General features: G+C 40.0%; 4 protein-coding genes across 5 annotated transcripts; 2 read left to right on the forward strand and 2 right to left on the reverse strand.

The window, feature by feature from the left end:
• The first annotated feature begins 1,349 nt into the window (after positions 1–1,349).
• Positions 1,350–38,931, forward strand: EZR (ezrin). The gene is made up of 13 exons (XM_014888632.2): positions 1,350–1,503; positions 18,997–19,080; positions 24,029–24,124; positions 24,919–25,193; positions 25,996–26,079; positions 26,704–26,850; positions 30,163–30,259; positions 33,264–33,427; positions 34,326–34,456; positions 35,119–35,279; positions 35,543–35,635; positions 36,843–37,094; positions 37,423–38,931. The coding sequence occupies exons 1-13, from the start codon at positions 1,492–1,494 to the stop codon at positions 37,585–37,587; spliced, it is 1,761 nt and encodes a 586-aa protein (XP_014744118.1). The 5' UTR covers positions 1,350–1,491; the 3' UTR covers positions 37,588–38,931.
• Positions 38,932–39,481: 550 nt separating this feature from the next.
• SYTL3 (synaptotagmin like 3) lies at positions 39,482–72,671 on the reverse strand. 2 transcript variants are annotated; one of them, XM_014888630.2, is made up of 16 exons: positions 72,358–72,671; positions 68,542–69,087; positions 66,835–67,050; positions 63,434–63,498; positions 60,825–60,876; positions 59,387–59,459; positions 58,399–58,471; positions 54,974–55,098; positions 51,382–51,525; positions 48,473–48,651; positions 46,256–46,358; positions 43,887–44,054; positions 43,571–43,670; positions 42,258–42,366; positions 41,186–41,391; positions 39,482–39,993 (listed from the first exon to the last, which is right to left on the reverse strand). In XM_014888630.2, the coding sequence occupies exons 2-16, from the start codon at positions 68,649–68,651 to the stop codon at positions 39,863–39,865; spliced, it is 1,854 nt and encodes a 617-aa protein (XP_014744116.2). In that variant the 5' UTR covers positions 68,652–69,087; positions 72,358–72,671; the 3' UTR covers positions 39,482–39,862. The 2 variants fall into 2 exon arrangements, with proteins under 2 accessions (XP_014744116.2, XP_088017800.1); XM_088161674.1 differs by having other exon boundaries at positions 63,440–63,498; positions 72,358–72,490.
• Positions 72,672–74,973: 2,302 nt separating this feature from the next.
• On the forward strand, positions 74,974–80,134 carry DYNLT1 (dynein light chain Tctex-type 1). The gene is made up of 5 exons (XM_014888649.2): positions 74,974–75,091; positions 77,835–77,876; positions 79,020–79,143; positions 79,359–79,436; positions 79,721–80,134. Exons 1-5 carry the CDS (start codon positions 75,065–75,067, stop codon positions 79,789–79,791), a joined length of 342 nt encoding a protein of 113 aa, XP_014744135.1. The 5' UTR covers positions 74,974–75,064; the 3' UTR covers positions 79,792–80,134.
• Positions 80,135–83,044: 2,910 nt separating this feature from the next.
• TMEM181 (transmembrane protein 181) lies at positions 83,045–117,636 on the reverse strand. Its single transcript, XM_014888640.2, has 17 exons — positions 117,449–117,636; positions 104,838–104,941; positions 100,891–100,946; positions 99,531–99,621; positions 98,876–98,994; positions 97,716–97,835; positions 95,730–95,810; positions 94,675–94,774; positions 93,954–94,084; positions 93,254–93,345; positions 92,179–92,236; positions 91,455–91,557; positions 91,310–91,361; positions 90,634–90,716; positions 89,440–89,529; positions 87,750–87,816; positions 83,045–86,856 (listed from the first exon to the last, which is right to left on the reverse strand). The coding sequence occupies exons 1-17, from the start codon at positions 117,577–117,579 to the stop codon at positions 86,778–86,780; spliced, it is 1,557 nt and encodes a 518-aa protein (XP_014744126.2). The 5' UTR covers positions 117,580–117,636; the 3' UTR covers positions 83,045–86,777.
• Positions 117,637–132,963: the final 15,327 nt, after the last annotated feature.

A 132,963-nucleotide genomic window follows, 5' to 3' on the forward strand; every position in this document is an offset into this window, starting at 1 on the left:
TCACCTGCTGTTGCAAGCTGCCACCCCCATGGCTCTGTTTTGATGGTAAAGCCGCCTCTAATTTCTGAGGATCATGCAACAGGAAAGGAATATTACCATGAATTCTCTCAGCCTCCAGCTCAGCTCCCATCCCCTTTCTTTCACAGACCTGACACAGTAATGATTCTTTTATTTTAATGTGGCACAACCAAGTGCTGCTTGGTGAATTCTGTGCGGGAAGACACTATTTGGATTTCTGCCAAAGCAGGGCCTGTATTGTTTGGGCTGTCCTTTTTGTCATCATTCCTTGATATTTCCCAGGCTCTCTCCTGCCCTATATATTTTCCATGTAGTGGATTGTTATTCTCCTTGTTCTGTGTCTACCTGTTCCTATGTCCTAAGCCAAAGAGACAGAGAGTGGTTGAAGCGGGATGTTGCAGGCAGCAGCTTGGGTACAGGCTGCAAAATTTCCTCAATCTCACAGCGCAACTATGTGCCATAGCTGGCACAGTGGAAGAGCTGTGTCCTACAGGCCGTTGCCCATGACTATGTAAATCAATGTGCTCTTGTGACCAGCCAAGCAAGGAGGGGCAGTGGGAGGCCAGCAGCTCCTGGCAGACACTATCCACAGAAGTGCATTACATTCATGGGTGAGGAGGGAGAAAGAACGAGGGGCAAAGACACAAACTTCGTTATCTGTGTATGCTTATCAATTGTTACGCTACTTACATTAACTTTTCTGGGCTTTATGAAAAGTCAGAACCAACTGAAGTATACTCTAGTTTCTGAGCTTAGATGGATTTTCAAAATTTCCTCTTTTGCTGACATTGCTGAAAATATGCTTTTCTACACAGAGCAAGCTTGTCTTTTGTTATGTAATCATATTTTCCGACGTCGCACTTCAATAAACACAGCAATTACTACAAGCATCACCCCTGTGCCGGACGCTTTCCCCGTGCCATCCACGGGCATGGGGAGCACCGACCCCGGCGCGGCGCGGCCCGGCAGGTGCGGGCAGGGCAGGCAGGGGGGTGTCCCACGGGGCCGGGGCCGGGGCCGGGGCCGTGCGGGGCGGGGGCCGCAGGGAGCCCCGAGCCGTGCCCGGGGGTCGGGGCCGCGCCGCCCCCGCGCGCCCGCACCTGTTGCCCGCCCGTCCCTCACGGCTCGGGGGCTGCCGGAGGCTCCGGGCCGCGGTGCCCCCTGCGCCCCGGGGATGTCGAAGCGAAGCCGGCGGGGGTGCCGGGCGGTTGGGCGAGGCCGGTGTCGAGCTCGGCAGGCGCCGGGGGGAGCGGCGGGCAATGGCCGGCGGCGGTGAGTCACCGCCGGGCCCCACCTGCCGTACTTAACCCGCCGCCGGGCGGCCGGCGCCGCACTCGCGGATTGCGCTGCCGCCGTGGCCGGGAGCGGCTCCTTCCTCCTCCACCTCCTCCGCACGGGGCGCTCGGCAGAGGCGAGGCAGGCGCTGCATGAACGTTTGTGTCGGGAGTAGCAGGAGCACCAGCAACCCTCAAAATGCCGAAGCCGGTGAGTGGGGCGCGGCGGGAAGGAGGCGCTCCGCGGGGCCGCACCGGGGCCCACCCGCCCACCCGTCCGGCTGGCGCTGGGCGTTTTGGGGACTGCCCGAGCCCGGGCGCCTGGCGGGGCGGTCACCCCCGGGTGTCGCGGCGCGGGCTTTTGCCGGGCTGGAAGGGCTGAGTGCTGGTCCTTCCATCCCGGAACGGGGCGTTTCGACTGGAGCGCTCTGGGAAGTTGTGCGCGGCACCGGGAGGGAGCGGCGGGCAGCCCGCTCGGGAGCCACATCAGCGGCTGCTGGGAGCGGGAGGGATCGCCAGGGCGGCTGCCTGCGGGCGCAGGGCCGCGGGCAGGACGGAGGCGCCTCGGGTAGGCTGGAGGATCTCCTCGCCGTCCCCCCGCCGGGAAAGGGGGCACGGAGCCCCGGATCTGTGAGCTCCAGAGATCGGGCGGTGGGTTGCTTCGTCTTGTGTAGCGCTTCTGTGCTACACATGCACAGAGCTCCTGAGCAACTCTGAAAAGAAGAGCTTTCATCACGCTCCCGCTTAACGAGAATGATACAACTGCGCTGGCTGCCATTTATTATGCTTGTGGCCTATGCATTTATCTACAGGAAACATGTATGCATCTGTAAACATAGGAAAAACCTTGTTCTCTCCTTATGTTGCTATCTAAAAAGGAGATGCTTGTGACTCGATTTTAATTAAGTTCTCCACACTGGTCTTCACCAGTCATTATCGAAGACCTGTTTCTTTTTTTTTTCTTCTTTTTTTTTTTTCCTTCTTTTTTTTTTTTTTTTTTTTTTAAACTGAGCCGTCTTCTTTCTCTTGACACCACCACCTCCTCACCGCCTTCCCCTGCGACCTTCTAGAGGGTTTTTTTTGTTTGTTTTATTTTAAAGTCTGTTGCTACTGTGCCGGTTAGAGACGGTAATTCCCTTGGGGAGCCAACTGCCTAATGCAGAGCTTTGAGCAGTCGTTGGGGCAGACGCACTTTTGAACTTTGAAAAGCGTAATCAGAACAGAGTGTTGTTACTATCTATTTTCAATAGAGGCAATAGTTCTTAAAATGCAATGCAGTGAAGGACTTATGAGAGTATTAGCTCACTTAAATGAAATGTGAAATAAGAGCAAACAAGCTTATCTTTGTGGTAATAAGTAATTGATGTTTTACCACCATAACGTTCAAGTTAGTTGAACTTTTTTTTTCAATTTACGTATCCAGGTTAACTTAAATTGCAGTTTCTGTAAACCTAAAAAAATAAATAAAAGCAAAAAATAAAAACCACCAAAACCAACCTAACAAAAGACAAAAACACACCAAAACCAAACTGTGCTCAGTCATAAGAAGTGATAAATCTTCAGTCTCCCTGGCTGTATTTCATCAGTAGGAGGTGATATATTGCTGCATATAATAATATTCGGCTGAGAGGACCCTTCTGTAACTGGGGAAGCAAATATCTAATTTACAAAATATGGATATAAAAGGTTGTGTGTGAATAATCACTTTCTGCCTTGTTAGCTGTTTGCTAATTACAGAGTCCTTTCTTGAAATATCCTGGTTAGAATAATCTGAAGTCCTGGTTTAGGCCTAAGTCACACTGGAAGCCATGGATAGGTGTACAAAAACTCTTTAATCTGTTAAAAAATGCAGCTGTGTTTATCCTTTTGCTTGGCAGGGCTGTGTTTGTATTCCCTCAGAGATGGTGATTTTTCTTTGTTTCTTGGCTGACTAGCCAGTGAATAACAAAGGTGGATAGTGTAAACCACCATCCACTGGGGAAGGACAGTAGTACTATAAAGGCTTCTGAGATGTGACCTACTGGCTTGTAAATATAAGCTTTTTTCTTATTTAATCTGTTGTTCAGCGGGGCTAACTGCCACCTTATTGTAAATAGAAAAGAGGAATTTTGCAGAGGCTATTTTAGTAAAACACACTGTTCAGTCTGTCTGCTTTAGACTGAGACTGGATTTGGATCCTTCCCAACTCAGCTCATTTAATCTTAATACAGCTAAATAGGATTCGTGTCAGTTTGCATGGAGAGAGGATGTAAAGCTGTCACTCCAGAGGCAGGACTGTGCTCAGGACGAATGTGACAACAGCCTTTGGCATGTGTGAGGAATGATAGGGCGACCTCTTGGGATGCACAGGGAAGCAGTGTGTTTCTGCTGGGTGTTGGCACGGATGCTAAATATTTATTATCTGTGCTTGTTTGCATGTGTCTTGTCTACATGGCATAAGTAAATACGGTGTTGCTTGGCAGACTTCATGCTGCTGTGTGTGAAGTCTCACACACTGGTCATCAGTTATTTACAAGTAAAGATTATGATGTCAGAAAGCAACATTTTGGCAACACCTTCCCCTCTGGCCCCTCCACCCACAACCCAATAAGATAAATCTTTATATGAAATTATTGTTTCAACGAAAGTTATAAAAGCATACACAACGCTTATTGACCATGTTTGTAATTTATTATTTCACACTAAACAACTAGCAAATCCATTAAAAATAGGACATTCGTGATTTTGTATTTTAATTGAGTACCAAAATGAAGTGCTAGAAAACCAACTTCCCGATTCTGTGGTAATGTTTGGTCACAATTGGTTGTATCTGATGCATGCTTACCATGCTCAAAATAAATTTTAGCAAAAGTCCAGAAAATAATACTGAAATAAGTGTATTTGTTAATACAGACACGTTTTAATATATAATTTAACACAGCCATTCTGTCATGTGTAACAGTTACAAAGTAACGAGATCTCTCCAAGGTAAGCTATAAATATATAACCTATACCCAGTTCATGAGGGTTTATGGCTGGGAGTTCATCAACAGTTCAGATGCACAATTTCTATCTAGTCTGTACAGAGGTTAATTGTGCTTTGCCGGTAGTGAATTATTTTGTAAGGAAATGTAAAAGGCGTCGTCTTGTCCAAATCTTGCTGTGTTATCTGGAAATGAGTGAAATGCTAAATAAACTTACTTGCTCAGCCTTGCTTTGTTTCATTACTGGAGTGTCTGTGTGCTCTCTGCATTTTTCCTAGATTCATGGTACTAGTTTATTTCTGATGGTGTTTTAGGTGGATTATATCCTCTTGCAGAACAAACCAATCTAATAAATTGTGGCTAGAACAGCATGGCTGCGGGCTAATGAACAGTGCTTACCGAAGGAGAAGGAAACGTGATCTCGGGTCTATAGAGCTGTTAATTTGATCTGATCTACCAGCATTCTTGGTTACTTTATTGAAGGTGCATTTTTTTTTTTGTTTGGTTGGTTTGGGTTGGGTTTTTTCTGTTTCCTCTTGGCGGGGGAAACAAAATGTAAAGCTTAACAAGAAATTAAGTTAGTTTTGCAGCATAGCATTTGATTGATGTAGTGTCACACAAGAACTTCAAATACTCGTGGGAAATATATAAAACTGTGTAAAGAGAGGACAGCAGTAAATGCAGTCTAGCAGTTTTTGGTCCTAAAGAGAAAATACAAGTGAATAATATCCAGAGGCACCTTTTTTAATACCTTTATTAAGGGCCTGTGGTCAGAAAGCTAAGCATAGTAATGAAATCTGTTCATGTCGTGCTGTTGAGAGGGAAGTATTATTGATGTAGAGGGCCAACATATAAAGGGGATTGAAGAACTGGGATAATAAGCTCCTTTTGCATATTGTTAAACTTGGAGGGGTGGGGAAAGAAGATCCTTCACTAAATGGGCTAGAAAGAGATGGATTAATCAGTGGTAGTACAAGTGTTCTGTTGTGCATGTCATCTGCAATGTGTAGGGCTTTTCTAACAGAAAGCATTAATAGAAGGTTCTAGTGAGAACTTTCATTTAATGTAGGTGCCCAGGACAGACAAATTCAAAGCAAAACCTAGAGAGTGGGTTTGGGATGACCAGAGACAAAATTCCACCTTAAGATAAGAGGATGCTTGGCTATTTCAGCCTGGTAGAATTCAAGGAGTTATCTCTTCCTTCACCTGTGTAAAATGTAAGGAATTTAAATGCCAAAGAGGAGAAAGAATTGCTTTAAGCAGAATTTGTGGTTTAAGAGACTTTAAAGTTTTAGAACAGTTAAGTATGTATGGGATGGGGAGGGAGGGAGGCAGGGGGTTTGGAGCAAGAGGGTTGTGAGTGGGTAGGATTTTTTTTTTCCCCCCTTCCTTGTTGATCATATTAGAAGACTGTTCCAAGACCTAACATCCTTAAGAAATATTTTGATGGTACACAATTTAATGATGCTGCCTGGAGGAGTGGGGAACTGGAACTGATGTCTGAAAAGGGTTTTCCAGCTCTGTGTTGTTAATAATGGGCTGGTGTGTGCTAGGCATTAAGTGGTTAGACAAGTCCTCCATACCTGTTTGATGTTGAATATACATGCATGCTGTCTTCAAGTTGTTTTTGCAGAATACAAGTCTTCTGCCAAACCTTTATCTGTCTGGGAACGCACTATGGCATTAAAATTTAACAAGTTTTCAATAAGCCAGCCAAAAAAGTATGCAATTGTAGTGACAGGAATTTATTTCTAAGTATACACAATTAATATTAGTAATTATTCTGAGATCTTCTCAATTTATTCTTGAATATATGTCCACTAACTACACATAATGGTTTTATCTCCAAGCTCTTTACAGCAGATTCCTGTAACTGGACTGAAATAAAGATACTTTTTCATATCTTTAAGTGTTGGCTATAGATTTATTCAAGAATAAAGTATTACCCTTGTAAGCACCAATTGCAGTCCATCAGGGGATACAGTGGCGTATTTGATACCAGGTGATGTATACTCACTCTGGGGCAAAATGGAAACCCAAGGAAACTTACGTTTACCAAATGTAAGAACTCCCTTACATTTGCCAAGAATGTCACTCATTGCTGCAAAAGAAAAGTGAAGGATTCTATGAGTAGTAAATTTAAGGAGATGAGTAAAGTTACAAGAAAATGAATTCACAGTTTTGCCAAAACCCTTATTTACTGCATGAGCCGAGTACGCATTTCCGAGGGCAGTTTGTTGTGGGATGTTAGCTGCTACAGAGAAACCAAGGGTGTTAACTGTTATGTTAGTCACTAATTAAAGAATTTCTTAGCCTTCTTAAAGGTCAAAAGGAGGGAGATAAGCCTTCCTGTTCTGTTCTCTTCCTCCACCCACATGAACATCTTCCTTTGCCCATGAAAAAAAGCTGTGATATGTCAGGACTTTTTGAGAATAAGACTTCTTGATGACCACTGAAGATTCCCACATCAGTGTCGTTCTTGTTTGGCACACTGTGCCCAAAGAGCTTTACATACGCTGTAAATCCCATAATCACTCGATTGACCTTGATGGAAGGCAGTGCTGTCCAAGATCACTGAACCATGCTGCACACTGTTAAGTAATGTACTTTAGCTGTGTTGTGCTCTTGCCTGGTTTTTGCAACAAATAGCATTTACCCTGTGAGCTGAGAAGTATGAAGAACTGCAACATATTCACCTAGAAGGGAAAATTGTTGCTATACGAGGCTGGAGACAAGGCATAGCTCAGTGTAGCAACTAACCATGCTGCCTCCGTATTGCTTATCTGTTCAGATCCAGATTTTGTTTCTCTTCCTACCTCCTACTTCATAGTGGGGAAATTCACTTGCCTTCTCTTCATCTACTCTCATCTTTGAGAGAGCATGAGTAGCAGCCATGTCCTCAGCTGAGGCTAATGGACACCTCATAGTAATAGCTGTCCATTAAAGAAAAATCCCGACTTTTAAGAATTAACATGCTGGACTCTGCCTTCTAATTGAGTAAGAGAAACTGTTACTGATGGGCATGGACTTGTATTTGGCTACCTGCTGTGTAGGATCAGTGTAAGAGATACTGACTGCCCTACACAAAGCTTGTAGCCTTTTGCTTCCTTTGAGAGGGGTGTGTGTGTGATTGCCGTTTGGTTTTTGTGCATTAGTTCTCCCTCTCACTTCCATAGTCAAGTGCTGTAGCTATTGTGTAAAACTCTGAGGTGTCACTATCACCATCTCTTCCTCTCTTGTTTTTGTGTGAAGAAGTCCACGCTTGCTGTAGTTGTTCCAACCTCAGTGTGAAATGAGTGTGAGAGAGAGTTCTCTGGGGATGAGTGGACGGATGTCCTATTGCTGAATCCTGAACAGGCTTACAAAATGACTCTAGGGCGGCTCAGTTCTTCCAAGAGACCACCACTGTGTAGATGCAGAGAGCAGGTCTGTGAGCTGTCTGCTACCTGAAGAAGCAGAGATGAAAAAAATCTTACCTCTGAACCCGGGCACCTGAATTTAGCCTGTGTAGCCCATAGGTTACTTCAAGCCTGTACTGTAGGTTCTGGACTTCAGAATCATTTGTGGGAGCTGAAGTTGTTCTTCAACACCTAGCTGAATATACTTGGCTGACTTAACTTTTTGTCTGTAGTGATAACTTGTACAGTTCCTTCTGCACAAACTGTGGTGTGTGGTGGGATGATTTGCATAATTGATACTTGGTAATCTCAGTGTGGGGGCGAATAGTTTTTCCTCCATAACAACTGTCACAGCTGTGCAGATAAACTCTTGAAAAGTACTTTTTCTGCCCTTACTGTGCTCAGGGTACACTTTGGGAACCACTGGAGCCTATTTGTTTGCCATCACACATCTACAGTGAGGGGAGTGGGAAGAGTTTCATCTCAGAAGCCCTTAAGCTGTTTTAGGGGTTATGAAGGAGTACTCTGTCAATCCTTGCAATCACTTTTCCTTTATGATTTGTAGCTGCTCAAGAGCAATCTTTGTGCTTAGGTGACATTCCAGGACTTGCCATGACCTATCTTTATCTGGGAGCAAATAGTACGTGTTGCATGCTGTTTGAAGTACCTGCTTGGGAAGTGGAAGCATTGTAGTGTATTGCACATAGATCAGATTATCGAGCTGTCAGACGTGATTACATCACATAACCCCACTAAGAAATTTCACAAATGCCATGAAGTGTGTTCCACTGAAGTCTATGAGTAAAATGAAAGAAGCTAATATGGAACAGGTAAAATAGAATGGTAGAATATCAAACAAAAATCTCTCTGACAAAAGGATTTGTATCTAGAATGCAGAAAGAACAAACAACATTACTGGGCCTTGTGTGACTTGTTGCACTGCTATTTCTCCCCAAGTAAATGGAGTTAATTTTCCTTCTGCACTTTGATGTCTATATGAACATGGCTGGCCTTGTAGGTCAGGCAGAAGCCCTTGTAGCCTAATAGTGCACCTCTGATGTTGGCCAAAAGCTGATGCCTGAGGAAGAGTATTTCAAAGATATGCATCATTGCTTTTCTCTGTGGTATTGGAGGTTGAAAGGTCCTATATAATGAGTTACTAAATGGATTTCTGTGAACTTGTCCAGTCTCACTTTGAAACCCTGTGAACTCCAGCATCCATAGTGTACTTTAACGAAGGCTGTCCTAGATAACCTTCACATTGTTTGGAAAATTATCTACAAAACTCCTTGCTATAGTGTTATATGGTATTTTTTTTCCTTGTTCAGTGTTGATGCCCTATAGTTATTTTGTTGTTAGAACCATGAGCACACGTTCCTTGTCTAGTCTGTTCATGCAGCTCAGGAGTTTATATGCTCTTATGTCCTAGCCTCAGTTAATTTTCTTCCAAACTGAGAAGTCCTAGCTAGCTTAGTTGATCCTTGCATGGTAATTAATTGAGCATCCTTGACCTTCTTTCAGTTCACATCTGATGCTTTGCATCCTGTAACATCTCCATCTGGGAACAGTACAGTTACTGAGAACATTTCTCCAGTAGTTGTTTCTTGGATGCCTTAAACTCCCAGGGTGACAGATAACACTTGTGTTCATTCAGCCCACCCTGTTGCATTGTAACGTGCTGCTCTTCCACTCCAGAAGAGCAACCACCACAGGGTCTATTGAAAGTGTTGAGAACTGTGTGCTGTCAGACTGTGTTGCTGCTGTCAGACTTCCAACTCTGGGAAGAATGGCTTCTGAATGGCTCTGGGTTTTCCATGCACATTGCTCTCTAGAACATAGATCTCTGCATAAGCATTGGATGAAAAGGCACCAATGTTGATGCTTGGATTCAGGGGAAGCTCTGAGGCTATTGTAGCTTTTTTTTTAGATTATTCACACCTTCAGATCCTGCCCTGGTTGTTGTGAGTTGGTACTGTGGAGTTCACCTTTTCCAGAAATTGTTGTGTGTTTGTTGCTTCCAAGTGAAAAAGCCAAGCAGAGGTATAAAATCATGTTTGTGTTTCAGATCAAGACTATTAGATACTAATTTTTTTTTCTCGTCCCTCAAGGGGATTGCAGAAGGATGATATTGCTTTATGTACTATAAACATTGGAGATGTTAAATTGTTTAGAAGACTCTGAAATGATGATAAAACTCCAGTTCTTGGCCCCATGCTAGTTTCTGATGGAAGACAGCAGAAGATCTGATCTGTTCTGGATTCTGAGCAACTTCTTGAGATAAGGCTTGAGGACTGTTTGTGGGGCTTGCTGTAAACTTCATGTGTAAAGCCTTAGTCTCACAACTTCATTATGTTTAATTAGATGCAACAGCTGTCATGATAAAACAGTCTGTGTATGCAGGAGTTTGATCCAGTGGCCTCTACTTTCCTCTGTATTTATTCTTTATATACAAAGAGGCTATTGTTGCTGCACTCTGTGTTCCTAAATCCATCCTAGCATCCATTGAGGGCAAGTGACACATCCAGGCAGTGGTGCTATGTTGAGCCTGTTGTCACTGGCTGTGTGTTCCTTCTTTAAAGAACAGACTGCTGCTTGTACACAGATATTCTGAAAATGCTAATGGAGTATCATACAGCCTCAGAGAGTCTTTAAAGCGAACATTAATGTATTTCAATGAAACACCGTCAACCCTCCTGCTTCTTCGTAATATCGTGTTCAAAGTAAATCATTCTTACAGCCCTCACACAGAGTGAGGGCAAGTGTTTTGCATGAAGAACACCTGGGCTCCCCAAGTGTACAGGGCTTTGTTCAAGGGCAGTATCCTGGAGCTTTTCAGACTTACTCTGCATTGCTTTATGTCTTGCCAGAACATAGAGCTGTGCCTAGGTAATTTCACATAAAAAAAAAAAAAAATAGAGTTTGATAGGCCTCTGTCTCTGTTTTTCCACTTGTTCCTAGCTTGGGACAGAATGAGGCAGTTTGCTTGTTAGGAAAGTGTTGGGGGGACTCTTCAGCAACTGGTGAAAGAAATTTAAAATCTCTCTCTTTTTTTCTGGGAAGAGTACTTGCTTGGTTTTACTGTTTCACTGAGCAGTTACTGTTAACTATACAAAGCTGACCAGAGGCGGAGAATGCTGGAAGTCTGTCTGGGGCCTAGGCATTTGGAGCCAGGGCTGTCAGAGATGTACTGTCACTTGCCCTTGCCACACCTGCATGAAATCTTCATGATCTTTTGGCATGCAAAGTGTTATTGCTTGACCTAAGATAAAGGACTGAATTGCAGCCATGGCTGCTTCTTGATTTTTCACGCAGATGCCTACTCTGCAGTTATTACATGCTGACAGAAGAGATAGCAGGCCTTCATTAAGGGAACTGAGATAGTCATGTAAGCATCTTCTGCACATCTAAACATAAAAAAGTTTGAATTTGCATTCTAGGATTATGTTCATGTTTAATTATAAGGACGTTTTCATGCTATATTACAGAGAAGAATTAAGTGGCATAGCTGCAATACTGAACACATTGAATTTGCTTTCTTGTGACCTGTTTGTGTGTGTAGGCAGGGAGGGGGAAATCCATTCTGAAAATTCCACCCACTTTGTTAAAACTGGAATTTCTGGATTACTCTCCACATCTGGGTATTAAGGGTTTTCCTACTCACATGAACTTCCTTCCACTTCATCCCGAAGTCTAGCTTTCAGATTTCACTCCAAAATTTTTCTTGGCTTTCCCTCAAAGTACTTTATTTCTCTTCCAAAAAGCTGCCACAAAAGAAGTCATAAGTGTTTTTCACCATAAATGAGAGCAACAAATACCCGGGCTCCTGTTGCCTTGACTAAACTTAAGTATAACATGATATTAATGAACTATTGTTCATTAAATACTGAGGACTAGTACCCTCAAAAAATATGGTTCTGCCAGCTGTTGTATTAAAGCTGACTAGTAGTTAAGGCTAACAATTGTACTGGACAATTTTAAAGTAACTGCTAGATTGCAGTTTACTATATACAAATCAATTTAACCTCAGTGGTATTTCTCCCTCTCCTGGGAAGTTAAGCAAGGTTTTAGGGAACAAAGACCAGTCTACTCAGCTCTAATTTTACCTGTTGCAAATGCAGCAATACCTAACTGCTTCATAGACTCTGAGGAATTCCATTGGAACGTGACTTAATGTTCCCATTTATTTGCAATGAGGAAGCAATGTTTAACACAATGAGATCTGAAATGGAACACGTCTTTCAGTTCACAGAGTTTTTTGATTTAGCATGGTATGCTGAGAAGCTGGGTCGGTCAAATGGGTGCAACCAACTTGCCTTGTCAGCTAAGGGGATGACAGTGAGGCTGTCCTCTATTCACATTTTGTGAGCTGCTGAGGCTCTTTTCCTTGTCAGCAAACTGCTCCCCAGTGTGCAAGAGAAGGCTCGTGGCTGCTGTGCTGGGCTGCCACTGCCCTCTCTGAAGTGCTCCATATTGGGCAGGCAGTGCATGAAAAGTTCTGCCATGGGAGCAGGGGAGGAGCGTGTGAAAGGCTTTCTTCATTGCTGGGCTGTGCAGTTCTTTCCCATTCTCATAGGAATCAGATCTTCCTTCCCCCAGAAGAGAAATGGTGGGTCTGTCATTTGCCTTCTCATTTCAGGTTCTTGGACATGCTTTAAATCATAAAAATGTAGCAGTGGGAAGGACTTGGGCCTACGTTTTCTGAAGGCTGCATGGAAGTGGCTGTGTAATATTATAGTATCTTACCATTCCAGCAATTATTGTTTCTTGTTGTGTTACCCAGCCTGCAATAAGAGGGCTTTTTGCTGGCTTTCACCTCATGGGTTTTGAAGTTTATATAGTCTTCTATATGAAACGTGTCATGTTTTAGATAACTCCTATTTGGAAAGGGATCAGTGACATGTTTAAAAATAAAATCTACTTTGAAACAAACAGAAAAACCCCACAAACAAATAAGAAGTCCCAAACACATACAGATTAAAAAAAACCCAAGTGGCAACCAATCTAGAAACACTTGACCTGTAGATCAGTGTAGACTTTCCTTGATTAACTTGCCCCCTCCCAACAGAAGCATTCAAATTTGGGTGACAGCATTCCATCTAGCAAGTCATCAGGCAGGCAGAACAGAATAGTCACCTTCTGTAATGCTTCCGGTGACAAATGCACTCAAGAATGTAATTTTCCCTTCTATGTAATAACATCACACCAGGAAATGTGGTGTTTTTCTGGGGATTATAATAAACCACATCCTTGTCTACAGTCCTGCTGTAGCCCATTGTTTGCAAGCCTGTAATTTGTTCATCTCTACCTCTTGTCCATTCTCACCTCTCCAAGTGTAACACTTCTAGCTATTTTTCAGATCTACCAACATCTTTGAATTCCAGCCTTGTCCTCCCAAAAGACTTGTTCTTGACTAGGTGCAGTTCATTATCTTGTTAGTGCACTACATCTTCCAGGGATTGTGAGAAAACTTTGTTTTCTTATTCCCTCAATCCCACCACCTCACATCCCCTTTTCAAGACCTTGGCTTGACAGGAAAAGGTCAGATTATGTGTCCCTGCAGTAGTTCCATCAAGATGAAGGTGCTGAGCCCAGCTGGGAGGGAAGCTGTGTTTTGGCAATCCTGCAGCAGCGAGTGGAATTAATCATTTGCTTAATAGTCATGACATTTGTCTCCTGCTCTGAAAGAAGCTATGAAAAATGTAGGTGCACAACTCATCATTTGGTTGTAATTTCACATGGCTCAGATTTGTTGTATGCCTAGTCTACGTTATATGGCACCACATCAAATATGTTATTACATGTTATTTGATCCATCAGGCAGGTTATTCTGTCAGAGAAGAAACAGAATTGTCTCCAAATGTTATGTTCAAATGATATGCTGGTGTTCAAAATTCTTAAGAAGTATATCATAAATTGAACTAGCATTTCTGCAGTTGCTTCTGTGTTATTTGTGCTGCTTACCTTCTCAGAGTCGTCTTCTCTGCCCAGTCCATTACCTGTTGACTTAAGTAAATTGTGGAGGACAGAGGAATACAAATACTGAAGTCTTAGCAGATTAGCTCTGAGCTGTGAAGTCGCTAGGATTTCTTTCCCTCGTGGAAGTTGAAAATTTTCCCGTAGCCGTTTCCAGGAGCTAGGACAGCAGTTACTCCATCAGTTAGGACAATATCTTTCTTTGTTGTTGGACCTGGAACCAGTGAACACTACTGAATGGAATGTGGAAGAATAGAGAGCAGTTTCAGTGCCCTTCTGATGCTGCTACATGAAGTTGTTTTTCCTATTACTAGATACTTAATCACTACAGGCGTCTATGAACAGCTCTGGTTGCTAAGGTCAAAATGAGATTACTTTGTCCTTGCAGATGCATTACAGCCCAGGCCAAGAAGCTTGCCTATTATTTATTCCATTGGTAGTTGCTGCTTGCCTGGTGAAAGAGTAGACCTGGAGAAGTGAGGATTAATGCTACTACTTTCTTAATACTATTATTACCACTGCTTCCTGCTTGTTAAGACCTCTGTATTCCTTCAGCACAAGCAAGTCCATATCCGTACAGTCCTGTGTGTGTGCAATAAGGCATAACAGCTCTGCAAGCTGTTTTTCATAGAATGTGCTGTGCAGTACAGCACTTCAAAATGTGGCTCATTTGCTTAAATGTACCATGACTCCTGGGATTTCCAGACACCCAGTGACTGAAGAAACAAGGCATGTCTATATAGGTTTGTCCGCTGCTAATTGCCACCACTTGGAAAGATACTGCACTTGGAAACCTACTGTTTAGGAGACTCTGGTCTTTCTTCCTCCTTGGAAAGAGGACGAAAACATTCCTGGGCATTGTCTAAGGCATTTAGACCTGCCTAATGATAAGTAACACAGTTAAGTACCGGTTTGTCCTGTGTTAATGGGTAAAAGTTGGTATTTAGTGCCCTTTATCTTTTGTATTCACTGAAATTAAATTGTATGGTCTTATTTAAATGACTTGCACAACTTCATGGTTTCACTGAACTATTTTATTATGCAAGTGAGCTATTAGATTACGTGCATCAGAGTGCAAAATATCCACAATAGCACAGTGTGTCTGAGAGCTGTGGGTTTGTTCTTTCCCTGTTCTCCCTGCCCTTTTCCCTTTAGTGTGGGATGTTTTTCAATGGAGCCGCAGTATCAGCAGAGAAATGGTTAACTTCAAAGATACCGTGTTGTCTGCAATCAGAGACTGGTTCTGTACCACGGTGCTCAAGAATCCGATGTTAGAAAAAAAATACAGCTGTGTGTTCATAGTGCCCAACACACCTGAAAATGGCACATTTGTGAGAGGATGGGGTTGAAGAGGCAATGTCTTCTTGGGTTCCTATCTAGGTTTTCATTCTTCCACAGAGATGGTGCCACACAGCTGGTTGGCAGTGTGTTGCCTCCTTAAAAGAATGTTTTCTGAATGTTTTTCAAATGGCACTTTAATTTTTCAAGTTACTCTACTGACGTGCATGGGCTATGAAATGCTGCACCTGCCCCACAGATTGATCTACTGACTTAGCATTAGAAAAGATGCTGTTCTGGTGAGAACAAAAGAACAAATACATGACTTAAGGGCATTGCTAAAGCACAGAAGATTCCATTCTAACTACCATTGCTTTCCATAGTGTTAAAATTATTTAAACTCTACTCTGAAGCTCTTTCTAGCTCTGGCCTTCATCTTCTATTCTCTTGCTTGAGTTGGCAAGGTAGCTAACAAGTTACAGTCCAGTATGAAGTCATGGAACTGGTGTTCAGTCTTTCAGTGTACTAAGTTCTTCAGCTTCATGGAGAGTTTCCTTTTAATGCAAATGACATTGCCTTTTCAACAGCATGCTTTTTCCCTTCTGGATCAAAATTTTTAGCAATTTTATGCATCTTAAGACAGGGGAAGAGGAAAAACGTGTGTTCTGTAATGTTTTTGTATGCACAAGCAAATCTTAACGGCCCTATTTGTCATTTTAAGTGTGTTACCCTCAGATATAAAAGTAGAATTATTGAATAATTAAGGTTGGAAGGGACCTTAAATATAATCTATTTCCAACCCCCAGAATAATAAGGTGTTATGATATTGGCCTATCAAGAAAGAAGTCACATCTTACTGTCCAGGATTTTTAGCATGCTTTGTGCACAAATGCACATATTTCTTATGCAACCCTTATTTCATGTATAACAGTCATATGCTGTTTTCTTCCCTCCACACTCTTGTGCTCTTAAAAATGAAGAGCTGTTTTCATTTTGGTTATGGTTTTAACATTGTCCTGGATTACTGCCAGGATTTGGTAGGATCATACAAAGGACATGTCTTGCCTAGACAGGGTGAGCAGGACTTGTGAAAATTGTTCTAACTGTGTCTTCCTCTTTTTGTTGCTCATGGAAATTAGTTTGAGTTGTTCACTGTTTTTCTCCCCAACAATACCTGAATTGGTTAGCATCTTGGGTGTTGATTTAATCAACTTGGCGCCATGGGGAGTTCCATCTGAGCTGAGCTCAGAGCTGAATCTGAGCTGAGCCGAGTCTGAGCTGAGTGCCAAACTTATCCACTCTCAGTGTAACAGGCAACAAGGTTTCTTCAGGCTGTCTAAACCAAGTTTGCATGTGGGTTAACCTCTGTTTGCTGCTTTACTGCGAGTTCCTCTGTGGCTAAAAGCTTGTATGGAGTGGTTGTAGGACATCTGTTTGGAAACACTGTTAAAACCATTATGTTCTGGAAGTCAAGGCTAAGGTTTGGAGATGAGAAGCAGGACGCTGAATAGGGCAGGAAGGAGACTCAAAGGATGTTCCCAGGCAGTCATCAACTCATTGAAGGGACAGAAGGCCCTGTCTCTTCTTGCTCTGCCTGTCATGTGGCTGGCAGTTTGTCTGAGGTCACACCAGGGAAATTCCTCTTTGTCCTGATGGTTATCCAGCTCTTAAAGAACACAGAAATTAACCTTTACTGCAGGCCCCAAGTGCCCTTGAAAGCTTTTTGGATAACCAAGTAGTCATGTGCCTTCATGCTTCTGGCTTTAAATGATTGAAGTGGAAAAGTAGATTACTACAATTTTTGGTCTTAATACTAAAATAATTCTTAAAATATGTAGCAGCTAAATGGCTTTAGCACTAAATAGCTCACTATGTACCTGATCCTACAGTCTTTGAGGGTTGTAGTAAAACAGGACTAGGGAGTTTAACTTTTTCTACTAGCAGATAATCACTAAGGAGAGATAGAGGAAAATACATACTGATATGAGCTGGAATTTAGTATTCAGCAGCATTCTGCAGGTTTTCTGGTAAGGATTAAGAAGCACCTCCTTTTAAGTACATTAGTTTGTAAAGTGATACTTATTTTACACTTCTGTGGTGTTTCAGCCAGAAGCACAAATAACTTGCCCAGCACAAAACTGAAGACCATGAGCATATGTTTTCTTGAAGTGGGTAGAAAAGGATTAGAATATGATTAGGGATTTATTGTTGAGAGGGATTAAACAACAGGTGTTTTTTAAGGTCACATCTTTGAATTGCAGACTTGCTATTCCAGAGAATTTGATATCTGAAACTTCCCCTCCTTTCCTTCACTGGAGACATTTCTTGGGAAAACTTTGGTTCTTAAGGCACAGGAAGAAAACCTTAAGCATAATTCCATACTCCGTTATGATTTCAAATACTACAGTTAGGTTTTCCAAGAACTCCTTTTACCTTCTTGCTTATTCTTCCATTTTGCATTTAGGGAATTTAAAAAAAAATCCTAATTTAAAGGACAATGCTTTAAAAACACAACTTGAAAGTGGCATCACTAAATCATGTTCTCTGGTTCAGTTCTGGGGTCCTGTGGCTTGGAAACTGCCTTCAGTCATCTTTCTTTGGGAGGGTTCTCTGTCATGTGGGAGCATAGCAACTCTAAAAAGATACTTGATCCCTTCCTAGAATCATTTAGTTTGAAAAATATCTCTGAGCTCAAGTTCAGCCATTAACCTAACATTGCCAGGTCCACCATTAAACTGAAAAAGGTTGGTTAAACATTCAGTGTCTCACTGAAAAAGGAGTGCAAAGCTTTGTAATATTTTTTACTAAAACTAGCTGAAGCAACTTATTTTTTTCACTGTTCTGTGTTAATTGTAATATTGTTACACCTGACATTTATCCTAGAGTTTAAACATATGTAATTTAGTTGCTGGGAACTGCTTAAGGCCAAAGCTTTGTAGTGAGTGATTCTGTTCCTCTCCTGCCTCTTTCACCTCTCATTTCTTCAGATGTGTGCCAGGCTCTCCTGGTCTCTTAACCTTTGGCTTTCTGGGTGTGACATTTACTAATTTTTGGGAAATCGTCATGAAATCTCATCTGCCTGTACTTTACATGTTGTCTGACTTTGTGTTTACATTTACATAACATTACTTTTTTGTCTCTTTTCTTTAAAAAAATACTGAGCTAAAAGGCGAGTTGTTAGCATAACCATACTACACAATCATACATGTTTGGATTTATTAGATTTATTTTGGGAGTGTTGGGTTTTTTGAGAAGTAGTATAATATTGCAAGCTGTAGTCAGAACAGTTGGAGATAATCCTTTCCCGATTTGCCATTTTACTGGTCCTTATGCCATTCCCTGCAAGATTAGTTGCTGCTTTTGCATCCTAATTAACTGCTAATAGACTTTTTCTAGTCATTAAACACCCTTGCCTTCTGCATTCAGTAGTAACCTCTGTCTCGAAGTCTAGTGCAGTAAATCTGGTTATATTCTTTCTTCACTGACTGCAAGACCTTATTGAACTCCTGCCCTGTGGTATCATTCAGTGCCTGTTACTGCTGTTTTTATATGCTGAGTAGAGGATTTTTATGAGGGACAGAATGAACGTTTATCAGGTTAATGCTGATTGCTTTATAAGAATAATCTGCATCCTTTTGCCTTTAAAACCTCAGATTAATTCCAGCTCTAATATAAATGGAAGTTAAATTATAAGTCTTAAATTTAATTTAGTCATTAGGGCCTTTCGTAATCCAAGGGATGGCCTGCAGGCAGCTACACTGTGCACTCACAGTAGCTCTTAGTCCAAGAGGGTTTAGGCCTGGAAAGGGTCAGGTCTAAAATACCCTCCTGTTGAACCAGAAGATCTGTCCAATCCTGTGTTGAGTAGGAAAACGTGTGGAGCAATTTGGTTAAAACAGCAGAATGAGTGCCCCAATTAAATTTGCTGGTGTGATAACACGATTCTATTTGAGGCTTAAGTGCATTTATTATAGAGGTTACGGGAGTGCATCAAAGCGTGGAGACTCTTGTACACAAAGTAATGTGTTAACACCTAGAAATAACTTTCAATGCATCTTAAACAATACTTTTTGTTTTTTTTTCTTTTCTTAGATCAACGTTCGGGTTGTTACTATGGATGCAGAGCTGGAGTTTGCCATCCAGCCAAACACTACAGGCAAACAGCTGTTTGACCAGGTCAGTGAAGGGTTGGTGTGGGCTCTTGTTTAATCTTGGAGTATGCTTTGGACTATAGTGTGAAATTTCTTAAGACTGGATTCCAAACCTATTTTTCTTCTCTCTGCGTCCTAATCAAATGGCCCCACAGTAAAAGAAAAAAGCAAAAACCCTTGCAGGTATGTTATGTTCCAGTGAAACCTGTCTTCCTAGCATGTTGGATGATGAATTGTCACAGGGGATCTAAAGTATACTTAGCATAGGTAGCATGTAAAAATGTACCTCTTGCTTTGAAATACTGTTTAGCTCTTATATAATTCTTAATTCCTAAAGCTGAAATGCTCTTGTGCATAAAACTCTTCAGAATCAGGTCTTCAGGTGGCTGATGAAGTTGGCTTGGCTGCATTCATTCAAATGCTGAGTTCAAGGAACCACTTTGCCATAGGTGTTTGTCAAAATACTGGAAAACCAGAAGAGTTTGTGATCTCTGTCAGCATTTACGGGCAACATGCCTTGTAAGAAACCCCTGTGCAGCAGGACAGAGCAGAGATTAGTGCAGCCTGCCTTCAGGGATTCCCAGGGAAGTAGAGGGCTTGAGTGGCCAAGACTGTCCTCCCTAACTGTTATTCTTCCTGTTACTGCTATAACAATACACAGGTCTGCTTGAAGATGGACCTGCAAAGATAAAGACAACTAAAACAAACTGTGTGCTATTTGTGAAACTTTGTTATTATCGACTTAAGTAGCTTGCTGTTATAAAACTGAAGCAAGGTCTAGATTTTAGCAGAAAAAATGTTACTTACCGCTCTGGAACTCAAAAAAGAAAAATAAAAACAAAACAAACAAAAAACCAAACCAAACAAAAAAACCCTTGCTTTTAGCCATTTCTGCTGTAGACCTGAAAAATAAAAATTGGTCTATGCAGACTTCAGTCACTCATTTTAAGGTGTTCACAAACTGTTATTTGCACTTCTCCCCTTGCACACACTAACCTTGATAGCTAAGGGTGGTTGAGCTTTAACTCAAGTAGGCAGCACTGGCTAAACAACATCCATTCCTTCTGAGACATTGTTGGTACAATTTTTTGTTTCAGTGAGTTAACTAGAACTTGCTAGGCCTTATGGCAATTGTGCATTGAGAAGTACTTAAAAAGAAAACCCAACCCCCCCCCCAACACAAACAACCCATAAACCACTTAAAAAATTAAACAAAATTCCAAACCCCCAACAACCAAGGGAAAAAAAAGCTTTTAGTGAGTTTTTGAAAGAATGAAAGAAGGAACTCAAATATTAATCACTGCAGAATTTCACAGTACAAAACCGAGTACTCCAGCTTGTGGTTAGCATTAAATCTAACTTTAATTCCTTTTGATTACTACTGATATGGGATAAACATCAAGTATTCATTGAACAGAGGCCAAGGGTTCAATCCCCATACGGGTCATTCATTTTAGAGTTGAGCTCAATGATCCTTCTGGGTCCCTTCCAACTCAGAACATTCTATGGTTCTGTGACTGGAAATTTGCTGAAGTGCATTTGAAACTTGCATTTTTCTGGAACCAGTACCAGCTGTTTGATCTTCCAGAGGAGAGTCACCAAGTTGATTAGGGAGATGGATCACCTCTCCTATGAGGAAAGGCTGAGAATTGGGATTATTCAGCCTGGAGAAGAGAAGGCTTTGGGGTGACCTAATTGCAGCCTTCCAGTACCTGAAAGGAACCATCAAAAAAGTTAGAGAGAGACTATTTACAAGGGCATGTAGTGACAGGGCAGGGGAGAATGGTTTCAAGCTGAAAGAAGCAGGTTTAGATTAGATATAAGGAAGAAATTCTCCACCGTGAGGGTGGTGAGGCACTGGAACAGGTTGCCCAGAGCAGCTGTGGATGCCCCAACCCTGGAAGTGTTCAAGGCCTGCTTGGATGGAACTCTGAGCAATCTGGTCTAGTGGAAGGTGCCCCTGTGCATGGCAGGGGGGTGGAACTAGATGATCTTTAAGGTCCCTTCCAGCCCAGGCCATTTTATGATTCGATGATCCCATTCATGCTGATCACCATGGCATCAGAGTAACTTCTTTCCCCTTTCATGTTAATCCAAAAGAGAGAAATTGGATTTTATCTCCTGCAGTACAAAAATCCAAATTACTGAAAGCCAGGTTTTTAAAAGCAATGCTTTAGTTTAGACTGTAAGTGTGTTGTTATGACAAGCATTCAACAAGTACTTCCTTCCTACGTATATATTAATTAATGTTTACATCTGTTCAGAGTCAGGGTCATCTCTCTGGCAGAAGAGAAACTACTTTCTCTGCTTTCAGCTGAGAAGTTCAAAATCCCAAGAACATGGAAAAGGCAAGATATTTCAGATTCAAGATACTTCTATTTTAGCTTGCTGTCTGGGTACTTTGAGATTTCTGAAGAATGCTTAGTGCATAATTGGGATAGACCTATTCCTCATGGAGATTTGCTCCTTAGATCCAGTGGCATGGGTTTAAAACCTGTGATTTTAAATTCTTATCCATATTTCATACCTTGTTGGGGGGGTACTTCTGCATATCAAGGAAAAGACTGAGGTAGAATTGTGCAGCACAAAACCAGAAAAGGTGAAGACCATAAATTCTCTCTTCAGTTCTGATGAGCAAGCCTTTCACTAGGCCCTTATCTTGGGTGGAGTTTACACTCAGATAAAGCCTGTGGAGGCAACAGGTTTTCACAGGTATGGGGAGTGGCCCAACTGGAACTGCAGAACCACTGTGGGAGTTTTGAAGAAGCAAGCTATTTTTAAAAACTACAAGGTGATTTATTGGACTGGTTGTCAGCTAGCTAGCAGAGCTACTCTGGCAGTGCCCTTACAGTCATGCTAGCAAAGTCTAAAATATATCCTGCATGTAAGGTGTACTATAACTCCTTTTACAGGAGAGGGAAAATAGTGGAAACCTGTAAATATTAAGTTCTGCTCCACTCAAGCCAGTCCTGTGCAGAGTTTATGCTGCAGTGAAGTCTGAGCTGTCCCAAGAACCAACTCAGTGGGCTCTGAAGCTGGCTGGAGTATCTCCTAGGTAGTCATGTGCCCTCCTGACCATTAATAAAAGAAATTCAAATGGAGGAGAATGTAACTGGCATTTTCTGGAAGTGAATGCATAGCTGGATGGAATGGGCAGACTCGAGATTTGCGGTTTCATGCATTTGAGGAAGCAGAGGAGGTGTCTCTCATCTTGTATATAATGCCTCATTTCTTATTTCTTCCTTGTTTTGCCATGGAGGAAGTTTACACAGCATTTCCCAGTACAGCTAAAGCATTCTTTGTTCTTTGTATTGAAATTCAAACAGTCAAATTATGAAGATAACTTAATATTTTCTCCTTCCTTGCTTTTAGATCTTGGGAAGAACTTGAGGGGATCATAATTTCTGCAAGATTTCTAGCTCTATTTATAGGAAGTGTACTTTTTCTCTTGTAAGAGACATTCGGAGAAAATGACCTGGTCACTGCTTGATTTATGCAACTTTTTATTTTAACAAAGTTGCAACACTCTTTTGTGCAACAGGAAGTACCACACTCAACATACCCCTGGTTTTCTGCTAGATTTCATAAAAATACATACAGCTGTCGAGAAACTTGTCTCTTCCATGATGAAACAAGGCACTTTGAGGGAGGGAGGAAAAGGAATTTTAGTCAAGTAAAAGCTGAATTATTTTCAGACCCCATCTCTCCTTTTAGAAGGACATGGGGTTTGGGTTTTTTTGTTTGTTTGGATTGGTGGGTTTTATTGTCTTTTTGATAAACTCTAGTTAGTTTTAGCTAACATGACATCGTTTCTCTCAAGTCTGCTCTCCAGCCAGAGTGTCTGCAGCAAAACCGTAAATGTGGAGATGAAATAAATCCTTGTTTGAGGTCTTAGATTTGTTGAAGTACATATAATTCCACATTCTCAAGTCTGTCCCACTTCCCTAACTCACAAAGGCGTTTTAAAAACTTCCTGCCTTCCACTCACTTGAGCTCCCTGCAGCAATGCCTACATCACTTTTTGAGGAGCTACTCTGCAAATAACATCATGGAAGTGATCCAGCTATTGCATAGTAGATCTTTGCAGATTTTGGCTGTGTCTAGAGCACAGCTTTAGAGGTAGATGAGCTGCCAGCCAAGCACGTGGCTATGAGAACAAGCTGTCAAGAGTAGGTGAAGGTCAGGGACTGGTTTACTTTATCCTCCACTGAGGAAAAGTAACATGTCCAAACAGGACTGCTTTACTAGTAAGTGTGCCATCCAGTCAATGAATGGTGTTTCTGTGTCTTTTCAGCTGGTTAGCATTTACAATATATGAAATGAAACTTCTCCTAATGTGGGGACATGGATGTATTTTTGTCCTTCATAAGCTCAGCCTTTTGGGGAGTTTAAAAAAACAGTAACCTTGACTGAGAATACTTTCATCTTGTTTTAACTCTCAGAGCCTCACAGCAGCAGTATGAAGCACCTCTCAATTGCTACCTTTAGAAGGAATAGTCTGCTGACTGGCAGACAAGGTCACTTGAGCCCTTAGTACTGCTAACTAGCTGTAGTTACTACTAATACCATTAGAGACCATCCCACCAAAAACTTTGGTGACATAACTTATCTGCTTCACTAAGTACAGTTTTAAGATAGGTCAGCAGATAAAAGCAAGCAGAAGTCCCACCTGCTGCCAGTGTATCAGTCTTGCACTTGGTGGCCTGTCACTTGCTGTTTGTCTCACCTGCCTTCCCCAGGATCATCATCTTCTAGAAACTGGGTGGGACAAGTATCTTAGCCTGTGCTGTCATCATCATCTACAATGGCAGCTGTATATCTTTGTCTACAAGGTGAAATTAAGAGATGCCAAATGAGTAGGCTTAGGCTGTTGCCTGCACCCATCACAGGTGATGTGGGACTCGAAAGGACACCTGGACCTCAAGTGAAGTTTTAGCTGCAATAGCTTTTTCTTTTTTACCTTTCTGTTGCAGGTGGTTAAAACCATAGGTTTGCGAGAAGTGTGGTACTTTGGTCTTCAGTATGTGGACAACAAAGGATTCCAGACTTGGCTGAAGCTTGATAAAAAGGTAACAGACTTTGGGCTAATTGCTGGCCAAAGGTTAAAGCTCGTATGATTCCTGATGTGTTATTGGCTGAGACTCCATATACCTTGTGCCTGCTGTTGATTGTGCCGTAATTTTCATAATTCCATGATTGTTTTTAGAGATAACATTGTGATCTCCATGAGTGAGGTGTGGCACGGTAGAAGTCTGCCCTTTCACTCTCTAAGTTGCAGGAAGCATTTGCCAGATGTGCAGCAGCGCCCTGATACTGTACTTTGTTGGGAGGAAGCAGCTGTGCTTTCTGTGGCTGGAGGAGCACCTTGGCTGATGATGGGCTTAGGCCCTGCCTGTGCAGGATCAGTTGTGTGCTATTTGGAAAAGAGGCACTTCCAGGCTGGGCAGTTAAGTGCTGACGCCTCTGATGTGCTCCTGTTCGAGTATTCCCAGCACTTATGAGGGCATGAACTGCTTTTCTTGATGGGGCAGTCGGTGACACACCTGTTTACCGTCAGGGGGCTGTTGTCTGTCAAACACACACAGTGCTGGGTAGGTTTGCAGTCTGATACAGCACAGTAAATCATTCTCCAGTGACCAGTGTTTGCTGTAGAAACAGGAGTTAATTGGCTTAGTTGGAAAACAATGCATGTCGTCCATGTTGTCTCCTACCAGTAAACAGCCAGAATTAAGGAATTCCAATAGTCACCAGTCACTCGCTTCTTACAGCAAATGCCCCAAATTCTTTTTTCTGCGTAAAAGCGATCTATTCTATTCTTTGCAAAAAATCATCTGCTCAGTTGTGGTATCACCTCTGTCCTCAGGTTTCTGCTCAAGAAATCAGAAAGGAGAATCCCCTCCAGTTCAGATTCCGTGCCAAGTTCTTCCCAGAGGATGTGGCTGAAGAGCTGATTCAGGACATCACGCAGAAGCTGTTCTTCCTGCAGGTGAAGGAAGGGATCCTCAGTGATGAGATCTACTGTCCTCCTGAAACAGCAGTACTTCTTGGCTCCTATGCTGTGCAGGCCAAATTTGGAGATTACAACAAAGAGGTGCACAAGCCTGGATACCTCAATTCAGAGCGTCTGATCCCCCAAAGGTGAAGGAATTGGCTGATGCAGTCTCTTTTTTTATTTTTTTTTAATTTGAATTGTAGTTGCATGCAAAGAGTTTCATTTGAAAGTATGTTTGGGTTTTTTTAGCTGAATTGTATATAATTGGGTTTTTCCCTTATTTTATTTCTACCTGTCATATTTGGGTAAGTTTTTGCTTCTCCTTGGGTTGGTAAGAGAAGAAATATAGTTTTGTATTCAGCTTTTATTTCTTAAACACTGCTGCCATGCTGGTAATGTGGCAGTACGAATGTCTCCTCTTTCAGAAGAAAAGAGAGGCATTAAGTCAAGAATACGTCATTCCTGAAGAAGGTTGGGTTGTGTTGGGTTGCCCTTTAATCCTAATGTACAGTCCTAAAACACTTGTATGTGGAAAGCATGTCTTGTGGCTGGCTACACAGTCAATCCCCACACAGGATCAGTGGATGCTATCAGATCAATGGCTTCTGTTTACCCTTCCTGATGACACTGCAGCAATGTCTGATTCCAGGGATTGCACCAACTTTTGCTTTGCTTTAATCCCCTGGTGTCTACAGTATGAGTGTGATTTGTTTGCGGAGTTTTGCTTATACCTCTCATGTGTCTGGTCAGTGACCAGAAAGGCTTTGCAGAAGGTTATTGCTCATTCTGAATTTCTCTGCTTCACAGAGAACATCTTTGGGCTGAGTAGGGTTTTCCTTTTGGCTACAGTAAGGCTTCCACCAAGATGAGAGTAAGACTAGAGCAAAGATCACCATCAGTGGATACTGCAAAACATCTAATCTTGTTGATATCTATTTCCTTGTGTAGGGTGATGGACCAGCATAAACTCTCCAGAGAGCAGTGGGAAGAACGGATCCAGGTGTGGCATGCTGAGCACAGTGGCATGCTCAAGTGAGTGTTGGTCCTTGGGCTGGTCACCTTGCTGCTTGTTTGACTACCTTAAGTTTGCATTTCTATAACATAGTTTTGTTAGTCTGTGGTTTAGACTCTGACTTGCCTGTGTGAGCCTAATCTTGGTATGTATTTTCTAGTTCAGTGTTGAATCACATGGTAAAGCACAGTAGTATATTTTGTACTGGTGCTGAGAACAGTGACTTCCTGAAGATCTTGAACCTGTGCACATTGTATTAGTGATAGCTTTGAGTGACAAAAAGAGTAAAGGTGTATGTCAAACCTTACAGTTATTAAAATATTTGCACTGGCAGATGAGGAAAGCTCAGATCCTATACCTTTCCTACTCACTGTACCCTTGAGACAAGGATGAATGCTGAGAGGTGAATGTTGCTGATTTTCTATCTGGAAATACTAGGGGTTGGTATATGGGAATATTCTGTGTGTACTCATAGATAGGATATCATAACTTCTAAAGTGATTAGTAAATGGTGAATGTTCAGTTATAACTTCTGTACTTGAAGTGAGGTTTAGGATTTTTTTTTTCTTCAGAGGTGTCTGTGCTTTCTGAGATAGAGCAGATGTTGGTTTCTCATTTATCTGACTTTTTCATGTCTCAATCAGAGAGAATGCCATGCTGGAATACCTGAAGATTGCCCAAGACCTGGAGATGTATGGAATCAACTACTTTGAAATCAAGAATAAGAAAGGAACTGACCTTTGGTTGGGGGTCGATGCCTTGGGGCTCAACATCTATGAGAAGGACGATAAGTAAGGCTTTTGTTTTTACCTCTGATCTTCCAAAAAGGGCTGGTATGGGGCATTTCTCATTTACAGGAATGCTTATATTCCAGTTTTGGATCAGTAGGTGAAGCTAGGAAATGGGCTTTCACATCCCCTGTGCTTTCATGTCTTTCCTGACCTGCTATACCTGCTATATAAAGAGAGATGTCAGTTGTACAAAGTCTTCTTCATAATCGTGCACAGTGGTGGAGCTGAATCGTGGACTGAGGAGTTTATCAGGTTTTAACTTGAGTCAGGCCACCAGGTTTGCCATCAGTGGCCACAGCAGGAGAACCTGGCTAGGCTAAGGTATCTGCAGTGTTCAGACACCTAAGGACACTCCTGTCCTGAAGTTAACGATGGATGTGTGTGCAGCTGCCCAGTTCTGAAAAAGGCAGATTATGGGGTGGACACAAAAACAAAGGTGGGTGACACCCAGAGCCCGGGGAGAGGCTAACCTAAATAGTTACTGTGAGCAAGGAATGAAATGAGGGCTTGCTGAGGTATGTGTAGTTTTAATCAGCCTTCTGGTAAAGGCAGAGCCATTATTAATTGGATAGTAGGTGGGAAATGATAGACTACATCTATAAATAAACATAATAAGAAGGTGAGAACAGCTGTGTCTAAGCCTGCTAGTCTCTTCTAATACTCTGCAACTGAAGGATTGAAGGGAGTTAAAATAGATATTTTTTAGATGGAGCATTGCTGTCTAGACTGCTTTCTTTTCCTCTCCCAAATGTTTCAAATCTTGTTTCAAGTCACTGGTCTGTAACAGACTATCATTGAAATAAAGAGGGGATTTCACCTGTTCTACATCTTTGCCACCAAAAAGCTTTGAATGCAACCCAAATATTAATTGGAACTCTCTGGATCTTCTGTTGATAAGGCAAAGAGAAAGGCAGTCTTTTCTGCAATGCTAATATGTGCTGTCACCCAGAAAACAAGGAGTGTCACTTGAAAGAAAAGTAGTTTCGCTCATGTAATACTTCAGTCTTGAATGACTGGTCTTGCTATGTAACCATGGTCACACAAACAGGTTTTTCAAGCTGCAGAAGCAGAGTGTAGCCATTGACTGTAAAGACCTATCGAGAGCCTTTGCAAAACAAATACAGTGCTGAAATAAACTGCTTATTTCTGCTGTAACTCTTGCCACTATATAATTAAGTCTTTCAGCAGATATGGGGACTAGAAAAATAGTAACGTGCATGGCACCTCTGGTTTGTAGGTGCAAAGTTTGGGGACTGAGGACAAGGATGAAGCAGAGATTTCATTGTTACAGTTTAACATGAGGAAAATGAAGCTGTACTGTCGGTGTGTGAGCCTCTATACTGCAGCGTATTTCAATGTCCTGTTTCTAGGTATATTCAAGCTTTTTTTCCCCTGCATTAAAGGGAAGAATCTGCAGTAGAACTTACAAATGAGTGAATTCTTTTAGTTGTCTAGGATTATCTAGGATTTAAGCGTTTGTACTAATGTGTTGGAGGCTGGAGTAATTAGTTAATCTTAGTCTAATCAAATCATTTTCTTTACAGTTCTTCATGTTACACACACACACACACTGTTGCATAATCTTACAGTTGAGTTAGAGGTTAGGGAGTGGAAAGCTATGAAGAGGGTGAATTTTATTCTTGATGTCTGAATTTAGATGAAGCAAGGGGGGGGGGGGGTTGTGCTAGCAACCAGCAAGATCTTTTGATGTAGTAGCTTTCTATCTCTTTGACAATGAGTGAAATTCCTCCCAAAATTGCTCTTTTTGTCTTTAATCAATGTGCTCCATAGAATTCTTACAGAATTTGAGTGGTCCACTGCGATGATAAGCACTTCTGTAAATGCTAAACATTAAATACTTGTCTTCAATCATTTGCAAGAATAATTGTGACAGAGACATATATTGGAGGGGTTAGAGAATAACAAGAAAGTACTTGTTGGTATTATTTTATATAAGACCCAATTCTTAGTCACTAACAGTTATCTCTAGAGAATATACCCTCCCTTGATAAGAAAAGAATAAAAGAATAATAATGTGATATTAAATTAAAAAATAAAATATTTGGTTGGGGAAATTAAAGGACTTTATTATAGTCAAATGCACAAATCCTTGCAATGTTAGAACTTGCTGCAGAGCTGATCAGGTGTGTGAAGGTGAAGTATTGGAATGGCTCAGAAACATTTGATCTCAGGACAAGCTGGATGTTTTTTATATGCAAGAGTCTGGAGAAATTAAGGCAAAGGAAAATCTCAAATGTTTAGTGAGTCACATAGAAAAATTTCAAATAAATCAACAGACCTGAACTCCTCAGCAGCAAGGAAGAGCTGGGAGTCTGAATCTTGCCCTTTGCTTCACAGGGGAGCTTTTCAATAGTGAGGAGCCACGTGGCACAGCTCATTGCATGACCAGCGAGTAAAGTTCCACTTGGTGACTCATGGGATGGGCTGAAAGAGCAGTTTGTATGGAAGGAAAGAACAGGGCCCTTTGTTATTAACCTTGCCTGTAATCTAGGGGAGGAGATATCTGAAGGGAGGGTGTCAAGAGGATGGAGCCAGGCTTCTCTCAGTGGTGCTGAGCAGTGGGACAAGGGGCAAGGAGCAGACACTGATGCACAGGAAGTTCTGCCTGAATATGGAGAAGAACTTTACTGTGCAGGTGACCATGCACTGGAGCAGGCTACCCAGAGAGGCTGTGGAACCTCCCTGACTGGAGGTATTCAGGATGCAATCCTGTGCCATGTGCTCTGGGATGACCCTGCTTGAGCAGGGAGGTTGGACCAGATGATCCACTGTGATCCCTTCCAACCTGACCCATTCTGTGAAACAAAAGAAAATAAATCTTCTCCTACCAATGGTGCCTGTCCAGCACTTCAGAGTGAAGCAGCATGGGTTTGCCTGTGGGTGCTGTAAGGTATGGGGAGCAGCTCAGCTATTTTGTCTTATGCCTCCCATGATGTGTGAGAGGCATGTGAAGGGAAGCGCTGCACATAAAGTCTGCATGCTGTGGATTTTGCACCCAGACTTAAAAGAAACAAGCTTAAAAGCAGCTGAGCATGTGGCTTCAGTAGAGACCATCCCTATTACATAGCCAAAGATCAGTAGAGTGGCTGATGAAAATGAGAAGAGACTCAGTAAGAGAGGTTACTGGGCTTCTTTTCTTACTCCTTGTAGTATTCTGGTTCAATTACTGTCTTCTCTCTGTTGGAAAAGCTTTGTGAAGCATTGCATTCCACCAAGTCTGTGTGTTGGAAGCAATATGGGGGGAAAATGTTTATTGCATCATCTCTAAAAACAAGTTTTTCTTCTTTCCAGACTAACCCCGAAGATTGGGTTCCCCTGGAGTGAAATCAGAAACATCTCTTTCAATGACAAGAAGTTTGTTATAAAGCCTATTGACAAGAAGGCACCAGTAAGTATATCTAGAAGGGACTCCTGGATACTGCATATGAACAACTGACACTGTTTCATCCCAAAATAGTCTTGGGAGAGGAGAAAGCCGCAGCTTTTCTAGGTGCAAAATAAGCATTTGTATTTAGAGCTGCTGTTTTTTTCTGTGCAGCATAAGTGAAGGGCTGATAGTGATAGCTAATGTGGAAAAAGATAAGGATTTTACAACTACAGAGTCCTTTTTTTTTTTGTAGCAAACTAGGTAACTTCATACTTAAATTTGGGATTCTTTGCTAGTTTGCTAGTTCTGTGAGTCCTCTCTGTATATCTTTCATTGCATGGAAGCTGACAGGTAGGTTTTTTTTTCATTTAAAAAAACCCAAACATCAAAAAATGTTCATTAAAAAAAGTATTTCAAATGCTACTGCAAAACCACATGGATACATATGGCTTCCCATCTATCACTGCTCACTTCCACACTACTAAGTAAAATGTGGTGTTCATTAACTTTCTTGAACACCAAGGTAAATCTCAGGGATATGACTTTGGTGGAGAACTGAAATGTAGCTACCTGTGAATGTTGCTTTTCAATACTTAAAATATGTTTTTAGAGCTATTTTAAAATAAGAAACTTAATTTGACCTCTTAAGAAACTTAATTTGACCTGTTAAGAATGTAAGGTGGAATAACTGGTATAGGTGGATGTCATTCTGTCAGTCTTGTGAAATTATTGGAGTAGTTGAGAAAGACCTCCTCTGCTCTTCCTCCACCCCAGTACTTGGCCTTGGTGGGTAAGTACAGCCCAGAGAAATAATAAGTAGCCTGGCTTTGGTAAAAGATGATGGCTTATAAATATCTCTAACAGAAAAAGATCCTCCCAGTAATTTAAAGGATACTAATGCACTGTGTGCTGCAGGGATTTCTTCCTTCCCCCAGATAAGAACCTGGGGGAGAGGAGCTTTTTTCTATGATGCTGTTAGTGAAAACCAACAAAACTCCCCAGAGATAGAAAGCTGGTCTGTCAGGCATGCTTTTCTCAATAGAAGAGCCTCTTGCATGTATTGTGCATAATTACAAAACACAGATCACAGCTTGCCACCCACTCCCAAAGAGTAAATCTGAGTTTGAAATGGAAGGCTTGCAAAAGGCCGATACAAAAAGGTGTCAGCATTGAAAATCTGAGTTGTTTCCTCCTTCTCTGTCAATTGTTATTTTCCCTCTGGCTGGTGGTATGTTTAAAGCTGTGCCTAAAAGAAGAATTTACCTGGGCACTAATTTTGAGTATTCAGGAAGTTGTCTGGGTCTTTGTGTGTGCTTGTGTCTCCTTTGAAAAAGGCAGGCCTTATAACTACAGAAAAATATTCAGTCCACCAAAGTTGTGGGTTGGAAGCTCCCTTTTAATTTGGAGGATTCTATATGCCTGTGTTTAAATTGACAGTAATGTAAGGGGTATCCTGCGGCACCTTACCCAGGATAAGCTTTTTAATTTTTGTGCTTTGTCTGCCCATATATTCCAAGATCTTCAGCACATTACCTTTAAAATATTGAGGTGCAGTTCTCCTAGTTGTGTGAGATCTGGGGTAGGCTGGGGATGAGGAAAGAAAGGGATTCTTTTATATTTGTATTTGAACATTGTGTGCCTTGATTATGGTCTTTAATGACAAATTCAAGCACCGTCCATACCCTCAGCATTTACTTCTGTGTAAGTGAGCCTCAGCACAGGACCTGTTCATCACAATGTGCACAGACTGTTTGTTTTTACAATTATTTGTCAGAAGTAGGAGATTGGATGAGCAGCTTACAATCTCAATTATCAGGATCAGATCCGTGCAACTTGGAATGGCTCCAGCAGGATTTAGAGAGCACAACACACTTCCCTGACTGCCTCTTCTGCAGCCAGTATGTGCATTAGTGAAATGCATTGGAGAAAATCAGTCTTTGTCAGCATATTCATCTCAATTCCACTTAGGGAGCTTTTAATTGCTTAGTATGACTTCTAGTTTTCCCAGAGATAGCCACAGTTGTGCTTTCGAGCTCAGGCAATTAAAAACATGATCACTGTTTCCATTCCTGGTTCCATCTCTTGCTAACAGTGAGGCAATCCATTAGAGAGTAATTCGAAGGAATGGGCACTGGTTTATGGTGCTAATGTGGGAGCTTGCCCACTATCCATGTAGTACACAGAAAAGGCACAAGGATGTTTATCCACTGTGTAAGTTTAGATTGTGTTGTAAATGTGTGTGGTTGTGGACTCAGAAATATCATCAGGCAGGTAATGAACTTAGGCCTTCCATATTCCTGCCTTAGCTGGTTTTCTTCTAGAAGAGCTAGTCTGGTTTATAATTTCTATAAAGGTCTAATTATAAGACAGATAATAAGAAATTTGGGAATGTCCTTTTTACTGAACCAGAAATTTTAGAGTATTTTGTGTTTCATTACTGCCTACAACGTGATATTCCAAATAATCTGTGTGGTTTGTGGTAAAAAAATTAGTTTTCATTTGACACTCTTGTAACAGCCTAGGTCAGTTTAACTAGGAAATGCCATGGAATGGAAAAGAATTACACTGAAAGATGTTTTGCTCTGAAAAAACAAATGTGGGGCCTTGAATGTTGATTCAGATATATCAAGAAACTCTACAAAGTCACGTTTGTAGTTTGTGCTTTGTCTTTCAGTCACAAAACTGCAAACTGAGGTCTGTTGTCCAGATGTTTACCTGTCAACCCAGAACCTTCTGCAACATCTAAAAATTTCCATTTAAAAGAGACTTCATTAATCTGGGATTTTCTCTAAAAGATGCTTTTTCTAGAAGAGTAACTTGTCAATTCTATGTAGATTTTAAATGGAGAATACAAATTACAATAGTCTTGGTTTCAGATGACATTTGTAGTCGCTGCTGCTGTGTTTAAATGGCCTTGCATGTATGCCTGGATTAGAATGAAATTAGTAGCAAAATGTTCTGTCTGCAGTTAGCTGAGAGAAGAGAAAGTGTCTGGAAGAAACTGACTGTGGTGTCTCTCTCCTAGGACTTTGTATTTTATGCCCCACGTCTGAGAATTAACAAGAGGATCCTGCAGCTCTGCATGGGCAACCATGAGCTGTACATGCGGCGCAGGAAGCCCGACACGATTGAGGTGCAGCAGATGAAAGCCCAGGCCCGGGAGGAGAAGCACCAGAAACAACTGGAAAGGTGGGCTTGGATACAGGCAGCTGAGGTGGCATGGCAGAAATAAATGACACTGAAGTGCCAGGGTTCAGCAAGCAGCTGTATCCCCTGGGCAGGGCTCAGTAATGTGGGAGAGGCTCTGAGCCATCCCAGGTTCAGGAGGAGCACGTGTGGCCCTGGAGCTCTGGAATAGGGGCAGGGACTGAGGGTGTCCTGCAGTGGGACTCTGTTACTCCTCCTGCCTGTGCCCAGTCAGCTGTCCTGGCTGCAGCCTTGAGAGCTGCAAGGAAATGTGCAAGTAAAGGCACAGCTGGCTCTGGTGTGATGATGTGCACCTGGAGAAGGGTTTTCCTGACTCTTGAGCGTTGGCATCTGATTTATGTGCTGGGCCATGGGATGGTTGGGAGCCTTCACATTTGTGTACACTGTAAAGACAGAAGGAATTGGGAGATCTCTTACAGACAAGGAAAAAGGAATAGCAATTCTACCACTGGCTGCAGGTTGTTTATGATTCAAGAAATAATGCTGCTTTTCTCCTTGTGGATTGTTTCCCTCTCAGCACTGATTGCCTCAGTGCTGTTGTTTTCACACCTCCTTGACTTGCCATATGGCAGAAGTAACAAAGTTACACCTCCTCTGCCTTGCAGTACAAGTCCTGTTTTTCCTGTGTCTAGCAGCTATTTGGTGTTCTAAATTTCTGTGGCAACCAACAAAAATACAAATGCTTTTATGAAATGGGGTATCTAAAACTGAGCAAAAATTCTGAAGAGATGACAGAACGGCCTATTTCTGTCTTCTGGCTCCTGTTTCGTGGCAGCCACTTTCCCATTGAGCTGCCTGGAGAGATTCCCAGCCAGCTTTCTTGTCTGGCAGTAGCTTGGGTCTGAAAGTGAGCTTCCAGCATGAAATATGTTTCTAACAGGAAACAACTAGAAGATGAAAAGAGAAGAAGAGAGACAATTGAGAGGGAGAAAGAGCAAATGCTAAGGGAAAAGGAGGAGCTGCTGGTGAGGCTACAAGAGTATGAAGTGAAGACTCAGAAAGCAGAGAAAGGTAAAGTACAGACCATGTATTGTGCTCCATAGAGGGGTTGTATGGGTTGCTGCCCATGTCTTGCCTAAATTTGGTGACACTGGGATCACTTGGCAAGACTTACTAATGGTTCCTCTACAGCTAAATGTATAAATGTGCATCCAAAGTATGAAAGTAGCATAAAATCTGCAGATTTTATTTGGGAACTAAAGGGTAGGAGCTCTGTGTTCCCCTGTTGCCAGGAGGATTTAAGTATCACAGCTTCTTCCAGCAATGAGCAAGAGTTCAGCCCTCAAATACTTTTCACTAACCCCTAGCAGAAAAATTACTTTGGGAACAAATCTTTCCAGTGAAATGGAAGCTTCTGTTTCAATGCACAGAAGAACACATTGGAGGCGACATCTGGTCCGTGCAGCAAACTGTCAATTAAGGGCAGCAGAGTCATGTCAATGTTACAGACTTCAGTGCAAGCATCTTGCAGAAGATTTAATTACAGTGCACATCTGACTACTTCTGAATCCAGTTACTTGGTGTATTATGCAAATAATTAATTTGAGGAGCACAATGCAGGGAGTATTACAAGCTGGAGTAAAGTCCTGTCATGACTTCTTCAGTTACCTAAGACTGAAGTTCCTTAGCTTTGACCAGAATTGTGGACTAACCACATTGATGTCTCTTTGCAGAGCTGTCAGATCAGATCCAAAGAGCCATTCAGCTGGAGGAGGAGAGGAAACGGGCCCAGGAGGAGGCAGAACGCCTGGAAGCTGACCGTTTGGCAGCTCTGCAGGCCAAGGAAGAGCTGGAGAAACAAACTATGGACCAGATGAAGAACCAGGAACAGCTGGTAAGACACAGTTATTTTGAGAACAAGATACACAGGCATGTTATTGTGCCCTTGAGTAAGGCAAAGCCATCACGTCCAGGGAAAAACAGTGCAGTGAAGTGCTGGACCATCATTGTGGCACTGGTTTCTATCATAAGCAATCTAATTTTTAGTTCTTAATTTCCTTTTCAGAATTAACAGTATTTTTTTATTGTGTTTGGGTTTTTGGCTGGGTTGGTGTTTATTTTTAGAATCCTTATAATTCCCATTTTATTTTTCAACAGGCTACAGAGCTTGCAGAGTATACAGCCAAAATAGCACTTCTTGAAGAGGCAAGGAAGCGCAAAGAGAGTGAGGTTGAAGAGTGGCAAATCAGAGTGAGTATCTGCTTTACAAGTTGCTCTAAAGTTCTATGCTTAAGCAGAGCGTACTGTGGTGCTTAGCCTGGTATGACTTCTCAAACATGTGGAGGCATACAGCAGTGAAGAAGACCAAACTTGTAATGATTGTGCAATACATCTCCAAAAACACCTTTCTTCCAACAACCCTTCGGTCAAAACTCAGAATTAAAGCCTGTATAAAAACCTAAAAATGTGATCATGGTCTTGGAGCCTTGGAGAGGAAGGGGCACATGAATTAATGATGCATGTAGTCCATGAAGTAATATGTGAAAACATTATATCAGTCAAGAGAAGATGCTGCAAATGCAGCTGTTACTGAATGACACAGAAAGAAAGGCACTTACACTCAATGACTCTGAGGAACTAAGCAGGAAAAAGAAGTCTTTTATTTACATTTCATATCTATTTATAAAATTCTAACAGTGACCATGGATTGGACAGTGAGGATACTACCTCCTGACCCTATAGGTCCTATCAAGAGTTTTATTAATTTTCTCTTTTTCCAAAGAGGAATGCAAAACATTCATTGTTTATAAGAACAGAGTGTAAAAATTTACTGAGAAACTGTAAAAATTATCTGTCAATAATCAGAAGGCAACAAGAACACAAGGGCAACATGCAGCCACACTGCAGGTATCTGTTTTGAGGAGCATGTGCTGTTGGGAGTGGCTTCCTGGTACCTGGATCAGGAGAGTTTAATAAACTGCTGCACTAAAACCAAAGACAAAACCACACAAGGCTCAGAGTGCTGGTGCTCCCAGTGCACTGTAAGACACGTGGGAGGGCAGAATCACTGCAGTAGCAGGGAAGGTGATTGCCTGGTGTGTAATTGCACTAAAAATGGCAAATTAGATTCTCAGTCTCTGTGGAACTTGTGTGTCTTCAGCCCATAGCTCTTCAAATGGAGAACAGAATGCTGTAGCTTTCCATAGAACTTTTTCTTAGGCTGTTTTATCGGAAGAATATTCTTTGTTCAGACCCCCTGCACATTACACAGGCTGATGATGATAGCATCCCTAGCAAAAAAAAAAGTTCTCTAATAGTAGAGTACCATCAGCTGCAGACATTTAATTCTCTCTTGTTTTTTGTAGTAGATTGAAAAATAATATAAGCATTTGAATGTTCATTAAGCTGACTTAAAGCAAGAAATGCATTAAAAATATTTTTCATTCTTTTCCCGAAGGCCAGAGAAGCACAGGAGGATTTGGTAAAGACCAAAGAAGAGTTACACCTGGTAATGACTGCTCCACCTCCACCCCCACCCCCTGTCTATGAGCCAGTGAATTACCACGTCCACGACAACTTGCAAGATGAGGGCTCTGAGTACTCAGCCTACAGCGCCGAGTTCTCCAGCGAGGGCATCAGGAATGACCGCAACGAGGAGTCGCGCATCACTGAGGCAGAGAAGAACGCACGAGTGCAGAGCCAGCTGAGGGTAAGGCACTGCTTGGAGGAGGCAGAGGAATAGAAACAATCAGTCCTGGACAACAGGACTTGGTTAAACACACAGAGCACAATAGTTTCTCTTTGTTTACAGTTCCTATAGGAAGTTTGAAATAAAAGCAAGGTATATAAAGATTGCTCACATTGCTCAAGCTTTGAGATTGCTTAAATCATCCATAAAGATTTTGGAGAGCCTGGGTCATATCCACATCATGGTTTTGTCCAGGCATTAACAACTGTCAGCTCTCCCCAGAGAACACGACTGACAGGAGCAGAGGGCTTCTCCCGTATAACCTGTATTTATTGTTTTCATATCGCAGGCACTGACAGATGAGCTGGCCCAGGCTCGACATAGCAACAAGATGACCCAAAACGACATCATCCACTCGGAGAACATGCGCCAGGGACGGGACAAGTACAAGACGCTGCGGCAGATCCGGCAAGGCAACACCAAGCAGAGAATCGATGAGTTTGAGGCAATGTAAAGATGCTTGGAAGAAGACAGGACTGTGGGAAAGGCAGATCTTAATGCTGTGTTCTTGTTTTGGGGTTTTTGTTGTGTTGGTTTCTTGGTTTGTTTTTTTTTCCCTGAGGAGGTGTCACTGTATGACACTTAACCAATGTTCTCTAAACCCAGAGGTGTTTGAATCTCCCTTTTATTCTGAACCTGCTGTGAAATTTGATATAGTTTAAAACTTATTGTACCACAGATCCTGGTAACTTGCTCATGCCTTTGCTTAGTGCCAAAAGGCCCTATGTCACATCTCTCTTTAAGCAAGACAAATTTTAACAGGCCACACTTCTATTTAAAGATGTTTGTCCTGTGGAGGTGCTGGATTCAGCCTGGTTTAAAAGATAAGCATCTGTGGGTGAATTTTGTGCCATATGTCTTTGTATTATTAGCTACAGTGTAAAGTTTAACAGCTGAGAAGACAGGTTGTGGAACTTAGGATTTGCAAGCACCTGTATATCCATTGTACATCCACGGACAGGGGCTTGTAGATCCTGTTTTTTCCTTGGTCTTGATGCCCATGTTTCCCCTCCCCTGCCCCCCCACACAAAAGAACTGACAACACCTCAGAACTACTTTGTGTAGAAATTAGATATTTTCTAGTTGCTGTTCTCAACTGGAGAAATTGTGCAGTGATGGCTCAGAAGTGGCATAGGGACACTGATATTCTCTTCATGTAACAAGTAGCAAATACTCCTGGAATCTAAGACACCACTGTGTTTGCATTCCAGCTTCATTACTGATCAGTTATAGTGTAGTATTTATATATATATATAAACATGCAATATGTGAATTGCAGTACTAGTTAAAGGGAAATAGTTTTGCTCTGTATATTTTGTTACTTTTCAGATTTAATAAGACTTGCATCTGTAAAAATGCCTAAACAAGACTGTAGTCTGATACAGTGCAACTGATTATTTACTATAAAGCATTATTTGTAAAGATCATTTTTTTACTTAATGAAAACTGTTATATGTACACATGATCCAATATATACAATTTTACTGCACCTATTTTTCTAACAAATTTTCTAATTTTTTTAAATGTTTGATTTAAAGTTTCAGACTCCAAAGATGAAGGGACTACTTGTTTATATCACAGTTGTATTCTCTCTAGTAGAGAGCATTTCTGTGACCATCCTTCCCCCACTCTCCCCTTTTTTCCTTGAAAATCTGTTAGAAAGTGAGATACAGTATGTTGTCACCTCTTCATTTATGATATCTATGCTGCGTTATACTTGAGTTGAATCTTGTGTGGGGTTTTGTTTTTTTTATTTGCAGCAACAACCATCTAAATAAAAGATCTGCAAAGTAACAAAGGCAATGGAGTGAAGTGTTTCTTGTATGGGGTGTATTTTGAATAAGTTGTGCTACTGCTCTTTTAGTTCCTGAGCTTAGCTTATGAGTCCCTGTGTCTTTAAATCTCAAATCATTAAAAGCCACACTGACCTAGAAAGGAAGGGGGAATAGTTGTAATAAGGACTAGAAGTATAACACAACAGCAGTAGTTACAGTTGTCCACATGCAGAAATTATAAACTTAGCTAAGCTTTTGTCATGTGCTGTACATCCTATGGATCAGGGCTGTTAATTCTGTCTTACAGTGGCAGCTGATAAGAAGGAACTTGTTGCACCCACCCTTATTCCATTGGCTGTAGTCCCACCCTGCTACTGACAGAATTTATACATTTAAGTGTCTAAGCACCATGCTATAGCACACATTTGAGAGACATGGCCACAGGCCAAAGCTTTTTAAGGTCACGTGAAATAAAGCGGCAGTGTAGATAATGCTGAAGCACAGAGGTATTAGCATTTGCAGCAAGCAGACAAAGACAAGCTGGTTTTGAATTCTGTGGCTAAAACATCAATGTAAGAGTGAAATAATGTAACTTTATTGTTGTAACAGTTATTTTCTCTGAAGCAGTCGTGATTTAAAGTACATTGTAACAGTTCTGCTAGGCCTGCAAATGGAAAGCTGCAGTGTGTCTGGCTCCTGTTGCTTTGTCAGCATGATGCATCTCAAAATGAGGCTGTCATTCCTAAAGAAACAATATTATCCTTACACTCCAGCTAGAGACACATTAAAGCACTAACACTTTTGAAGAAATAAAACATTCAGAATGTCACACATATTCAAATACATAATTCTCTTCCCAAAAAAACTGGAATAGGTGCTGTTGCAGTGTACCTTTCCCAGACTTTAAGTGTATGTACCACTTCAGTTTAAAACATTCAGTTGTGTGATAATCTCTCATGATTTAAAGTTTTCCTTATTTGAATGCAGTACAAGTAGGAAGTCCATCCATGTGTTTGGGTTGTGGAGCACTTCCTGCCATTGGAGCACTCCCTGAGAAGGAAGGTCCATAGAGTCAAAGAATTCCTCTGCAAGAAAGCAAAAGGAAAGATCAGAGTTACTTTTCACTTGGCCATATGCAACTTCTAGCTAACCCTTTCATCTACTTCTACATTCTAGTATTTTCAGCTGTTCTGTAGCTCCTAAGACACTAATTGCAATAAATGGTATTTATACTTTTGAACTACTATTTACATCCTGTTAAACCGGATCACTCTTTGAAGAGTGCAACCTGCAGCAAAGAAGTTTTTTGGCTGTATGACTAAAAGCAGAAGAGAAAGTGTGTATGCTCATAATGGCACTAAGCCTGCTCCAGTTCATTCCAGCTTTAGGACTTGGATCACTTACAAGCAGATAGGGAAATGCTGGCTAGGATAAGCAAAAAAAGTTAATGAGGAAGCCTGCATGACATTGAGTTATCACTAGTGATAATACTCCTGTATTGCAGATACTCCTGCATGCAGATACCAAAACAACATTTGACCCTTTCCTCTCAAATACTAAAACCCACGGCACTTAACTCGCTGTGAGAACAAGGGTGGGAGACTTTTGGGCAGCCTGCAAGGGACAATGCTTCCCTGCTCAACTACCAGTGAAACAGGGTCCAATTCAGTGAGCAGAGGGTTTCTCAGACATTGCTCAGCCCTGAGAAAGAAAGCTCACTCTTATGTTAGAGCCCAAAACTTCAAACATCCAACAGCCCCTTCGGAGAAGTTTCACCTCCTGTATTTCACTGATTGGATTGATTTGCAGATATAAAATAATAAGCACAGACATAAGCAAGGTTGGAGTCTATGAGATGATTCGTTCTCCTGCTTTCTTTTGATAAGAAGTTATTTTAAATAAGCCAATCCACAGAAAATAATTAAAGGAATAAGTCTTTAAAAATATGTAGAGCTCTGTGTGAGTTAGAGCCACATCATTTCTGTGCTTGTCTTTACATGGCTCTGACCCATAAAAATCACCATGCTAACAAATGGCTTTCCTGAAAATTTCCACTGACAACCTTGAACCTGCACAGACCTGAACAGAAGCACGTGCATCAGCTCTTGCATGATCAGAGCCCAAGACTGCAAGTTGCTTAGGACAGAGGCTGGGACTGCATGTGTAGGCACATGATAGCAGGTAATAAATAGCACAGTGTAATTGTTATTGCTTGGGATGAAAACTAAATGCACTTTTCCCCAAATTACCTTCAACTTCCAGTGATAAAAAACTTACTTGCACCAAGCTTGGCTCCTCCTAGGAACTGATCACTTGCGCTGAAATTTGACTTGTGCCAGACAGTCAGGTGTAGACATGATTGCTGTAGCTGAGCTGGAGTCACACCATCAAAGACAAACAAGTGTTTCCACTGTGGAGAGGCTTCTTTCTTCAGGACAGGAGACTTTTGTTTTACATCTGCTTGGTCTGGAAGGATAAGACAACTTCCCCCCCCCCAAAAAAATAGTTAGGTTACTGATTTCTCAACCAGAAAACAACATTTTTGATAACCAACTAGAGCCCTTTGGTTTGCCTTACATAGGAAAAAACGTCAGCCTCAGTGCACGGTAGAACATGGTGCTCTTGTCTTTATTTTGGGACCTGCACCTTTTCACACTAGCCTTTAGTGCAGGTGCAAATAGACTCTTGTCTGCTTTGACTCTGCTGTCACTCCTGCTGAAGGAGTCTTTGCTCCACGTGCTGCTACCTAATAGTGCCTGAAACCTGCCTTTCAGGAGATGAAGTGCTCACTCATTTCACCAAAGGTGGGTGCCACAACAGGTGAAACGGTTTTATGAGATGTAAGTTTACCCCGGTATCGTCCTTCCAGTGGCATCTGATGCCTGACAGCAAGGAAGTAAAACTATCCCACACACAAGCTACTCAGTACACCAAAGAAAAATTCAGTTCCTTCTCTTTTTCAAAATGTCGAGAACAAAGAGAATAAAAGTTTTCAGCGTATCCAGAGCTATACTTCATTCTGCAAAGGCACAGCTGAAACTGTGACAACACCCTCTTTTTCCACTCCCCTAATATCTAAGAGCACGCACTTAAACTAGTGAACTCTACATCTAATGGCATAATTAAAATCTAAAATTCAGGACCAATAGGACAGGTGGGACCCATCACTACCCTGCAAACTGCTGCTGTTGTGCACACACCCAGGTGTCACCATTACTAGGAAGTCTGATTAAGAGTGTGGGTAATGCCACTTTCCCATGCCAATCTCCTGCTGAAAACATGTTAATATGTACGTTTGCATGGAACACATGTGACAGTCTCTATTTGAAGTGTTAGGTCTCAGACATACCCTTTAACAAAGGAGTTCGGCATTCCAGCAGATCTCAGCAAGGCCAAGTTCTTGGCTCCAAGTATCATAACCTGAAGCTGGCAGTTAAGAATTCCTTGGTCTTTGTTTCCTGAAAAAGGAGCAGTTATCACATGAAATGCCCAGTTAGTTCAGCTGATAGCTTAAGATGCTGCTAAAAGTAAGTAGGGGAATGCCTAAGTGGCACTACTGAGATAAGGAGTCATAAGGCTGGCCTAGGAACATTTCAAAGATTTGAATGTTTGTACAGCGAATGATTCACACACAAAGCAAACCAAGCAGTGAGCAGCAGGCTGCTCTGTGATCCCTGTTCCAAAGACAAAGCTTTCTGTTGTGTTTGTGGAAAGCAAACACAGGGCAGTACACACAGAAGCATTTCTCTGGAACAGTCAGAAGCAGGGGAGAGAGCCAAACCCATGGTGTGATACTGCTCCACTCACAGCTCGAGGCACAGAGCAGAGACCCAAAACACAGGCGTGCACAGGGAGGAAAGACAGAAGAAAGACAGAGTTGGTAACTTTGGGGTCACTTGGAAAGGAAAAGGGAAAAAAATAGCAAAACAGTTAATTAGAGCTTCCTATTGGTCTCTACCTGCTGCTGTGGTCCTGACACAGAGAGCACTACTAGAGCTCTGAATGTCTGTACACCTCACTATGGGCTAGGGAGGTAAGGAAAAGGATTTCCTATCCCTCCCTCCCCAAGTGTTTATTTCACTGAAGGCGCTTACTCTGACATAGTACAGCAGTACTCAGTGTACTTGACAAGTTTTCATTACTAGAAACGGAGTCCTGACTATACATTTTGAACCTAACACCTTCCAAGTGAAACAATCTCCCTAAGATGAGACCACTGGAGGAACCAAGGGTGCTGGTCTGGTTTCCTTGCAGATACTTCCCTTCCAAATTTTCACATATTGGCAGTCTCTGCCTTGGACAGCAAAATTGCCTCCAGAATAACCTCTACTGGTAACATCATGACAGGTGCAAGTTTGGAAAACAGCCGGATGCATCATACATTATAGTGTACAACTTTTATTTGCATTAAAAAGAACAAATATACAAAGCTTGGAAAGGTTTCGATTTTAAATGATCTATGATATAAAACACCACAGAGCACCATTTGCTGTAGCTATTAAAAAACGCATACAGGAATGTTACATGGACACTTTGCCAGTCCTTCATTGATCTCAATTCTTTTCTAGCCAAGGAATTCATAAAATCATTTATGTTGGAAAAGACCTTTAAGACCACTAAGAGCAACTGTTAAGCACTTGTGTATGCCAAAACATTTTATACCTTCAAAGTGGAGGTTTTGATACTGGGCTGGTACCGACAGCCTTACAGACACGAGGAGCTCACCACTGTACTGGGTAAGATCATCTTCAGGCTTCTCAAGCTGAAGAAAGGGACACACAGAAGTCTGCATTACTGCAATCATTCTCACAGCTTATTCTCACACCCTTCTCACAGCTTATTTGTGTTTCCAACACATCTTGCTAATGGGCTGGATTGACAGCATTTTCCCCTCAATGATCTCATAGGGGTGATCTTTCTCATGGCTTTCACTACATCTTGCTCTTAGGTACAATTAAGAACAAAAACTTAGAGTCACCTTGGGTTTGAGCAGGTACCAGTCAAACTGCATTGAGTCCTCTTCAAAATTCCATGCTGCCAGGGGAATCACCACTTCCCCCAAAAACACCCTGTATTTGAGAGCTCCTGCATGCCACACAGAGATCTGAAGTTGCCGACTTCTCAGCTGGGAGTATTCAATCTTGTACTAGAAAGATAAACAGCATTTACAGAGCAATGCACAGGATGAATGCAGGCCCACACTCATCACCTGCTCCCAGGAAGCCCAGCCACAGCATGACTGAAGGCCTCTGGATGCAGACAGAACTATGCTGTCTGAGTGTGTTTTGCAATCTGAAAAAAACCCGACTACTTAATATATTATACATGCTGAATAATGCTCATTCAAATAGGAAACAACATTCCAGGAATACCTTGACCTGCCCTGCTAAAGTTTTTGGTTATAAATTCAAAACTTTAAATAACTCCTGGCCATTTTTGCTGGGGTTTTGGACTTTATTTTTTTATTTTTTGTTTGGGGAGTTCTAGGGGGTTTTTTTTGTTGGTTTGGTTTTTTTGGGTTTTTTTGTTCGTGTGTTTTGTTTTTATACATATACATGCATGTTCATGTTTACATACATTATATCTATCTATCTATCTATATCTATCTATATATATATATATATCTGTTTACACTCCAGAATGTGGCTGCTCTGGAAGCCCATTCAAGAAGAAGAGACCTAATGGTGGTTCTTAAATTCCCATTCTGGTCAGTGGACATCTACTTAATGCAGTCAGCAGGGGCAAGGAAGTAATTCTGCTAATGACTAATTAAAGCCTCGATCCACTTCCAAACATAGTTAGAGCCCTTTGAGACATTGCTGGGTATCTAATACACCCCCTGAGACTGGCAAAGCCAGCCCACAGGTGACCAGCACGGAAAGCTGGAGGCAATGGCACAGGCAAGGAAATCAGTACCCATATTTAGGCTGCTGAATCACAAGCTGGGTGTGGGCTCTGTGGTTGATCATCCTGAGTCACCCTGGGCTCCAGTGACTCCCAAGAGCACTTACACAGCTCTCACACATGCAGCTACCTCCAAATGCAGGTGCCTTACCCTGCAGCTCAATCCCATCCAGTTGGATCTCAGTGTCATGATGGAGTTCATCTGCAGTAGTACTTTGCACTTTTGACCATTTTTGCTGCTCTGGATAAACTAATAATTAAACTCTATTTAAATATTTGTAAGTAAACACCTTTGGAGTTTATGCATCCAGATCAGGCATGACTCTCACTCTCCTTTAATCACTTCTGCATGACTGGCATTGAAAAAGGACTATAAAATTAGGGCCAGTCATTTCAACTTCTGGCCATTTTTTCTGCCAACTTAAACCCTATAGGCAGGCTTTGGGCTGTATAAGAATCACACACATTACAAAAATCCTTTTATGTTATTATCAAACTTGAACTATGGCCTTTACAAACCTTTTTGCTTGTTTCACTCATTATTGATTCTTGATGTTCTCACACACCAAGAGTTGGAGGTAACACAAACTTTTATGTAGTTCAAGAAGCAACACAAGTTTGCCTCTTCACTAACTTTGCATCATATCTTTTCCAAGACAATGTATTACTAAAGAACTCATCATCTTATGTCCTACTGCAGCTTGCCAAAGAGCACACACAAAGAAATGGTTTGCAGTGATCTGAGTACAGAAGTGGAGCTGGGAAAGCTGGGATCAACCAAACTAATGCAGGCTCTCCCAGTTGACAGTACTCAGCTTCATATTTAATGAAGTGCCTGTGAAGTAAGAATAATGACTCCTGCTTCCTATACACAATTCTAACAAGGATACAAGAAGCAATACTGAAAGGCATTAAGGAGTTGAAATCATAGCTACTCTTCTCTGCTGGGATTATTAATGTTCGAAATTAGACAGTACAAAGAAACTGCCTGACATCAGCTGCTGAGGGAAAAGGAAGCAGACACTGTTTCAGAGATAGTGGATTTCAGTTAGCACACAGTTAACTGTACAGAGACATTTCCAGTGGCACTGACCAAAGGGGTATCACTTGGAATTTTACACAAATATCCCTTTCAACTGTTCTGCAACACACCCAACTTCTTAATGTACAAGAAAAAGCATCTATGGAAGACACTTTGCTTTTGCCACATAGTAAATCAGAGCAATACTATTAACTAAAAGTACTTTCTTGGACAAAAGCAGACTTCTCTAATGGTTTGCAATTTACTGTTGCAGTTCCAAAAGCAACTCTCTCTTATTTAGACCAAAAAACCCATAATTTAAAAAATTATTCTTTTCCTAAATTTGCCCCATCAGGTCAGTTCAGAACTTGCACAATTACCATGGAAAAGCCCACTTAGCAGCATGGAATTGCAAACCATACCTTCAGAGTCTCATCAAACTCCGGATCCACTGTGTTCTTTTTAACAGCTGTCTTCCTCTTACTCTGAGGAGATTTATCAGGAAGTAAATAAACTTTCACATACCTTGGAGATAAAGATACATAGAAAGTGATCAGAAGGGGCAGGGAGGATCGAATGAAAAAAACAGTTAGATGAGAGGGGTTTTTTTTAAATTCTTAAACAACTTTGTAAGCTCCCAAGCAATAAAATGGCAAAATATTATTTATATATTTTCTTAATAAAACCAGATAGGCTATAAGGATCCTTGTGAACCATTCAGCTAATGTGTTTCAATTCCATTGTATTCTGAATAGGAATCCTGTTGTCCTACTCTCAGCCTCTGATCAAAAAACCCCCTAAAGAAGTCACCTTGTCAGTTGTAGTGACAGTTTTATGATGAAACAAACAGCATATTATGTGCTCAAATAAAAAGAAAATAAACTCAATTAACTTTATAATCACTGCTACTTGTCCCCCAGCATTCATGAAGAAAATCTCATCTTCACAGCATCAGGTAAATTTTACAGAATAACTCATAGATCTTACAAATGCTAATTATTCTAACAGCTGCTAGAATGAAAATGGGAGATTATGTAAAGGACTCCAAATTGCCCTAACATTGATTGAAGAAAATCCAGCCAAAAAAATTCCTGGAAGCTGAGTTGGATCTATATCAAACACTAATGATTCATACCCAAAGTTTCTCAAGTGTAGGTCAAGTGAATGCTAATACTTAAATATTCCCCTTAATATCAGTTCAGTGGGCTGTACTTGTGTTATGGCTTCAAAACTGAAGAATTTCAGCAATAGAGAGTGCTTCCCATTTGTCAGGGAAAGGAGTGGCTGTTTACATAATACAAAGCATTTTAAAACTGTACTTATACATATTTCAGATATTATGATATAAATTAATTTTAAAACAGCCTCTTGATTAACTTACTGGGTAAATAAAATCAGCTGTATCTCATATCATCAGTGCAGAACTTAGATATATTCCCTATTTTTTCCAAACTGATCCGCAGGTAAAGCTACTTTTTAAAATATGCAAGTACTAGAAGATTTAGCTTCTTGTTCTATGAGCCCAGATCATTTTAATTAAAATGTAGCCAGCCAGACTTCAAAACAGCAAATAAGCTAAATAATTAATCAGGTTTTAAATGTCAATTAAAAGCCTGTTTTTCAGCAAGCATGTCAAATAAGTGTACTGTGCTTTTCCAGTTGGCTTGGAAACCAACAGAAATGTATAAATATATACCCATAGAGAACATAATGTTTTCTACACAGCACTTCCCACATTGCCTTTCAGGCTTCCTACAACTGTTTGCCTGGCTTAATTACCAGGGGACTTTGAGAACCTTGACCCACTTCTGAAGTGCTCCCAAACAGCTTCTCCACAGGCTTCCAGCAAGGCACTGCTCATCACCAAGCTTATCTTTATGAATATTCCCTGCAAGATCTGCACAAAATCCATTGTCCTTCTAGGTGAAGGGGACTGCAAGTCCACAATTCCAATGTGGGCACTCAAATGCTCAAGCACAGTGAGACAGCAGGGGCAAGAACAGGTAGTTAGGGATTCTACCTGGTGATTTTCTATCAGTGGTTAATTACTGCATGGTCAGACAGGACACTTTAGTGATAAACTGAGAAATCACCAAGGCTTAATTATCCAACCAAAATTTTCTACAGCATATTTTATGCACAGCAATATCTACTTCTTCCTCTTACAATGGTACATAATTATTAAACAGCTTTAGATTTTAAAATACATTGTAGCACCTGAAATTTTTACTTTTATCACAGAAGATGGAAACACTCAAGTAGTATAGCAACCATCCAGTGACCCACAATGGGTCAGCAGATGAATTAGAAACTGGACATCTCATGTTTCAGCCACAACTTCAGAACTAAAAACTGAACAGCTATTCCTGAGGCCCAAAGGTACTCTCCAGCAACACACACACCCAACTCCCTGCTCACAGGCAGGGAAAGAGAATTCCTAGCAGAAAATGGTAATAATGGAATAAGAACTGGTATGAAATCTATTTGTCTTGCAGTCTGTATGTGCACATGTTGGATGTTCTGAAGGTGCCAGTATGGCACACAGTCATTTAGCAATCCAGTTCACTCAGAACATGTATAAGTATTGCAAAAATTAGAATATTTTCCTTATGTTTCTTCTTCTTTACAGAAATACTTACGGGTTACACTTTTTCTTCTTCTCTTCTCCATAAGCTAGGTTCTTGCATCCCTTGATGCAAACTTCCAAGATGCAAGCTCTGAAGTTGTACTTTAAGGCAAACTCTATTTCTCCTGTGATGTTAGCCTTGCCAAAATTTCCAGACTCAGTGCAAGTGCTGCTAAGACTATACAAACTCCCCTAAGAAAAGACAAATGTCTGGTAAAAGCAGCTTCAGATCAAACAGGACAAAACATTTATTTCCCTCAATATCAGTATCTTTATAGACATCACTGTAAAGCTACTGCAAATCATGAAATTTAGGGTAATCTGTATAATACATTCCATTGCTTCCATAACATCCCTGAAAATCATGACTAATTGCAATTCTACTGCTTTCTCCTTTTCAGTAAACTTTCTAGGCTGATAAACTGCTTTAAGTAACTTCCAGATCTAAAAACTGTTTTAGTATAGAGCTGCTATGTTGCTTCCCATGAGAAAAACGGGCTACGTGTCTGAAAGGGAGTGAAAAAGCCCTCTGAAATCTAAAAACATCAAAAAAACATTGAATTAGACTGCTTTTAATACATAGCTCATAGTAGGGTACACTACCAAGACATTTGGTTCTACCATGTATTAGAGTAAATACCAAAGTGGCCTGCACATTCAGTAAATACTTTACAAGATGTCCCAATTCTATATAAAAATGATGTACTCTGTATTGCAGACCATTCAGGAGAGGTTAAAATATTAATACTTCCATCTATTGTATGTGGGTGCATAAAGATGATGCTCCCTAGTTCACCTCAGCCACTTTGGTCTCTGCTCACTTACTTCCACTTTTGGGGCAAAGGTTTGGATGCTTTATATATATGGTCCATCCACACATATAAAGAGCACTTGTGTCTAGCATTTACAGAAGGCAGGACACTGCAAAGAAGAAAGAGACCAATACTTTGTGTGGCCCAGCCCAGACACGTAAATCTAGGGTGCTATCTTGCCTTCACTGTAAGAAATTACCAGCTCAGAACAGTATGATCTCTATTGATTTATAATGATATTCTTTAAGGTGAGCCCTAGAAACCTTTTACACAGCACTTGTCACAAAGGCACCACTGTTGTGATCAGTCTCTCAGCAACTCTGCCCTAGATTGCTAAGATATCTGTGTTAGATCACTCCTTCCCCTGAAAATAAACACCAACCCACACAGGACTGGTTGACCAAGGAGTTTTGCATTGCACAACCCAGCAGTGTGCAAAGCAGTGTTTGCAAGATCATATCTCTCTTCCGTGGAGATGCTTTTTTTTCCTTTGTACAGCATGCCAAATATTCAATTCACACCAACAGATTTATTAGATTCAAGAGGCTATCTGCTCTCTCTTTTAAGCTCTAAGCAATACACACACATGTCAAAAGAAGGGTTATAGTTCTTACTGAGGAAGTCAAAAGATGTGTAAGGACTATTTTGACCTGATGTTTGTCGCAAAAAATCTTGCTCCCTCCACAGGAAATGTATCAGTGTAATCAATCTGACTTGCAGCTTTTTTCAGCTCTGCACTTTCATTCACTAACACTTTCATTCACTAGACCAGAAAATGCTTATTTTCCACCAAAATCCTTTACGGCAAAGGAATGCAAAACAAAGTTTTGTCCTAAGCTCATATGTCCTAAAGCAAAGATCTGTGCAAGTTCCTCATATTTATTCCATAGAACACTCCATTTATTTAGGAAGGCTGGATAGGTGTTATGGTTAATGATGTTCAGACTTAATATCACTACATGTGTCTCCCACCTGATCAGGCATCCCATACATTCTATGTGGAAGTCACCACTTTTGGTTCAGTGAGCAGGGATTTAGCATATTGTACTTCTGCTGGCATGACTGGAAGCCATGCCATCTGCTGTTCTGGAAGATATATTTTTTATGGAGTGACCTTCAATACCTAACAATTACCCATAAAGAGAAGTTTAATGGAATTTGACCTCCACCTTTATAAGACAGTAGAAAATATTACCATTTCAAGCCTGAGCTTTCTATAGCCCAGCTCAAATGGTTGTCATTGGAATCACAAATGTAATACAAAACTGTTTTCCATTTGTCAGCTTAACACCTCAGACTCCCCAGTGCAATGAACTATGAGAGAGAACCAAGGTCACTGTGTGTGCTTCTGCATCTCTGTCAAGCGAGCAGCCTGTTTTAATTTTGATTCCAAGTCATTCTAGTTCCCTTTTTTACAAGATCAGTCCTGAATTCTTTGGATACTTCACCTCGCTTAACCTCATCACTAACAGATAGAAATTAGCTTCCACAGCTAATCACAGAGGCTGTAAAGCATGTGCTGAATTAGTTTATAACCAGCTTCCTTCTCTCTCATTTGCAGTATTCAAAATGTCAACCAACAGAGGATGATTTAATGTCATGCCCTAAGCCTATGAACGGCTCCCCTGGCTTCCATCACTGTCAGTTTCCTCTTCATCCACTGGCATTCTGACATTTGAATTTCCACTGACATTTCCAACACCACAGTTCCTGCAGACTGACAAAACCCTTCTGGTTAAATGAAGCTTGAAGAGAAAAAGCCAGATACTAGGTGAGAAAGTATCACATTCATAATCTCGATCCTAATAACCAAATGGGAAGAATGTTAGTTGCATTTGCAAATTTCAGAAGAAGCTGCTCTATCAATTATTCATTATCAGTGGATGATATATCCATCAATTATCCATTATTAATTTGCCTTATGCTTCAAAAAGTTCACAGTGTTACTATGAGGACTGTGCCAAAGGCACCAGTCTTTCATCAGATAGAAACTCAAGTGGAATTCTTCCTTCATTTTGTAATATAATCCAAAATACACCAACATTCTGCACAAGCTTTTATATCTCTTCCCCTTGAACACCTCTTCTGGTGTGTTTCACCTTCAACTTACATGTTTTCTGCCATCACAGAAAACTGTATCACTTGTGGGACTGGTTGTCATGTCTTCTTCCTCTTTGCAACTACTTTTGCTCTGAGTTTCACTGTCATTTTGGGCCCCAGTGACAAGGTGTTGCAGACTGGGTGTACTTTTCATCTGTAAGAAAATGAAAAAAAAAAAAAATCTTTCTCTGAATTTAAGAAAAATGTCCTGATTCAAGAATGCTATCAGAAGAAAATTTAGTAAATATCTACAACTGACTCTGATTAAGGTCATTCAGGTGACACACCCCTTCAAAGATAATGTAGTAACTTAAGTGTTGATCTATAACTCTCAACCCAATTAGTGGTACAATCATTAATAGGTTTTTTTTTTAAATCAACATAGCATCAGGTAATCTAAGAGTCACAACCACAGCAATTGCTAACAGCACTCTACTAATAACATACCAAAAGTAGCAATATACTAATGAAAGTCCTTATTAGGCCTTAACAAAACAGTAATTTTGGAAAAAATATAATCTTGCCAGCAGGAAATTAAAAACCATATTTTGCAATATGCATGACACATGCCCATATTTACCTATGCAAGAATGAACATAAATTGAAAGAGATTTGAAAATAGAAACAGACTGACAAGTTCCTATTGAGCTTTGTTTATAGAAAAAGTTTAAATTTCCAAGGTGTTCTTGACTTTGCTTTGACTAAGCCCATTCACCTTTCCAATTTTCCCATGAAAACCCTGATAATTTCTGAGAGAGTTAAAAATCTCAAGGAGTTTTGATTGATATATATCTTCAACCACTTCTGTTACCAAGAAATTAGAATGAAGTGCCAAAATACAAATGCATAGAGCCAGAAATATGCTCAAAATATTGGTGTTTCTGGCACACCACTTCCTGGAGATAATATGATCTATGAAAAGTATCTTGACACCTCAATGGATTAAAAAAAGCAAGGTAAGAATTTTTACATGGTTAGGATCTAAGAAAATAATTTATTTTAAAAAGTTGTGTAACAGATTACCTGAAAGACTAAAAAGAATATAGCGTGACTGAATCAATAAAAAGGATTAGGACTTATTTGCAGAAAGAAAATGGTAAATATGAAACAAATCTCCTGCACAGTCAGCAGAAAGCACTACAGAATGAGAACAAGAGATGAGATAATACAGTGAGATTACTTCTGAAAAAACAGGATGTGCAAAATCCTAACCAGTCTGCTGTTATTGTAAACACAGAAATTATGATGTCTATTAAGTTCCCTGCCTTAAGAATAGATGCAAGAATTAAGTTACCATGTGAGAGGGAAACAGACAGAAAATGCATTCAGAATATAGTCTCAAAAAAACCCCAAGCAAACACAAAATAGTATTTCCTAGCAGAGAAACTGTCTTCTCCTTTATAAAACCTGAAACACAACACAACAATTTCACTTGCTAACCAAAACAAGCTACTACACACTGAATTTTTGCTTCTACTTGGATCAGAAAGGCTTTGCTATTGTTCAGTACAGAACATAAGAGACTGACCAGGCAGCACAGCTACCAGTGTTAAACTCAGCAGCAGGTCACACACAGCCCAGCTCTAATGGCTGCTGCTGTTCCCACAGCAGAGGTTCCCACAGCTACCAGTGCACCACAAACACCTCCCAAACGTGGCACATGCCTGCTTGTTCCCCCAGTGAGGGATAACTGCACTTCCCTTAATAAACTTAGGGATTCTGATGATGAGAGGCCCTCAAAATCCAGATTTTACACTGGCTGGTACTTCTTGCCATTGGATTTGATTTTTTCATTAATACTGAAGTTAAAGTATAATCTCTTTCAACTTCAATCTGAAGGAATCAAGCTCTGCACACGTCACAAATTTAGAAAACTTACTTAAGAAACAGGTAGTGTTCTTGAGGTTTAAGCAGTGCCCCAGTCTTAAAATACTGCACATTCAAACTTGTGGTTACAGTTACTACTTCACAGTCATTCCTTAGAGAAAAATACAGTTTCTAGGGAGAAAAGCCACTGTTCTGAATCATGCTCTGAAAATGAAAGTTCTTTCTGGGGTGGAAACCATAACAAGAATTCAACATGTATTTTCTTATAAATATATTAGTTGCTTTGCAAGTGTAATTTAAAACAGGTTCTGTCCCATAACTTAGGGCATAGTTCTAGTAAGGATGTAAACAGCTATCCTTCCTAAAGGAAAACAAAGTTGAAGGACATTTACAAGAAAAAAAAATTCTAGCAAAACTAAAATTCTAGCTTAAATACAGTCCAATTGGTTCAAATGACTTGGAGAAATAGTGCTCTGGCACACAAATATTGAAATTTATTTTTCAAATCCTGCAATGCAAAGTGTGGACATAAATCTTAAATATTTAAAAGGGCAATTAAAACCCCAGACAAATAATTTGGATTCTCATACAATCCATTTCTGAAGCCAAAGAACGCATATCCATCTTTTAAAGGTGCCAAATTGTTTGTGATCAGCATGCAATGAAACGTAGTCTGAATTCACATTGTCTCCAACTGTGATGTTTTTCAATGCATTAGAAGAGCAGCCCTCTGCCTGTGGAATAAAGTTAACACCAAAGTGTGGCTTGCCACAATGAAAGCAGCACTCAGGTAACCAATAATTGTTGCCAATTCTATTGATAATTTAATTGCATACGGAAGTACCAGGACTAATTTCACTGAGTTCTCAGACCTTGCTGGGCCAATTCAAACTGCCCAGTCCATGCAATTGGACATCCTGTCTCTTCCATTTATCAGCACCTAACACTTCTGAGGAAAGCAAAAAAGTGCACAAAGGAGCTGTGGGCAATGTGTGCCACAAGGTCTGGCCCAAAGCAAGGGCTTTTCTCAGCATCTAATCCAGGCACTTAACGAACTGCACTGACCTCATTCAGATGAACAAGGCAATTCAGTAAGTACCCACAATGTGGAAAACAGTATGGACAAAGTTCAGTCACTTGAGAGCTGAAAGTGTACTAAACAAAATCTTCTGTGTAACTCTAAAGCAGAAGTGTGAGATCATCTTCAGCCCTGCACAATTTTTAAGAAAACAGATGACTGGATTTTTCTCAAACTTCAAGAAAACACTGAGAGCTAGAGACTGTAACCAAAGCAAAGGGAAAAGGGAAGTTGCATAGCAACTAACAGCAATGCTTTCTCCCTGCCAAGTTAAAAAATGCTCAGAAAACATCAGGATGGGTTTGGGATGGTCATAGCTTGTCCTGTTCAGCAGCAAAAGGGGCAGGAAGAAGACAAGACAGAGCACCTCCCTGCAGCCCAACAATCTGACAGATCAGGTATCAATTCAACCTCAAGAGAATCTGTGAGCACTTGAGAGCAAAACGTTCCATCCTCATCATCCTTCCCTCACTTTGTAAAACTCTCAGTCTAACACTTCAACTCTGGACTGACATCAATTGTGCAGAATCTGTCACAAACCTTGTGAAGAAGGTTCTGACCACAGTCAGTGAACATCAGCTATGTCCTGTTCATAAAATAAAAGCAAAATTCCACTGTGTATATGATTGCTCTCACAAATATATTTCACTCTGAGACAGCTCTTACAGTTAGAGACTGTGTACAATAATATGGGTACCCTGCTTGTAATGTTGATTGCAGTGTCAGACTGGCTCCTTCTTTGTTTTCTTCTTTCCATATTCTTCCCATAATCTGTGGTTAGGACACATCTGTCAGCCATATCATTCTGGGACTTTGATATTTCTGAAGTGAAAATAAAGAGAAAAGTCACTATAACAAACTTTGCAAGCAATCCTATAGATTTATAGGCTAATTCTGTAGCTTTCAAACTGTCATCCTGCTCCTTCAGCATTGATCTCCTAAGAGTAAGAAACAGATGGGAAGACAAGTGGTTGTCATATTGTATATAATTATATTTTGCCTGCCTAAATCTTTCATGCTGTTTCAACTGGAAATTATACTCCTTGCTGCCTATCATTATAGCTGCTGCAAGGAATTGTAAGCCATCAAACACACTTTCCTCTCAGAAGCAGCTACTACAGTCCCTATGTATAGTTTGATTTGTAAAGCGATTTGGTTTGGTTCAGAATAAAAGCAAAATCATTATAACAACATAAAGCAACATGACAATGAAAAGTAAAAAGAAGATCATATTGGAAAACATTTAGAAATGTATCCAAAATACGGATGAAAGGAGGGATATTACATACTCTGGTCCCAAACCACATAGGATTTTAAGAACCTGAATAGCCCACATTGACTCCAATAACATTACTCATATGGATAAGCTTATGTCCATACTTACTCACCTTGTTGAATTAGCACTTCAACAATATGCAGTTCATTGGCAAATAAATCTACAGGACATTTGAACATCTAATGCCCTACTTTTCACTTCTTATTCCTCAGTGTACATTCAGAATTTCACTTAAAGGGAAGGGCAACACTCATCCATGATTTCTGAAGTTGAATATGATCAGGCTAAACTGCAAATACTTTGTTGTCAATCCCAGATAGACTCTCATGAAGAATTAAAAATTTATAAGTAGCACATGAAATAGCTATCATATGTTTAATTCATACAGAAGAAATAAACATTTCTCTCACAACACGGACCTCTGTGGAGGAATCTCAGACAGCAGACAATACGACATTATGGTATTCAAAAACAATGGCACTCAAGTGTGATTTTTAAAGACACTCTGGGTTAGTTTTGTTCTTAGCAATCAGTCCTCAGATGTTTACTGTACTCTGTGTACACCATTAAGGCACCATGTGACCTATTCAAAGGCAGGCTCAATTAAGCCATCTCTGTAAATGAAACCAGGTTTTTAACATACACAGTGAAATCAGAGATCATAAAAGAGACTGAAATTGAGAGTTCTAATGGAATAGATACAATCTGAGTAGCTTGATCAGCAGTGGAGGCAGAAACACCAGCCTTGCCTCACGTTCTCTTACAAGGAACAGGTTACAGAACAGGTTATTGTGTGAGAAAACACAAATGTTTAGTTGTCATATCTATTCCTCTTTTGACTTCTCTACCCAAATAACAATAAGACTGACACTCTCTCTAGTGCCAAGGGCAATTTTTCACTGCAAATAAAACTACAACCAGCAATTCATTTTACATTCACCAAATGGCCACCACTGGATTATAATCTCCTCTTGGTGCTAAGCCACACTGGAACAGGAGGGAGCAGTATAAAGGAGCAGATTGTACAATGGCAGCTTTGTGCTGCACGCACTGATCCCTCGTTCCCACTGCTCTCAGACACACACACACACACAGTGGCTCCAATGAGAGAGTCAGAGGCAGAACGAGGTTCCCCAGGTTTATTTACTGCAATACACAAGAGCTGGGTGTATTAAATACCTCTGCAAACTAGGACACTTATCTAGATAAGATACAGAGTACTAACTTTAGACACTTGTGATCAAAAACATTTATCAGCACAGTACCAGGTTTCATTTAAGAGGCCATATTGCCTGAAAAAGCTGTTTTCTTAAGTCAAGAAATCCAAGTTTTTCTCTTTGTAAGACTTTCTACACTTTTTAATTACTGACTTCAATGATTGCAAAAGCCTGTTATTTTCTCCCAAATTAAACTGCTCCACAGTAACCGAGGATGAGAGCACCTGAGTGGAGTTTCACCTGTAGCTGAACTGAACTAACAACTTGCTTCCATCTCTCTCTGCAGTCCCTGCTCTGCGCTTCTCCATCCCTGATATGGCTCCTGATCACATGGACCAGCACTCTGTTGTATATGTTCCAACATATATCTTACCTTGAGCCCGTTCAAACTCACTAAAACAGCTGAAAAGTACCTATGTGTTTTGTCTAGGTTAATGTTCTTCCCTTTAAATTAGCTAAACCAGTTTCCAGAGGGTTCCAGATGCTAATTATATTTCAAGCATAAGGCTTGAAAGAGAGAGAAAAGAAAGATGTGAGTGGAGTAGAACGTTCCTTTTGGTAGCAGGGAATTAATAAATTAGTTTGCTGCAGTCTGGACAGTCTTTACCAGTAACTCTGGGATATGGCCAGGCTTCAAACTAACAGAAAGCTGAATCAATTACTTTGCATCCAATTCTGCACTGCCACTATTACTGTTCCCAGTGTCTTACACCACTGTGTCTTGTTTAGGAGCAAGTCACCATGTCTCTGCATAGCTTTATGTTCTCACAGACACAACATTAAATTTGCATAGCTAAAGGAGAATAGGTCTTTAAGATGGGTGGAAGAAGCTAAACGAAAGACCAAGCAGAGCAAAAGCAAGAGTTACAGGGAAAGGCAGAAAGGCACTGAAGCCAGATTTGTTCAGGTCTAATCTCACATGTGGGGTTGTGCAAGTTGAAGCTAGTAAGAAAATACTATGGTTTGTTCAAATCCATGCAAATTTGCAAGCCCCTGTAATCTTCTTAAGGCTCAGAAGTTGTTTTCCTCTGGTCACTGACGCCTTTAATTTGTTTCTCACAGAGGCTGACTGTCCTCAGTGTAGTTAACCTTAGAGGTGTACACACAGTCTGCATGCCTAGGAACAGCAGGCAGTGTAAGAGAATGGAAGGAACCAAAGGCATCAGAACAGAATGAGAGCTGTTAGGATTGGAGAGCACTTAGAAATGTGCACTGAAACCTTCCACACAACTAGACCGAGAAAGAGGAAGGAAATCCTCCTGAATACTGCCAGTGAATGAAAATATTAAACTCCTGTTCAATTATAGACTCTTTGACCGGGTCAGTTGGGGTTCAGCCAGATAATATGAAGATCAGAAATTGGTTATTACTCTAACATGAATTAAATACGCTGCATCTTAACATCTGGTAAATTTAAAAAAATATTATACAGAATATACTGGCAGAATACTGAAGGAGAATTAGATTTCCTGTATTATTTTTCAGGTTGGCAGAGCCTTGGCATTAATCATTTCAGCCATCACTTGACAGCCTTGTTTTATAACAACTTCTTGGCCAGCACTGTGGCCAAAAAAATTGAAATATTTGACTACGGTATTTTGGAATGAAAAGACAGTGAAAGCTACTTACTTTTCATATGTGTTGTGAGAGACAAAAACAAGTTTTCCACAGATTTATTAAACCTTTTAGACTCTCCAAGTTCCTGCAAATGGGAGATGCAAACAGTAAGAAAACACAAAATATTTGTAATTTTAAAGTTTCCATGATTACATATCTATAGACCACATAACAATCAGATGGTAAGGCTGCACTTTATTCTTTTGTTCACTTCTGTAGACAAATACATCTGAGGATATATGTTGACATAGTTGGAAACTATCACACTAATGGACGAAGATGGAAAATAATCTTTTCAGTTCCATGGTCTTTCACATTTAAGTGGAACTCCTTGAGGAAAGATCACATAGTAACTTAATAAATACAGCTAATTACATCACTGATTTGTTGTAAGGTATTTAATACTTTTATCTATGACAGAACAAAGTTTTCATCAAACTCCAGGTAAGTACATAAGAATGTTTACAGAACCGCAATGGGCTTCAAAACCAGGGCCTGAGGATCCAGTCCAAAATTAAATAAAACAGTAATTTAGTGCAATTTCTGTGAGTTTCAAGCCATGTTATATTATTCTGTCCATTAGAAACTGCAATGCAAAGGCAGCCATCAAATTCAATGTTTCTCATTCAGTAATGAAAGTGACACATAACTACTGAATGTCATAGGAACATGGCATCCTTCAGATTTCAGTGGAACTCAGATGTCAGTCCACTCTTCCTGTAATGAGGCACCAAAAACCAGGTGCAACATTCTAATGTCAAGCAGAGTGGTTAACCACTTCCCTAAAAACCTGAAAACTCATTGAAAACAGCCCTCATAGCCTCTAAACCTGCTCTCCCAGTACCCATGCAGCATAAAAATACTGACAAACTAACAAAAGGCTGTATTTATATTGCAGAGTAATGTTACAGCAGTTATTTACCATATTTTTTTGGCTGACCCTTTTATATGAATGACACTCTAAGTGGTGCATTTATATGTATATTTTGCAGATACATACATTTCCCATCACATTGGTTCCTGCTGCTGATTCTGTGAAAGGAGGTGGAGTCGGAGGTACAACAGAAATTTTACTAGAAATTTAAGAGAAACAATTAATACATTAAGCCAACAGATGAATAAATAAACCATGTCCATGCACAGTATCTTCGTGTTTCCTGCACTCTATAAAGGTCTGGGTTGACATCTTATGTCTGTAAAAGTCGCATCACAGGTTTATTGCCTGTTCTTAGGACTACCTTTTTACCTTCTCAATCTTGAGGTGCTCCAGGTAAAATTATTAAATTAGAACTATCACGAAGACTTAATTTAGGATAGACTCCCTAGACTTCTATATGGCTGGCAGTATTACAGTCTGTGTCCTCAGTTCTAAAACACAATTCCTGTAAAATGCACCCCATGTCTTGTTCAGAGATGTTTTCAGAAAATAGTCATCTTTATTTACAATACTAAAAGGATCCTTCCTTGCCTGGGTTCAGAGCTGTTAAAGACCCTTTAAACATTCCTGCCATTCCATCTGCGGTAAATAATCCTGGTCTGTGAAAAAAAACCCAACTAACTGATTCTGTTATCACAGCACAATCACAGATTCTAAGGCAGCTGGTGAACTTCCTTCTCGATTCTTTTTTAGTTTTTACCACATCCAGGTAAAAGCAAGCCTTGGTTAGGATCTTATCCAGCTGAATATAAATTTCTTTCTTATGTAGCTGTGCCTTGCCAGACAATTCTATTAAATTGAGACCATCTCTTTATATCTTATTTTACACTGGGCTTTAGGGATTTTCTTTTGGTTGGTTTAGGTTTTGGTAGTAGTTGTTGCTGTTTGGTGCTGTGGTTTTTTTGGTTTGGTTTATTTTAAGGCAGGGGGTTCCTTTAATAACATAATAAGAAGGCTTACTTCATTATGTATCACTGGTAGTAACTTAAGTATGGTCATGCCTTGGCCTTTAATCAAAGTATTTATTCACTGCAAACTAGATTTTACATTTTTTTTAAAGTTCAGTAAGTGAAAGCATCTAACTTCTTGTCTAGTATTTACTGCAAAACTACCATTGAACAAATAATGATGCTGTTATGACACCTAGTAAATAACTTTCATTTACAATAATTTAAAAGTATTCTGCAAATTTAACAGATAATTTTATAAATAGTTATGCAAAAAATACAAGCAGATAAAACAAAATTAATACACGTCCATTTCAAGTAAGATACTATTACTCCAAACATGGTACTTACTCTCTGTTGTATGTGAGATCTGTTCTGTGGATTGCTGAGAGCTAAAAGTGAAAATTTTTCTATGCTTTTATAATTTGAACTCCAAAAGTATTGGGTTTTTTTCATAATAAAGGAATACAAACTACTGGTTGGTTTATAACATAAAATATATCACCCATACAAATTCACAGTGTTCTAGGATTGTTTGTCCTTTTGAGTCTCACCTCAGGTTCTGGTAAGATTCCAAGAGCTTTGCACCAACTGTTTCATGTCTGCCTATGAAGGGGGGGAAAAAAAAAAAAGTCCAGAGATCACTTAGTAGCAACACCAGTTACTTATGCCTGTGTGACACTTATTAAAATCCATGCCTTTCAGGAACTGGCCTGCATTTACAGAAGCTCATGCACATGCAATTCAGGAATGAAGTCATTTCCCAACTAATGTATCAGCACGTGTGCCAAGCAACACACAAGTTTCTGCTGCATCTCAAACTGTACCAGGATTCCACCCTCCCGTGTTACAGGTGACACATTCAGATGAACTCTTCACAAATGCTAAGGACAACCACACAGAGATGCCAACAGGCCCATTCCTACAGGTTGCCAAGTGCTCTCAGCCACCCAGGGTCCAGGAGGCAGGTGGTGCATGGGCCCACTGCACTAAAGAGCACTTCAGCCACAAAACTCAAACACTATGGGAAGCTTGAAAACATGTACAAGAGCAGGCACATGGTCAACTCTTGCACCTCATGAAAAATTTTTTTCACTTTTCCTACTAGAGACGCAAGCAATGATGAAAATGCTTGAATAGCTCACAAACATGAGCAAGACCCTTTGCTAAGAGCATCCCTGCATGGAAATGGCAACCATGGCACATTGCTCAGGTGAGCAGCCACATGATATGAAGACACCAAGGAGCAAGACCTCCATCAGGCATGAACAATGAAGACTCATAAAACTGTAATTTTATCACAAATATTACCAACAGCAAATGGAAAGTATCTGGAGTGACTTTAATCACTAGTAATTCCTGATCCAGTAAGCAGCATGTGATCCATGTTTTGCTGAAGATGTCATTAATTATAACATTGCTTACATAAAAGTAACAGACCTTAGTAGTGATAGAAACAATAATCAGCTCATGGATGTTAGAATTGTCAATCAATTCCATAATCCTCTCTTATTGATAAATAAGATTTGCTATCTTATATTTTAAATTGATTGGTCACTAAAAGTAATCTACCACTTTTATGAAAATATTTATCTCATTCTTTAGGTAGAAGATACAAAAGTAATAATAAAAAGCATAACAATGTAAATTTTTTTACTACACAACATGAGAAAACTTCACTGTAATTTTTTTCAGTTAAATTTACTTTCTAGTGATGACTTCAGTTATGTTATGTTTTCAAACCAAAAGAGGGCACTGTCCCTCCAAGATTGAAGGATGCATAAAGGCTGCTGTGTTTCAAAATTTGTCACTTTTTAAACTCCTTTAAATATATCAGTTGGTCTAAGCAAAAGAACCAAACAAAACATATTTCTCCCTGCACGTTTATGTTCTGTATATCCTTAGATCTTTGCGACTTTAACATTATTACCATTAGACTAACTAAGCAAAATGCTTCAAGAACCCACAAAGTCTTCACAATTCAAACTGAGAAGTGATTTATTTTGCTGGGAAAAGGGACAGTCAGTAACTTGAATTATCAGATTCCATATCCAAGAACAACATTTTCCAGTAACAGAGAGATTGGTAAAATTATCAGGTTTATACTCATTGAAAAGAATGAGGGGCAATTATTATCAGTGGTTATTGGATGAAACTGTACTTAAAAAAAAATTAAAAAATCAGTCAACTAACATTTTAAAATCAGAAATCTAGAATCTGGGTTATCTAGAATGGACTTCAATGAAATCTTTCAAATTTTAAATGAATTGTTTCAACAGGAAGTTTAGTTTCTTAATATGCTGCCTTCCACAAACGCCTATTACCTAAAATGTGTCTGATTATGCTCGTCCATTTATGAAGTTCTTCCTATTCACATTTACCAAGAGAGATTTAAGGCCTAGTCCTTTCCTTTTTACCAACAACTCTCCAACACAGATACAAATACTGTAAGTGAAACTGCATCATTTAACTACAGTCAGGCACAAAATTAAGTAGATGCCTCTCTGAATTGGCACTTCAAGAGAAAGAGGAAACAAATCATCTCCACCTTGCTAGTTATTGTAAGTGAAAACAAACACAAACAGCTCCTTTGCTGCCAAAACACATTCCCCATAGAGAAATCCATCCACATCCTCCATAATTTTTTAGAGCTTTGTACTTTTAATGGCACTGAAAGGATCCAGCACAAGGCAATGGCACAGCCAACTGGCTGAAGATAAAACAGTGTTTAGCTCTCTGCTGATTGATAGAATGGAATAAAACCCCCCCTATATAGCTATCATTTATTTAAACTTTAGAACTTCCTCAGTGAAAACAACTGAATTTTAGACTTGGACAAATGATGAATGCAAGATCATTTTCTTCCTGTACATATGAAATTTCTATATTAATTTCACATAATTGTATTTCTTAGAAGTCTTACACACATATTAATCCAATTTACATGGCCAGTAATTTTCTTATTCTTATTACTCAGACAAAATAAGTTACACTTTTAAATGCATTCTGCTAATTTGTGTTCATGTTTTATTTACTGCACAGACAGATGGACTGCATGGTAAAATGGAAGAAACATTGGATACAGTGTCAGACTCCATTCAGTGTTTCACTTAGATGACAACTACACAATACATAGCAGTTAATCATCTGTTCCAGAGATTACCTTCACCTGGATATTTTTTTGCTCGTTCCTCAAAAAACCATTCACCAGCCTTCACTTTCATATCTCTGGAAAACAATCAAAAGAGATTTGAATCAAAATGTTTGCAAGCACATTTCTTCAAATGTTCAGTTGCCATGTAACAATCCAACATCCTTTATTAATCCTACCATAAAACTAAGATTACATGACTACTCAATCCATTGACTGAATTTATTGATTAAATATGAGATCATATCAGATTAAATAGCTCTGTCAAGATCAGATTTTCAGCAAATCTTACTCTTCCTGAAGCCTGCAATTTGAACTCACCCATTATTAAAGAGAGAAAAAAAAAACAACGCAGGATTCTCTGGATCCTTCAGGTTCCAAATTTTCATCTAAATTTCTTACTAATTTTTAGGGCATTATATAATATCTCCCTTCCTTGTCAATTTGTGATGCTTACTACAGGATAAAGTCTCTCTGCAAAAATTTCCTCAGCGCAGGCACTGCTAAACGTTCTTCTCTACCCAGTCATTGATTTTCCTTCTATAAAATTAATCTCTTTATTACCATTCCCTATGCCAAAATTGCTTGAAATTGGCAACAGCCTACAAATAGTAAATTCATGTAGAGCTTACCTTCTTAAGAAATCTCTAAATCTCTAAACACAAGAGCTAAAGTGATATCCAGCAATGGCCCAGGCAATAAAACCTCTGGGTCTGCTATTTCACACTTCACCTTATTCTGTGTAAAAACAGACAAACTATAGGTAGGATGCTTTTTGTTCTGTCACTTGATTTTTAAGTCTTCCAGGCATTTAAATTATATCTAAGTAGCAATGCAGAATATTTTTTTAAAAAATCACTGCCCATGTAGACTTATTTGTACAATTTCTTTTCATACCTAACCATAGATACTTGTGCATAACTGGACACAGATGAGTCTGAAAATCAGGTTTAAATAACTGAGACAGGATACTTAGTCAATTTGGATGGGGATCTATTAACTAATAAATGTCTGAAACCTCTGTCTTCAAGGGCTTTGCATTGGTAGTGCCTTGATTTTCATTCAACCCCAGCCCTCCCTTTATATTATTCCCACCATGCCCTGGTTATCTTCCAGAGTTTAATCTACAGTTCCGCACAGATTCATGTGATAATTGAATCTACTCAGAGAAGTTTGGGATACCCTTTCCTTGGAGGTGCTCAAGGGCAGGCTGGATGGGGCTCTGAGCAACCTGGTCTATTGGAAAGTGCCCCTGCCCATGACAGGGTGGGTGAAACCCAGATGATCTTTGAGGTTCTTTCCAACCCAAACCGTTCTATGATAATGAGACCACACACAGAATGAAAATAGATCTGAAAATACCTTTTTTTTTGATAGTGTATTAAGTTAAGATATGACCAAAAGTATGAAAACAAAGCTAATAAAGAACCTTTGTCAGGTAAAATAGACTAAACTGCCCCCAAACAAATGTCTTTCTAGACTCCTAGAACATAGGATTCCTTTAAAAAAAACCAAAACATAACACCCTATACCAACTCCATTTACATAAGAGTTGCAGGTACAAACTTTGATACCAATTCTGCCAGTTCACAAGGTTTTCAAATTTCTTATTTTGCAAGAAATACAAAATTTGCCTATCCCTGCATGCTCTCTCACTGAGGTGTTTAAGCACATTCCTTACAAACATGATCCCAGTGTCTAGGGGAGAACCTCCATAGTGCTGCTGCTGTTTGGTTCAGGAAAAAATTCGTCTAGTGATAAACAAGACCCAAAATAGTTACTTGAGACTTGGAAATCAGCTCTTACCTTTCTTAGCCATCCTATTTTCCCTTCACCAGGATAAACAAAAGGTGCTGAGTACCATTTACCACATTGCTGCACTCCCTACCCTTCTTGAGATTTGCAGCTTTGATGTAGAGCTCATTGAACGCCATGGAAGAAGTCTGACTGAATTTAATTGATTTTACACCATGACAAAAGATCAAATGTCCTCTCTCTTCACTATAAAGAGAAATTAAATGACAGCTGGCATATCCATCTGTATTACTGAGATAAAAAAGGTAATTTCCTGAAGGAAAAGTAAAAAGGTCTTTTAATTAATCTAAAGAATGTCTTCTTGGTTTTACCATTAAATATCTGGACAAGATTATTTAAATAATTAAGGGTGTACAGCACTACACAAAGCAGCTTAATAACCAATGACTCTCTATAGGGGATTTCTGCTGTGGCCACCGAATATTTGGAAACTAATTTAAAACAAGAGGAAGTGGAGAAGATTACCTAGAGAAGGATATGGAAAGCTAATTTTGAATTTTCAGTTCAGTGCATGTAGCTTGAAACACAGCAAAACACACACACCAAAGTCTAGTAACTATTTTGTATCAAGTATAAATAGCACTGAACTACCTATTTTGCATATTGGTTGCTAAATAAACTGAAGATTCATAGCATATCTTGTTGGTGATATCCAGCTAAAAAAATTACTTCAAACTAGTACAAATTTGTTTAACTTGACACCAATACTTTGCCTTATATTTTCCTCTATTTTAATCTCATTTTGGCATCTGCAGAGAGAGTGGAGGATTCATCTTGTGTTGGCATAAAGTAAATTTTCATCCAAATCCTCACCCTTTCTACAGGGATATTTATCATCCAGCAGAGCTTTTGAATAGTTTCTCAAATTATCAATCATTCTTCACCTATGGATTATTTTTCCTCAAATGTGGGAATACATTGAAACCATTTTGCTTAGAAAGATTGCAATGAAAAGAATGGACTATGAAGGATTATTTTGATATTAAAAAAATTGTATCAATACAGTAAAAGAAAGATTTTTTTCCTGTATGCTGAAATACAAAAATGTGAACTAGTAAAAGAAAAACTAATTAAAAGTAAACAAATCTGTATTTCTAACCATGCTTGAACAAATCCTAGTAATGTTATTAATTGGTTTTGCTCTTTAAAATTTTATAACACATGACTTCAAATTATTAATCAATCAGGTTTCTCACTCCAGTAGTAAGAGGCAGAAAACAATGATTAGGAAATTGTCAAGAAATTGGCTATACTACGTCAAAGCACAGCACCTTCAGCAGGTTGTGAGGATGCACTGAGTATTGACTAGGGGAAGGAGCTCTCTCTGTGGCTCAGAAACTCACAAAATGTTTCTATGCTTTGCTATTATCATCTTTGTCACACTCACAGTACCTCTGGCCTACCCCAGGCCATTTTGCTAAACACAGGAAGGGAAATATTGGCTATGTGAAGAATAACAAGAAGTTCCCATCCATTTCATCACTACCATGACTTCAGCCAACGTTTTCATCACACCAGTGGCTTTGTTTCATTAACTGTTCATGCAAAACCAGCAGGCATCTATCGGATGACTGGTGGAAACCAGCAAAATTCCTTACCCGTGGGCATAACAAATGGTGCATTTCCAAAGGCAGGGGTTCAGGCAGACACGGCATTCCGAGCACACGCGATGACTGCATCCATTGCACACTGCGCCTCTGTTCATCAGCAACCCCAGCGACTTCTGACAGCGAGCACAAGATCTCTCCTGGTACTCATGCCTTGCATTTTTTGCCCCTTTCCACCGAAGTTGCTGCAGCTGTAGTTTCATTTTCCTAATTCCACAGGTAAAAAGGAAAAAAAATTACAGGGGATGAAATCCTCACATAAAGCACAAGTTAATAATACCCTGGTTGTGCAATACCATTTCTAGTGGGAGCTATGCCCTCAAGTGTGACCTTTGTTGAGCACTGCTAGAACGTGTGCACACACAGCATTTCTGCAGTGTGACTGTGTGTGCGTGACAAGAACTGTGCACACTAACAGAGAAATAATTAATTATAAATGGGGTTTTATTCATTTCAGGCCCACTCAGCGCAGGGCACTGAAATCATTGTATGCAAGTGATTATGCCTTCACTTACAAAAACTTAGACTAAATGGTGCTCCCTTCCACTTTATTTTTTTAAAATCATATTTATCCAAGAATTAAGTATTCTACCAAATTTAAAAAAAAAAAAAAAGACAAATGCATCACCTGAAAGCTAAAAAACCAAACCAAAACAGCACACAGCCCAAAATATCAAAACCTCTCCTTGTCTTTAACATTGCTTCCATTGCATAATATTCCATTTCACCAATAATCAAAACCTATGTTTTTAATTCATAGTAACATCATCAGCAGTTGAAAGGGATTTTCTAACCAATTCAGACTTTCTATATAGCCTTTCATATAATTACTATCATTTTAACGTTGTTTATTGTTTAATATATCCCACAATACTTACATAAATACTTGATGCAAACAAAGTTTAAGTTTCCACATTTAAGGGACTAAAAATGTATTATCTTACCCACACCAATACCTAGTTTTACAGGGGGATGCAATATCACAAAGCAGGATACAAGGTACTGGGAAATCCTTGCCCTAGCCAAGATATAAAGCAAATAAAATGCTGGACAATTATCCTTTATCCTCACCAGCTGAGATACTGGCATACTGTGAAATTAGTAAATAAAATCCTTTCCTAACCAATGACACTATTGACATGAGTAACAACCTCCAAGGCAGAGTAGTGTGCTTGATGCCTGTTGTGTGTGAGAAGGGACAGTGATGGATTTAGCACAACGAGCAGGTATCCAATGATTCTTAACTCCAGTCTTAGCACAATGTAAGCTAAACAAGCCAGCCGAAGATCTGAACATGTTCCATGAACACATTCCAAGACTATACATATGCATACATAGGAACACGTTGAGAATGCCATAAAGCCGTCATAAAAAAGATGCAGCCAGCAACTGAACTTTCTGTGAAGGCTGGATGTAAAATTCACCAAGTACATTACTCAGTGAACAGGATTTGTTGATCTTTAGTATAGAATCAATAGAATGGCAAAAACAAAGAGATTAAACTTAGATTTCCCAGAGAATACAAAGGTGTTAGCTAACAAGATGTTAAAAGAGGGAATACATGTAGAAGAACAACAAAGTAGAAGAAGAGTAATTCAGGAGGGGAAAAACAAAATCACCCCACCCCCCTCCAAAACAACAACAAAAAGCCAACCCAACAAAAAAAATGAACAGACATGAATAGGAGAAGAGCAGTACCTTATTCTTTCCTCCTCCATTTTTCTCACCATCTGGTCACGGTACAGGACTTCCAGAACAGCCTCTTGTTCTAATTCCTTAAGGAAGTTCAGATTAAATTCACAGGCCATTTTTGCCAAATTTCACTTGTTTTGTAGACTCCTGTCCTATGGGTTCCACTACATCCAGAAGCTGATCTGGATGTTTCCTAAATGTCCGAGCTCTTACTTGATTGTTGATGTTTTTCACTGTGTCACACCCTTGAAAAGAAAAATAACTTTGTCTGTCTTCGCACAGATCATCATTTAAGTGTCTGCTACCCAGAGAATACAAACAGTTATCAAAGGCACAGCAATTTTGACTTTTTCATGTGTCCTTTAACTTCCTTTTCTTTTATTTTTTTCCACTGAAAGTGGTTCCAAAAGAGATGAGAGCTTGCAGCAATGTTCCAGATAGGGCTTGAACTGGCACCAGATGGAGGGACAATTTGTCAAGAGATGGTGATAAGGAGTGGCAGAAATGGTTTAGGTTTCTTTATTTGGTCTTGTAGATTTGCGATTTCTGGGCCTAAGGAAAAAAAAACAAAACCCAAACATTATCTCTTCTCACCTTTTCAAGACATTTCAAATAATGTGAAGGACACATTTTGTTATACTCAAACCTTTCATGCAGCAATCACACACAGGACACGTTTTAAGCCAGTCCAGTTCTTCAGAGGTTCACCATCTTGTCCATTTGCACTCAGGCACATACCTTCACATTTTTTGTAGAGTCAACATAAAACAACCAGTTAAAAAGCTTAAGTTAGTTTTGAATACAGGTCTACAGGCCCCATGACTGTCATACTGCTTGAGACAAAATTTTTGAGAAAAAATGTCCCTTCATAATCCCATTTTATTGAAAAGACATCACAAGATTAAGAGGAAAAAACAAGACCTCTAAGTCACTTCCATCAATGACCTGTGTAAGTTAAGTCTAGATAAGCAGTTTGATACCAAATAATATTATTATCTTTGCTAATACACAGAGACACCAAAAAGTTAAGATATACATTATTGCTAGCCCAGTTCACTAATGATTTTGGTCCCAAACTGATAAAGTTAGCATACAAATATATGCAAATATAAAATTGAAACATAATCACAACTGCAGCTTGGATATATTCTGTGACCTTCACTTTTGCAAAATTCCACTAAAATATAAAATAATTTTTATACACTTCGCAAAGTCAAGAAAATATGATTATTCAACCTAAACCATCTTACATACCACATTCATTTCCAATATTACTGTCTAACATTTCGTGCATATTACTAGAAATGTAAGACAATTCCACTTATGGTGGGATATCCCCCCATATTGAAGATGTGTATATGAAAACTGGTTAAGTGTTTCAAACTTTATCTGAAGTAGATACACACAGTCAGGCTCTAGGCAGGTGTAGACACTAAGACAGCAGGGTAAAGCTTTCCCAAAGCATTTACTGATGCTTCACGATGGACCTCAGCTGAAAATCTGACCATCCATCTGCATGGCTGGATCATTATTTTCAAATACTCAGTTTTAAATTTAAAATAAAAAACCAAAAAACCTTAAATCACCGAAAGAACCCACTAAAACTTCAGATATATACTGACAATGTATTTTTGTCAGTGCAGGGAATTACTTCATATGTAGCTTACCCCAATTCAGTGATTTAATTTCCCAACAGAAAATGCAGGGGGTAATAATATATATATGTAAACAGGTTGCATTCCATTTGTGTACAGGCTTTTTTTTTTTTTTTGTGAAACCTTTCAACAGTCCAAAAAGACAAAGCATTTCACAGAAGCTTGAACTTCACAGAAGTTTAAAAAAAAATTGGTTTCCTGTGGAAACAAAAGAGACAGAGATAGGGATAATCATGTTTTATTTCCTTAGCAACTGCAATTTCACAGGAAATTACTCATTTGAAACACAAGAAGCCTGAGTAATTTTTTTAACACAATATGTGTCATTTTCAAAGGTCCCTGCATCCTTTACCTGCTTTCATCTTTTATCTTATGAATACCTCCTGGGATTGATGAGCATGTTTAAAACCATCAATGCCATTTAAGTCAACATAATCTAAAGAGGAGTCAGTACAAACTCTGGTGTCTCTGCCCTACACAGGATACCAAAACATTCATTACATGGCAAGCTACATTTGCCATAAACTCCTAAAACTTTAGGCATATCTAGAACACCACGAGAAAGTCCCACTAAAGCATCAGTAAAAGCTAGCAAGTGCATGACAGTCAATACTAAGTGGATCCAATAAAACTCTGCTCTGGTGATCTTACAGAAAATACATCAATGTCTTATAGTGCTATTAAGAACATGCCACAGTAAAACAGTTATGAAGAGCAACATCTGCAGTTAAGGAAGCAGAAAGAGTTGGTATCTGAGGTCTCCTTCAAATTATTTTTTGAAAAATCTAGCTGAATGATGAGGTAACTTTAAGAATAAATAAAGTACTATGAAAGTATTACAACACCCAAAATGGGGGAGAATCCTTGGCCCCACAACAAACTTGAACTTGTAATTATTTCACAGAGGTGTTCAAATTGGACTGAAAAGCCCTCTACCATTGTGAAATAAGAACTTTTCCTCTTACACTAAAGCTGTCTGCACTAGAGTAGCATTTTGGCAGTAATAAAGAAGTGTTTTCAGTATCAACCCTTTTTGACAGGAAAAATATGAATAAACCTTCTGAAATGCCCTCCTTTCATGTTCATCCATTGAATCCAGCTAGCTAGCTGCTTTACACAGTCAGCTAACCTTAAAGCTGAGCATCTTCTACATAAAACCAAAAGTAGCAGCAACCTCTTTAGTAAATACCAAAACACTTCTTCCTTTTCAACATAAGGTTCAAAAAAATATTATCTTCAAGCATTTCTTAAATTATATATTTATCATTATTTATTATTACATTTTGTATTTAAACTAATGTAGGGTCAGGCAGATGGATCAGTAACTTTTTGAAAATATCATAAGAAATCCCAAAGCCATTGTAAGGGAGAAGGGATGACTAATGTGGCTATACCTTAGCACAGATATTCATGCATGCTGAGTACAAGCTCAAAATAACATTTTTTTTTCCTATCAGGATAGAAGAGTATGCAGTTATGCTGCTGAAGATCAAGCAAAAGGCCTACCTTACACTAGATTAAGTTTGCAAAAACAGCTTCTTTTCTAAGTTTTTACACTTAAAAATGGCTGGCTTAGCAAGCTTTTCCTCAAAGCAATTTTACATGTAATGTATTATTGACCTCCTTTCAGATCCTTCAGCATCAGCAAAATAATGGTAATTAAATAATTATAAATGAACAGATCTTTTAAAGTCAGGGTCTTCATTTACTTGAGATAATTGGATTACTTTATCCATTAACCCAGAAAATGGCTGTAATACATCAGTGGCAAGGAACAAATTAAGAAGGTTTAGAGTAAAACCAGTCTGAAAAGCTACTGCAATTCGTGGCTATTTTCTATTCTGCTGAGACCAATCACATAAGAAAATTACAAGTGTTATTTTGTACTACCTGGCTGCAACAGTTTAGCTTTCACATTCCTGCACATGAAAATTACTTAAGTTCTTTGAGAATGCTTTACCAAAATTAAGTCTGTGATACTCATAACATCCCACCCCAGAATTCAGAGTAAAAACACAACTAAATAGCTAAACTCAACACAAACAATCAATTTGCAGTTGTGGTTTTTCCATTAAATCTTTTCCAGTTTGAAAAAAACCATGCCAATAAATAAAAATGCATCCTCCTGTGCTATATCATACAGAATAGAGTAAAATGATATCCTCACCTCTTCAGCAGCCATCAAAGAGAGACACCAGGAAGTGAACTGCTTATAGAAGATGAGAAGCAGTCTTATTATTTAATTATCTCTCCTTAAAGAAAACCGGTCGCTGTTCTCCACCCCCTTTCCTTCCTTTGGGCACAGATACCACTGATGCATATTTAGAGGAGCACCCCAAAACAGCTGAAAGCAAATGTGCTCAACAAAGAGCTCCAGTGTTACAACAGCTTTTGCCAGGTCTCTGGTTTTGTAACCAGCAACAAGTAAAGATACTTGTTTTTCTAACATTAAAAGGAGACTCAGCAGAAGAGACTACAAAAGCTGACTTATATACCAAAATATGCTCAGTCTTCAAGCCACACACAGGAAGAGAAGTGGCTTTGAGTTATATGTATTTCTGACACCATAAATGTGAAAACACTTCTAACCTCAATGTCTTCAGGACTTGCACAGAAAACCTGGTTTGTATCATAAACAGTTCTTTCCGGGAAACAAAACAGTTTTCTACTTCGGTCTATAAGATAAAGCAATTAGTATAAATAAAAATTCAAGAGAATTCAGTTTTTATGCATCTGCAAGAAGAAAGCTATTTTACCTCACAATTGGAAATCTGATCTCAGGTGACAATTGAAAGTTAAAACATTATTCAGATTGGACATCTTAAGCCTATCAAAGAATTAAGTGTGGGTAATAAAGTTCAAAATTAAATCTGAATAATTTTTAAGCCTGTAGAAAAAAAAAGGTTCTCACAGCTCCATCTCCTTTCTTGCTCCCAGCTCTACCAAACTCTGTGTACAACACAGAAGCCCTTCTTAACTGCTTCAGGTGCTTTAAGATTCCTGATTTCTAGTTAAAATGAAACAAAGCACAGCAATTCTACTCACACGGCAAAGTTTAAGAGCCTGCATCAAGCTAAATAGGTTCAAACATTTCCACCTGTGTATGTCAAGTTTAATCACGTTCTTCAACTGCATCATGGAAGAGAAAGCAACTATTAGTGGGGAATAGAGCTATGCATGTATGCACCATATTTGGATAATCTGTGCCTTAATTTTAGGCAAAACTTTAACTGAATGAGATGACAAAAGTAACCTGAGGATTCTAACTACCCACAGTGACAGATTAATTGTATCCCAAATCCATGCTGCAGAACATTAGCCCTACTACCAGCTTCCCCCTAATATTTAATCAAAGCCTTAATTTAACCACATATTTAACTCATCATATTTTTCCCTCTCATCCCTAGACGTGGAAAACTGCTGCCGTATTTTATACATGCTAAGAATATAACTAAATATATAATATTTTATGCTTTTGTTCAAACAAGTGCCACTTGTTCAGTCTTCCCAGTCCTCACCTTTTTGTCTCTGCTTTTTGGAAGCAGCAAGCACAAGACTTGGAATGGGGCTGAGGATGTGCTCAGCATCCAGCCACAGTCCCACTGTATCCCTCCAGAGTGAGCAGAGCTGGTGCTGCCTGCAGGATGCCCACAGAGCCCCAAAGTGAGGTGGCTGGTCAGGGTCTCCTTTTTCAGGAGAGCTGACACAGGACTGGAGACAGGATCAAAACTGCTCAGTCAGCACTCTCAGGCCCTGGAGCTGTAACTCCCTCAACTTTCTTGAAATACAACACCCATAACTGGACACTTTATTTCTTGTGCAACCTTACTGCAGAGAGGACAATAGGAACATTGCTTCCAGTCTCTATGTCGTTTTAATTTTTTTTTCCTTTTTTTTTTTTTTTTAAACAGCACCATACAAGAAATTGAGATAAATTATACCTAAACATCTCCCTGCTCCATGTGTCTATGGATTACTGAGTGAGCTGATCCTGCACTTTTGGAGCTGGTTATTCAAGCCTCCATACACCCCTTTGCACTTATCCCCAGTAAATTATTTCTTCTTCCATTCAGATTCTTTCTGCAGTTCATCCAGGCCCCTCTGAGCCTGAGCAGCGTCTCCCACTGCCTAGAGCAGCTCTCAGGGCCTGGTAGCAACAGTGACTTGGACAACCTGTAAACACTGCACACACACAACATCCAGGAACTGTGACAAGTGAGACTTTTAATTCAATTCTCCTGGTTCTTACTATGTCTGCTAAAAATCATGTGGTCTGCTTAGAACTGTAAGAATTAAGATATCCATCTGCAGTGGGTTGATCCTGTCCGGATGTCAGATACCCACGAAAGCCGCCCTGTCACACCTCTCCAGCTGGGCGGGGGGATGTGGGGCTGGGGGGGTGGAATATAATGAAAAGACAGGGAGAATTTTTCTATGTTTTGATTTTTTCAGCTTGTGACATAGGCCTTCTTGTTAAGCTGCTTCCAGAAACAAGAAGTAAATCCTCCTTCCCCCATTGGAGAGCAAAGGAGAACCTCCCAGGGGAGGACCTCCCAGAGAAGGACTCTTGGATGGCTGAACACGAATGAAAAGCTATCGGTACGAAATGCACAACCGTGACAAGCCCTGCCTCTCTCAGCCACAGGCTTTGTGAAGCTTGACACCACCACAGCCACCCCGCCGAACGCCACCTCCCGCCCGACTCCCGGCCACTGTCACTGCGGCAACCGCGCCATGTTGGAGGGCGGCGGGCCGAGCCCAGCCCCGGCGGGCGCTGGCGCGCAGGCGCAGTGCGGGCGGCGGCCGGCGAGGGGCGCAGCGGCGCGGGGGCGGTGCCGGGGGTCGGTGGCGGCGCGAGCGGCTCCGCCGGGAAGATGGACGAGTTCCAGACGGGAGAGGAGGTAACTGGACGGGGCACAGGGGCAGCACAGCTTCCCGCCTGGCGTCTCCGTTCAGGGCCAGCGGAGGGTCTCAGGCGCTGCCCGTACGCCCCAGATCCCACCCTTCGGCGTCCCCCGCCGCCATCCCTGTCGCCCTCCCCCAGGGTGGAGCCGCGTGTCCCGGGCACCGGCGGCAGACGGGCCCAGCCTTTGTTCTGCCGGCCCCGGGAGCCGGCCCCTTGTCCGGGTGTTCACCGGGCTCCTCGACTCTGGCTTCTCCCCTGCCGCTGCAGGTCCCTCAGGGACAAGGGTGAGGGGTGTCGTGGCCTCGGGCTGCCCCCGCCGTGGCGGGAGGAAAGCAGCTCCCAGCCGGTGCTGTTTGGGCCGGGGAAAATGCCGAGCGAGCTGTTTGTGTGCGGAGAGAGGAGTCCGAGCCTCTGATCTGAGTGTTACAGGCACTGGTGGGGCGTCACACCCCATTCACAAGATACGGAGGGGGATACATCAAGGGTCTCAGCCTGTTATCGTGCCAAATGACCACCTAATGTCCCCCCGCTAAGGAGGAGGAAGCAGCCAGTGCTGCTTTTGCAGAGGGACAGTGTCACTGAGCTGTGACACAATTAAACAGCCGCGATGTGACTGGGTGACACAATAGCGAAGCAGCGAGAGGGGCTGGTCAGGTGTGTCAGGCTTGTCCTGTTCCAAAAGCCTCGTCCTCGTGGCAGGGCCTGGCCTGTGTTACAGGCACAGACTGTTGGGGTTTTTAAAAACATGTAATTAACACACTCGAACATCGTTCTTACAGCTGTTTTCAGAAACGTCTCCAGAATTAACTAAAAGCTATAGTTCTGTTCTGCAGTTTCTATGTGTTGCCTAGGAGCACCCCTTTAAACAAGGTGTTGGAAACACTGTCTGCTTTCTTTGTGACAGAGAGGTACCGCAGGGAAACTGTAAAGTAACCGATTTTCCCCCTTTTATTTTTTAATACAAAAAAGTTTTTATGTCATCTTATTAAAAGTTAATGACATAATGATAAAATAGGTAGTGTTGTGTTATTTCATAGTTCAGTTATAGTACATATATCCCAAAACTGGATATCAGAAATTTCATTTTTGTCATTTCAAGAAAGGAAAAAGGTTGAAAAGTATCATCAGCCCTAGAAGTGAATTTTCAAATCTGTATTGTTTCAGTACCAATTAGATATCAAAATACCTTTAAGATCTTGGGTTGAATTTAAATCATTTTACTTTGCTGTGAACCATGTTATTAGTCACTCAAAGGCATTTCTGAGCAGATTTTTTGAAGAAGAAAACTATGTGGTTTATCATCTTGCTTGACAGCAGTCTTCATGTCTGCCATGCATGTTCTTAAGCTCTGTGGGAGAGAGTGTTTTTGGATAATTGCAGCTCTTACTGGGTTAAATACATTGGTGCACCTTAAAATGTAAGCACCTGTAAAACGTAGTACCATGAAAATAAATGAGGCATGTTAATATTAAATCCAAGAAGCTGAAAATAAAAAGCAGTTTGGCACAGCACATAAAAGCTTCTTAAAATGTTGAATTCTGCCAGCAAGTTGGTGCCTCTAGGTAGATATGGGGAAGGAACTGCCCAGCTTGTTTCCCAGGATGTGCTGTTTCTTCTGTCATGGAGAATGATCAACTTCTCTCATCTTTCTGAATGTCACATGTCATTGAAGCTGGCTCTACTGTTGTCTTCCTGACCAAAGATTAATGAATGTGATGTTGAGATTCTCCTGAGCAGGTGTAACTGCATCCTGCCTGCACATGTGAATTACACATTGTTCATTTCTGTCAGCTGGGGAAGCTGACTGACCCCCAGTGAAAACCCATCAACATACACCTGGTTAGGTTCGATTTTACATTCTTATTTAGTCTTTTGAAATTAATCAGTTTGCCTTCACGTGCTCTTCTTTTGTCCTGGTTTGTGAGGTGAGGCTGTGAGACACCAGCAGTGACAGGGTGGGTGTGAGTCGCTGCTGCAGCACAGGGTCCCCTGTCAGTGCTCCCTGGCCCTGTGAGTGGCTGCCCCAGCAGTGGGGGCAGCTTGTTCTAACTCCCTGACATGGGAGGCAGCAAGAGCAGAGGGAATAAAGAAAACATAAACTACTAACCATACATGTAAATGAGTGCTAGTTTTAAGGTTAGTAAAATGCTGGGGCCTTCACTGTCTTGATATTCCATGTGCTTAATCTCTGCTCCCCGAAGGCTGAAGGTATAGTGAGCTACGTTTCCCCTTTGGTTTCCAAGGGGCAGCTTTCTTCTTACCCTAGGCTGAGATTGTCAAGACAGTTTTTCCTTCAGCTCTGAACTGGTATTTTTGTCCACATCGGTGCCCTGGGAATGTTAGTTCCATTTAGCTGCCAGCTGAGGTTATCTCCCTGAGCCCACCGTGATGTGTGGACATTAGCGCTTATTGGGAAAGGGGAATATATGTGTGCACAAGTGCAATACATGTTATTTTAAAATGCTTCCAAGTTAAAATTTAAAAGCTTTATTGACTCAAAAGGTCAGCCAATATTCATCTCTTATTTTTCATTACTTTTCTAAGAAGGTTAACGTGACTGGGCTGAAGGAGCTAGAGTACATGTATATGCAATTAAAGGCAGACTTGGTATGTTCTGACTTCCAGAAATCTGACAAGGATAAATTAAATTTCTAGTGCATGTTCTTAACAGAGCTCGAACATCATAAACAGAGGAATGTGTCCACTCATTATTTAAAATTCTTCTCTTTCATTTTTAGGCTTCCTTTGTTGTTGATGAAGTCAGCAGCATCATTAAAGAGGTAATTTAAACATTTTCACTTTGTTAGTGTGAAATTTAATGTGTTGTATGCTCTGTACTAGAAGGCATTCAGTAAAATGTAATAACTGATATGTAATAGATTTCTAGGTGGGTTGCTGTCAAAGTGCAGGTAACTGTTGATTTAACCAGTGTACAGACTTCAGTGGAAATGATACCAAACTTCAGCTGTGATATATGTTGCAAATCCAAGAGATATTTAAAGTAATTTCATACACTCCTCTCTGGTTGCAGTGCAATCCCTAGGATTTCTTGGGGGGTGTATTATGTTAAACACTGTAGGAATAGATTTTATGTTTTAGTAAAATACAGGAGTTTTTTCTAGACTGTCTGCATGTGTGTGTTACTGTGTTGTTTCAATATGCCTTTATCCAAAGTGAGTTCTTGTTGCTAAGAAAGATAAATTTTCTGTCTAGAAGATTTCTAGCAAGATTTGGAATTCCTCTTGTAGTCTAGTGCAGTCTTTTTGTTGTTGCAAAATAACTGTTTTGGTCAAACTCTGTAAATTGAATACACATGCTTTAATATATGCTCCTGTCTCTTTGGAATTCAATTTTGTGATTATTTTTAAAATTATTTCTGTGATGAAAAAATGTGCCAATGAAAAACATGTAGGTTTAATGTACTTTTATTTGTACCTCAAAGAGGAAACTATCCTCATAAGTAAAATGGATTATTTGGCTGGAGGCTTCTGCTCTGTTAGTAACCAGCAACTACATGGGTCTTCTGTTTTAGTCTGGGGGTTTGTTTCCCAAAAATGATTCTGCTCAAAAATTGTAATTTCATTTCCGTAGATTAATTTGTGTGAACGAGCTATTGTACTACTGTGCCTTATTCTCTTCAAGACTGTTTAAGTGCAGGACCCTTTTCATATCTATGGCTGTAGGACATTACAAATAATCTAAATATCACAAAACAGAGGGTGGGATCTATGATGATTTCCCCTATGCCTGGCTCAGATTCTGACCTGCATGTTTTTAATACTTGAAAACACTTTAAACAGCTGGTGTGGACCAGCAGTTTTTAGGATTTTTCTGTGGGTATGGGGTCCATGTTGGAAAGGGTTAAAGGGTGACTTGCAGTTGACAGCAGAGCAATTCCTTCACCTGTTTGTCCCTCCCCCCAGGCCATAGAAGGTGCAATTGGTGGCAATGCCTACCAGCACAGCAAAGTGAACCAGTGGACAACAAGCGTGGTGGAACAAACCCTGAGCCAGCTCACAAAGCTGGGGAAGCCCTTCAAGTACATCGGTGAGTTCAGCTTCCCTTTCCTCTGAAAGCTGGGATGCTCAAGTGCACCAATAGGCAAGGGGTGGGGGAAAATCGTAGGAAGAACCTTGTCTGTAAACTGCTCACAGGCATGCATATCTGCTTATGTATGTGGATGTGTGTGCTGAGCAAAAATGGAGCTAAATGTTAATTAATGTTAGTGAGAAATTAATCAAAGCTTCTCTACTGACCAACAGTGACTTGTGTGATCATGCAAAAGAATGGTGCTGGGCTACATACAGCAAGCTCTTGCTTCTGGGACAACTCCAGTGATGGTAAGGAAAACACTCTTGTATTTTCCAACTAGCAGCTTAATGCCAGTCTCTTTAAGACTAGACAGCATACTTTTTTTCTTCCTCAAATTTGTAGTTTTGGAGTAATAGCATACTGTTTGGTATTTTTTCCATTTGACTGTGATGCTAACTGGGCTGTATATGAAATGCTTGACTGTTGTGAAAGCTTCATTCTTAAGATTCTTAAAGGAAAGAAGTATAAAAATTATAGGGGCATGCATGTAATCACTTCCTTCTGTTTCTGAAACCCTTTTTTGTATTTGCAGGGACGTGCACTGTGAGATGGGAGAATAAGACCATGTACTGTATTGTCAGTGCCTTTGGACTTGCAATATAATTGCCTTGAAATTGTTCATTCTTCTCTTTTTTATTCCAGCACTTGATTCCATCTCCACTCAAACTGTGAATACCTGAACAACTTTTTTTTAATGCATTTTTTAGTAACTTTTCTTCAAAGGTAGAAATTTGAAAATACGCTGTTACCTATTTTATGTTTGTATCTAGTACCATACCAGTGTTTTCTATACTTTTTTATCACTTCAAAACTCCTCTTCAAGGTGCTAATACTGAAATCTGCTGCAGTGTAAACACTTTCTCTAGATTTCTTAGACCAATATAAATGAGACACTGACTTTCACACTTTGTACTTTTGGTTAGCATTAAATTATTGAAATTCATAACCATTGGTGTGATTCATTTAAACTTAAATCTTTTGTTATTGGGGGGGGAAGGGGGAAGTTTCAATTTTTTCAATTCTCTTCAAGATAGTCAAGTCACTTCCATAATTTTGCCAAAGTCACTACGGAGTTGCAAGAAAATTAGCATATGTTTATCAAAAAGTAGTTTGGCTGCATTTTTGGGACCTGTTTAATCTTTTTGTATGGTATTTAGAGCATGGAACAATAACTACCTTCATTGAACAAAGATAAGAAACTTTTCACATTCTGGAAGCGCTCAGCAAACTATACCTGGGTAATGATTCACTTCTGCAGTCGGTTAAGTGCCTTAAGTAGGTCTTGAACTTGCTACAGTCCATGTTAATGTTGCTGATAGCGAGGATGATGAGTTCTGGTAGCTGATGAAACATGATCCTTTCTGAAAGGGGAAAAAGCTGCCTTGAGGCAATGCTGACTAAATAACATATGAGTAAGTCTCCTGCCTTCTAGAGTAAAGCTGCAGAAAAATAACAAGTAAAACAAGTTTTCAGCTTAGGCTTGGGTAATGCTTTGTCAGCTAATTAAAGAAATGGGAGCATACTATGAATTTCACAAAACCTCTGCAAACAGCTGTGCTGCTGCTGCAAGCAGTAGCTCACTGCTAATGAAACTGAGAGTTACAGACCCATGTGGGAGAGCATCCCTGGGCTGGAGTCAGTCTGAGAATTTGCTTCTGTGATTTGCTTCTTTGTAGGAAGCCCTGTCTAACGTATTCAGAATCTGTCTCTCAGCTAGAGCTGTTTAAGAGAGAAATGACTGCTAATACAACAGTATGATTCCACGACCTGGAGAGACGCCATACTGCAAATTCAAATGACAGGAGAGGATTCGTTTGCCATAGTGTTACATGCTCTGTGCTAACTGCTCAGTGTAGTCAGACTGTGGAAAGCCCTGTGCTAGGCAAGGCTTTGACCCTCTTTCTCTCTATCCAGATCTGCTTTCAGAAGAGCAAAACAGGTGTATGTATCAGCAGCTTTAGGCTTGTTACATTTAAGACTTCGAATAGAGCTGTAAGGCTTCTGTATTTCTGCTGACATTCCAGTTTCAAAACATCTCCTTCATGACAAGCCATTTAATTCTTCTCATGAATGACCTAGTGGGTGCTACAGCCTATAAAGAGTGTGTATATACCTTAGCCTGAGAATCACATCCCTTACATTGCTGTAAGAGAGTTTAGTACGGATTCAGTCTTCAGTCAGAAATGATACAGCACCTGCAAAAAGGAAATAGTAAAATCAGATTGAATATCATGCCTAAAACTGTCATCAATGTCAGTGAGAAACTTGCCATGAAAAGAATAAATCTTTGCTGTCTTGAGTTGCTAAGGAAATTTTTCATCTGGATGCTTACATACTTTTTCTCCTTTCCATCATGCCAGAATGATGCTGGCAGTGTAGTACCCACTACACTTTATTTATTTATTTACGCTTAAAAGATACAAGGTTTGTGTACTTTAAGTCAATAATTGCATCTTGGTCAAGCCATTCAGACATTCCTTGTCCTTTGTTCATGCTAATAATAGCAAACCCCTTGTTTTTTTGCTATTTGTTGGTTCATGCAAATGCTGAGCTGCAAAAAAAAAACCCCAACAACTATTTGAGATGCCTGTCAGTGTAAAGGCTGCATGGGAGGAGAAACTGTTGCATTAAAATAGAAGTTATGCTACAGAAAGGTAGATACAGTTACATAGCTGGTTTTACTTGTGAGCAATAACCAGTACTTGCAATATAAGTTTTAGGGCTACAGAGAGGGTTTTAGAGGTTGTGGATTTTTGAGTGTTGGTTTCCCACTCCCGTGATTAAAATAGTGCTTTTCTTTAAAATTGTGTAGCAATTGTATATTACTGTTTCAGTATTCTACAGTAATTGATTTTTAAATTTTCATTACCTTCAAACACTTCAGTTTTAAGCACTTTTTGCAGAGGCTGATGGCCAGTTCATCTCAGTGCCAAAGTAAAGCATTTGGGTGATGAACTGGCAGAGTCCTGGCTCCAGGTAATTAATTTGCCTTAAAAAAAATAAACCCAAACAGTGGATGGAGCATTCAAGGCAATTACACAGTCTCTGTTGCCTCTTGCTTACTGCCATGGTCCTTCATATGATTACAGCTACAGAAATGAGGGGCATGGCACCCCCAGTCTGCAGAAGAGGCGGAAGGGGGAAGCCATTTATGGTCGCTGCCACAGAGGAGTCTGACCTGTGTTAACTAAAACCTATGGACAGGGCTCTGGGATTAACTGCTGCTGCTGCTAAATGAGCACCACCCTATCTGATACTATAGCCAGGAGTAAGCTGCATATCCATTTGTGCAGGGACCTTTGTGGCCATTTTATTCAGCAAGAGAGATTGCAGTCTCCACTTGAGTTTATATAAGAAATGGCATCACCCCAAGCAGCAAGTGATGCACGGATCACTTCTGCAGTCTACCAGCTATGAGCAGACTCTTGGAAGATAGAGTTGTAAGAAGTTGATGAATGACAGCATCCTCACCATCTCTAAACCTGTTTTTTATTACTGGTATTAGCATTCACCAGGAGAATTCTCACTGTCAGCATGGCCACAGCAGGCTCAGCAAAGCCACTGTGAAGCCATTTGAAAATGCCAGGTCCCTTATGTAACCTGGCTGGCATATTTAAAAAATTTAGCAACCTGTCCTTCGACCTTCAAGTCTGGGCAAGATAATAAAAAACTCCCTCATAAACAATACAAAACATCTCTGATGACACAGCCTCTTGAATCTCATCCTTATGAAATTAACCAAGTTTAAATATGCATAAGAAAAATGCATGTAAACTGAAAATATGTATAAGTCATGAAAACAGTTCATGAGAAGGAAATTGAAATGCAGCAGAAGGAAAATAAACCCGATACAATATAAAGATATAAAACTTTATTATGAACATATTTAACAATGATTATGCACATAAAGTCTTTCAAGAAACTTCCTTGAAGTAAAATATTCAGTTTTCCTTCATTTTCCACATTAGCATGAAGTTTTACAACATAAATGATAATTTGCTGTTATTAGCACAACTTACAGATACACAGAATATTTAACATGTCCTCATGCACACTTTCTCAAAGCAGCATTTAATTACAGCTTCTCATTAAACAGAGCATTTATCTTACACATTTTTATACCATTTTGGTACACAATTTTTCCGTATTTTCATTTTACATATTTACAAACTCCTAAAAAAAGTTTTACAGTAATGCAAAAGTTATTACTGGCATAAGCAAAAGGAAATGGGTGGGGAAATTATATGACTGGATAAAATGTCATTTGGCTCAGAGAAAGATAACAGATCAAAGTCTTTCCTAGCTGGAACTGTTCTCCCCAGTATTGGTGCCACAGATCCAAGCTGTTTCTTACTGATGTTAAGCCTCAGGCTTCCTCTTTGCCAGTCCTAGGAAAGTGTTCCACCAATTCCAACATCAACTGTATTTGTACAGCAAACACTACAGAAAGTAGTTGCTATGACTGCCTTGCACTCAATCATTGATTTCTTAGAAGTCCCTTGTAATCACTGTGTACCTGGGAAGTCTTGCAGTTACTAATGGATGAAGTCTCCCTTAGAGCCAGGATCACTATGTGCTGTGGGGCCTTCTTGTGTACATTTCTTGTTTTGTACAGTTGCAGTAGTGATGGAAATAACTACTTTAGCAATAATAAAAGGAAAGCCAGGCTAGCTTCTTAAACAGATTTCTTCTGTTTGACCCTTAGATTTCAATACTTAGAGATGATTGATGCCACCTTCTCCCAAGCTGTTTACAATCCATACTGGAATATTCTTCAAATACTGTCTCTGCTCTCCAATCATGGAAATAAGAGGAATCTTGCTAGCAAAAGTAGTTCCCATCTGGTTCACTGCTTTTGTCATCTTACTGTATATTGAATTTGATGCAACAGTGCTTCAACTAAGCTACCATAACACTGTAGCACCTCCAAAATAGAAAGTTATTTTGCATGGCAAACATCACTTAAATATAATCTCTAAAAATGACCACAGAAATTATTTTCTCACTATTTTCATAGTGAGATACTTAATTTAAATACACATTTCCCATTAGCTTTTCTATTTCCACTTTGATTGTAGTGATGTAGTGAATTTTACTCAAATACAACAGCAAGAGACATGGGTTGAAAACACCTTAGAAAAAATAATCTCCAAGTTAGATTAAAAATACATTTTTTAGTTAATGAAATCCCAAGGCATGACACTATTTGAGAGTTAACTGTAATAACCAGTTCAGACTGTGATAAGAAACATTAGTCTACTTTGCACATTGGTCAAATTTTATCTCTTCATAACAATTTAGGAGAGAATTAAACAATATCAGAGGAAAAATATCTGAATATTTAAGAATTGTGTAAGTATCAGTTTTTGAAAACCTACTTCCTGTACCCACTGTTACTCCAGTGGAACTTGAAAGGATTTGGCTTATGTAAACAATGCCAAATTGGTTGCCAAGTCTGACTCTGCACATTCAAATAAGAAGAGTTAACTCAGGAATAGTAAAAATGAGAACGGACTACAATTTTAGGATACAGAGCATCTCCCATTCCCTTTCAAAATAGTCTAAAAAGAAGTGCTGAAGGTACATTTTACTACAGTTTACTGGAAAGAAAACCACCACTAACTTGAATTACTTCTTTAGTGTTTTCCTGTATGCTCTTGTGAAGTAATACCGATTAAGAAGAGAAAAACCTGCTCTTCCTCCCCAGCAATTTCCTTGCTTTAGCCATCCATCAGTGCTTTGGCTTCTAACAAAGAAATGATCCCTGGCACAAAAAAGGTTTTAATTTCAGATACTCTCAAAAAATTTCACATTTCTACATAATTTTACAAAGTTTTCCCTCTCTCACACACACAATGTCTCATGACACATCTTTAGCAGAGCACTGATTTAATCTGAACTACTCTATAACAGCAAGGGCACAACCACATGAAGCAGTTCCTTTGGTCCCCTCGAACTGAGTTGCTGCCTTGTGCAGCCTCCCCTTCATGATCCTGAACAGCCACCAGGAGGCTATTGCAATGGGCACAGTCTAGAGCAGTTGTTGCATTAAAGAACAACAAATCTGCTTTTTCCCCAAAATGATTCGGCAAGTCTAGTAGGATTTCATTGCACTATTCTGCTTAAACTACTTCAATAATGAGCACAATTCCCTGGTGCAACCCAGCACTATATCATAGTAGATTAACAGTGCTTTTGAGAGTCTTCTAGAGCAGCAGGGCAGAGAAATTTTACAAAAGTAAATCTCTGTTACAAGTACATGGAAAAAGGAGATACTTTTAGAAAGGTCAAGTATCTAAAAACAAAAGTAGTTACAAACATCTTAAATAAAGAACTGAACAATGGTGTAGGAGAAAACCAACTTCAACTAGAGAAGCAGCAGCATTGTACAAGGAATACTTAATTCCCATATAACTTTGTTCCAGCTCAGACTGGAGTACAGATAATCACAAAATGTGCTAGTAAAAGTTCCCATCATACAGGTATGACAAGATGAACTGTGCACAGAACAGGTTCACAAGCTGACTCTCAGGCATGTTCAATACATGAGCAACCACAACTGTTCCTAGCATGTAGAGTAACTATCTATTAATACAACTTAAGAAAAGATTGATGTAGAAAAAAAACTTCTAAAAATGAAATGTTTGGAAATTTGAAACTGTAATTCCTTAGAAAACTTTCATACTCTATTCTCTGCAAGTAACAATTTCCTCCAGCATACAAGAAGACCAGTAAGAAGCCAGTACTAGCTTCCTTCTGAGATATTGTTGCTGAAATATTTCCATTTGAAAGGGCTTTTTAAAAAAACCAACACAGACACTTCTGCTATGGCAGTAAAGCATGTCATGAAACGTATTATACAAATAATTTTGCACCACTGAGACTATTTTGGCTGACTATAACTTGCCTATTTGCCCATATCTTGCACTTACACATCTGGTAAACTTACTGAAATGTATTTTTAAAATGGCCTTAAGTCTATATCACTTATTTGAAGGAAGAATAGAAAGCTTGTGTCTTCTTGCACTGATCAAAAAACAAACAAAACACTTCATTCCCTGCCTCCAGCTCAAAAGGCTAAGGTAGAAAATTGAAAGGGAAATGAGGCACTTCATACCATGGTGGACAGTTTACAAGATAGCTAATGCAAAATGCAACAGATGAATGGCAGTGTGCTGTATATCATCCTAAAGAGAAAAAAAAAAAAAAAAAAAAGGAGAAAAACCAAAACTGAGTAGCAAAGCACTTTGAAACTCAGTATGCAATCTGCAAGACTTTTAAACGGAAATAGATGAAGATTTTAGTCCACAGACATCCTGCTATCAGGCATTTCATAAGACATGTAAAAATTTTGGTTTCTTCAGTTTTTACCACAACCATTTCCATCATTTTTTTCTCAGTTTTATCCTTGTAAACAGAAACAAAAGCAAGATGTCCTTCCTGGGAGTTGATGTTCAGATGACAGCAGACTGTAGAAAACCAAAGAAGTTGCCCATCTAGGAAAACTTCAGAATTGGCTGAATTCCAGATGAACAAGTCTGTCTGCATTGAAACCAGTCAATCAATCAATCAATCAATCAATCAATCAATCAATCACTGTCCGACTCTTCTTTATACTTGGCTCTAATAGCTTGGCCGTTCTGAAGGGGCATCTCTTCATAGTCACTCCTGTGAAACAGACACGTGTTGTAACTCCTGAACATGGTGTTCAGGTAGGAAGTTGAAAATAAACAGGAAAGTTCTAAACTACATTGAGGCATCAAATCGTTGGGTAAGAAGCTGGTAACTGTTCTTCTTCCTTGTGGGAGCTATGAACAACACATGATTTTTCTCCAGAAGATGATGTATAATAAAAGTTATTCCAGTGAAAGCCATTTTTCACACAGATTTGCAAGAAGCAAGCTGGCACTACCATTACTCATCTAACTAACCAAAGGCAAGCTATCCCAGCGTGAACTTGTTCAGGTTAGTGCAGTGTTGGCCCCATCCTCACCGTTCCAGCCACTTCAGCATCTTTGGTAAAAGGCAAAAACATCCTGGTTGTATTTCAGTGTCCAGCACAGAGACACCTGACTGGGATGGGTTTCAAGTGCTACTATAATTCTCACATTACATAAACTCACGCAAGGCAAGGAAGTTTTGCTAGACTTGATTATTCTTCATTCAGTAAGTGCTGGAGACTTAAGAAGCACCACTCCCCTTCCCTGAAGCATTAATATACGAGCTGACTCTTTGCTCTTTGCATCTGACTCCTGCTGTCCTTCCTGGTGTAAAAAGGAAGCCCTTCCCTTCACAACTCTTACTGCCTTAACTCCATCAGCTACCAGCATCATAATACTTTACCTGTTTGCATCAGTGCCATGGCAATGCCTTTTCGAAACCAAAAGCCCAAGAAAAAAAACATGCTTTCTCATTGTACTTCTGTTTCAGAAAAGACTACATTTCTATTCTTTAGGCAGAAAACCTTCACTAACAAACCCTTCACTGAATTGATATGTAAAAGAATATTAAAAAAAATAACACTCTAGAAGTAACTCTCCATAGGTATCTCATAATCTTACCCATAAATCACATCATCATCTGAATCATTCAGCATAGAAAAAGCAGGATTGTCTTTCAACTGTGATTCTGGAAAACACAAATAAAGGTTAATTTAGTGTGTTAAATATAGAAATGTGACTGTAGTGCTAACTCAACACTGTAGCAACAGACACAACAACTTCCAAGGCAGTCACAACCTCACAACCAGAGTTCAACAAAACTATGTCCAAACAGGAATTCTCTCCTTTAAATTCACTACCCTTCAACCACATAATTATAGTGTTCTTAAGAGTTAAGGAGACAACATAATTATCTCATTTTTAGATAGTTATTCTCCATGTTATGTTATGTTGTCTAAGTTCATTTCCTCCCCTGTGCAGTTTCCTGTGTTGTATTTCAACCTGCACATAAGTTAATTATTCCTAATCAAAAATTTTTATATATTTAAAAAGCACAGACTTCTTGGTTATTTCTAAGCTAAAAATATAGTAGAACAAAGTTGGACTCCCTTGACTGCAAGTCAGTGATTATTTTCTATCCTTGAAATAGATGAAGGAAGGACTTGTAGCTTTATGGTGAGATGAAAAGAAACACATGCTTTGCAATTGCCATTTATGACAATTCCCTCTACCTTGTTTTAAGGCCTTCATTTCTTGCATAATCTGTGCTGTTTAGCTACAGTTCATAGTTATATGCAAGTAAAATTCAATCTAGCAATTTGCTATAGCATCTTTTTCCTGGCAGCATTTTACCTTCTGCTGTCTACAAACAAATATTTCTGCAATCCAGCAGAAGGCTTTCAACTTTATCTGCATCCAGCCAGTTCTCTGTCCATTCTGGATGTAAAAATAGCATTTTTCTGTAACAGTTCTATCTATCCCAACTCTAAATTAGAGAAAGGACGAGCTCCATTATTTAGTGCCTTCCCCCTGCATGCTCTCAGCATACAAGATATGATAGGACAGGCTGCTAGATAATCTCATCTAGACCTACTTTCCCATGACAGGTTGGGCCACATCATCTTTCCAGGTCTCTTCCAACCTGGGCTCTTCTGTGGTTCTGTACCTTGAACAGAATGCTTAAAGCAGAGAACGCACTTAGTAAAAATATTTATTTTAATGATTTTTATCTGTTTATCTGAGGGAAATGCTTTATAATCATCATGTAAGTCAGACTGTATCCTTTACATCAGAATGCAAAACCAGAATTGCCACTGACTCAATGCTTTACCTCCCTTTACATGGGCTCTGTGCAGCCCTCCCCATAGCAAGTTCTCCAAAATTCCTCCCATATTAGAGATCAGTTTCACTCCTACTTTTCCAACAGCATTTGGATTTCAGAGTCCAGTTTGCCAGCATACCAATGTATTAACTTTCGTTAGAACAAAGTACAAATGAAGTGATGTTCCTTAAGGGCTGTCTGTGAGTCAATTCAAAGGTTGGTGCATCACATGCAAACCTCACACTGACTGTAAACTTGATCTAAGTGCACAAGAATTCAAGCCCGGCTAATCAGTTGATTACATTTTATGTGTTCCTTCATATTTCCAATACTGATTTGCTCAGGAGCAGTGAGTTCAGCTTCTGGTTATGTTTACTCAGAGCAAACCAGAAGAGTAATGAGACAACCAGAAAACAAAGAAATTGCACAGCATCTACTAATATGGCAGCTCTTGTCACCCACATTTGCCAGACAATGGCTCACACTCACCATACAGTGCGTTCTTCGAGGGGGAATACACGAAGGCTAATGTGTAGAGATAAAAGTTCAGTAACCCATAAAATGATAAGAATTCTGCTGGTAGTAATTGTCAAGGATATTGCTCAATATAGTTCCATACACATTAACTTTGGCAACAAGACCCAACCCATACACAGGCTGTTTCAAAGGAAAGAATGTTTACCTTACCAAAGTTTGTGAGCACAAATGGCTAAACAAAACTGCATGTTTTAAATTCAATGACAACTAATGTACTCAAGCTATTTCAAGGTAAAGCTCCCACTGAAAACAAAACTTTAATACAAGTAACATTTGCTGAGGTACAGTCTGCTTTTGAGCAGCGGAGTGCATGGTCAATCAAATAGTTTCTGCCTTGAATGCTGAAAGAAAGCAGAGTAAGTTGGATGTTCAGGTGGGTTTCGTTTGGTTTCTTTTTTAAAAAGTTCTTCCTTGGCACAGTGATGAAGAAGGAAGGAGAAAGGACTACATGTGAATAGAACTCTGAAGATGGTTTTTTGCCATTGTCTTAGGTGAATACTAAAGGTTTACATACTGTTCTCTCCTACCTCCCAACTCACACCTAAGCTAATCAGCAGCCAGAGCAGCTGGAGTCACACATGCACTCTCAGAAAGTAGAATGTATTACGATCTCATGGTTCAGGGCCAGGAATAAAAGTCCTGATGTCAACAGACATCAGAAATAGTCTCTCCCAAGCCACTAAAATTCTGTGTTGTGACCTGTATCACATGTAGACTTGGACCAATACTCAAATGCATTTTCAGTGACATCAAAACTATTAATTTCTCATATTTTAGTATGCCTCATGACAACTGGTTAAGTACAGAGCAAACAACTGAGGCAGCAAATACAGCCAAATTTGTCATAATATCTCATTAAAATTAGATATACACTAGGCACGCATATCTAAGACTTCATTCCTCTCGGAGATATCACAAGCAGTTGTGATGCATGTCACGTGGACACACAGATAAGATGGTCTAGGTCATAACCTTTACAAAGAGCCATTACAAAATGCTGACAGCAAATCTCAAACAAAACAGACTCAACTTCAAGAGTCCACCTAGAAGTCAAAGGTCTCAGTCTTAGGTACATCATTTTAAAGCACCTTCTGCATGAAAACAGATTAACATTCCTACTTGAGCACTATCACAACACAAGGATATAGTTCTGATAATGAGTTGACAGCTCAGCAACAAAGTTGTCCTGTAGAACTTGTGCTCCAAAGCGTAGGTAGAGTATAACAATGCTGTGGAGAAAAAAGTAAAGCATATAGGTGTACTGTGTCCATAGGCTGCAAAATTAAAATAGTAGGTTGATAGAAGAGTATATAAGAGAATAATTATGTTAACATGCTGGCCATTTATTTTAAGATGCATTTGCTTTGCTAGTTCTAAATTACGAATGATTCTTTTGTGATTAAAAGTTAGCATTCAGCTGAGAAAAGCAGAAATCCACAGATTTCGTCCACTACAGACAATCCAACAGTCAACAGCTATTTGAAATAACAGCTTGGTATAGGGAAAACAGATATTAACAGTAATGTAAAAAACTAACTGCAAACTTCTACTTTGACTAAATGAAGCCTACAAAGCTCCAGAAGGGCTCTGCCAAGTGAACTACTAAATCTTGTACACTGCCATGGTAATAGAAATAATATAAAGTTAGCTCAAAAAGCTTCAGGAAGGGTTAAAATTTACAAACTGCTTGCCATCACAATAATATTAAAAGGCATTCTTCAGTTTCACTGACTAATTTATTAGCAACAAAATATATTCAAAGCCCTCCCCAAAAGGGTTAGAAAAGTTAGAATACTGACAAATGTACTTTGAAAAGCCTTACCTAATGACAAGCACTACAAAGGTTAATGCAGTCAAGAATTTTAACCTGAGATCTGAAAAAGATTGAGAAAAGTTGTTATCAGTGAATTTACGCCTACATCTAGGAGAAGCAAGCCAGTTTGGGAAGAATCAGAAGTATTCCTTACCAACATAAGGCATGTTTCGAAGTTCTGAGCATGCCCTCACTATCAGGAACAAAAGGTAAAGAATGTATGTGGTTGCCACCACAAGGAAGAAGATTTTCATTCCCTGTAAGGAAAGAGTTAGGGTTTATTATTTAATAAGATTTTATCTATTCCTTCTTCTGTCAATAAAAATAATTAGTTCCCAAAAGCACAACATAGAACAGTCCATTTATGCAGGGAAAGTAGGCTCATGAAACAAGGATGGTGATACATTCAGGGAGGTTTTTGGGGAATGTAAAGAAAGGATGTTTAATAGAAGCCAGGATTTTGTTAACTGAGTTCAGAGTTGAACTCTAAAAACACAGCTCCCAAGAACAATACAAGGACGTATGTACGTCCTTTACAATAAGAAAGTCTGTAATTTACTAGGGTAGAGGACCTTGGCAGGAGTTAAGATATAAAAAACTGAATAACAGACTTAAAACTTTTTCTTTCAATCCCAACAAACTTGTGGTGTTTAATCTCCAGATTTGCAAGACAATTTATTTTTTCAGTGGGACAGATCTCAATATGGTCTATGCATCATCTAAAGCAAAAACAAAAGTTCTCTAGTTAAAATTAAGACTGTCTGACCAGCATTTTCTGTTTTCTAAACTTTGTTATCCATTTTTATAGAAGAACAAACCCTGTATCTCCTTATACTGCCTAACTTGCCTTGGACAGCAAGAAGTAATTTGTGACTTACCTGGAAATTACCTGTGTCAACCCTGTATTGATATGTAGGGTCATGTACTTCATTCACTCTAGAAAAGATTCAAAATTAAAAAGTGGTACGTGCACAGTTCCAGGCTAAAAAGACATGCTGACTAGAAACCCACTCACAAAGAAAAGGTTTAAGGTTACTATACAGAGTTTATAACAAAAGGGTTTGTCTGTGTAAGTTGGTGCAATGCCATTAATTCCAATGTAGTCATGGCAATTTACCATATATAGCAAACTGAATTTGAAGAAATATGGAGGATTTAAACTGGGATCATGTCTAATATCCCCACTTGTTTTTTAGAAAAATGCATATCTTGTAAATTCCTACAAGCCTTCAGGATTCAGTGTCTACATTTTATCCTTAGAAAACTGTGGCATGAGGCCTTCCCTCAATTTTACTAATAGCACGAGCATTTCCTGCAACTGCACTGCTTTCAATAATGTACAATGGCAAGGAGAAAGTTTGAAGATATCTTCCTTCTCAGAGATAAAATAAGAGGCAAACACTTGAGACTACAACAGTATAGAAACTACAAATGTACTAAAATGGGTGAAGTTTTCTGGGTGGGAAGGAGTGACACCTTTATGTTAACACAACAAATTGGAAAAAAGGAGAACCACTAAACCAAGCTAAAGAACAGAGTTCTGAATAAAGACAGCATAGCTTGACTAAGTCATGTCAGTACTAGTTGTGCAGGTTTAACAGTAAGAAAGTCTGGTCAAACTATGTCATAATTAGCTACAGAGAAACTGTTGCTACAGCTACTAAAAGCTGATTGAGCCATAGCACTAGAGTGATTCTCATAGGGAACCATAACACAATGACAAAGTAGTGATTTCTAGATTGCACTCAGATTTATGAAATTATTTACTAGGTTGTCCATAGAGAATAGTTTTCAAATCAGTCACAATTTGCAGAACAGAAAGATGTAAGAATATGAATTCCATTCCTGTATCACCATCAGAGCATTAAAAACAGATACCACTAGGTACACACAATCTTCTCATTCTTGAACACTCTCAGCTCATACTTATGTAGTACATTTTAAATTACTTACGTTTGCCATATTCCCAGTGTAACAGAGGCCAGCCACAACAGTCCAACAATAAAGAATTTGGGCAGATAGAAAGTTAAGCACTTTCTCTCCCCCTGTTAAGAAAACAATAGTGCGGTGAAAGTGTGAACCTACACTTGAGATTTTGTTCATTCTTGACAGAATAAAGTAACTATCATCTTTGTTTCACTCAACATGACCTGGATTAAGAGACTCATCTTCTGTATTTTTATCCTGCACAAGTGACTAGAGAAGACATTACATTGCATCATCATTTGTGTTAATAATATGAAGTAGAGTTGGAGCATCCTATTTATAAGGTCCCACATATTTCACTGATAATGCAAACACAGGAATAGACTCCAGAATTCCTATTTCTCTTATGTAGTATTATTAAAGTACTTTAAAAAGTCAATCAACTACCACATACAACATCAAAACCCTTCAAGCAAGAATTAAGCGTAAATGGCATCATAATTCTGACGACTGTCACACCTATTTCATTTAGGCTTGGTTGACTCAAAATAATCTACTTCACCATAAATCATTCTAACTCCAAAGCTTCATATGTCACACTGTACTTTAGGAATAAAGCAAATGTCTGTTTTGTAAGAATTTGATTTCATTTTTGTCACCCCTTGAGAGAACTAAACAAAACAAATCTTGCCTCCTCAGTAAGTAGAAGATACGTTGCATCTCTTACCTGTACTCTTATACCATGGTAGACACAAAGCCAGAACAACAACAATGCACACAGAAACAGTGACTGGAATAGATCATCCAGCATTCCAGGAAACCAGCTGTTCACCAGAAAAGAAAGGGGGAAAAATGGATCTGTAGCAAAAACAAAACAAAACAAAAGTTAACCAGAGAGGCTTGCTTTATTTTAAGGAAATTGACAAAGAAAATGGTGCCTCCAGCAACAATCCAGTCTGCTGTAGAAATAATCTCAAATGGTTGCCAACATTCCTAGAAGATTTCAAGTTTTATTAGACTTTCTACTAAACCACTGTCAATGACTAAGATGCAAATATTCTTTACTGCTAGAAAGTGCTAGAATTTGCTGTGTTTACTGGACTAAAAACAGCCTCCATTTTTAACTAAAGCATGAGAATCTGAAAAAAGAAGTAAGACAGCAGACAAACAGAAATTGAAAAGTTAAGAATGGCAGGCACTTGCTCCAGTCAGAGCTTTAAACAAATAGTTGACATCCATGTGACTGAGAAGAACAAAATCTACCCACTCATTATGCTCTCAAATTTGCTACACTTGGATAGGGTGGTTGGGTTTTTTTAAATTTTGTTTCCTGAAGCTTTATAAACAACTGCTTATAAGTTCAGCAAAAAATTCCATTTTGCCTTCTCTTTTTTTTCCTGCTTCTTATTTGAAAAAGTGCCTTTCTAAAAATTCAAGGATACAAGTACCATTGTAAAGCAGCAAGAGAGGAAGTAGGATGGACATCCATTTCTGTTCAATACCCCAGTCCCTCATGGAGAATTTCCGCAGGGAATGTGCAAACAGACACTATAAAACAATAATAACAAGTTGTAAGGAAGGAATACAACCTTCAGTTATTTAAACAGAGTTAAGAGAGAGCACAGCACACAGCAAAGATTACTTCACAAGGCCTTTGCCACTGAAAATACTGTCAAATGGGAGCTAGGCTGCCTAGTTTCTATTTCAAGTTTGCTCGCTGACCCCAAAGCAAATTACTTAATTTCTCAAGCAAATTGAGAAGTAAACCAGCCAGTATATGAAAATCAACAACGTGTGAAAAAAAAGAGATGCTGTCTCGTTACTGATCACACACTATCAACGACATTCACTTGAACTCACTTTTTGAAAAGCAGATTGCATTTTAGATTCACAATTACCTGAGCAACATCATCTGTGAGAAAAATGCTATGGGAGCGTGCAGTACTTTGGTGGTCCTACTCTGAAAATTCAGGATTTTAGATTTTATGGGGGGTTTTTTTCTCCAAATACTTATTTTCCAGGAGCCAAGACAGGTTAGAGAGGAGACATCATCTAAATCATAGCATAATTTAGCTTGTAAGGGACCTCTGGAGGTCACATGGCCCATCCTCATATGCAAGGCAGTGGTAACTTTAATGTTAGATCAAGAACAGCCCACACTCTGGCCATCCTATTTCTGAGCCTACCTGCACCACAAAAAAATACTTTTCTTTAGCATCACATCACAATTTCCTTTGTCTAAGCAATTTTTTTCTGTTTAATCCAAACCCAGAGTGGAGAAAAACAAGTTTTCATACTTATCCTATTTTCTCAATGTCCCTTCAATACCACTTGCAAAAACATAAAAGCAGCAACTACATAAGTATTTCAGAAACGTTTCTACACCCATTAAGTGACATGCCAATTTCGCTGCCTGGGGTTAAATTCCTAAATACAGCATTACAGAGCAGTGTTATCAGCTGCCTACATAATAAACTCCAGAAATGCTGCAAAAAAGTCTTACCGTGACCATAAAGGTAAGAACTACAAAGACAAATCGGAACCATATTTCCACTTGTGAAAAGGTTGGATTATAGGTCTTCCACTACAAGAAAACACAAGAGCCCAGTGAGTAGTATTCTGACAGACTACATATGACATCAATAATTAGCACAATATTGCAGATACTGAAAAGTTCTGTGGCTTTGCAAAATTTCAAGGTATAACCAAATTCCACTAAGTCACCATGGAAAAATAAAGATAAATTTGTATTCCCAGGACTATCTGATAAAAAGATAAGCAAAGCAGCCTAATAGCCTTGCTACTTTTTTATCCTGCCACTTTATAACATACTCAGCGCTGTCATATGTTAAAGCTCTCAGGACAAATAGGATAGTCTTCATTGATCTCAATTGCACTTTCAATCAAAATTTGAATAAATTAGTAAATCCAGTGTGTTGTTCTGTACTACCAAGGTCAGATGCATAAATTGATTATGAAGAAGTCAGAAGGTACAGGGGTACTTCCTGTAAGGAGTTTATTTTCTTAAAGTTTACTCACTTGTCTCAGAAGTTAAAAAAGAGACAATCATGTAAAGGAAGGATAGGTAGCTTACTAGAAACAGAAATCTTTACATAGGTTAAGGGGGAAAGCCTCCTTCTTCTACTCTAATTATTAGAAGGGCATATTAATTACGACATGTCAGTTTGCATGAACTCTGCTCTGTTGACAATTTATCTCATACCTGGCATGCTTCTGAAGCCATTTTTGAAATGTAAGCTCCCTGGCACAACATATGCTCTGCTCATCTGAACAAGAAGCTTTACCTTTCAATGTATTAAATCTGTCAACCTCTGTCTTGTCTTTTTAAACTGTAAATGTAGAACGAAAATTATATGTAGTGAAACCTATTATACAAAAGGCAATCCATTGACTTCAACTGAGATCACCATAAACAATTGTAATAATGAAATAAATGTGACAATTTTAGTTGTTGTAGGAAAGTTTGGGTTGGAGTTTCTTTGGGATTGCATACAGGTCTGCCTTAAAGGCAGCCTGCAAAGCAAGATAAAAAAAACTATAAAACTATAAATTCTCTGATACTTTGTTCTGTTTGAAATCTGGGACTAAATAAAGGGTTTGTAAGCCTCGGGTTTTCTTCCCCTTAGAGATTATTTTTAATTATATGCTTTATACACTAACTAAAGTTAATTTGATATGTTAAAAATATCTTTCCTTTACAGCAAGATTTCTGATTGCTACCTGTTCTAACACACTGAATGCTATATAGGAAGATATACCAGAGTAACCTGTATTATAAACTTGGTTTTGTTCCCTTTTCTCCCAATGCAAATGTTTCTAAATTTCTTTCTGGAGTCAATCAATACACATGATATAAGTGCTTTATAAGCAATCTTTAGCACTATTAACTGAGATAGTTATTCCACTGGAGATCATTTGAGTGAATTATTTTAGCAATCTGCTTGTATCAGCTGAATAAAAAAAAAAATTCTCTTCCTAATAAGCATAGTGCCCCCCCCCCCAAAATCTCTTCATTTTTCTTTGAGTTAATTAAACCTTTCCAGCCCACACTCTTACGAATTCTGAAAAATTTTGCTAATTCAGATACACCTCCTGGAGAGGCTGAAAAAAATACCACCCTGCAGACAGGCAACATCTCTATAAGCAAATGCAGAAAACTGGATGTTCTAATCTAGCTTGCCTATTGTAAAAAATATCTCCCAGCATTCAGACTAAATTTATCTATTACAGAATACAGCACCAGTAGTACTGACAGAATTTTTTTTCCTTATAGAGTTAAAAAAATTGGTCTAGACTCTTATCAAGAGTAAATGCTATAATAATTCTGACATTAATAGTGACAGAAAAAATAATGATGATGCATTTTTCTTTTTCTCTTCAAAAATTTGACACTTCTTTGTTACAGTTAAAAACACACTTCTACAGCATTAAAGAGACTTCTTCTAATAGTATAAATTTTCATACTTACTGTGAAAGTAATATTCTGGATGGTGTATGTCAACTTGTTTAGATCTTCAAAGCTAACAAATATGTTGTATTGAGTGTAGTTCAGGTAGCCCAGGTGAGCAACAATGATTTCACTGCATTTCTGTGAACACACATAGAGAATAGTATATATAAGTCTTCAAATTATTCCTGAATATGCACTGTTAGTATAGGTTGGAAAATTTGTTTCTAAATGGTTCAACGTTGATGATATTTATTATACATCTCAGCAATCTCAATCAGTCTGATCAAGACTTTCCTGAAAGATACCAGAGAGAGCAGAAGAAACTGATAAAGTCAGTCAGGTGGATCAGTGGCTGAACAATAAACAGTGCCAACTTTTCACTCGAGCTGGTGACAGCAACTGCTTGCAGCACCAGAATGGAACCAAATAAGCTGGTGAGATGGGGCTACCTTGTACTAACTCATTTTTAAAAGTTAACAGGAAGAAAGAGAAAACCCAAGCATATTATTCTCTTGGCTAGTGTAATTAAATCTAATAGAGCACTATTAATTAATTTCTGTAAATTTCATATATTTATATAAAAAGAAAACACTTGATTAACTATATATGCCTATCATAAAAAACTTCAGCTATGTCCTTCCTAAAGGATTTCCATCTGGAGAAGCTGTTTTGAATGTCTTTTAAGCTTAAAAATTTCAGTGAAAATTACATTAGAATCTCCAAATATTTCTTCACAGTGGCAAAAAATTTGGCTTTTTCAGAACACAGTTGCCAGCTGATTTCAAGCAGATTCTGCAAGGTGTTGGAGTAGAATTTTTCTCTCCTCTGGAAGCCCCAATCCAATCTTCTGCTACAATATCCCTTTCTTCAGAACTGCTAAACCTGTTTAGGTGACTGAACAGGACCCACTGCTTTACTGATAAAGAGCAACTCTGAGAAAAAAGAGGGGTCTTTAACCAGCAATAGACACAAGTCACAGAAGTAAACAGAAAAATAACGGGACAGGTAGGGGTCTTGTCAGCATTACTGCCTACATTGCCATTATAAATAAAACTGTCCTGTAGAGTCTTCCCTGAGACGTGTTTAAAAGGTACATTCTTATTTGCTATGTAAAGTAGCATGCACACAGATTAAAAGAAGATGCAATACATCAGAGTTTTGTTTAAGCAAGTGCATACTTGTGCACAACTGAGTAATCTCGTCCGATTGTGAACTTGATTGTTAACGTATGGTGTGCTTCCATCCTTCACCACTCCCAGGACTTTGACTGTCATAGTCACATTCTTCTTGAGGGACACTGGAATTAAAACAGAAAACATAAATCTATTGCTACATACAGAAATTAAATCTCAAATAGGGTTCCAAAATAACTTAAAACACATATGCTATCCAAATTCTACATTATTGGAGTAGGGATACAGTATTTTTATACATAAGTGGTAAGTCACAAGCCCTGTACTGAATCTTGACGACAGATTAACAATTACTAATGCCTATTTCTCACATATATACAGGGAAGTTGTATTGAAAAATCAATATCAATACAATCTACACATCTAATTCCCCCCCAAAATGAAGAAGGAAATACACGATTATCTAGATACTACTGTTTTCACAAAAATAATGAACAACTTTTCCCCTACTCCTGCTGCTTACAATTCCATCAGTGCTGTCCATGTCTTTACCAAGGGAGGGGGGTGATGTGGAAGAAAAGTGGAAAAACCCAACAACCACAGCCAGAAAGCAACAGGATCATGTGTGTGACAGACAGAATTAAAGATACAATAGAGAGGTTGCTATAGCAGTTTCCTGAGAATTAGGTCAGATTCTCACCATCGTGCTGATCCAACTCAACCACACAGGTCAGCCACAGCTGCTGGTTGTAAGTTGACAGTGGTGGTGAACTTAAATTAAATGGCTTCAGCTGCAAAAAACCCCACAAGGTTAGCACCAGCCTTTACACTGTTACATGACATATCTGTAGTTAAAACAATGAGAGGCATGTTAATTATGTTTGTGACAATGTTTTTGAGAAGAGATTTATACCTGCTACTCTATGTGATAAGCAGCTCACATAGAAGTCTTCCAAAGAAGTAGCTTAAACAGCACATGTATTTTGCAAAGCACTGAAGTAAGGAAAGGTACAACTACCTAAACCCCATAAAAGCAGCAGCAATAAAACAGAAAAGTTCAGATATGAAAAACAAAATCTTGAGGGCCAGCTTGAATGTAAGAAATAATTTTTAGCACTTTACATCAAAAGTCAGATTTGTGAGCCTTCATTTGCTACACAGTTTTAAACTTGTTAAGCTATAATTACAAAAAAAGCCCTATTTTCTACTAGGTTTTCTAAAAATCCCACATTCAGTTCAAAAGAATGAAAGGTATCATTAACAGATAAAATCTACACACCGGAAAGACTTCCCTAATTTGAAATCAAGATGTGCTTTAAAAAAAAGATAAAATCCACCCACAGTATTGTATTAATCCAAACATATAGAGGAGACTGGTAGGTAAAAAAAAATAAATAAATGTCCTAGTGTATTTAAAGGAAATATACTTTAAGAAAAAACCCACAACAAAACCTTTTTTGCACTCTCACAAAAAATACTTTAGATATTAGGTTGACACTGAAGAGCTAGACAAACAAAAATGCAAGAACCAAGAACCAAAATATCAAAGCATTTGAGAACATGTGAATGTTCCTCTTAGGAAGCCAGATTCCATGTCTTGGTCACATGATAGTGAAAAATTAATGAGAAATATTTCTTTACAGATGATAGAAAGGGAAATCACAAGAGGGATAGCATTTCTCGCCACTGAGCGCATTGTTTTTCAATGCATGTTCTCAATTTCTATTTCTGAACCCCCTACAAGAATCTCCAACATCAATTCACAAAGGAAAAATTCACATGTTTCATTATCAGAAACTGCTGTCAAGAAACATCCTAGAAATCCCCACCTGAGCTCTCACAACAGTAAGAGACCAGAAATTGTTGCTGGGCTATTCATGAATTAACAAAGCAGTAGTACAATATTGCATGTTCAGCTTCAAACTGGGAAGTACCACTAAGACATTCAGCAGTACAAGTTTAAATATTTAAAATAGCTGGGGAGAAAGAGGGAAATGTTTAACATTACTAACATCAAATAAAGCCATTCATATAATCCAACAATATTTATTAACTCTTACCTTTAGGCTGTTATTTAAGTCAGTTCTTGCTACAGAAGTTTCAATTACATTAGGACCTACACAATATATAAGAAGGAAGAAAGAAAATAATATTGAAGTATACATATAAGTGATTATGTAAATATAGGTTTTCAAAAGACTGTACAAAATACCCCTTGCAAAGTAGGTAAATAGTATTCCATTTTTCAGATGCTTCAGATAAAGGATAAAGCACTTGTACATTTCAACATAATTTATAAATTTGACCTGCATGTTCCTTTAAGTATCTCTGCCATGGTATTTCTACACATTATTAAAGTAAATTATAAATCAAGAACTCCATGTCAAAGCCCTGAATGTGTACTCTAAACTACTGCAATTTTAGAAGCAGTGTTTATTCATATAAGTTTGTATCTGTCTATCTATGTATATGTATCTCCCAAGAGTTTATGGGAATGCAGTCATGAAAGCACTCAGCTACAGAACTCCCCTGTTCAATTAGATCAGGTTGCTGAGGACCATGTCCAAACATCTTTAAGGACTGAGACCCCCACAGCCTGTCTGGGAAACCACCATTACAGTAAGAAAAATTTCCTAATAGCTAAGTGGAATTTCTTGTGTTCCAGCTTGTGTTGCACCTCTGAGAAAAGCCCCATCTTCTGCATAACCCCTGATAAGGTGGTTCCAGACAGTGATACAATTTCCCTTTAGGTATGCAAGAGCATGGGGTACTGAGGACAAGAGGAATGCACACAAAACACAAAAGGACTAAACCAGGAAAGTGACAGGGAAGAGTAGAAAAAGAGTAGAAAACTATAGACACCTGCTGTGTCTATACAGCAGGTTGTGAACACATACAGTGGATGTATAGCAGATAGGGACATGAGCAAGACATATACACCTGCATTTGGGCCAGGAAGATCCCTCTGTCCAAATGGTCTCTCCCTGTACATATTTGGTCTGGCAATTCAATGGAATTTTTTAACCCTCAAAATATGCTCATTTAATCACAAACTCAGTATCATTACAATTATGCAAGAAAAGCAGTTTCTCACGAAGACCAAACCCTTCAAAGTTGCTACTGAGAAACAATGGAAAAGAAGGAAGTTTATAAATCAGCAGCATGGGATCACTCTGTCCAAGATAGGTTAGCTGTCATGACAGCTCTAAAAATGCAGCACTGCTTGGGTTTCCTACAACCACTCTAATAACAATATTAACCATCTTACAGACTTAAAAGGAAAAAATAAGAATTTCAGCCATCATAGCCAGAATTTCACATTAGAATTGCTGTGCAACATCGCTAACACCACTCACTGTAAAGTCAGTTCTGCATCGCTGAACTTTTCAGTTCTCAAATACATATAAACCAGATTTTTGATAGGCATTTTTTGTTTTAAAAAGCAAAACTGAGTAGGTGCTCAAATTGGTAAGTCATCATATATCAGTAATTAAGTCTTGATGAAACAATTAGAATTAGCCTTTTTAAGGGTTTTATTTTTTTAAGTGAAAGATATGAACCAATATTGGGACAGAAAAATCACAGTCAAAGTTTTTAAGAACAGCAACCAAACAAGTAATGAAGTTCTAGTGCTATAACTGCTTCTTCTCTAGCAAATGATATACAAAAGCTTTTGAAACAAAATGATGCTGTGGCTGCGTTATTAACAAATGGAGACTAATTTAAATAGTTATTGCTTGTCTTTTAGTCTTGCTCAGGTAACATAATAACAGATGAAGGCAAAGAACCACCCTGAGGTGATGAACAGCATAGCTACAGAAAATGCACCTTGCACCTTGGATTTTCTTTGAACTTGTTTCACTCCAAAGACAGCACAGACCCATTGTGAAAAGAGAAAGTGAGTGCAACTTGGAAAAAAGACCAAATAAGTCTCTGTGTGTTTTGGGTTATAGGAACTGTAAGAGCAGCATCCATCTCCAATCAAACTGTCTCGATTTCTCAGATGAAAATCAGGAGTTCTGCCAGGCTTCCCAAACTGTAGGTATTGATGTTGAGTGTGGGCAATGGCATATTTAAGTAGCACAGAAAATATGGATGTATATCCCACACTTTCATTTATTTAGTGGGTTTGGTGAGCTTTCCTCAGACGGTACCCTTTAATGAGGGAGCATGCTGCTGCTAAGGCCCCTCCTTCTATTCACTGGAAGCAAGCAGCTGTCAACAAAAGCCCTGAGGAATAGCACAGTAATTGTTCAGTGAGTCTCCTCCCAAGGTAAACAGCACTCTTCTAAAAATATTTAAGTTATAATAATGAACAGTGTCAGCCAAGCTATCCAGCAAACCAATCTTACAAGGACAAGAGCCCCATAGCCATGACAGTTCCTGATGGGGATGACGAGCAAGGCCTGGGACCACAGCATGCTACAGATGACCAAGCGTTGCTTACAGCAGCCAAGTCCCCTGGGTCAAAGGTAACTATATCATCAGATTACTCTGCATGTAGGCACAATACACCAGCACAGCTCCCTCTCAGGTTCTGCTACCGATTAAGAACAAAATACTAAGTTTTCTCTTCCAGGAGCATTGCTTTTTGCCTAGTCTTACATAAAACAACTTTCTTTCATTTCTTGCAGCCTAGCAGTATAAGTACACAAGTACAAAAATGGTTCAATTTTAAAGCCAAATAGACAAATTACTAAATTAAATAATTATTTTCTTTTTTCCTTTATCATAAAATGCACTTTTGCAAATATGTTTATGCAGTATTTTAGTGGCCAAATAACGCCCTTCAGCATCCTTCACCAAGTCACGGATTATCAGCGGTTAACCTTTATGAACTGAAAGCCTATTTAGACCCTTCAGCGGCTATAATAAATCATACAGCAGGAAAAAAGGTTTTATTTCACAGACAAATTCTATTATTGAAGGCTATTATGAAAAATGTACTACCTACAAAGCACAGATGGGCATAAAAAGCCCCAACAGATGCCTCCAATTAACCCGCCCTTCTTGCTAAGGCAGGCAGGACTGGATGACTCCCAGGCCTGGGCAGCCCTTCTCACTCTAAAAGAGGTGACAGACAGGACAGAGGTGGGAACAACCCAACAGATGGGCCAAGAAGTGTCAGAGAGGGGCACAGGAGAACCCTCTGGATATGCTGAGTGATGTGGAAGTCAGCAGTAAAGTAGATGAAGATGGTAACAACCTCAAGTAATTCTTTCATAGGGGGTGAGTTGCTTAATGAGTACCAGCCCCACCTTTCCCTTCATCCCATCACTTCTGTATTGATAAGGCTCTCCTGACAACAGAGTATTAGTATATTTAACCCTGCTAGGAGAGCACACTGACTTATTTTTCAAGCATGTTTTAGCCCTGGAAAAGCTCCCTGGCATGAAATAAAGAAGGGTCCTATGCTTTTCAGCTCCCTAGTGACACTGCAGCTTTGTTGACCAGATGATGACAAATCTCTCTGATCTCCAGGATGAGTACCCAGGCACTATGTGCTTAGCTTCCCAGGTCATGTCAGGACTCTCACAAAGATCTCTGAAACCAAGCTAAGCTCATATATGTTTGACAAGTGAAGTTCATGTTTTTACACTTAAGTATTTTGTATTTACATAGCATTTATCACCCAAACGTTTAGAAGGCTTTACAAACAGTTACCAGTTTCCTCACAGGAAATCAAGCATTAGCTCTACCATTTTACAGACAGAAATACAAAGAAAAACAATTAATGTAGCAGTCTGCTGAATTGCAATATGAATGAAGCTGCTTTTGTTTCATTTTGCTGACTCTCCCCTGCAAAGCAGTTGCACATACTGAGTCTTTGTAGGCAGTACTCCTATGAAAAAGTGAGATGGAAGAAACGTTTCCCTGTCAAGACTAATGCTCCCTCAGACATCTCAGGAACAGTAAGCTCATTAGCATTTAAACACATCTGCAAATACCAACAGGTTTAGACAAAGTATATGAGAACTGTAATCTTTTAAAAAGAGAACATCCTTACCTGCTATTCCTATGAAGACTGTCAGACCAAAACAAACAAAGAACACTACAAAGACCAGAACAAAATGCCTTTTGGACAGTGTATACAATCGCATCGGGGCCAGCCTACAGGAAGCAAAAGAAACCACAGAATTAATGTCGGTCATATTTCTAAAGGGGTAGAAAATAAACCCCACTCATTCTACAACAAAGAAAATTAAACAAAACTCTGAGGTAACATGTAACACTACGAAAAAAAGATATTCATGCTTCTTCATAGAGCAAAGATAACAGGAATTATTAAACATATGTATGTACACACACATCTCCAAAATGTAGGCATTTTACCCATTTTTTCATGCTAGGGTTTTCTATTGTCCTAAATCTTGAGCAATAGAAAACACTTCTTACAAGGAAAAAAGGTTGTTTTTGTTATTCCATACATTATTAACTTAAATGTCCAAGACCCTGTGTCTCCTGCAATGAGAGCTTCATCTAAAGGGACAGACATCACTAACAACTCAGTTACCTGCACAGGATCTTGATGAGTTGTCTATACCTTATAAATATACTTCAACCCTGCAGGATCATCCCTAACAAGGAGTAGGGCAGAACTCCAGATCTGCTAGATGTGCAAGCTCAGTCTTTGAATTTTTGTCTGAGCTCCACCAAAGCTTGGGAAATAAAAACCTGAACCCAAGTTTACTACTGGACACCTAAATACAAATACACAAACGAGCAATGACATCTCTTGCACTATGCATTGGTGGTTATCATTAGGTTAAAGACAAAACGAGGGGGCAGGGGTGTGGGTGTGCATTGAAAATACCAATTGCATTCCCTGGAAAACAGGTAACTTCCAGTTCTGTTAGCCTAAGGGAAATATGATCAAATAACTAATCCTACACAAGGTGAACAAATCCACCATGTTTAAAAATACAGCCAACATTTCCTCTTGAGTTATGCCAGAACTGAGCCACCACATACCTGACTTTCTACTGCTGTTCGAGGAGGTATGATCATAGGAACCTGTACAGTTTATATGGGAAAGCTGTAGGACTGGGGGGCTGATGGAGTGGTGGTGGTGTTTTTCAATAAATTTGCATGAGCACCACCATGGAAAGAAATGAAACCATAAGACTTTAGTGACAGTGCTCCCTTTTAGCTTGGCATAAAACTTCTTTCATCTTTTCACCAGCTGAATGGTGCTCTTACTGGTTCACCACATTAACAAAGAATTGCAGAAAAGGTGGTGAAATCCTTCCCATAAGCCCAGCCTGAATTTTGGGACCAGGTACCACATGCTGCATGCATGGCAGCCCTTAAAAGCAAGGTAAACAATTCACTTTAAACCAGCGCAAGGATTTTATAATAAAAACCTCTATTTTCTTTGAGAATTACTGCATTTACTCCAAATGAAGCACTACCAAAATCAATTTGCATTATTTCTTTACTGTAAAGTTTGAGAGATCCAAATCTTAATCTATCAATACACAAAGGAGGTGGGGAAGGGAGGAAAACCCTGCAGAAGTAACAAGAACTGCAAGCAAGTAGCTGCAAATGTTACAAATCTGCACAAACTGGCCGTGCAGGACTCCAGGCACGGCACCTGCAAAACACTTGCCACACACATTTACTTACAGCAGAAACTCTGCATCAGTCTAGAGGTCAGAACAGCTGACTGTACAGCCAGAAAAAGAAAACCATATATGAAATGACCAAGTAATTATTACATAAGCAGTATCGGATCATCACACAGAAGCCTCACAGGCAAATGGGATTTTAAGCTGACTTTTAAAAATGCCAATTAATAGAAGTATTTCAAACCAGAATTTGTCTGCACAACTTTTGCAGGGATGTAACCACAGTATTTTTCTTATATCAATGTCTTAAAACCTCAGCCTTCAAGCATTTAAACCATATTAAAGCTATTAAATATGTACTAAAACAACTAACTAAGGTGCATTTTTCCATCAGCTACAGGGGCTCCTTCAGTTCCACAGATGACCTGGTACTCCCTGTCTACCTAAGTACATGAAGTATGGGATATTATCTTGAGATACCAAAGTATTAATCTCAACAAGAAAATGCTTGATACATAAAAATAGTACATAAAATGTGGACATGCCTAAATTTACTATAAGACTTCAAGTGATTACCAAATGCTTCATGGCAGAGCACATACTGAGGATATCTCAACACAGGAAAGTCCAAGGGTTGAGCGTAGCTGACAACTGGAAGAATATCATATTAGCAGTAAAGCGTAACATATACTTGTGCTCTTCTGAACAGCTCACATCTGGGCATCCACTTAACAGCTACAGGCTGATGAAGGATACTTCTGACGTGCTGTGCATGTGCTTTGTTCTTCTGATAAGTTTCCTAATTTCAAAGCTTTTGCAGACGTTTCAAAATGCATGATGTGAATGTGAAAAGCAGCTCCCTCTCCACACTCCTTACAGGAAAGCTACCAGTTCCTCACCCAGCCAAGAGTGTTACAACCGCTGGCAATTAGCACCTTGATTTACTCATAAGCCAAATCAGATGTGCTTGTGAGCTTTTGAAGAAACGCATTCCAGACATTGGCTCATTCTTCATTCTAATTGCTCTCCAGATGGTGCAATACCTAATAGTCAGAATGAGCAGGTGTACAACCAACAGAGATGCTGTACCCAGCCAAGAGCAGAGGCACAGACAGGAGGCACACACCCCACGTTTTCCTTCCATTCACACCTGTACTCCTCAAGTCTCACTTAAGCCACTGACTGAATGAGCTGATTTAGAGGTCAGTAAGACAACGTGGACACTTTTATTAACAGCAAATGTAAGAAGTCAGCCAAATCTTAACTGCATTTCTCATGAGGGCAAACAACAATTTACAGCATTCCTATCAGGTGATGCATGGTTCATTGCCCCTCACCGAAGAACTTCCTTGTGTAGATTTAAGTGTCTCGTTGCACCTATCATCAGCTGACATACAAAGCAGGTAAAATCACCTTCCCATAAGTTCATTGTTCAACACCTTCTTTTGGAAAGAGATTTTATAAAGTTTATGAATATACATGAGTGCAAGTTGGTGATGCCCCATTGACATCCTCTATCTTACACTTGGAAGGCCCAGTAAAGAATGAAATGTTGGAAACATTTATGGGAAAATGAAAAAAGATTCCTCACGCTAGTTGCACCTGTTCAAGCAAGTAAAGAACTGTGCTTTGCTTTGCCAAGCGAAGTGGCAGATGCTTTAATCAGCCCAACCACAGCAGTCAAAAGCTCAAGACCAGTTATCCAACTGTCTGCAGGTCTTTCAAGTAGCTTTTACCACATACACTCAGCTTTGTCCTAACTCAGAGTGGTTTATAATTAACTTATGTCTGAAACTGACTGCAAAGGAGGAGAAAGCACTGAGATACAGAGAAATATTATACTGAGACATCTCAAACAGCACTCAGTAAGACTAAACTGCTCTAGTGCAGCCTGTGACAGAGTTAACTTTGGAAACACACACTCATAACAACTGCAATCTTTCAGTAGCCACCCATATGTGAGATGTAAAGGTGGCTTACATCTTGCTTTTGGAGTAAAATTTTGTCTCAAAAGATTCAGCAAAATGTTTCTCAGGATATTCCTCATCTCCAAATCACTTCTCATGACTGCACAACAAAGTCTTTAATGAAAACCATCATGAAAAACAGAGCCTGTTATATAATAGTTTTCATTTAAGACTGACTTATAAGAAGGGAAAGCTGTGGTGAAACTGACATTAAGCAGTAGGTAGGTACAGAGTTGATATTAAAACCAGAAATAACTCACTTTTATGCACAACAGCTTTTCTAAAATCCTAGCCTCAACATCTCTGCCTCCAACTGCTCTTCTCTATTTTAGGCTCACTCTCAAATAGAACCATCAAACCCACTCTGATTTGAATAATTATATATGCTACCTACGTTCACAGTACTGGGGCTATCCACACACCCTGCACTTGCTCGTGGTTTAAAGACACTGCTTGCTTCGGTGTCCCTCAGAAGACCTTTAATTTATTCTTGCAAATGTATTCAACAAGGGTTAATAGCTAAAGAGGCAGCACATGACTACATAAAAAAAGGCACCAAATTAACATTGTCATTACTGTACAGAACTGCTACATGACAACTGACCGATAAACGTGGCTATGCTTTACCTTTGTATGTGTGCACGAGGTGGGTTTGGCTTTTTTGGTTTTTTAGTCGTTGTTTGTTGTATTCATTTAAGTCTGAATAGTTAATCACGGCTATGGCTCTGTCCATGCCAAGAAATATCCGGGAAAACAAGTTTTTCTTTTTCCTTAACAAACAATCTGAGACTGGAGATACCGGGGGTGGAGGGAGGTTTCATTCGCTATATAAAAGGCAAACTCATAGCGTTCCTCTTAGGAAAAGGGAAGCCACCCTCGGGGTTCTGAGTGGCGAACCACAACCTCAGAAACATTCATTTAACCCTTGGCAAGCCGATATCCTCAAAGAGGATAGCGTGTATGAACGGAATTAGAGTCAGACTGCCGAAAGAGACGGAGGAGCCTCCCTCCCGGGAGATACTCAAGACCCGTCCGGACACAATCCCGTGCCACGTGCTCTAGGACCGACCCTGCCCGAGCAGGCAGGCTGGAACAGACGGCCAATGACTGTGGTCCCTTCCAAGCGTGCCCATTCCGTGATTCCGTGAATGACAACCCTCAGCTCCTCCCTCAGAGAAAGCAGTTTGTTCTCCCGGACCCGGAGCGAACCGGTGCCCCTCAGGCTCGCGCGCCCCCCGCCGCTCCCCGCCCCCACTCACGGCTCCATCGCGGCGCCGCGCGCGCGCTGCCGGCACCTCCTCCGCGCGCCGCCGTGGCACAGCCGGCGCCGCGCGACGCCTTCCGCGTGCGTCACCGCGCGGCCGCCACGCGGCCCCACACACGTCACGGGCCCCGCCGCGCCCCGGCCGCGGGGGAGCTGAGGGGAGGGGCGGGGGAGCTACGGCGAGCCCGAGGGGACACGCGGCCGCGCTGCGCTGGGGCGGCCGGAGGGCATCGGCTTGTCTTTGGTGAGCCGGCTTGCAGCGCCAGCCCATGGCTGCCGGTTCAAAATCACAGTAACACAGAATCAGGGAACCAGTTAGGTTGGAAAAGACCCCCAAGATCATCGAGTCCATCGTGTCAGCTGCACCATGGCACGGTGTGCCATGTCAGTCTTTCCTTAAAGACCTTTAAGGTGGTGACTTCACCACCTCCCTGGAAAACCTGTTCCATCTAATCACCCTTTCTGTGACAAAATTCCTTCTAATGTCCAACCTGAGCCTCCTCTGGTACAGCTTGAAGCCATTTCCTCTTGTGCTGTTCCTGGTTCCCTGGGAGAAGAGACCAACCCTCACCCGGCTACAGCCTCCGTTCAGGGAGTTGTCAAGAGCAATGAGGTCTCCCCTGAGCCTCCTTTTCCGAAGGCTGAACACCCCCAGCTCCTTCAGCTGCTCCTCATCAGCCTTGTGCTCCAGACCCTTCACCAGCTTTACGGCCCTTCTCAGGACTCACTCCAGCCCCTCGATGTCTTCCTGTAGTGAGGGGTCCCAAAACTGGACACAGGATTTGAGGTGTGGCTTCACCAGTGCTGAGTTCAGGGCAACAATCCCTGCCCTGCTCCTGCTGGCCACACCATTGCTGATCCAGGCCAGGATGCCATTGGCCTTCTTGGCCACCTGGGCACAGCTGGCTCATGTTCAGCTGCTGCTGACCAGCACCCCCAGGCCCTTTTCTGCCAGGCCACTTTCCAGCTACTCTTCCCCAAGCCTGTAGCACTACCTGGGGTTGTGGCCAAGATGTAGAACCCAGCACTTGGTCTAGTTGAACCTCATACTGTTGGTTAGGTGGCCAAAAGTGTCATTGTGTTGGGATAACAGCAGTATTTTCCACCTTTCCAGTGTGCTTTATCATCTTGTGCTGTTGTAGTAGCAACCATAGGTAGCAGAGGGAAATTTAACATAAATATAAACAGAAAATACTTAGGACAGAGAAGTGGTTCTGAACCCAGTCTAAACCCATCCATTTTAGGCAAAAGGCCTAATGTGACATATCCATGCTGAGCACGCACATGTTTACTGCCACCTGGGTTGTAAATCATTTTGTTTACCAGCTCTTTCAGTGGAATTAAAATGCTATCACTGCAGTCACCTGCACGAAACTTTGTGGTATTCAAGGGATGCAATTGATGTATTGTGTTTACAGAGAATTCAGTCAGCTCACGAGCAACCGAAATTAAATCCTAGGAGTGAGCAACTACTTTAAACACACCATGTAATAAAAATCTCTAGTTCATACCTAACAGTGTTTTGTTCTTGCACAATGTTAAATAATGTTTATTTAACATTGTGATAAAGTCGGATTTCTGTTCTGAATTTCTGTTAAAGGTCCTAAGACTGGGCAACAAAGATTGTCAACCTGGGTAGTGATAGCAAAGAGTAGGAAGGTATAGGGGTTAGCCAAACTATATTTTGTAGTCATTTTTGATAGCTCTAACTTCTGCCCATAGAAAGTCAGCAATGCAATTACTAAAAAATGTGGGAATACCTGATGTATAGTCTTGAACGAATTTCAGAGTAACTGCCTGGCTTTGTGTTTGTCATATACATAAGACAGAGCCACTTTGGGATGACCCCAGAATTGTTTAGATAGATCCGTCAACATACAATTTAAAAATTATCTCTTCAAATAAATAATTTCATTAAAAGCTTACTTAGATGATACAATGATCTTACTGCATTTTCTTTTAAAAAGTACTTAGGATTAAGAATATTATTGATTTTATTCCATTACTCTGGGGACAGTTATGTCATTACTTGTGACCTGTGGGACCCAGTATGGTTGTTGTGTAATGCCACTGAACCTAAAAACATGCTGGGAATTAATGTAGTCATTGATACTGGTATTTATCCCATCTGTGATTTCCAGCACTGATGATCACTTAGTAATCTTATAAAAATAGCTGCCTTGAGAAATACATAGTACTAGTCGATGAAGAAGTCTACACATTTTAAATCAACAAGAGGTTAAATTGTAGACAAGAATTAACTGGGGGGAAGAAAATAAAGCTTTGAGTAATCAGGACAACTTAACAAAGTAGTGTCTGCTCAGAACAAGTTATCACTGCCGAGCCACAATGGTTGTTAGGTCATGGATGACTATGACATGCATTGTGTCGCTTTCAGCATACTTCACACTTCAACAAGTTCTCCCTGGCCAGAAAATGATGGAATGGTGCTTACAGCATCTGTGACCATTCCCAGTGTTCTGGGAAGCATGGTTGTAGAGTTTTGACTCTCTGCAGTTACACTTCCATTTATGTGCACGCTACTGAGCTGTTCCAAGGACTGCTCCAATCACTATGGCACTCAGACATCTCACTAACGTGAATTTGTTGTCCTCAAACCAAAAGTATGTTCTTCTAATTGAGTAGGAAGGAAACTTGAAGCACAGAGAGACTGAGCCTTGCCAAAAGTCACTTGGAGAACAGTGTAGGTGGCAGAGCTTGAAATCCAGCTCACTTCAGCTAGCCATAGGACCACATTTCTGTTTGCCATCTACCAGCTTTCAAAGGGTTATGAATACACTATAAACATGTACATTTGCATGCTATTTTTTGTGGAAAATTTTGCACTGAGTTTACAAACTAAATACTTGGAGGGAAGACACTGTGAAACTCCTCTCTCTCCACAGAGTCAGTCAGTCTCACTGCTTCTTCCAAGAAAATGCCTATCAGTGCCTTGTCTGACCTGCTCTGGGATGAAATAGTGCAAGAAGCTGCTGTCTGCCACATCTGTTGTAGGAGCTGGACAGCATGTGATGAATGAGGCTTGTAAGAGAAGGCAGACTGAGCTATGAATAAGAGGCTGAATGCTCACTCAGCTGGGATTCTACTTATACTGACCACCTTAGCACTAAAGCTGTACTTTCATGGCCAGTTTATGCTTTCATAGCTCACACCTACAGCTTCAGTGACAGCAGGTGAAATCCAGCCTCTCTCTAGCTGGAGGTCTTTGAATTTTGCCAGCACTCATGTTAGACTGGTGAATCGAATAATGGAAATCATCTGAGTTAAAGGTCACTTAGGAATCAGTTGCTCAGTCACTGTGCAGATAAAGGCTTAATTGTGGGCAGATGAGGAAGAGAGCAGAAATGTGTGACCAGGGAAATGAGAGCTAGGATGGCTTCTTTCAGCCACAGAGCCAGCTTATGGCAGCTTAAAGCAAACTTAAAGAGTGTTAGTCTCATCCTTTTCTCTCTGGCCCTAGCTATAAACTTCACACTGGGGTCATTCAAGTTCTTCCAGTTGCCAGGACCCTGGACGAATAAGAGAAGGGCGCGAGCTGTGGCTCAAAGCAGCCACTGAAGATCCTGCGAGGGTCAAGGCTGAAGGAAGCATGAACATCCCAGGAATTTGAGTGCAGATGTTCAGCAATGTCTTGTTGACCCCATGGCTTCTCACAGACTTGCACTTTTAGCCCTGGTAGAAGATTTTCAGGTGTGAAGAAATGTATATTTTCTCACAACAGCCTTTTCTGGCAGCTTCAAGTTTCTTCTCTAAAGCACACAGGACTAGTTCTCTATGGGAAAATGAACAGCTTCTCCTTATTGCTGACTCAAATAATGTGGTATTCTCTGGTCTTTTTGCCAAAGGAGCAGAACCACAGTCAATGACATTTTCCCACATGGTTTGAAGACTGTCTATTTAACATCAAGCATTAATTAAAGATGCAAGTTTTAAAATACTTTTTGTGATGTCCTATATATAGTTTGGGTTTTTTTATGTACAAAATGCCATATTATTACATGATAGGAGTTTAAAATGTATCCCTTGTTTAAAGCAGGGCAGATTGTAGGTCATTTATCTCAGTCTCTGGGTATTATTACTAAATTCAGCATCAACACTGTGCTTCCCTGTATAAGCTGATTAGCCAGTGGGATGTGTTCATTAACCTAGAAATTGATTTTTCAGGAATGCCATGTTGCAGTTATGCAACTCTGATGACAGACCACAATTTGGCCACCCTCCTTCTCTCTCCTGTCTATCAGGCAGGCACTTCAATTCCTATCAAAATGTTTCCAGCAAGCTCAACTCTTCAACATCAGCTAGGTGATAGAGTTATGAAATTCCCACTGAAAATCATCTGTCAGCTGATTGGGAAGCCTGGTGTCTTCTGGTAAGCTTTGGTATCTCACTGCTAGCATGTCAAAGAGATAAAAATGTGTTTTAATAATATTGGTACTAAGCTCTTTTCATACCAATAGTCTACTCAAAATGGCTTTAAGAACCAAGGGAGTTGTCATCTGCCAGCCCTCTGCCAGCTCTCCCTGCCCTGCCATCCCAGCCAGGAGGCATGCTAAAGCAAGAAGGAACATACTGGAGTGGGAGGGGGAGACACCAGGAAAATGAACAAACTGTTCATTCAAGGGGCTTGTTTGGAGCAATTTTTCAGAGGTACAAATTAAAGCAGTCCAGAATTTGTTGCAATAAATCTGATGTGCTTTATGGCAGTCCACATGACCCACAGGAGAGGGTAACACTTTTTCTTCTCTGCCTTCTCTGAGCTTATCTACTGCACCAAGCACTGTGTATTGTACCACAGACTAATCTGTGCACTGAGTCCAGCCCAAACTTGTGCTTGGGTTACCAATGAGTTTAGTGAATATCACACCTACTAGTCTGTAAATACACACTCTCTTTGACAAGCACACCATGCAGTGCCATGTCTGCCTTAGGGAACCCCTAACCTGGGCAGATGGGGTCCATTACTGTGCTGAGCCATGTCTGTTCTCTCAGTCTCTCCCAGATGATTGAGTGAAGTAGCTCTTGCTCATGGGGAAGTACACCAGGAGGCACAAGGTACAGACTGTTCTGGGCTATTGGGAAGAACAAACTCACTAACGTGGACGCCCCTCCATCTCTATAGTGTGAATGAGTGCCCTGGGACTATGCAGAGTGGGGATGACATAAGTTGGGATGGTCAAGGAGTCTGCCAGCCTTAGCTGTGTCCCATGTCCAGAGAACAGGCTGTTCACAGAAAGCTGCTGGGCCATATGTTCAAGAGCACTGTGCATTAAAGGAAAACATCACCAAAACCCATCACTAAAGTGGGATGGTCTTGGAGCTGAATCAGAAATTACTCAGCCATCCACGACAAGAGAGGACATTTACTTGGGATTACAGCTCTGTCAGCCATCTCTGAGCTAGGTCATCCCCTTGTATTGAGTCCCTTGCCAGTAAAAATAAGCACATACTGCACAGTTTACAGCAAGCACTCCTGAGTCAAGGGTCACAAAGGGGACTGACTGCTTGGTGTTTTTCCATTTCTGTATCAGCTCTGCTCCAAAGCTTTCCAGTTTCGTGTTTTCTGGTTGGCAGTAGGTATCAACAGTACATCCCAGAGTTCATTTATAACATGACCAAACGTCCTGAGTAAAACAAAGAGGGACAAGAGGATCATGAATCTAATTCTCCTTCTGGTAAGTGAGAGTTGCCTGTAAGAAGAATGCATGGTAGCATCAAGGATCCCTCCTCCGCGCCAAGAATCTAAAAAGCAAGGTGCCATTGCTACATCCGTCCGTAGTGCTGAAGGGAAACACTCGCCAGAGCAGCATGTATGCAGTGGCAGTAACAAAAATTCACTTTACACCAGGTCACTTAGGTTAAGATCTCAGGAATGCAGAGAAGTACTAGCATGACTTGTAAGTCAGGAAATATTATTTCCATGCTAAGAGTCCAGTATTACTCCATTTCATTCTAGATGACTGGCAGCTGATACCTCTTGGGGGTATTGTCACTGAAGAGAGGGCAATCTGGCACTAACTGTACAAGCTCATTTGATTCACTGTGGTAGCGTCTTTTCAATGCAGGAAGTTCCTCCATGCACTCTTAAGGTCATAAAAATGAATTAATTACAGTTTATCTTGGAGAGCTAAAGATTCTTCTGGAAATAAAGCTGAACAAATGCCTCTCCCACGACCTCTTATTTGTTAATTCCACAAGTTAATGTCTCCCCTCTTTCTCCATTCTAGTACCAATATTTCTCATCATGCTGCCAGATGCACACAGGTACATTTACATTGCTCCTTATCACCTCCCATGGCTTCTTACACCACATTCAAGTGCAAGGAGCCACTGTTTTGCCAGGAAAGACTGTGGTTTATTAGACTCTGCCAAGCTGTCAGACTGTGTTTCCAAGCTCTGTGACTCTGTAGTCTTTGATGTTGTGAATAATGAGACAAATTCAATCTAATGAACCACCTGCCCCTTCACTGAGAAAAACCACGTACTGAAGTAAATGACTTAAGCAGAGCAGCTGGGGTACTGTGCAGAAGCAGACTGCTCAGATGCACAGTAAAATAGAGCTGGACGAGACCTTTCAAGGTACCTCATCTTTCCTTCTGTCTTAGGACAGCATCTGCCAGATCTAAGACTTTCCTGGCATGTGTTTGTCAAAAGTTTTTAAAACCCTCCAATGATGGAGACGCTAGAGTCTTTCTGGATAATCCTTTCCTGTAGTGTTTTCCCATCCTTCCCATTCAGATTTTTTTTCTTGATGTCTAACAAGAACTTTTCTTGCTTCAGTTAATATTACTCTGTAATGTTTTGTCCAATATGAACATGAAGTTTCTCTTTACAGAAATTCCTATTCCTCCAACTTCAATGTTTGTTCTTTTAGGGGAGTAATCTCAAATTTTCCTCAAAGCTATGTTTTTGAGACTTTTGATTATCCAGATCCCTGTCTTATCCTCTCTTCCACTGGCAGGCCCTTAAAATGTGGTGTTCAGAATTGGACATAGCTTGTACTAAAGTCTGGAGTGTTGACTAAAGTGGGTGCTGTAACTCTCACATCTTATGCTTCTGCTGTACATTTACCTTCTTCATGCGTATAAGACAATGTCATTGTTGAAAGAGGTTATTTTATAAAAGATTACAAGTTCTATATCCTTTTGAGATAAAAATGTCATATAACTGTTCCCCAGCTTGTATTTGTGTGGCTGAACAACATCCATTCTCTGCATAGTTCCTGGCACCTCTTTCCCCTGATGTTCATTCTATTTTTTCGGGACCTTCCTCTAATTCAAAAAATTATTTTAATTTACAACCCAGGCATCCTCCAGGGCAACCCTTGGAGCCCTCCCTAGCCTTGTGTAATTTCAAACCATCCATACTCTCCAGCCATCACTGGTCAGTCACGGAAACAGCAGACAGGGCAAGGCTCAGAAGAAATGTGGGTGTAGCCCACGCAGTATATCTGTCCCTTCTAACCTCAACCTTTGCCAACCACTCTCATTTTCCTAATCCATTCTTATCCGATTCCAGGATTGTTTCGCGGCTGCTTCTAGAACACACCCCCCTCGCTTGCTACGACAGTGGCCCAGATGGAAATTGCCTGTGTCAAGGTGTTAACAGGTGAGGGCAGGAAGAGTGGCGTGGGGCAGTCTGATCGGGAGGCGCTGCCAGAGCACATCCCCAGGGCGGAGCAGCGGCCCCTCCGCCGCCGGGCTGCGGGACCCGGGCGCTCAGCCGGGGGCTCCTCGTGTGATTCCCGGCGCCCAACCCCCCGCTCGCCCCCGATCCCGGCCGGAGCCGCGCCCGGCAGTACCGGTAGTAGCGATCATCCTTGTAGGGCGTCAGGTCCTCCTGGATCTCCCGGTACGTCTCCCGCACCCGCCGGCAGAAGCGCTTGACCTCGCCGCACAGCGGGCTCCCGAAGGCGGCGAAATCCGCCTCCATGCCGCCCGCGCCGCCGCCTCAGGCCCCGCGCTCCGCCATGGAGCCCCGCCGGAGCCCACCCGGCGCTGCGCGGCCGCGGGGCGGGGGCGGCGCAGGAGCCGCAGCGGCGGCGGGAGCGGGGGGGAGCGGATGCAGGAGCGGGGGATGCAGGGAGAGGGATGCAGGGAAGGGGGATCCAAGGGGCCGAGTGCAAGGGACAGGGATGCAGGGGCGGGAGGCGCAGGGACGAAGGATTCAGGAATGGGGGATGCAGCAGCAGAGGATGCAGGGGCGGAGGATGCAGGGCGGGCCCTCCGAGCCCAGCCCGCACCCTCGGGGGCGGCGAGAGCCGCTTCAGCACCACGGAGAGGGGCAGCCGGTGCTGGGACGTAAGCAACGAGCTCGCGTTACCTCTGCTAAAAACATCTCTGTTATTATTATCTTTTTTAAAAAAATTAAACTGTTTTGTTCTCAAAAGCATAACAGGTCTATGTAAAATAAATGGCCTGATTTTTATTGTTACTTTTCCCCATCGAAGCAGGTATGTAAAAGAAACCCTATGCTAAATCCATTTTTCATAGTCATGACACTGTAAATGGTCCAAAACTAAGAATGATGCTGTTTACATTGTCTAAATCTAGAAACTGTGAGCTGGACTCTAGTCAGTTGATAGAGTGCCATGTTAGTTTCATTCATATTAAACTTTCCTTCATAAAAAAATCATATTTAAACTCGTTAAAATTATTCAATCAATTGAAGCCTTAATTTCCACTAACTAATGGCAGTGATGAGATCCATATTAAAAGCAAAAATCCCTTTACTCTTGGTATGCAAACATTGTGTCTACAAGGGATAAATATAAAAGTCTTCTGTACACTGCTCCTCTCATGTAAATATCTTCCCTATTGACATTCAGGAAGCTGGGCTGGGTTATTTCCCAGCCTTGCCCTTAGTCTGTATTTTATCACACACTAAGACTGGAAGATGCATTTTTACTTAAATTGATCTCTCACAAATGTGTGCTGGCAAGAGGGCACTTCTTGTTGTGCAGTGGGAGAGGGACAGACAAATCATCTCCCCCAGCAGGTGGGGGAGAAAGGGAGAGGAAGGTTCATCTCTGACGGAGAATTTCTATTTCCTACCTATGCATATTTGTAAGCTTGAGAAGACATAGCAGTAGGATAAAAGCCACGTTCACATTTAAGCCTGAGACAAAGGAGTTTTTTGTTGGTTTGCTGGTTGGTTTGTTTGTTTCTTGAGGGTCCAGAGCAGCACCATTCCAGAAATGCAATGCTCTTTGTTGTGTTGATTATCCAGGCTGGCTTCCAATGGTGTTTGTCTCCCTACACCTCAAATGCCATGGGAGGGTTCCAATACCTTCTATGGAAGGCTGGCAGGTTACTCACAGAGAAGGTGTTAGCATTGACCACATATTAATCCACCAACTTCTGCTGTCAAAAAAAAAAACCAAAAACAAAAAACAGACAGTGTTTCAACCAACAAATATCAGATATTACAGGGTTAAAATTAGGCCTGTGAATAGCAAAGCTTCTGGGAAGACACAAGCAACTGTATATTCCCATTGTGGTCCACATTAAATGCTCAAAAGACTCTAAGGAGGTCAAGGATGCATTTTGAGTCTCCAAAACACTTCAATACTTTGACGAAACAAGCAGTGCTCAGGGTTGCATGCAATTCCTAGGTAACATTTTTATATTAAAAAAAAAAAAAATTAGCTTGCATCCAAACCTTTTCGTCAAAGAAATTTCAGGTTTCCTTATTTTAGTAAATGAGAAAAGCATTAAAACATTTTTTTAATATTGAACAGACACTTCTATTAAAACTGCCAATCTATTTTCTTTTGTGAAGATCTTCTATCTCAGCTTGTATTTCTGGTATTTCAGCTTGCTGCTCACTTAGCCCAGCCCTGCAGACCTTCATGCTTCTCCTATTATTGGGTGTCCGTCTTTCCTGTCCAGAAGCACAACTTAAGTAAAAGCAAAGGAAGGCCAAGGTTTCATAGACAACTTTGCAAATAAGGTGCAAGATTAACCAGCAGATAACCTGCACTGGAGCATGACTTAATCTGCTCATTTCAGGATACCCCAGCTCATCTATCCAAGCACAGCATCTTCTGTGTCAGCTTGATTTTGCTGATTTTCACAGCGTGTGATAAAAGAGAGGCAGCATCAAACAACATATAAGAACAAACTAATCTAAAGTACTACTGAGAGTCTTACAAATCTCAGTTAGAATTAAAGCATCTGGAACTCAGTTCATCCCCTGAGAGCTTCTAGACTTCATGAAGGCAAAAAAAGCCCCAAGAGTCAAAGACTAAGATGTGATCAAGCTCAACATCAGCACTGCATCGTATCACATAACATAGAAAGAGTTTATTTTTGAGGGTAGAGCTTATCAGAAGTCCCCCTTCTTATTTTTCTTCCTGGTTCTACCCCTGGGTATAGTGAGCCTTTTGCAGCATCAGCCACATGTATTATATTGTGGTAGTGGTTAAATGCAAAGCTTAGCAATCCATGTAAAAGCACTAGGGTTATTACTCCGGGCTCTTTCAGAAGCAATAGCAGTTGGTGCTGATAAGTTAAGGGAATAAATGCTACCAATTCAAGTCCCCTTCTTCCCCCCTTTTTTATTCCAGTAAAGGAATGAACCCCACAAACAAAGTCCACCTGCTTAACAAACACTTTCTCCCTCAAAACTGTTTTGAGACAGAGAAAGGCAGTAGTGGCAGCTGCTGGCTGAAAAGAGCAACTGCTTTTTTCCTTCCAAGTGGAATTAAGAATGAGTACATTAGATGGCACAGAAACAAGCACACTTATGCACTGACTGCCAAGATAAAAGAACCTGTGCTGCCTTTACACAACTTAATTTATGCCCCTGAGTCTCACCACGTACAGGAGTTATCACTGAGTATCCCCAAACTGAAGAGTAGAAATCGTGCTGAGCCCCACAGAAACCTCGTGAGTTTGGTCCACTTGCCCTGTTATTCACTGCTGCCTTAACTCTGGAAGAGAATAACCCTTGCCTTGCTCCAGGGCATCATGGCTTGCCTGCAGTTCTCCTGCCAGAAAACTGCTTTGTCACCAGCGATGTGACGATGATGTGACTCAACTGTTGTCACGTAGCCCTGGCTGGGCACGTAGAGGATGGCAGCAGCGTGCTGGGGACAGAAAGGTGATGTTGCTCAGCAGGAGGGTGGTGTTCACTGTGATGCAAAGCTTCTCATTTATTTGAAGAGGTGACACAGAAGCACAGCTGGGACAGCCCGTGACAGATCACCCATAACAAATCATCTCTGAGCTGACAGCGGCTTTGGAGCCACAGCTGCTCTTGTCATCGCTGGGAGGAATAAAGCTCTACACAGTCAGCTGCAGCTGGCAGCGCTGACCCTCACAGCAGCAGCAAGAAAGACTCATCACTCTCTCCCTGAATCTTTGGAGATGAATCTTCCCTGCATCTATCCGGCTTTGAAGAGATGTGTGGACAAGAGAATAAAATAAGATTTTAAATCTCTTTTGATCAAAATTGAAGAAGAATCTCTTGTGAGGTGATTTCAAGGAGGACAAAGAGGAATGCTGATCACACCTGTTCATGCTCTGTGTCTCTTAGTATGGCTGGGTTGCTTCTCTTGACTGTCAGGTTAGAGCAATGGGAAGACTGAAATAGGAGCATAACTAGGTTGTCCTATATATAAATTAACATTTTATATGGTGTTTCACTGTGATTATTGGCTTTCATATGTCAGCGCACTTGGAATAATAATTACCAGTGGCATTTATTAACTTAAATATCCCACTGGTATTAAAAGGAATACTACTACTAAGGGAAATAAAAACTCAACAACTTGTGATATCTAGATAACAACTAGTGAAGACTTTAGACCAACTGCATATTTTTAACAGCAGCAACTTGTATTTTAGTCACCCTAGTCCATTAAATAGATCACCATGTTTACTTTTCAGTTCTCACAGAGCATATTGCTGCAGGTGTATTTCAGAGAAAACTTTAAACACAATATTCAAACTACGTAGATGTATTTTTTTTAAAAGTTTCATAATGTTTGAGAAAATACATGTAATGACATATCCTGGAGTTTTACCATGCCTATTTTAGGCAGAACACCTTTGTTTTAATGTTGAGATGCCTATTACTCTTCCTTTAAAATTCATGTCTCTTGTGAGATAGTCTTATCTCTCAAGAATAATTAGGATTGATTACAAATCATGCAAATTTTATAATCTCAAACTAAAAATGTGTGGTGGGTTGACCCTGGATGAGCAGCAAATCTCCCATCAAATTGCTCACTCACTCCTACTCCCTTCCCTGAAACCAGCTGGATCAGGGAGAAAATAAAAAAGACCAGAGTAAACAAGCTCATGAGTAGAGACAAAGACAACAAAGACAGGGAGATCAATTCCCAATTACTGTTGGTAGAAAACTAGACTTTATTCAGGGAAATTAACTTAATGTATTGTCGATTGAGATAAACGTTTGGGCACTGATTTGGATAACAACAACAGACTTCTGGGGGGGAGGGAGGGGGCCCGCCCCACCATGGAGCACCTCCTCCTCCTTCAACCTTGGTGTTCCTCTGCTGCTTCTCACTCTTTTTGTCCCCTCCTCCTGCCCGTGCCCTATCTTAAATATGTTTTCACAGAGGTGCCACCAGCTGTGTTCTGTGCTGGGTCCAGTTTGAAGCTGGACCTGAATAGTCTGACCTGATAATCTGAAACCGTCCTGCAGGGCAGCGCTGGCCCCTTCCCACAGAAGCCAGCCCTGCAGCTCCCCCTGCCAGCACCTGGCTACCTGCTCCACATGCAGTAGGTCATTATTCAGATAGGAGGCTATGATAGTTTTCCATTGTTTATCATTCTTTTGTTTCTGAACTGCTGTCTGTACATCTCAAGGGAAGCAATTAAAACTAATGTGGAAATAGCAAAAAGTGACAGATATTTTGGAAAACTTCTCTCCTTTTAGAAGCTGACTATTGTCTACACAAACAGTCACACGTTAATGAATGTGTGACCCTCTGGGTACTGCTAGATCTGACTAGAAACACGCAGCATCGCCAGGGGAGGGCCTCATTCTCTGCTTGGGAGTCTCCTTTCTCCAGTCAGTCATTTCTGCTCTGAGCTACAAAGATGAATGCCCTGTTATAAATAGCCTATGACTTTTTTGTTTACAAAGTAATATAAAAACTTTTAAAATACAGGGTTTTCAGCATGGGCTTGCAGCCCACTGGAATGAATTAGCTTTTTCTTGTGCAAACCAACAAATGGGTCTCCTACTCAGCCATTTAACACTACAGCTAATTTGCAGGACTTGGGCATATTTCTAAGGTCTCAGGCCTGGGAACATGTGTAGCTAAATCACAAGCCCACAAGAGACAGGGACTCCTCATGCTCAGGCTCTTGCTTTTCCTCCCCTTGTAGGAAAGAAAGAAAACTGGGCATGCAGACAGTGAAGGAGCAGGAGTGTCCTCCAGACAGGTCATCACCTGGCTGATGGAAGAACCAAGACCTTGCCTATTCCTCTGGAGACAGTTTGCCTTTGGTCATTGCATATTTCACACATTTACCTCTGTATCTATCCAAATCCATCTAACTGAAGCAGCCTTGTTTGGAACACTTCACAGAATGGAGAATCCACGACTTCTTTGAGCTTTTTCCAATGTTAATAATTTTCATCATAAAGTGTGTCTTGCTTCTTTTTATACTTGGCTCCAGCCTCAGGCATTACTGCTTGTTGTGCCTTTTCCTGCTAAATTAAAGTGCCTTTTGATACCAGTATTTTCATTTAGTTAAGTTTTTTTAGATAGTGAGAATTATTTAATTATGCTTTTCTCTGAAATAAGCTAAACAGACAAATCTCTTGCTGTGAGGCATTTTCTTCAGTTTTTGAACTTTACAGTTTTTTAACACTTTCCCTTCTTGTAAAACAGCTTAGAAGCCTGGCCAGCAGTAGCAGACCCAGTATTTTATCAGGTGAAATAAATTCCCTCCTCCCACTGCCCTACTTACCAATCTGAGGATTGTAGTAGCTCTTTTTGCAGGAAGATCTCAGGATTGCTAACATCCCCTACTGAGATGCCTGCTTTAACCTGTGCCTCTAAATCAGTTCTGCAGCTCTTAGAGCTAAATTACTGATTTTGAAGATATAGCCACATTCCTTGCTCCTAAATGCATAGCTTTGCATTTGCCTGCATTAAAAATGTATTTTGTCAGTAATGTTTCACTGCCTTGTCCTTAGTGCTATTCGCCTTTCTGGCAGTTTTATGCCATGTATAGATTTGATTAACCACAGTGCTGTATCTGCTTTTTAGCCCTCTTTACTGTCAGAGCTGGTACTTGTCTCTGCAAAATCCCACCAGAAACACTCCACTCAGCAAGGATTCCACATTGCAGACTACTTTGTAAGATCTCTAATTTCATTCACAATCCATTTAAAACCCACCTCATTCATATGAGTTATTGACAATTTCTTTATTGAAACCTCAGGCACTATTTTATCAAATGCCCTGTGAATGAAATTTTATCTACAAATTGAGGTAGTAACCTCAAATAATAGTGTCAAAGGACACAGTGGGATAAGAACTCTTTTTTCTTCTAGAATAACATATCACTTAAAACTACTTTCTCATGGTTTACATCCTTATATTCCAGTTTTCAACTAGCTCCAGTATAATCCTTTTTATTATTTTGCCTGCATAGCTGGTCTACTTCTTGCTGCCTATTTTCTTTTTCCAAATATTGTTAGCTAAGCATTTTGTCAGGCTCCTAGAATATATCAAACTGTATAAATTACATTTAACCTGCCCACCGGCTGGCTGGAATTCTCTTCAGCATGCTCTGTGCCACTCTTGATGACAAACTAGTCCAGTCTCTTCAAAAGATTGAAACAGGATGAACTGATGCGGATCAGTTCTGGTTACTACTGCAAGTCATTAACTATACTGAGGAATGAGTTTGGCAGGAGAATTAATTTTGTGCTTGATTTACCCATGTGTTTGAGCATAAGAGGAAGGAAGGTGTTAACTGTGCTCAAGTCTAGCAATATGTTCTCCCACAGTAAGTAGTATGTGATACCATCTTGCATTGCTCAGGGTGACAAAGTAGAGCTGGTAGACTCCCACATTTCTTCTCAAAGTTAGCTCATGTACTTTGAAGAGAGATGATTCTCTTTAGAACTAAAACTGCAGAATTGGCTCCAGAACTTTGAATCTCTTGATACACTTTTCTTATGTGAGAAAGGAATTTCTTTAGAAGCATTTATTTAATTAGGGGGCTATACAGTATGCTTAAAGCTATAGTAAGATTCCATCTGTCCAAAAGAGAGAGCTGAGAAGTATTAAATTTACTGTTCTTTGGATCCCAGTTTATACCAAATCCAAGTCCTGGCTACTCCTCGTTGCATCTGTACCATTAGCAACCCAGCACAACGGTTTGCTTTCTCACATTTCAGCACTGCTCTCAAGACTCAAAATTCTTTGATGATCCAAGCTGTCTCTTCTGGCTACCTGTGGATGTACTGTCTGGTCCCTCAGGGAATTACAATAAGTATTCCTTCTGCTAGTTTGCTGAAACCCACTGCTTTGCAGTCCCATGTGACTTCTGTTGCAGCAAGGATCTGTGTCACTTTATTTTTGTGACATACTGTTAGACATTGCTGCAGCTTGCAGTTCTCTGATTTCTGGCTTTCCAAAGGTTATGGTCAGTCTCTGCTGCTGCAGTCTGTACCTTTGTTCATCACCTGCTCCACAGGAAACTCCCCCTCTCAGTGAATTCATACAAGCCCAATGAATTAGGGTGAACTGTCCTGCCTTCCTATTCCTACCACAGGTGCACCTCAGGAACTGCTGTTTGATTTGTGGATGTTTTCTCTTCATTCTTGTGGTGTCATGAAAAGCCCCTGCCCACCATTGCCACCCTCTCCACCCTTACCATCACCAATAGATCAAATTCCTTTGAGGCTCTCTGGTGTGCTCTGTGTAACACAGCTGGAAAGCCAAAGCGTTGTGCTGAAGTTGGTTATAATTTTTTTTCCTTTTTAATTGGCTCGATGAATACATCCAGAGAAATAAAGAACAAGGCAATAAAAGGGAAGCTATTAGAATGCAACACTGTGGAGCTGAAAAGCTGGCTTATTCAATCACTCTGAGTCAAGCATAGATAACTGTAGTTATAGGGCTTCTCTGTGTCACTGCATTAGAAAAGTCATTGAGAGGAAGCACCTGGGGGGAATATCCAGCTAACTTGGTGAGCTTGCTGCGTGTAAAGCTCCTGGGAGTAGCATTCAGCTCACAGAGTCAATGAACCAAGGTCAGAAAATTCAGATGCTAGTGTCATTTGAAGAAGCTAGCTTTAATAATGCATTTGAAGACATCTGTGTTGCCAGATTTTTGTTCAGATCCTACAGCCTTTGGTAGCTTCAAAGTAATGATTAAGCTTTTAAAAATGGTGCCCTGACTGCCGGCAACTTTTTTTTGCACTGTAACATTTAAGCTTCACATATTTATCAGTAAAAAATTGATAATTTATACAAGAATTATATACATTTACTGTTTAAAAGCATCCTAAACAAACAACACAGTATTTTATCTTAACATGTCTATAAACTCTAAAACACTTGTAAGATTCTATTTCAAACAAAATAACCTGTATTGTTCAAAAATCTCAACGAGATTATATTATTTAGTATTTATTTTAATCTTCTGTTAGGCAAAGAGTTGCAGCTCGCACCTGCAGAGGGCTGCAGTTTATACCTCTTTGTTCAGGCAGTGGCATTACCAATTGTGACATGTACAATGAGCACAGACCTGACAATAAATGTGACGGGCAGCCATGGTGGGGAGGATCCAAACATCCACTCGCTGTCCACATTCTTCTGGGTGCCAGCTGCTTGGCCACACCTTAGAGGGCTGAGTGAGAGATTTGCACTGCAGGAACTGCCTCCAAATTCCAGTGTAGCTGTACACGACTCATGCCCACAGGCAGCTGGGACTTACTTCACCCCTTCTGGAAGAAAGGCTAGTACAGGAAACCGAGTGACACCAAGCATTGACCACCACAGGATTTCACCTCACCTGTGTTTCAAAGACATCTCATGAACTCTCCAGTTCTTGGTACTACGCCTGCATGAGTTTTCCGCCTCCCAACTTTTCCTCACTCCCAGCACTGTTAACATCTCAAACAGGACACATAGGCTTGTTCCAGATCCACAAACCTCAGTCTCAGGGGAGCATTTGACTCCACAGATGCCTGTGAATCTTGTCCAGGCTTGTGCTTCAATCAGGTGTTCTGGCTAAGATATAAAAGTGCTGCATCTCAGCCTAAGTTCAAGCACAAATATGTCTTCAGTGGTAATTATGGCTGTTTTGCCACAAATTTGATGAAGATTTGGCTGCTGATGGGATTCAAAACCTTTTCCCATTTCTACACATTTCTGTTCTTGAAATGAACACATGCTTTGCACCCTCTTTTATGCATCAATCTGAACCTTTCTCTTTCTTCTGCCATATTTTGGAAATACCAAGCATTCCATGAATTTTGCAGCTTCATTTGGTTAGTGCTAATGGCCTGATGATGCCAACACTGAGCTATCACTTCATTCTTTGGATTGAATTAATTCTGTAGTTACGGAGATGATGATATCAGTAGGAATCACTTTTGTAACAAGCGAATGTTGCCAGTGCCTAGGGAATACACAGGGAATCCTTAATCTCTCTGTGTTGCACAACAATTTGTATTTTTCCTGGGAAATTCCTCCAATGTCCTTTCCCAAGTACTTTCAAAATCAATTCTTTCTGTTGGTCCTTGAAAACATCTTTTTTTTTCTACTTGGATGTCTAGTTATGATGCTTCTATGCAGCTGAATCATGTCTAAAATAATTCCTCCCAGTATCATTCCATTTTTCTTCCCTAACTTTACAGACTTTAATATTTTATCAACAACATTAGAGAGGAAATTAGCTGAGCAGTAAATGGATTAACAGCATCTGCCTCATTTGCACCACTGCCCTCAAACTTTTCTAGCAAAGTATTAACACCCACCTGATATTTTGAAGTCATATTTACTAACTCATGAGTTATCTTAAAATTAATCAATTAAATCATGGCTGTCAGTTGCACTGTGTGATTAGTAACTCGAGCATATAATTATCGCCTAACTTAAAAATCTTGAGAGCAAATTCCATTGTACATCTTGCTCTTTGAATTTCTTCAGCTGATTACTTCTCAGTTGCATGCCACACTAAGACTCTTCCAGAACAATGCTGAGATCCAATTCAAAGACTGATGACTTGACATCATCAGTTGTCAAAATAATTTTAATCATCTGTTCTTTTGATGAAATTGTTTTCAACTTTGTGTCTTGCACTCAGGAATACACACATAATAGATTAGTGCAACCGCTTTTGGCACATCATAAAATTGATTTATTGTCATGAGTTCCATGTTTTAATCTTTCAGACCTATCCAGATGCACATCTAGGATCTTTTCGTCACTGGCTTGCCTGTAACTTCAGAGATGCCAGCAATCTATGAGGTTGTTAATTTTTCTTATCTTTGAATAAATACATTTTCTTAGGGGATGGGGATTGCTTTTAGTATGCAACATTTTCTATTTCAGAATATTTAGATGTGAGGCCATCATTCTCACCATCTACCACTGTATTTTGATTCTTTTCACATTTGATATTCACAGAGAAAAAAATTCTACCAAAATTTCTACCAAAAAACCCACTATCTTTCTAGTGATGAATGACCATCATTGTGGATATTGCATTGATATATCTGAATACAAGAGAGTTATGCTCATGCCTCCACTCAGGAGGTTTTTTTGTCCTTACTTGACACACTGCCTCATATGCTACTGGTCCCTCATCCCACGACATCTTCCCTGACTTCCCAGAAACCTCTTCTTTATCAGTTCTACTGCCTTGCTCTTTGGAGAACATTTTTGTCATGCACAAACTGCAGTGCTTCTGATGATAGTGTCTCAGTCTGTGTCCTTTTACTTTTGCCTGAGTTTTCCATAATCTCCAAAAGTAGAATCTAACTGTGGATTCTGGCAGTTCTCCAGATGATGCTCTCTCAGTTTAAGGCTTGCCTTTCAGGAAAAGGAATGAAATCTTGTGATTTCAATGAGGATTAATGGGGCAAGCTTCTGTCCATTTCCCAACACTTCTTGTCATCTCAGTCACTTTTAGTGTTTTCACTTGGTTTGGGAATTTTTCCTTTTTTTTTAACATTTCATTTCTTTAGTTTCTTCTCCTCTCTCTTCATTTACCTTTCTTCCCTGATTTCAGGATCTGAATTGGAGTAATTTTGGCAAGTGTTCGTTCTTTTCACTGCCCCTCATTTCATCTCAGTCCACTTGGTGGTAATCACTCAATTTCCAAATTTTCTGTTTTTTTTTTTTTAAATTGCATTTTATTCGATCATATCTCCCTTCCAGAGCATTTGTTAGACTTTGTTCTCTGATTTCAAGATTTCATTCCCTTTCCTGAAAGGAACAAATATAGAAAATTCCTGAAAGGAGATATATGTGCTGTGGGTTTTAGAAAGATGTCTTCTCTCTTTTCATACTTGTGTTCTTTTGACACAAATCTACTAAAACCTGTCTACTTTTTAAACTTCAGATAAAATTTTTAGTATCATATAAACAGCAACACTAGCAGTGGGTTTATGAAGAAAACTGGAATCTTGGCTTTAGAGACCCTCTCATCCATACAAATAAAACCTTTTAAAATGCTGCAACAAGCTTGAAGTTTATTTACAAACTACACCTGACAACATGTGCTGTTTGCCACCTCAGAAGACACTAGCTGCCACATCAGCTCAATGACAAAAATCCTAAAGTACGTTCAAAGAGCTGATGAAAACAAGGATGCTTCCCTCATTAGAAAAATCACAAATGATAGAGAGAAGTCACTTAAAAGTCAAGTCACAGTTACATGATTTCTGCGGATGAGACTCTGCATTTGGCTGCCTCTCCATGAGGCAATTAGAAAACTCCATGACATTTAAATCATCTTTAGCATCTTCCTTTGGCTATAACTGCCTTATACAGACTCTTCTCTAAAATAAACATTCTTTCAAATTACAAAAAAGTTAAAAATAGCGAAATGACTTTGAAAGAAAAAGGAAGAAATTAATCTCACAAAAACTGTGCAACAAAAGGAACGACTAAGCTCTTGTTTTAAGAGAGAGGACTATCACCACAGAGAGCAATGAGAAAGGAGAACAAAGAAATGTTACTTCCTGGAGTTCTTATCCATGGGGAAGTGATAAATGGAAGAAAATGTGGAACAGCTGGAAAGGATAAAAGAATCAGGAGATGCAACAAAGCAAAACATTCCCCCAGATGAATAGATTTCCCTTTGATCTAACAAAGATTCGGAATTTGTCAGTTTTAAACAGAACAGAAAATGAAGATATGAAATAGACATCTATAATGGATAGGAGCAAGATGAAAGGTCTGAGATGAACGGTGATTGGTATGAAGTGCTCCAGCTTGTGGGTTTTTTTTCTGATCTTGTACAACTCTCTCACTACTAGGTAATTACTTAGCTTCCTATCCCATTAAAACTGCATAATGAAAGCTGGGCTGCTTTTGAAAAAATTAGCAGTAAGTAAATATTGCTATTTTATTATTGATAGTTATTTTGGTAGGAATGCCAATATAAAATGGAATGTATCTCAGTCATGGCTGAGAGAACATCAACAGCAATAACTTGTCTTGGTGAAAAAGTTAATGATCTAGCCAGTAGTTATTAAATTGTATATACAAACTTAATTATATGTATAGTTGCTGTATTACCATCTTGTCTTTTAAAAGCCCTGGATTAAATATTGTTCCCTCAATTCCTGTACATCCTGACCTCTACAACAAGCAGCAGTAGGCATAAATCACCCTTGTGATCACTCAAATCATATAAACAAGATTGTACTATTATCAACAACAACCACAATTATATATAAATAAGTAAATGCTATTAGTCACTCTAAAAGGCAAGAAAACAATCACAGCAACCTTCCTAGGGTCTTTTCCTAAAGGGCTACATTTTTGTTTGTTTGCTGCAGCCCCTGTACTGATAAATTTTGCATTTGCATCACCTGCTATTACCAGGCAGGCATGTTTCAGTAGCTATCTCCCCACAACAATCCACCTCCCCAATCTGTTTGCTTCTTTCCATGGCTCCTCTCTCCCCAGAGCCAGTTACAGCTCCAGTGTTCTTTCATTCACATTTCTGTTCCAACATGTGGAGAAGGTGATGCAACAAGCTTGACGTTTATTTACAAACTGCAAGCGACAACATGTGTTAATTTAGCTGGTTGCACCCAGCAGGAAGGGGCATTCCAAAACCGACCTTCTGGAACAACAAACCAAACTGCACTTGCTCAGTTCCCTCGAGCAAAGCAGATACAGATTGTTACTGTGACTGAATCAATTACCAGTGCTGTAGCTGCCAGAACACCCCCAAATTAACACAAAAAGGGCAGGGAAGCAGAAGATGACTATATTTTAAGTCAATATCCTTCACAAAGAAGGAAAAACCTGAAAACTTCTGGAACTTTGATCTAAAAGAAAACTGTGATAATCAGCTCAGCTCATCTGGCCAGATACTACTTCAGGTAAACACTGATACTATAGCCAAAGCAAAAAAGCAAAAGGCCGAAGCAGAGTGCCATGACCAGAAGCTATATTGCTGTTCCATTTCTCTGTCTCCAAACTTAACAATCCATTTCATAATTTCTGCATTTTAGTATAAGTTCAGTTTCATCTGAAAACTCCCCAGATAACCCTGATATATCCCTTAGCTGAGCCAAGAGAGATTTAATGAACACTGGCAGAGCCCCAGCTCTTCTTCCTCAAGCTAGAAGAGGACTTTGCACAGCTGCAGCACAAAGCATTCAGGCATGAGGATGGGAGTCTTCCCTTTCTCCTCTTCCCAGAGCCTGACACTGCAGGTTTAGGCCTGGTTTAGAAAGGCTGATGTACAGTGACAATGATTCACAGTGAAATTCCAGCCCAGTGTTTTGTCTCCTACAACTGCCCTTTGCAGATTCCTTGGGAAGAATGACAACAGAGCAAATTCACATGCTATTTTTCCTAATACTCTCTCAGCATTTTCTATTTTCAGCTCATGGAACTTTCAACTCCCACAGTAGTTTGCTTTGTGTTCCAGTGGATCTCTCATTCATATACTTTCCCAGTCTTTCAGTTCTTGTGAACTCCTTATATCACAGCATCCTTTGGCAAAGTGGCTTTGGCTAGTCACCTCCTTGAAGAACCTCATCCTTTTGTTTGATTTTCTGCCCCTCTAGTGTTTCACTTTATTTTCATTTTATAGTTCCTAGTTTTTCTGCAGGAAGACACAAGGTAATCTCTATCTACCTTTCAACACTATCTCTTCTGGTGGCTCTCTAGCAATTCCTTTAAGCTGTTTCTTAGGGTGAAGAGACTTCACACTAATTCCTCATGTAGAGGGTGATCTGTGCCTTCTGCTACATTTCTGTGAATCTTCTCTAGATATCTCCCTTTTCTGTGACAAGGGGACCAGCACTGCACAGTACGTGAAGTGCAGTAAGCTGCAATTTTATACAGCAATCCTGCATTTTTAGCTTTGCTGTCAGCTCTTTTCCCAATCATTCCAATATTTTAATTTCCTCTTTTGACTGCTGCTGAGCACCAGCCTGACGTTTTCATAGCACTATCTATCATTCTGTCAAAAGGTCTCCCGAGTACCAGAGATCACTGCAGAGATCACTATTGCAAATGTGAAGTTAGGATTGTTTTTTTCCCTCATGTATCACTTCACATTTACCTGTGTTGTTTCACCTGCCATTTCATTGTCAAGTTTCATGAAGACTTTCCGAGATTGACAATTGGCCATTGCCATTACTATTTTGAATAATTCACATAATAAATAAACTTTGTAGCTCAATGTTCACACTTCTTCTAGGCCACCCATGAATATGGTGTAGAGGTGAGGATCCAGCACAGCCCCGTGCAAAATTCCAGTGGTAACTTGGGTCCTGATGATCCATGCCAGGATTTTCTCACTTGTGCCATAGCTGGGATGTTTATCAGGCAAGGTAAGCTACTTTACCACTTTTTTTTGGTTTTCTTTGTTCCAAAAATGCTTTTTTTTTTTAAAAGAAACCAGAGAATAAACACTAGCCATCATAGCTAGTTTAACTTGTTGTTAAAGATGACAGGACAGAGGAAAGCCCCTGTGGTGATGGTAAGGATTTCAGTTTATCAATGACAAAATGAGAAGTACTACAAACGTCAAAAGAAATTTCCTTAAAAAGGAAAGCAAGCAGGGTAGAAATATCACAAGAACCCGCTGATATCCAGGCAGATAAGAACACCACCACCACA

Source organism: Sturnus vulgaris, chromosome 3 (genome assembly GCF_052056855.1).
Source record: "Sturnus vulgaris isolate bStuVul1 chromosome 3, bStuVul1.hap1, whole genome shotgun sequence".
Lineage (NCBI taxonomy): Eukaryota > Metazoa > Chordata > Aves > Passeriformes > Sturnidae > Sturnus > Sturnus vulgaris.

Excerpts from the sequence above, each read along its gene's own strand:
- SYTL3 (XM_014888630.2), bottom strand. The coding sequence starts at position 68,651 with ATGGCCTGTGAATTTAATCTGAACTTCCTTAAGGAATTAGAACAAGAG. Across the intron at positions 43,671-43,886 it reads GGTACCTGCTCAAACCCAAG|CTTGAGAAGCCTGAAGATGA; the intron begins GTGACTCTAAGT and ends CCCTTTCTTCAG. Across the intron at positions 42,367-43,570 it reads TCAAAACCTCCACTTTGAAG|GAAACAAAGACCAAGGAATT; the intron begins GTATAAAATGTT and ends CTCCTTTTTCAG.
- DYNLT1 (XM_014888649.2), top strand. The coding sequence starts at position 75,065 with ATGGACGAGTTCCAGACGGGAGAGGAG. Across the intron at positions 75,092-77,834 it reads AGTTCCAGACGGGAGAGGAG|GCTTCCTTTGTTGTTGATGA; the intron begins GTAACTGGACGG and ends TTTCATTTTTAG. Across the intron at positions 79,437-79,720 it reads CTGGGACAACTCCAGTGATG|GGACGTGCACTGTGAGATGG; the intron begins GTAAGGAAAACA and ends TTGTATTTGCAG.
- TMEM181 (XM_014888640.2), bottom strand. The coding sequence starts at position 117,579 with ATGGAGGCGGATTTCGCCGCCTTCGGGAGCCCGCTGTGCGGCGAGGTC. Across the intron at positions 94,775-95,729 it reads TTCTTACCTTTATGGTCACG|TGTCTGTTTGCACATTCCCT; the intron begins GTAAGACTTTTT and ends ATTGTTTTATAG. Across the intron at positions 90,717-91,309 it reads TTTGTAGTGCTTGTCATTAG|CATTGTTATACTCTACCTAC; the intron begins GTAAGGCTTTTC and ends TTTTCTCCACAG.
- EZR (XM_014888632.2), top strand. Across the intron at positions 19,081-24,028 it reads GCAAACAGCTGTTTGACCAG|GTGGTTAAAACCATAGGTTT; the intron begins GTCAGTGAAGGG and ends TTTCTGTTGCAG. Across the intron at positions 37,095-37,422 it reads GAGTGCAGAGCCAGCTGAGG|GCACTGACAGATGAGCTGGC; the intron begins GTAAGGCACTGC and ends TTCATATCGCAG.